We start from the raw sequence: 144,179 nt of genomic DNA on the forward strand, positions 1-144,179 counted from the left end.
GACTTTGCCTGATTGGGTGAGATGGGGGGCCCCAAGCTAACATTTTGCACCAGGGCCCATCAGCCTTTAGCTACGCCCCTGCTGGGTAAAACCGCCATACCCGACCTGATCAATACCACCATACCCCCTCCCCCCCATCGAAAAGATACTGGATTTACTTGCAAGTCTGACTGGAAGGTGGGAGACTAAAAAAAAAATATTTTTAAATAAAAAGTAGTTTCCTTCCCCCCTGGTGCTGCCCCCCTGCAAGGTGCTGCCCTAGGCACCGGACCACGGGTGCCTAGTGGTAAATACGGCCCTGCTTGTACCAGAGGTAAATCTGTGTGTACATGGAGCATGCATGTGTGTATTATCTGTGCATACATGTAATGTGCATTTCTTTGTATCTATGTATGTATTGTGCATATTTGTATGTAATGTAATGTATATGTACATGTTATGTGCACTCCTTCGTCCCCCCCCCCCCCCCTTCGATAACTTAAACTGCTGGGGACTGCTGGGGGCTTCCAGGTGTCAGTTAAACAGGGAGCGAGGAGGCTTTCCAAATTGTAGCTATTCAGGAGCTTGGAGAAGACTCTTTGTACCAGAGAATAAAAGCATTTTCTATGCTATGCAACACAGACAAACATACAGTATAAAAAGGTACCAGGAGTCTTCTTGACCTAACAGCATCTAATTGTGTCAGCAGTTTGGAACATGAATTAAAGCTAACAGATTCCCTTTAACCCCTTAAGGTCAAAGCCAATTTTCGTTTTTGCGCTATTGCTTTTTCCATTTTATGTTTAAAAGTCCATAGCGCTTGCATTTTTTCACCTAGAGACTTATATGAGAGCTTATTTTTTGCGACACCAATTGTACTTTGTAATGACAGGCTTTATTTTTCCATAAAATATGCTGCGAAACCGGGAAAAAATCATTTGCGCTGTCAAATTGAAAAAAAAACGAATTTGTTTTGATTTCGGGGAGTTTTGCATTTACGCCGTTCGCCCTATGGTAAAACTGACTTGTTATGCATGTTCCTCAAGTTGTTACAATTACAATGATATGTAACATGTATAACTTTTATTTTATCTGATGGCCTGTAAAAAATTCAAACCATTGTTAACAAATATATGTTCCTTAAAATCGCTCCATTCCCAGGCTTATAACGCTTTTATCCTTTGGTCTATGGGACTGTGTCAGATGTCATTTTTTGCGCCATGACGTGTTCTTTCTATTGGTACCTTGATTGCGCAAATACGACTTTTTGATCGCTTTTTATTACATTTTTTCTGGATTTGATGCGACCAAAAATGCGCAATTTTGTACTTTGGAATTTTTTTGCGCTTACGTCGTTTACCGTGCGAGATCAGGAATGTGATTAATTAATAGTTTGGGCGATTACGCACTCGGCGATACCATATATGTTTGTTTATTTGTTTATTTATTAATTTATATTTATAAAATGGGAAAAGGGGGGTGATTTGGACTTTTATTAGGGGAGGGGATTTTTTATTAATTAAAACACATTTTTACTTTTTTTTTTACATAAACTAGAAGCCCCCCTGGGGGACTTGTATATAGACAGCACTGATCTCTCATAGAGATCAATGCTGTGTATATACACAGCAAAGATCATTGTAATCGGTGATAGATTGCTATGGCCTGCTGCAGGCCATAGCAATGTATTGCCGAGCCGGGATCAGCGTCATTTCGACGCTGAGACCCGGGCCGGCCAGAAGAACGGATCTCCCCCCCGCGATCGCATCGCGGGGGGGAGATCCGTGCCACTAGACACCAGGGACGTGCAGTACAAAGCACTTCAATGCAGGTACGTCATGGGACGCTAAGGGGTTAAAGGAGAAGTATCATTAAGCTAACAAATGACAGGTGGGGCAGTGGGAAGAAAAAAGGGACTATACTTACCATTCCCTAGGCCACCGTAGCGCTGCTCTCAGCTCTCTCCCACAGGTGCCGGAAGTAAATTTTAGCCAGGTTCTGTGCACGTCACAGCCCCAGCATCTCCAGCTGCAGCCAGTCTGTTAATGCAGTGGTGTCCCACCCCAGTCACTGATTGGCTGAGCAGGTGATCAATCAGCTGGTCCATGACATTGCAGCTGAAGGAGCTGCGGGAGGCCAGCAGCTCTTGGATATCGTTAACCCCTTAACGACAGATGACGTACATGTACGCTATCACATCGCTAAGGGGGCCGCTCTGCAATCCCAACTGATATCTGCAGCCCAAGACGGCAAATATTAGCGGACGCGGCCGATCGCCGCTCCTGCTAATTAGGCCATTAAATGCAGCTGTGAAACATGACAGCTGCATTTAAAAGTCCTCCTTAGGGCATCCATGGTGGTCTAGCAGCTGGATTCCTTCATCTTACCAGTCCAGGCCTCAGCATAGGAATAGCGCTGATCCCGACTCGGTATTCTATTGATCTGGTCTGCAGCAGACCAGACCAACAGAGCACCAATCTCATTGATCGGTGCTGTATAATACATACTACACTTATCTCTATGAGAGATCAGGGTAGTTATATTAGAAGTCCCCCAGGTGACTTCTAATTAGTGTATAAGTTAAAAAAAAAAAGTTTTTTTTATTAATAAAAAATCCCCTCCCCTAATAAAAGTCTAAATCACCCTCCTTTTCCCATTTTATAAATAAAAATAAATAAATATTTACCACATTCCTAAAATCGCATGGTAAACGGCGAAAGCACAAAAACCCGCCAAAGTGCAAAATTGGGCATTTTGTTTTGCAACATTAAATCCTGAAAAATTGTAATAAAGTCATCAAAAAGTCGCATATGCGCAATCAAGGTACCGATAGAAAGTACAGGTCATGGCGCAAAAAATGACACCTCACACAGCCCCATAGACCAAAGGATAAAAGCGCTATAAGCCTGGGAATAGACAAATTTTAGGGACATTTGTTTTCTTTTAAACATAATCATACTGAGGAACATAGATAACATGTCAGTTTTTCACTGCACAATTTTTTTTCTGGTTTCACAGCATATTTTATTGAAAAATTAGGTTTGTCATTGTAAAGTACAAATAGTGGCGCAAAAAATAAGGGCTCATGCGGGTGTGTAGGTGAAAAAATGCAAGTGCTATGGCCTTTTAAACACAAGGAGGAAAAAACAAAAACGCAAAAATGGGTTGGGTGCAGGTGGAGCACAGCTCGGGCACAGGTTGGGTGCAGGTGGAGCACAGCTCGGGCACAGGTTGGGTGCAGGTGGAGCACAGCTCGGGCACAGGTTGGGTGCAGGTGGAGCACAGCTCGGGCACAGGTTGGGTGCAGGTGGAGCACAGCTCGGGCACAGGTTGGGTGCAGGTGGAGCACAGCTCGGGCACAGGTTGGGTGCAGGTGGAGCACAGCTCGGGCACAGGTTGGGTGCAGGTGGAGCACAGCTCGGGCACAGGTTGGGTGCAGGTGGAGCACAGCTCGGGCACAGGTTGGGTGCAGGTGGAGCACAGCTCGGGCACAGGTGGAGTACAGCTCGGGTACAGGTTGGGCACAGCTCGGGCACAGGTGGAGTACAGCTCGGGTACAGGTGGAGTACAGCTCGGGTACAGGTTGGGCACAGCTCGGGCACAGGTTGGGTACAGGTGGAGCACAGCTCGGGCACAGGTTGGGTGCAGGTGGAGCACAGCTCGGGCACAGGTGGAGTACAGCTCAGGTACAGGTTGGGCACAGCTCGGGCACAGGTGGAGTACAGCTCAGGTACAGGTTGGGCACAGCTCGGGCACAGGTGGAGTACAGCTTGGGTACAGGTTGGGCACAGCTCGGGCACAGGTGGAGTACAGCTCGGGTACAGGTTGGGCACAGGTTGGGTGCAGGTGGAGCACAGCTTGGGCACAGGTGGAGTACAGCTCGGGCACAGGTGGAGTACAGCTCGGGTACAGGTTGGGCACAGGTTGGGTGCAGGTGGAGTACAGCTCGGGCACAGGTGGAGTACAGCTCGGGCACAGGTTGGGTGCAGGTGGAGCACAGCTCGGGCACAGGTTGGGTACAGGTGAAGCACAGCTCGGGTACAGGTGGAGCACAGCTCAGGCACAGGTGGAGCACAGCTCGGGCACAGGTTGGGTACAGGTGGAGCACAGCTCGGGCACAGGTTGGGTGCAGGTAGAGCACAGCTTGGGCACAGGTTGGGTGCAGGTGGTGTACAGCTCGGGTACAGGTTGGGCACAGCTCGGGCACAGGTGGAGTACAGCTTGGGTACAGGTTGGGCACAGCTCGGGCACAGGTGGAGTACAGCTCGGGTACAGGTTGGGCACAGCTCGGGCACAGGTGGAGTACAGCTTGGGTACAGGTTGGGCACAGGTTGGGTGCAGGTGGAGCACAGCTCGGGCACAGGTTGGGTGCAGGTGGAGCACAGCTCGGGCACAGGTGGAGTACAGGTTGGGCACAGGTTGGGTGCAGGTGGAGCACAGCTCGGGCACAGGTTGGGTGCAGGTGGAGCACAGCTCGGGCACAGGTGGAGTACAGGTTGGGCACAGGTTGGGTGCAGGTGGAGCACAGCTCGGGCACAGGTTGGAGCACAGCTCGGGCACAGGTTGGGTGCAGGTGGAGCACAGCTCGGGCACAGGTCGGCGCTCAGGCCCCGCTGGATGAGTCGCGGCTCCGCACACACCGCGGGAGGAGGAGGAGGACGGGAGAGGGAGCGTCTAGGATTAAAGTGCAGCGCGGGAGCGCGCAGGGGGCGCGCACGGTGCAGCTGGGAGGACTGTTCGGGAGCAGCAGGAGGAGGAGGGGATACGAGGCGATAAGGAAGCTCAGCCGCCTGGAGCCACTCGGGCTGGATCTCCTCACCTATTGTCTGTGGATATGTCCCCGTCTGGCCGCCACTAACCAGCAGACACTGTCCGGCCGCGCTTGCCCCTCATTGTTCTGGCGGCCATGGGCTGGCTGTGAGGATTCCGCCCGGACTGCCATTACTGCCGGACACTACCGACCATTCCCAAGGACGACGGCCGGGAGGAGCGGCTCAGACTGACGGGGATTCCTCTGCTCCGTGCGCTTCCACTTTCTCTGCTTCCCCCCGGGTGACTGAGGGAAGGGAGGGGAGCAGACATGTCGGGGAGCCGGGAAGAAGAGCGCCGCAAGCTGGCCGACATCATCAACCACTGGAACGCCAACCGGCTGGACCTGTTCGAGATCAGCCAACCCACCGAGGTGAGTGCCCCTCCCGAGGGAGGCTGCAGGGTGCACAGGCCGCACGGCCGGGATCTGCTGGAGGGGCTAGAATCTGCTGGAGGAGGCCATGCTGGAGGGGCTGGGATCTGCTGGAGGAGGCCATGCTGGAGGGGCTGGGATCTGCTGGAGGAGGCCATGCTGGAGGGGCTGGGATCTGCTGGAGGAGGCCATGCTGGAGGGGCTGGGATCTGCTGGAGGGGGCCATGCTGGAGGGGCTGGGATCTGCTGGAGGGGGCCATGCTGGAGGGGCTGGGATCTGCTGGAGGAGGCCATGCTGGAGGGGCTGGGATCTGCTGGAGGGGCTGGGATCTGCTGGAGGGGCTGGGATCTGCTGGAGGGGCTGGGATCTGCTGGAGGGGCCGCGATCTGCTAGAGGAGGCAATGCTGGAGGGGCCGGGATCTGCTAGAGGAGGCCATGCTGGAGGGGCCGGGATCTGCTAGAGGAGGCCATGCTGGAGGGGCCGGGATCTGCTAGAGGAGGCCATGCTGGAGGGGCCGGGATCTGCTAGAGGAGGCCATGCTGGAGGGGCCGGGATCTGCTAGAGGAGGCCATGCTGGAGGGGCCGGGATCTGCTAGAGGAGGCCATGCTGGAGGGGCCGGGATCTGCTAGAGGAGGCCATGCTGGAGGGGCCGGGATCTGCTAGAGGAGGCCAAGCTGGAGATGCTGAGTGCCCAGGGATCTGCTGTCAGGTGCTGAGTGCCTGGGGGGCTGCTGGGATCTGCTGTCGGGTGCTGAGTGCCCGGGGGGCTGCTGGGATCTGCTGTCGGGTGCTGAGTGCCCGGGGGGCTGCTGGGATCTGCTGTCGGGTGCTGAGTGCCCGGGGGGCTGCTGGGATCTGCTGTCGGGTGCTGAGTGCCCGGGGGGGCTGCTGGGATCTGCTGTCGGGTGCTGAGTGCCCGGGGGGCTGCTGTCAGGTGCTGAGTGCCCGGGGGGCTGCTAGGATCTGCTGTCAGGTGCTGAGTGCCCGGGGGGCTGCTAGGATCTGCTGTCAGGTGCTGAGTGCCCGGGGGCTGCTGGGATCTGCTGTCAGGTGCTGAGTGCCCGGGGGCTGCTGGGATCTCTGCCCGCAGTAATGGTGGTGAGGAGATCTCTGGCAGGGAGGGGCTCCAGTCTCCACCATCCAGATGGAATGTCTCACTTGTTGGCTGAAGATCATTGAGGGTGAAACCAAGTGTCAGTGGTGGTGATTCCTTATGGCTGTGAGATGGGGCAGGGTGCTGGACTGGGCCATGGATGGGGAGCTGTCACCTGCCGGCTCATAGTGCTGGGGGTCCCAGGAGGACAGAATAGTAACATTTGTTGCAGAAAGTTCAGGATCAGTCATTTATCTGCAGAGCCGTCACTGGTTAGATGCTGCTGTAGTAGAAAAGCTGCAAGCACTTGGATGCTGTAGAGTCCAGGGGCCGTCAGACGAGGTTGGTTTTTAAGGGGAAACTTTCAGCAGTTTTTTGGTAGCTGTAAATAGGAAGGTTAGAGGATAGGTGTGACTAAGAAAAGAGAGTTCCAGCCACAACCCCCCCCCCCCCCCCCCCAATAATTAGCTGTCAGAATGTCACTGGGGCGGGCAGGCCCATTACAGGGAACTCTGGGGAAGATCCAACCCCTCGGACTCTTTGAGGGTACCTGTCTTAAATGGGATATGTCCCATGCTGGCCAAGTTCCATGTGAAAGCCCTATTTTAATTGGTAGGGCTTGTGCACAGAACTCATCCAGTGTGAGACTCATCCAAGACAACCGTCTGCACGCGGCTTCAGAGATATCAATTCCTGACCGGTCCCGTTTCGGTATCTGTGATCTGACACAAGTATGTGTGTGTGATAGCCTTTCATGTGGCTATTTGGGCTCTTAGCAAAAGTGCAAACAATTTCCTTATAGGCCTTTTACACAGGCAGATTATTGGTTCAATGAATGTCCTATACCAGTAATTGCCCCTTGTGGATCAGCGATCAGCCAACGTAGGAGAAAATGCTTCTTCATCATCTCATTGTATAATTTTTGGAATCACAAAATTCATTGATGGTTTTCTACATATTGCCCTGTGTAACCAGGATGTATGGCCGATGATGTACGTGGAAGGGTGGCACAAATTATCCGCTGATCGTGTGTGGCACCTGCACAACTTGCCTAACCCACTGCTCCTGAGATGGTGAAAGGATTAGTTATAAAGTCACTGAAGTGTCCAGGAGGTGGAGCCATGCATAAATGCTCTTAATAAGGTGGAGCTTGGTGATGCAGCTTGGCCCAGCCTACTTCACACTTCAGCCACCTAGTCAATCTGTGCTGTATATAGAAAATAATAAAGTATATTCTTACCTCTCCACACTCCCTGGTGTCCTACAGCCTGTTTCCCGCTGAGTAAAGCCGCTGCTGAAGCTTCTACACCCATCTCTGAATTGACAGTTGGCTCAGCCAATCACTTACCGACATAAGAGAGCGCTGCAATCCGTGATTGGCTGAGTGGCCTGTCACTGCACTGCTGGGTGTAGAAGCTTCAGCAGGCAGGAGAACATCGTGGAGTGAGGACAGGTAAGAATACAACTTTTTATTTTTTATATACTTTAAGCAGCTGCTGACTGCGCACCTTCTATTAATCTCGCTGAAAGACAACGATCAGCCAATGATTGACGACTTAGCTGATCATTTTCTTTTGTACACGGGGCGATAATGATCCCATGTAATAGGGCCATAAGGGCCCTATTACACCAACAGATATCTATGGACACAAACTAGTGCTGTTAAGCAGAATCTGCGCTTGCAGTGCAGTGTATTCGCTGTATCGTTCCTGTGCCTATTAACATGCATTCTTATAGGTCACACGTCTCCTATTTACACTGAGGGATGTGCCGCCGATGATGATTTTTACGGCCAAGCAAATCAGCCGAGAAGCGGACGTTTGCTCACTTGTCAGATGGGCTTTTACACGGGCTGATTATCGGCTGAATCAGTGTTCCTAGGAACACCTGTTAGCAATAATCGGCCCATGTAAAAGGGCCTTAAGACATGCAGGTTTCTTGCAGAAATATTCTGTCCATTCTCCTGACTGGGGGCTTGCAGAGATCCTTGTGCTTACTGCCAGAACAATCCCATCTAGGGGTTAGAGGCCTATTCCATGGATAAGCGGCCGAATCGGAGAACGATCAGCCGATGATCGTGTCATCAGCTGATCGTTCATTTAGGTTCACACTTAAAATCATCGGTCGCCACCCACACATCGCTACGTGGAATACGATTTCACAAACATCATACATTACCTGTCCAGACGCAGGTCTTCTCCTTCTCCCGGTCCCGGGCAACAGAATCCGCTTTGGAGCGGCCTGTCTGGGCTGACAGACCGCTCAGCCAATCACTGGCCAGGACCACCGCGGCCAGTGATTGGCTGAGCATTCTGTCAGTTCAGACAGGCCGCTCCGAAGCTGATGCTGCCGCGCGGGACCGGGTTAAGGAGAAGACCTGCGTCTGGACAGGTAATGTATGAAACAAGGGCTGCAAGGACATTGGTAACGATGTCCCTGCAGCCTTTGCTAATGATTGTCGGGCCGTGGAATAAGCCCAGTAAACGAGCACCGATCTAGCAGATTGGCGCTCATTTACATTGTTGATCGGGCCCTACTCGGCCCATGGAAAAGGACCCTTAGGGTCCCAGTCTATTCCGCAAGTCTGCTGAGTGTGAATGTGCCCCAGGATGTTCCACTGCACCTGCTGCAGTACAGAGGTTTCTGTTTGTCATTTCGGGGGTCCTCAGTCCTGTATTTTCAGTGTTTCTAAAATCATTGTTGAGTGAAGATAAGTGGATCTCAAGCATGCTCTGGTCTTCCCGAACGTTCTGCATTTGGTTACCAGAGGCTGAAGAAGTTGGATGCAGCCCTAGAGAGTCTGAAACAGTATGGATATGTGTCCATGCTGCAACCAACTTCTGCAGCCTCCTGTAAGCAAATGCCAAATGATCGGGTCGGACCTCTCTACTGCTGAGAAGTATACAGGAGACAGTGAGAAAGTGACTAGGCTCTTTGGATACTCTGATTAAAGAGAATGTATCACCAAGATTTGCTTTTACTGATTAGAGACGGATACGGGAAATTATTTTTTTTATTTTATTTGTAGTATGTTATCGGGGCGGCCATATTGCTAAAGTTTTTTTTAACTGCAAGGCTGGGGCAGTATGCGAGGGGAGATACAACAAATAACAATACACCACTTCCTGCAGGGCATACAGCAGCTGATAAGTACTGGAAAACTAAAGATATTCAAATAGAAGTAAATTATAAATCTAAATAACTTTGACAACAGTTTATTTGAAAGAAAAAAAAAATCTCATTGTTGTCCCCCTATGATGTACCGGTATGCCAGAAGGTCTGGAGGCTCTATGAATTGAGCTCAGGAGTTGAGGGGGAGGATTGGCTGTTATCAGTGACAAAATTGCTGTTTTTTTGCTACATTTATCAGAAAAAAATAATAAAAAGAGATCAAAACGTCCCTTTTACACGAGTATGGTACCGACGAAAAAGAGGTGGCGCAGAAAATAAGCCCTAACACGGCCCTGTAGGTTGGACAGTAAAAGCGCGTTGGCTCGTAGAAGGCGAGGAGATAAAAATGACAATGCGAAGATGGCGCCTGGACATGAAGGTCAAAGGCCGTGGAGTCCTTAAGGGGTTAATAGTGAGTCACTGATAACTCTGTGTGCTGCACTCTTCTATAACTCCCAGTAACTACTGTGTAGCGCAGATGAGTTGTTTCTTCCATTGTTGAATAAATAAACTATTGTCTGGTTGGTGTCATGCAGGTGAGTGAATTGTTTGCATGTCTCCTCCCCTTTTAAAGGTGGTTGAATCATATGGGGTGTTGAAGTTTCGAAGGTGTGTGTATAAATACTGCACTTTCAGAACTACTTGTTTGTGAGCAGTTTATTAGTCAATAAGAGAGGGTGTGTAGGATTTATACTATGCAAACTATACGTTATGTTAGATGCTTAACATGTCATTGCTTCCGTCAGGCCTCTCATTATTACAGCTTTATTAGTTAACATTGTTTTAAGCGTGTTATAAACTTATTTAGTGTCTTATGCTGTATATACGTTTCCATAGTGTGGCGTACACTGTTTTGGGTCTATGTTGTGCCAGAACAGGGGTAGGAACCTTGGCTCTCCAGCTATTGCAAAACTACAACTCCCATCATGCCTGGACAGCCAAAGCTTTAGCTTTGGCTGTCCAGGCATGATGGGAGTTGTAGTTTTGCAACAGCAGGAGAGCCAAGGTTCCCTACCCCTGCACCAGATGATAGATTCAGTGGATTTGCAGTGCATTTTTTGAGTGAATTCCAACTTTTGGATTGCTGTGGATTTCTTGCAGATGGTTGTATGTCAGTGCTCTGTAAGATAACAGCCTGCGTCTGGTGCTGTCCTTAAAGGGAACAGCAGATACAACATGCAGCATCTTTTGCATCCGCCATCCCATCCATGGCGTCATAACCAAAGATGGGGCAGAGTTGCTGCATGCTGCGCTTATGACCTGATGCCTGGACACCAAATGGCAACTGGGTCCAATGATGTGGCATAAAGGGAGAAGCGCTCTCACCATTCCGTGTTGCAAAAAATGTAACAGCGGATTTTAAAGGGGTCACGTGTTTTAGTTGTTTGTTTTGAAATGGAACCAGTCATTGGATTTATACTACCTGTACTGTGGGCAGCGTGAATCAGTGACTCCCTCCCTTGTTACAACCATCTATGCATTTTACAATGATTGTGGTTTAGAGCCACCAGGAATGCAGCTCTGAGTCACCAGGGAAGTCCCAGCAAAAGCCTCTTAAAGAAGCACAGTCACAGTTTTATTTATAGTAAATCAACAGGGGTTGTTATTGCAAGTAGCTTTGTAATATTTAATTAATTTCAATGAATTATTTTTTTTTTTTCATTTTCTATGTTTAAAGGAGTTTTTAAAAAACTATAACTAACAGGATAGGTGACAAGTAAGAGATTGCAGGGAAACTGACCTCCACATACCCCCTAACTATAGGGAACAATAGGCCCCACAATCACCTGGTTGGCGCCAGCCTGTTCATCCCTGTGGCGCAGTCCATTTTTCAATTCACCGCCCGGTTCCCCTATGTGCGTCAGTTTCTGAGATGCAAATATGCATCTATGCACTGGCGGCCCAGCGCCCTTGGTGTACTGATATCCCTCCATAGCATAGAGTGGCCCTATTTGCATATTAGAAACTGGCACAGATGGCGGGAACTGGGCAGTTTTATGTTTAATACTACATTTCAGATGTGCATTTTTACTTTATTTTTTTTATTTGGGGCCTTCAGTAATCTGGTATCTTCAAATTATTTTTAAGCATCAAATAGTAAATAATAAAATAAGGTATTTCCTATCCCCGTAACTGTGTTCCAGTATGAACAATGTACAGTACAATGATCAGTACTATATCATAGAACTGAAAAATGCAAAAAAAAACAACCCTAAAACAACAAAAAAACACCCTCCCCTAATAAAAGTTCAAATAACCCCCTTTTCCCATTATTAAAATAGAAAATGTAAAACAAATTATATTGAACATCACTGTTTGTAGAATTGACTGAGTTTTTAAAGGGAAACTATCTGCAGGTTTGTGCAAACTCATTCGCTGATATCGCTGATATGCTTACGTTATGTTTCTGGTTTCTGTCTTTTCCGGTCCTTGCGTTTTGGAGAGCTTTAATCGGAAAGAAATATGTAAATGAGCTTATCAGGGGCAATGGGGACGTTCCTTGGGCCTCCAGGACACCGTTTGACCCTAAAGCCCCCCTGCTTATGCATAGGTAGGCGTGACTGAAGGAGGCGTGGGGGGGGGGAACCGGTGCACTGGGGGCCCGAGGTACGACCCCAGGGCTCTGCAAGGATCGCATTTACATATTTACGTACTCATATTTACGTACTCAAATACGGCAAGCCCGGCAAAGATAAAAGCGGTACCGGAAACATGAGGTAGGTGGCTGCTGGCAGATATCAGCAGGTTGGTTTGCAGCATCTAGAAATAACAAACTTCTGTGTAAAATAACTAATGGGTTATTTTTTTTTGCAACGGACAACGCGTTGATTCTGCACGAGGATTGATGTAAATGAAAAATTACACCAAACCCCAGGTGATTTTTGGTCACATCCTGTATCTGATGAAACAGAGTAGCTGTAATGGAATAAAAAGACACTGATGGTGCGCACATGGTGTAGATCAGAGTAAAGGTAGTAGATTTGTGTCAGTGAGTGGCCACCCGCCTTGCGTGGTCGGGTATCAGCAGAAGTTTTTAGATATCGGCCAACTGCTCCTCCACCTGTCTTGGTGCAGGGATGCCGGTTGCCGAATCCAATCAGTGATTCTAGGAAGATGTTCAGTGGACCTGTCAGGCGCTGTATGGTGATAAAGCTAGCGAGTACAGCGGCTAGGAATAATGGACTGCTGTGTAAAGTAATATTTATTTTTGCAACTGACAACGCGTTTCGAGGGGAACCCTGTTCATCGGGTCAAGTAAAACCTGTTTGTTTTTCGTTATTTTTTTTGTTATCATGTAAGCCAATATGGAATGGATTCTGCCATCCATTCCATCCATTCTGTTGTAAGAATTTGCCAAAGCCGGGTTAGAAGCCCTCCACATGTTTGCTCTGACAGTTCTTGAGGTAGACTCATAGGCGTCTGGGATTCTCTGCAACATTGTAAATATGGAGGATGTGCTATGGAATGGAGCTCAGAGCTCCTGGCATCATGGTTCAAAATTATGCAGAGAGCTCTGAAACTGTTTAAATCTTTACCCTACTCTACTGATACAGCCACATGGTACTGTAGCACATAGATCTGTTTTAATAATCTGTTGAATAATGATGCCAGGAGGGCTGTGAGTCCGGTTTGTAGCATCACCTATGGATGGACCGTAATTGTGGAACGGGTGAATGCCCTCCTGTGTTAAAGAAGTCTTGGAGTAGCTGGAGGATGAACCTTTTTTTTTTTTTCCCTCTACAATGAACCTTTTTGCTTTATAAAGTGTTAATATTGTGTAAAAATGTTTTTAAGTCGGTTCTCCAGGCATAGAAAAGCATGGCTGCTTTTTTCCAGAAAAAGTGTCACTCCTGTCCTCAGTTCGTGTGGGGTTTTGTAGCTCAGTTGCATTTAAGTGAATGGAGCTGAATTGTAATACCGCGCACATCCTGATGAAAGGGGTGGTGCTATTTCTGCTTTGTTACTAATCTGGGATAACTCCCTATTTAGGAGTACACACAGGCTTTTCTCTACCATTGACTCTCCAGGTTTTACTCCCTCTCGCATAAATGATGCGTGAAGGTTATTAGTCCCCAGACTTTACATTGATCCACATCTCGGGAACCTTTTACAGGATGCAAAATGCCGCTGTATGTGTCGCTGATCGTCGCTTGCCTGCAGTTCCTTTACAAGGCACCATTAAATTTTTAGAGACATTTAGTTAGATATTTTTATACTCTTTAGGGGGGATTCACATGCATGAAAGACCTGCTACCTCCCGGCATTATGTATCATTATGATGCTGGGAGCTCCAAATGTTTGCGCTACTGTACTGATATAGCTGTGGAGCTGTATCAGTATAGTAGTGCGAACATTTAAAGGTAAACTATCAACAGGTTAGAAGTATCCCTATAGGGCACGGGACGCTGAGAATGGTGGTAAGTTTCTTACCTTCATCCTCATTGCTGTTTATGAGATATTTGGAGTTTAATCCTATGCACATAGTTTCTTTTGGCGCACTGGGGACAGGGCTGTCGCCCCCAGTGCACTGGTCCATATTCAATAGCAGGGGCAGATCAATGCACTGGGGACGGCAGCTCTGTCCCCATCCCACTAAAACAACCTTATTTGCATAGGATTAAACTCATATTAACTTATAAACAGTGATGAGGATAAAGGTAAGAAACTTAAGGCCATTTTACCTGGCACAATAATGAGGAGGAAGCTAATGCCGACCTTTCAGGTTGGCGCTCACTTCCCCCTGATTCCACGCGGTCTGCCTGTGCTATTACATGAACACACAGCGAGAGGGGAGGGGCGGCCTGAACAATCTTTAGATCGTTCGGGTTGCCTATTAAAGTCAGTGGCGGCCACCTCTTTTATTACATGGAGCGGTGCACAGCAGGCCATTGCTGACATGATTGTGCTGTTTCAGCATGTTGAAAGACTGACATCGTGCATGTTGGCTGATCGTGTCCTTTTACACCAAACGGCGAAGTACAGCCTATAATCGTTTTGTGTAATGGGGTCGTTACCTTCATCCTCAGTGCCTTGTGCTCTATAGGGGTTAGATCAGCAGATTAGATCAGTGGGTTCTAACCATCACAGTTTATGCACTGGGTAACCTAGAGGTCTCTGGTTCAGCAATGACAGGGGTAATAGCCCTTTGCATGAGCCTTGAAGCTGCACATAAGCTCCACTTCAAAGACATGGAAATGTGAGATGGCGAGACCAAATCCCCCTGCATGCTTTACAGCCTTCTGTTTTTGATGTTCTGAACTCTGGCAACCGTAAAGGCCCAAGTGACTAGTTGCCAGGTAGTTTAGTGAGGAGCAATTCCTGTTATATATTATTCAATGAGCGCCGTCAATGCTTCCATGTATAATTAATGTGCTTTGAGAAGCCACAGGTTGCAGACCACGGGTATAACACAGAGACACAGGCCAGGACAGTCAGCTGCCTGTAGTTACATCTCCAGCTTCTCTGCATATGGGTTTTATCATTAGCATAACCCTCTAGGCTAGTAAAGCTGATAAAGATGAAAATAAAGTCAGGAATGTCTCCGCACAGCGAGAGGGATGGGAGGGTGGTCTCATGCAAAATTACATTGTTACTAGATCATCAACAAGAAAGTGCATTCTACTGTATACATGTGATTATACACTGATAACTACACATATATACACATGTCTGTGAAGTCCTAGCCCTACACACGGGGTTGGCGGGGGAAATCGTGCACACAATGGCTGAGGAATGTCCCGCACATCATAAATAGCTCCCAGCGTGAGTAATGCCAAAAGCAAAGCGTTAATTTCCTACTTTTCTACAGGAATGTGTCACATGACCAGCCACCACCCTAACAACCAATGCAGACATTACGAGGGAGAGTCCACATGATGGTATGCAGGGTTGTGCACTTCTACAGCTAGGAAAAGTTTTACCCCAGTCTTTGTACACAGTGTGTGTGAGGTTATTACAGTCTGGGGTATTACTCATTGTATAACCGTGCGCTATGACTAGTGTGAATGAGGTTTGTTAGAGCTCCTGCTGTACAACTCCACTCACATGCATACAATATCTGTCACATGTGAACATACGCTTAGTCCAGACTCCACACAGAAAGAAAAGCTGTTGGCACCTGTCTGTTTGTGGGGCAAACTGGCAGAGAACACTGGGCACACAGGGGCATTTATTGTAATGTGATGCAATCTGCAGTGGATATTGATAGTCTACACCAGGGGTGTCAAACTCAAATAAACAGTGGGACAAAATTAAAATATTGGACAAAGTCGCGGGCCAACCATGATAATTATTTAGCGAATGATGCGGACCTGGCAATGTCAGTGAAGCATGCGGTATTCCTGGCACTTTGATAAGTAACATGATATATTGCTATGCCATGATTAAACCCCAACCCATGTAATAGCCAACCCCCCAATATTGCCCCATGTATTAGCCAACCCAACCAAAATTGCCCCACATATTAGCCAGCCCTCCCAATAGTGCCCAAATAATAGCCAGCCCTCCCCATAGTCTCTTATATAGTAGCCAGCCCTCCCCATTAGTCTCTTATATAGTAAGCAGCCCTCCCCAATAGTCTCTTATATAGTAGCCAGCCCTCCCCCATAGTTTCTTATATAGTAAGCAGCCATCCCCATAGTCTCTTATATAGTAGCCAGCCCTCCCCAATAGTCTCTTATATAGTAAGCAGCCCTCCCCAATAGTCTCTTATATAGCAGCCAGCCCTCCCCCATAGTTTCTTATATAGTAAGCAGCCATCCCCAGTAGTCTCCTATAGTAGCCAGCCCTCCCCATAGTTTCTTATATAGTAGTGACACTGGCAAATTTTCGTTAGGCATTTGATTGTTGCTTGCATACACGTAGATTTTTTACTGTACATTTAAATGATATAGCGATTTTTTTTATTTATTTTTTTGCACAATAATCAGCTGTGTAGTAGAACCCCAAGGCCCTATGTGGGCAGTGTTCACATATTAAGATGGTACTCTGATGTGCACCACCTGCCTAAACAGCAGCTAGGGATGAGCGAACCAAACTTCCAAACAAGATTTGTTTTGAACTTTGCAAGAAGTTTGGTACCAAACAAATTTCGGAACAAGTTTGGAAAGATGGCGGCCACACACTTGTCTGTGCTTTCCCGGCTTGTCTTGTCCTCCTGGTCTCAATCTTTCTCAAATCAACTGGTATCAGAAAATTATATAGATTTTGTAATTTACTACTATTAAAAAACTCAAGTCTTCCCATACTTATTAGCTGCTGTATATCATGCAGGAAATGTTTTATTTTCAGTCTGACACAGTGCTCTCTGCTGACATCTCTGGCCCAGACAGGAAGCGTCCAGAGCAGGAGAGGTTTTCTATGGGGATTCATAGAAAACTGAGACAAAGTTCCTGTCTCGGCCAGAGATGTCAGCAGAGAGCACTGTGTCAGACTGAAAATAAAAAAACACTTCCTGCAGGACATATAGTAGCTAATAAGTACAGGAAGACTTGAGATTTTTTTTATTAGACGTAAATTACAAATCTAAATAACTTTCTAATGCTAGTTGATTTGAAAGTAAAAGGTTTTTGCTGCACAACCCCTCTAAGAGTGACAGCCTGCTCAGCCGATCACTGGGCGCAGCTCCTCCCATCTCAGTCAGTGATTGGCTATGTGAGATTTTGGCAGCTGTGGGGACCGGGCAATGGAGAAGGACATCGGAGGAATGCGGACAAGTATAGATGAGCAATTTATTTGAACCACTCTAAAACCGCTAAATGCCTGCAGTCGTTTAGCTGTTTTACTGCAGTTGGTTCAAGGTTCGGTTTGGACGAACCTGAACTTTATATAAAAGGTCGTTGAACCATTGGATGTACCTGATCGTGATAGATTTTTTTGTCATGGTGAAAAACCTCACTCACACAACATCTTGAGGACTTCCTTATCTTGTAGTTACTTCTAGGTTTTATGATGTTCTGGGCTGACAGCCCTTTGTTATCTTCACCGGGTGTCTTACTGCATGCTCTGTTTCAGTGGCAAAATGAATGTACATGAATATTATTGTTTTTTTGATAGCTGTGATGCTGTGTAATTTGCAATGTATGCACCATAACAACCCCCCACCCCACCCCCAATAAAACTAAGTTTAAAAAAAAAAAAAAAAAAAAAAAAAAAGTCGAACCAGCCAAACCAATTTTTTGTCTCATCTCTTAACAGCAGCCCTTCATGACAGGCGGTGGTCCTAATGGCTGTGATCTCTTTCAGCAGGTTCTGTAGGGCTGAGCTGCTGTAACATTCATACCATGTGAATTTCCAACACCCCATAAGATATATTCCTAGAGCTGCTCCTTAGTAATAAGGACACAGGTGTTGTGCCCTCTATTGGGATTTACATCGATGTCTTGATGGCAGCCAGAACACCTTTGTGTTTTTACTACAGACTTGGCAGGACTGGCTAGTGGTCAGTGTGTACGTGGGACCTCCCGACTCTCCTCCAACAGATGTGGAAATCGAGCTGCCGGATCCTTAGACGCTGCCACCAGAGACGTCTGCAAGCGCTTTACTAGTCCCCTATGGTTTTGCATGTATAATTGTTTCTGACCTTATGACTGTACATTCGGCCATTACCAGGGGTACGCTGTGCCCACATGCTCTCAGACACTGCCTCTCTCGATGTGCCCTTTAGGCTATGCTCACACACTCATTGTACAAGCACTGACCCAGATTTATCAATCTCTCTGGGAAAATGGAGTTTTGTCTCTGACAGATCCTGCATCTTTTGTCTCTGACAGATCTTGCATCTCTTTTCTCTGATTCCTCATTTCCTGCTTTTTTTTTTTTTTTTCTTTAGCCAGTAGTCAACTTTGAACTTTTAAACTTTGACCTGTAATCCCCTGACTGGTCACTGGTCACTGATTGTTGGTGACCCCCGATGCAGCGGCATCCTTCTGTAGTGATAAGTGAGGAGTTCCAGCAGCAGCTCCTATGGGCTTAGGACAGAACTTTCTCTGTGTCTCAGGGTCCTGTTAGACAAAACTATTTTTCGTTGTCTCCGATAAATGATTGCAAACGACCTGAAATTGTTCACCATAATATGTGAAACGATAGTTGTTAGTTACGATTGTTTGTATACTCTATACTCCTCCTGATCCCAGCAAACAAGCAATGTGTACATACGCCAAAAGAGTAGCAAACGGATAACAATGATTTTATGGTGCGCTCAGAAGATGCGATCAGTGACAGAAACAAATTTTCCTTAGTCATTTGGTCGTTGCCTGCATTCACACACACACAGAATATCGCTTAAATTAATTTGAATTAAATTGTGTGTTTTTTGTTTTTTGCACCATAATCTTTCTGTGTAATAGGGCCCCAAGACAGGATTGCTCTTGTCTACTGATGCACTGGAGGGGTGACTATTTGGATTGCGGTTGTTATGCAGTCCTTTTTTTCTTGTGATCACAGCCTAATATGGCCTTAAAGGAACATAGGGGGAGATTTATCAAACATGGTGTAAAGTGAAACTGGCTCAGTTGCCCCTAGCAACCAATCGGATTCCACCTTTCATTCCTCACAGTCTCTTTAGAAAATGAAAGGTGGAATCTGATTGGTTGCTAGGGGCAACTGAGCCAGTTTCACTTTACACCATGTTTGATAAATCTCCCTGCCATCATCCTCTCCAGCAGCCACAGCCCTCACAGCTTTGGGAGTCGGGTCGTGACATCACCATTTTATCCAGGAAGTGAAGCCTTGATGCAGTAGTAAGTGCAGGGAAAAAGGCACTTTATGTGCATTTCCGGTAATAAGTGTATATTGGTGATTTGTATAACTTTTGGGGGGTAGTACAATACTTAAATAAAATTTTTTACCGGACTTCTCCTTTAAAGGAACTCTGTCACCTCCAACCCACCCTCCTCAAAACCCTAAACTAAAGTCATTTGTATGTAGGATAAAGAAGGCTGATTCCAAATCTGTAATTTGTAGCTTTCTACTCTTTTTTTTGTATTTTTAAGCCTACACACTGGCCATGATGATGCATAGAGAGGACTACTTAGCTCAGGAATATAATGGAGAGGACTACGTATCTGACAGATTTTTTTTCAGCCAAAGCCAGGAATGGATTTGAAAAGAGGAGAAATCTCACTCCTTCATTTGTGGCTTACAGCAAAGGAATGCAAGAACATAGAAAGATACAAATTGCAGATATAGAATCATTGTTGTATACTGATAACTTAAAGGCGTTATCCAGCGCTACAAAAACATGGCCACTTTACCCCTACTGTTGTCTCCAGTTTGGGTGTGGTTTTGAAACTCAGTTCCATTGAAGTAAATGGAGCTTAATTGCAAACTGCACCTGAACTGGAGACAACAGTAGGGGAAAAAGTCGCCATGTTTTTGTAGCGCTGGATAACCCCTTTAAGTTTAGTAGGGTTTTGAGGTGACAGAGTCCCTTTAACTAGGCATTGGGGCAGTCCTTGGTGGTGGAGTAGTTATGTTGGTAGTAAAAATGCTGGGTGATCTCGCCTGTCTGGATGAGCCAGTGCTCAATGACGCCCCCCTCAGGAACGCCAGCTCCTGCAGGGGACTTTTCCCACCAGCGGTGACTACCTCGGTACTGAGGACCACCCCAAAGCCTGGTTAAGTATGATCTACACACGGCGCAGGAGATGTACAAACTTAATTTTCGGGGGAGTTTTGTAAAGCAGATAGCAAATATTATTTGAAAGCAGCGCTACTGGCCCTATTGCACTGTGTTAGTAGCTACAGATACTGTTTGCTAGTGATAGGTTCCCTTTAACCCCTTCAGGACAAAATTATTTTTTTTTGCTCTTTAGTTTTTTCCTTCTCGTGTTTAAAAGGCCATAGCTTTTGCATTTTTTTACCTACAGACCGACATGAGCCCTTATTTTTGTGCCACTAATTGTACTTTGCAAGGCTTAACTTCTGCATAAAGTACGCTGCAAAACCAGAAAAAAATTAAATGTGTGTTGAATTTAAATTAAAAAAACGCATTTTTTAAATTTGGGGAGTATTTACGCAGTTTGCATGTTCCTCAAGTTGGTTTGATTGCAACGATATGTAACATGTATAACTTTTATTTTATTTGATGGCTTTTAAAAAAATTAAAAGCTTTTAAATAAATTAATGTTTCTTTTAAAATCGCTCTATTCCCAGGCGTAAAGCGCTTTTATCCTTTGGTCTATGGGGCTGTGTGAGGTGTAATTTTTTGCGCCATGATGTGTACTTTCTATCGGTACCTTGATTGCGCATATGCGACTTTTTGATGCGACCAAAAATTCACAATTTTGCACTTTGGAATTTTTTTACGCTTACGCCGTTTACTGTGAGAGATCGGGAATGGGATAAATTAATAGTTCGAATGATTACTCACGCGGCGATACCAAACATGTTTGTTTTATTTTCATTTATAAAATGGGAAAAGGGGGGTGATTCAAACTTTTATTAGGGGAGGGGGTTATTTATTAATAAATATTCATTTACTTTTTTACACACATACTAGAAGCCCCCCTGGGGGACTTCTAGTATGCCTGCTTTAATTTCTTATAGAGATCTATGCAGTATAGATATGACCATGATTAAGCGCAGTAGCGTGAAACGCGTAGGTCCTGCTATGCACACCATCAGTTTTTAATATGCACGAATAAAAGTTATATTTTAATAGTTTACGTCCTGGAGTGCCGACTTCACACACCTTCCTCGCCTGTTAGTATGTCCGTATCACTTGGTCATTCTCTTGCTGGGGTCTTATTGTTGCTTTACTTACGTATGTATTTTAATGTAAAAAAGTCGCAGATATTTGCAAAATCGCTTCATTGCTCAAAATTTTGTGACTTTTTTCAATTTTACATTAACACCCCCAACATCTGTCGATTTTTGCTAGTCACGGCACATTTAACTGCGAAAGAAACTCATACATAGAAAAACATAATGTATATAGAAGGAGCGATCAGACAGAGAAGGGACATATACAGCTACAGGAGTAATAATAGATACATATACAACTACAGAATTGAAATTATTACTACAGTAATAGAAATACTGGATGCACATACAGCTTAAGGAGTAGCAGTAAAGGATACCGTCTTGCTGCCTCCAGGTCTATGCATATTGTGTGCTGCACGTGTTAACATGAAAGGAGGACATGGAAGTGCATTTTACCTGTCTAAATACTGGAGATGTGCTTTGTTCTTCTTGGGCTCAAGGCAAGACATAGTGTCAAACAAATCTGGCCATATTTACAGGTGGAGGAAAAGCTGTGTGTGTATACATGGAAGGTACACACAAGGAGGCAAATGGGGTGGAAAAATGTATTGTAGATCTGACTACTGGCCTCGTTTATATTCTGCATGTATATCCTGCAGATCAGTGGGGTACCAGCTGCATTTATATCCTGCAGATCAGTGGAGTACCGGCTGCATTTACTGTATATTCTGCAGATCAGTGGGGTACCGGCTGCATTTATATCCCACTGATCAGTGGGGTACCGTCTGCATTTATATCCCGCAGATCAGTGGGGTACCGGCTGCATTTATATCCCGCTGATCAGTGGGGTACCGTCTGCATTTATATCCCGCAGATCAGTGGGGTACCGGCTGCATTTATATCCCGCAGATCAGTGGGGTACCGGCTGCATTTATATCCCGCTGATCAGTGGGGTAACGGCTGCATTTATATCCCGCAGATCAGTGGGGTACCTGCTGCATTTATATCCCGCTGATCAGTGGGGTACCGGCTGCATTTATATCCCGCTGATCAGTGGGGTACCGGCTGCATTTATATCCCGCAGATCAGTGGGGTACCGGCTGCATTTATATCCCGCTGATCAGTGGGGTAACGGCTGCATTTATATCCCGCTGATCAGTGGGGTACCTGCTGCATTTATATCCCGCTGATCAGTGGGGTACCTGCTGCATTTATATCCCGCTGATCAGTGGGGTACCGGCTGCATTTATATCCCGCTGATCAGTGGGGTACCGGCTGCATTTATATCCCGCTGATCAGTGGGGTACCGGCTGCATTTATATCCCGCTGATCAGTGGGGTACCGGCTGCATTTATATCCCGCTGATCAGTGGGGTACCGGCTGCATTTATATCCCGCTGATCAGTGGGGTACCGGCTGCATTTATATCCCCCTGATCAGTGGGGTACCGGCTGCATTTATATCCCGCTGATCAGTGGGGTACCGGCTGCATTTATATCCCCCTGATCAGTGGGGTACTGCCTGCATTTATATCCCCCTGATCAGTGGGGTACTGCCTGCATTTATATCCTGCTGATCAGTGGGGTACCCTCTTCAATTATATACTGCAGATCAGTGGGGTACCGGCTGCATTTATATTATTTGTACAATCACTGCCGTCATGTTATTTGGCCTCTAAATGGTGACCGTCCGAAAAGTAGCAAATCCCCATAGAAACCTCTCCTGCTCTGGACAGTTCCTAACATGGACACAGGTGGCAGCAGGGAACACTGTGTCAGACTAGAAAGATTACACCACTTCCTGCAGGACATACAGCAGCTGATAAGCACTTGAAGACTGAAGATTTTTACATAAAGATATTAAGATTTGTCATGTACTTCTGACACCAGCTGATTTGAAAGAAGACGCATTTCGCTGGAGTACCCCTTTAATAGGTGTAGCCACTGGTTTTAATAATCTTGATATTACAGGACCAGTCTCTGGGTGTATGTAGAAATTTACCTGCTGTCTAACCTCCCCCCTTTTATATTCTAATCTGTCTTGTGTGTTTGTTAAGCTCCAGCGCTCCAGCCTGGTAGTAGAGAAGCTGGCGCCGGTCCAGGACTCAGGGCCGTGTGGCTAGTTTGCCTGTTGTGGGAAATAAACGGCCCATTGTTTATGAAGTCCTAATATGTAATTGTGCTTTACAGTATGGGTTTTGTTTGTGCATCCATCCTTAGTATAAGAACCTGTCATTCTCTAGAGGTTCCCAGCATGGTAAGCAAACAGTCTTGTACTATCTAAAGAACCATTTGCAGAACTCCGCGTGACAACAAGGCCATAAACTGAAGAGAGAACAAATAGTGAAGCTGTTGTACAAACTAGTAAAATATAAGGTTTCACTAGTTTACAAAGATTTCCCCATTGCTGGATCATAATCATCATCATCATCATCATCATAATCATCATTCATCATCATCGGCTTTGTACTTCTCTTATTCTGCCGACCCACTTGTGCTGTTCCCGCAGCCGGTGACCTAGAAGTCTCCTTGTCCTTTATATCTGTACAGTTGTAGGAGAACATAGTGTAGGGTCTTGTATATGAAAGGGTTACAGCCTAGGATGGGCAACGCTCAAGCAAGAGAATTCTTGAAATTCTTTACTTGCTCAACTGATTAACAATTGTAGTCTCCGCTCTGCTTTCTGCTGTTTGTTCTCCTTTTGTACTAGTTTTTGTTGTGTTCAGAAAAATGATGCTTTGCCTACAATGTTTGTGCTATGTTCCCAACCACCTATGTTTTATTGCTTTACCACCATGTGTTTGGAAAGGTTTCATACACTTGCTTTTTTTTTTTTGTTATGCCACTGCAGTTTTTGGTACGGTTTTTTGAGCCAGAAGTGATTCCAGCAAGTATAAGTCCTTCCTTTTATATGAGATTCCTATCATCAAAAATAACTTTTGGCATGTCAAAAGTGATAGATCATAGCATGTTTCACTGCCCAGACCTGGCGTGATAAGGAGATATAGCCAGGGAGAGAGCATAGCAGCAGAGTGATCCACTCCCCGGCTGAGGCTGTTTGTAACAGCTAATTCAGACAGTGTAAGGGTATAAACCCACACACCGTATATGCAGCGTATTTACTGCTGCGATACACAGCAAATACACAGCAGATTAAATCTAAATAACTGAACACGGCATCAAATCTGCTGCAGATCTGCTGCGTATCTGCTGCGTATACGGTGTGTGTGTTTGTACCCTAAGTCTGAGGCTGTATTGTCTGAATAGGTAAGTGGCTGGGGAGTGGATCAGAGTCTATGCTTACCCATCCCCGCCCCGCAGCACAAGGTCACCGCTCACTGACAGCCACTGGTCTCCTGCAGGTCACGATGACCTATGCCTGTATCCACCAAGACTCTCTACTTCAGCCACCAGTAATCAAATGCCGAACGATCAGAGTCGAGCATGCTCTGGTTGCCTTCATCTCTACTTGCTATTTATTTACTTCATAAATTAAGTTTGGCTGTTGTTCTCAGATTTTATTTAGACTTCATGCTTTTTTAAATATTTTGGACAAAATCACAATTATTTCTTCATTGCAAGTTTCTCATTTTTTTTGTTTACTTTTAGAAAATACATTTTGGGTCGCTTAGCTAAAAAAAAAATCTCATTGTAACTCCCTTGAAGGTGAATTTACATTGTGTTTTGTATTGTTTATTTTAGGACTTGGAGTTTCATGGAGTCATGAGGTTTTACTTCCAAGACAAAGCTGCAGGGAACTTTGCTACAAAATGCATCAGAGTTTCAAGCACGGCCACCACGCAAGATGTCATAGAGACCTTGGCAGAAAAGTTTCGGCCTGACATGAGAATGTTGTCCTCTCCTCGATACTCTCTATATGAAGTTCATGTCAGCGGAGGTGAGTGTATTGTATTATGTTTATCAATTGTGGTGTTTATAATCAAGAAAAAAAATAGTACAAGCGGTTATAAGAAACTAGACGTAAGAGGTTTTATTAGGCAAAAGAGCTTCTTTCTGTACTGACAAAGCTGTTTGCACTAATGTACTGACACAGCCCGCTCCAGTCTGCAGAACACATCTGTGTATGGATGAAATTCTATGGATGTGTGAATGACCCCAAAGATTGTTGGATGTTGTGCTATCCTTACTGGTTCTCTCCTTTCCCTGCTCACTCATCCCCCTCTGCCCTTCATAGTTTATAATGAGCACTGCAAACCAGTCTTCCCTTTGCTTCTCCGCAACAGATAAGAAGTGAAAGGGGAGGTGGGAAACAGCCTTGTCAGTACAGAATAAAGTTCTTTTGCCTAATAAAACCTATTACAGTTTCCTGTAATCGCTCATACTACGGCACACAGCACCTAATATCCCAGGGTAACATGTTATAATGTGCATTGGGTTTCCTGTTGCTTTTTTATCCTCAGTATAGTCTAAGGTCATACATTGGATGTTTTACTTCAATACACATACCACAAGCTACTTAGGACTTATTTTCACACTTTGTAATTCACGGACCGAGCCGCGCGGCTGTATCTCTACAGTCCCGCAAACATTCAAACATTTTCTGCTTTCCCGGCACCAAATTGATACATGATGCTGAGTCCACCGCACAGCTTAACGATCCGTAGGGTCTGTGGATTATGGAGTGTGATAATAAGACCTAAATGTATGTTTGGGGGTGAAACCCAATTAAAATAACTTTAAAAGTGTTATATGGATTTTTGATGCACTTTTTAATGTCTTGAAGAAGAAAGAAGACTTGATATTGACGAGAAGCCTTTGGTGGTTCAGCTTAACTGGAATAAGGACGACAGGGAAGGAAGATTTGTACTCAAGAATGAAAATGACATAATACCTCCGAAGGTACTGTGCCTGTCCGTCACTGTGTCATCAATACAAGAGTGAATTCATCCTTTCTTCACACAGGGCTCTCCAGACATATATAACAAAGCCCTTATATAACTTTATACCATACTGCCGCATTATATAACCTTATACCATACTGCCGCATTATATAACCTTAAACCATACTGCCAGCCATAGATCACCATTGTAAAAAATGATGCATCATGTTCAATATAGGAAAGGTTGGTTCAATGTCAAATGGACCCTTGTTTAAAGACTGCCTAAGGCTTGGTTCACATGTTGGGCAGTCTGGCATCCTCCTTTTACCAGAAACGTTGAACTGTTTCATTCGCTGTCAGGCTTGGCTTTATGGCAGGAAACTGCAAGATGTGTTCCGCCATATTGAGTGGCTGTATGCTTTAAACTGTCCCATTCAAATGAATGGGATCATTTCAACGTCAACCATTTATGTTAACATTTTAGTCATTTTAAACATTCCCCTAGTTGTTGACGTTAGTATCCTTAGGGCCAATTCACACATAAAATCAGTAAAATCGGCGGAATCCCACCTGCCTCAGTGTGACACTGTTTCTCTATGTGTGGGCTCGCGCGCCTCCGCTTCTGTCACTCTATGCTTAAAGAATTGACATGTCAATTTTTTGAGTGGAGGCGTGTGAGCTTCTCATAGAGAAACCGTGTCACACTGAGGCGGAATTCCGCCGATTTTACTCCGTGTGAACTGGCCCTTAGGGTAGATTCACACTGCCGTTTAACAGATCCATTTTAATTGGTTACTTTTAATGTACACAAAAACGTGGTCAACCGTGTTCTTGTGTGCACTTAAAATAGTAAACAAAAAGTCTTTTTTATAATGGAAGTCAATGAAAAACTGGTCCAAACAGGTGAACATAATTGCATCTCTTTTTGCATCTGTTAATTTTCTTTAAACGGACTGCAAAATTGTAGTCGCACAAAAAAACAGGAAAATGCAACCGCACACCGCAATGGCAAGATACTACAGACATGAAAATAGTTAAAAGCAGCCCCCCCAACTGCTTAAAAAATTCCCACAAAAATAATGAGGCTCTTGGTTACCATTTGCAGACAGTGTAAACCACCCCACCAATGATAAGGTGGCCCCATGCTCAGGGCGGACCCTACACTGTACTATGGCCTCTCCATGGCATGTAATATGTTTATGCAAAATTGTAGTGTTATCCTACCCATGCATGTGTATTTTTTTTCTAGCGTGGTTAGCGAGGCCATGCATAGTGATACTAAAGATACCTTTAGGGTGCCTTCACACCTACCGGATCCACAGCGGATCTCACTTCTGCGGATTCGAATCGGGAACCACTGCGGATCCTGTACTATTCTCCCCTATGATAGCACATATTCGCAGCGGGATTAACGTCCCGTTGTGAATATGTGCTTTAACCCCTCGCTGTCCGCAGCCCTGCCGCCGCATCCCCCATCCCCCGAGAGCATAAAGTACCTGCTCGGCGGCGCGCTCATTAGCGGGACCGGAGCCGGCAGCCTCATGGCAGCCGTGCCGCCGAGCAGGTACTGTATGCTCTCGGCGGTGGGCTGCAGGATGCGGCCGGGGATAGGGGATGCGGGGGATGGGCTGATGCGGCTGGGGATTGGGGGATGCGGCTGGGGATTGGGGGATGCGGCCGAGGATGGGCTAATGCGGCGGGGCTGCGGACAGCGAGGGGTTAAAGCACATTCACAGCGGGATGTCAATCCCGCTGCAAGTATGTGCTCTCATAGGGGTGAATTGATACTGGATCCGCAGCTGATCTCGCTGCGAATCCGCAGAAGTGAGATCCGCTGTGGATCCGGTAGGTGTGAAGGCACCCTTAGGATTCTTTGTAATAGAAGCTTGTAAAACATGTTTTCTGGATTGCTTTACTAAATGGAATGACTTTTGGGATAATAAAAGTAGTTGTTTGTTTTTTTTAACTCTAGAAGGCTCAGAGTAATGGGCCCGAGAAGCAGGAAAAGGAAGGCGTGATCCAGAACTTTAAGAGGACCCTGTCTAAGAAAGAGAAGAGAGAGAAAAAGAGACGCGAGAAAGAAGCAATAAAATTAGCCACTGATAGTCAGGATGGTCAGCTGACAAAGGATGACTCGTGAGTGTATTATATTGAGGATATTTTTCTGTCAGTATGTCATGTAACTATTTTAATTTTCGTATTGTATTTTATTTTTATACCTTGATTTATCTATTACTTTAAAGGGAACCTGTCACCCCCCGTACCGGGCAGGTTCCCGACCCCCCGTTAGAGGCCCCTATACTTACCTCATCCCGCCGGGTCCCGCTTCTGGATTCGGTCAGGTCCCGGAGATCTCAGCCGCTGCAGCCCGGCGCGCGCGCTGAGAGATGAGTCCAACACCCATAGAGAATGACAGGAGAGTCCAGCGCTCCGTCATTCTCTATGAGCGTTGGACTCTGCAGCGGCTGAGATCTCCGGGACCCGACCGAATCCAGAAGCGGGACCCAGCGGGATGAGGTAAGTATAGGGGTCTCTAACGGGGGGTCGGGAGCCTGTCACCCCGGCACGGGGGGTGACAGGTTCCCTTTAAAGCTGATGGCGCTATACAAATAAATATTATGATTATTATTACAGGGGGACAATGACCAATTGTTTAAATTAGCAGGTTCCTCCCTTATGGCAGACAGGAATACACCCTTCATCCTCGTCGCTGTTTCCAAGATATTTGGGGTTCATCCCATGCAAATAGGTTGTTTTGGTGGGGGCGTGGCCAGCTCGTACTGCTGATATTAACTAGCGGGTGTGAATTTTTGCCCTGGGGGCAGTAGTCCCGCCCCCAGTGCACAAAACCAGCTTATTTTCATAAGGATTGAACTCTAAGTATCTCGGAAATGGCGCCAAGAATGAAGGTAAGAAACTTGGCTCCATCCTCAGGGCTCCATGCACTATAGGGACATATCAGCAGCTTTAGATGCTTCTAAGGCTGGGTCCACACTACGTTTTTTGTTTTTTTTCATCTGTTTTTGTAAAAAAAAATGAGGGTAGGGATATTACTAATAAAGTAATCAATACTTGTGTGGTTGTTTTGAGCGTGAGAATAAAACATGTAAAACCGGTTTGAGGGGTGATTAATCTTCCATAAATAACATGTGGAGGAAGAGCATATTAACTGAGGAAGGAAAAAGGATAGGCATCGCTGCGGAGGAGTAGGGGGAACCCCTTCTATCCACTTGCACAATCTGTCGTACATGTCAGAAAATGTTAATTTTAAATCTCCACCTAAAAACCAAGCCAACCTATAAGATTTCAGGTGAGGGAATAAAGGGGATTTAAGATATATTGGATGCATATATACTGCAGAACAGAAGGGGAGCGCCCTCTTTTATAATTAAAGTGTCACTTCCATGAAAAACTTTTGACATGTCATAAAGACATACAAAAACAGGAGTGCGACAGCAACCTGCAAGTTCCGGGACGTCGGATGTCTCCTTCCTCTCCCCCTTCTGAGCGCACGAATTATGTCAGTCGTGCGCCAGACCGTTGGGGGAGGGAGCAGGCACTTGTGGCTGAAGGCAGAATGCAGGGTACGGAGCCAGTGGCTCTTCACCCAATGAATCAGAGCTCTGCATTTAACTCTGGGCAGTCATCAGGAGCACTCGGATTTAAAGGAACAGACCCCAGACAGTTCCGAGGCTATTTGCAGAACTGGGGAGCCTGCTCAGCCACCAAGTGCTCAGCTCAGGGGCCCTGCAGCGGCTGCTACGGCGGTAGTTCCTCCAGTACATCTCTGTTTAAAACACCCAGAGGAGGTGTCATAAAGACATATCAAAAGTTTTGATCAGTCCGGGTATTAGTGTTTCGACCCTGACCAATTGTGAGAGTGAGCCAGCGAGTGGTTATCCATTCAGTCTCCTTCCTCCAGTTCACAGCTGCTACTGCTGCTTTTTGCTAAAGACACACAACTGTGTAATGCTGGGAGGATTAATCACAGTGAGTTCATCAGCAACTTGACCTCAGATTAACCCTCCCAGCATTACAAAGAAGGTACAAAGTTGCAGATAAAGCCAGTTAGGGACTTGTTTACATCAGCCGTCTCAGAATGGAGGAGGGGGAAACTGAGAAAAAAGCTCACACAGCTCTTCTGCAGAAAACAGTAGTTCATAACTGGAGGAAGGAGACTAAGTATGGAAAGAATTGTTACTAGAGATGAGCAAATCGCTGATCTCAATGAAATGAAGCGGGTTGTTTGATCAGTGCTCTGCTCATCAAACTTTCAGCACTGCTCCGCTCCATCCTGGGTGTCAGGGAAAAGATGGATCCAATCCTGGGAAACTGGGAGAAGTTCCCCAGGATTGGATCCAGCTTTTCCCAGCATCCTGGGAGGAGTGACAGGGAGCGTAACAGTATTGAAAGGCTGCGGACTTGATGAGCTGAGCGCTGATCAAATGACGCACTTCACTTCGCTCATCTCTGTTTCCATGGGCATGGGATCGACTCGAAACCGGACCCGGTTCGCTCATCTCTAGTTGCTGCCCATGGTAACAGAGATGAGCGAAGTGCTTCGTTTGGAACGTTCGGCATTTGATTAGCTGGGGCTGCTGAACTTTGATAAAGCTCTAAGGTTGTCTGGAAAACATGGATGCAGCCAATGACTATATCCATGTTTTCCACATAGCCTTAGGGCTTTATCCAATTTCAGCAGCCACCGCTAATCAAATGCCGAAAGTTCGGGTTCGGATCGACTCGAGCATGCTCCAGGTTCGCTCATCTCTAGCAGCAACATGAAAAGTTATATTTGAGTGGAATGCCACTTTAAGGAGTTAGGAGTTGTATTTTTGCATATATATCTTCTAGCTAGAAATTGGTTTGGATTTAAAATGACCCTGTCATTTTAAACAACTTTACAGAAATCAATAGTCTAAGTGATTGCACTTTTAAGTGGATATGATTGCCAAAACTGATATTCGAGATATCATCTTGTATTTGGCAAAATACTTTTTCAGGGAACACTGACCTCAATCCAAAAAATAAACTGAATATAAAGAATGGGCAGGTGCTTATACTTTATCATCATACTGGGGAGGGCAGCTACACAGTAAAACGTTCTACACCTCATGGGACTCCAGTAGTGCGTCATTGCCTTCAGGCTCTACATTATGTACAATCGGTATACTGTAAAATGGTTGAATATATTTATTAAATTTTGTCTTCTAATAAAATGGGAATGGGTACTCTATTGATCTAACTTTTTTCTTTGTTACTGTAGCGAGAACTCCCACTTTGCTGCTGAGGTTTACAAAGATATGCCAGAAACCAGTTTTACCCGCACTATATCCAATCCAGAAGTGGTGATGAAAAGGAGGAGACAGCAGAAACTAGAAAAGCGTATGCAAGAGTTTCGAAGCTCAGATGGCCGTCCCGATTCTGGTAAGTGACTGCTTTGTCATCTTCTCATTATGGAGCCTATCTTATGCAATGGAACAGGGCAAGCAGGGGAGGGCAGTGCTCATCCACACTATTTCTGAATGTCTAGGGCAGGGGTAGGGAGCCTTAGCTCTCCAGCTGTTGCAAAGCTACAGGCATGGTGGGAGTAGTAGTGCTTTGTTTTGTTTTTTTGAAGTGACAGTAATACTTATTAAGTATATTATAAAGCAGCATTTATTTGTGTCTTAATATGTGTGTTGCACCTTACCTTGAAATGGATATTACAGGCAAATTTCAAATATTTGCTAAACCTCTGTGAAAACTAGCATCTAAGTGATAATGGAAAATGTAATGACTTGGATAAAGCAGCCACAAGATTTCCCGTCTACCAGTTGTCATCCTGCTACATACTTAAGGGCTACTTTAGAAAAAAAAATTCTTTCAAATCAACTGACGTCAAAAGTAAACTACAAATCTGTATATTTAAAAACCTCCAATCTTCCAGTACTTATCAGCTACTGTATGTCCTGCAGGGAAAGGTGTATTCTTTCCAGTGTGACACAGTGCTCTCTGCTGCCATCTCTGTGCATGTCAGGAAATGTCCAGAGCAGGAGAGGTTTTCTGTAGGGATTTGCTACTGCTCTGGACAGTTCCTGATATGGGCAGCGATTACACCACTTCCTGAAGGACATACAGCAGCTGATTAGTACTGAAAGACTGGCGATTAATTTAATTTACAAAACTTTCTGAAATCAGTTGATTTAAAATAAAAACAAATTGCCAGATTTTTTTTATCCGTTTAATGTATCAGTTCTATGAAAAAAAGAAACGGATGGGGGAGGCTGGAAAACTGCCTGTTGATGTTGTATGCCATCCATTTTGATCCATTTCCATTGATTTACATTATTAAAAAAAGGATCAGAATGCACCCTCTTTTTTACGTTTTGTAAAGATACTGTTCAACAGATTCAAAAGCTCTACATACCCCTTACCTGTTTACAGTGTGTTTTATAATTTCTTTTTATTTATCTTTTTCTGTTTTGTATAGGTGGGACCTTACGAATATACGCCGACAGTTTAAAACCCAATATCCCATACAAGACCATCCTGTTGTCCACAAATGATACAGCAGATTTCGCTGTTATTGAAGCATTAGAAAAGTATGGGATGGAGAAGGAGAATCCCAGGGAGTTCTGTATTGCAATGGTGAGAAGAACCTAATTCTGCCATGTGTGATTTATGAGACTCTAGACCAGGGGTGTCAAACTTGGGCATGCCAGCTGTTGCAAAACTACAATTCCCATCATGCCTGGACAGCCATTCGGCTGTCCAGGCATGATGGGAATTGTAGTTCTGTAACAGCTGGAGGGCCTGAGTTTGAAACTCCTGGTCTAGATACAGTCTTCCACAGTACAGTATCCATTTAGCCTTTTACACCTGTCGCTTTTGGTCAAAAGCATTAAGTGTCTGAAACCTTCCTAAAGGCAGAAATTCCCACATGCATAATAAGTTGCTTATATATCCTCTGTGTCAGCTGCCAAAGTGCCGCACTTGCTTAACCCTGGTGGCGGCCATGTATGCACACTGTGGGTTTAACCTGATTGAAAACTAAGGTCCCTGCAGTGAGACTTTTATCCTCTGTCCTGTGGATATTTATTGTGGGACAGCCCCTTTAGACCCTCTTGTGATGCATGACGTACGTGATGACGCCGCTATGAGGGTACAGAGAGGAGTTCCACCATTTAAATGCTGTCAAAAAGACCTCAGTGATGGTCTTGGTCTAGTATGGTGATCAGCCTCTCCCAGAGTATGAATAGGAGCAAAATGACCCCCCAAATAGACCCTATTGACCAAAAAATAAAAGCATTATAAGGATCAGTATTGAGCTATTTTAAACACATTTCTTTTTTTTCTTTTTCTTTAAAGAAACCTTTAGTTAAAATAAAAGTTGTATAAATCGCCAATCATTGTGATTTTACTGATTGTGGAACATAGATAACCACAGGGTGGCGTAAATGCGAAACCCACCTGAATGAAAAATTTTAAAGTTAGCCCTTTTTTTTTTTTTTTTTTTAACACAATTTTTGCCTTTTTTACAACATGATTTTTTTCGGTTTCACAGCATATTTTATTGATAAAGGAAGTCCATGTCAGGAACTGTCCAAAGTAGAAGAGGTGTTTTGTAGGGATTTGCTACTGTTCTGGACAGTTCCTAACATGGACAAAGGTGGCAGCAGAGAAAACTGTCAGACTGGAAAGAATACACCACATCCTGCTGGACATACAGCAGCTGATAAGTACTGGAAGATGGTGGATTTTTAAATAGAAGTAAGACAAAGTTCTCCTTTCAGGGGCTGAATATTCAAAATGTGGTCACTTTTTTAGAAGTTTTAAAGTGACTCTGTACCCACAATCTGCCCACCCCAAACTGCTTGTACCTTCATATAGCTAATTTTAATCCAAGATCTGTCCTGGGGTCGGTTGCGCAGGTGATGCAGTTGTTGTCCTAAAAAACAACTTTTAAACTTGCAGCCCTGTGTCAAACTGGCGTGGCCTAGAGTGTCTGTGCATTAGGCTGGCACACCCTCTCTGTCTCTCCTCCCCACCCTCTTCATCATTAGGAATGCTTCAGGCAGATTTTCTTCTATTCATCAGCTGTGAGAACACGGCACATGGGCTGGATCGTTAAGGCACCTGTGCAATGTTTACTGCAGAGGAATAGGAAAAATCTTGCCAGTGGCATTCCTAATGATGAAGAGGGTGTGGGGGGAGGCGTACAGAGGGGTGGTGCAAAGTTAGGGCACAGACACTCTAGGCCACGGCAGTTTGACACAGGGCTGCAGGTTTAGAAGTAGTTTTTTAGGACAATAACTGCATCACCTGTCGAACGGACCCCAGGACAGATCTTGGATTAAAAGCAGCTATCCGAAGGTACAAGTGGTTTGGGGGTGACAGATTGTGGGTACAGAGTCGCTTTTACTGTACTGGTACCATTACTACAAATTCCATGTTTCAACAGCCAAATGGTAGCCCTTCCTTTTGTGCCCAGAGTGCAGATTATGACTGTACCCTTTTTTATCCTTAGGGGTGCTCTTTCTCTTGTTTTGCCTTTTTAAATAAAGAATTTCTCAATCTATTAAAAAAATTCTGTGGCAGCTCAAAGTCTCTGCTATGCTGAAATGGGGCCCTAAAAAACTTAATCCACATGGTGCAATCTATAGTTTTTATTGTATCACATTGGTTTAAATTAAAATTTCACAGTGGGAGAAAAGGTTTTCTTTCTTTTACTTCTATATTTATTTGTGATTTAAATTTTTATGGGGGGGGGTGTTAATATGTTTAAAACCGCTTTTTTTTTTTTTTTTTTTTTTTTTTACACTTTATAAATTTCCCTAAAGGACTTATATATGCAATCATTAGATTGCATACTGTATACTGATCAATTCAATGCCATGGATGAAAAAAAACAGACTTTTAAAACGACGCAGTGTGAACCCATCTCAATATAATCATTGATACGTTTGGTATCCTTATCGGTATTAGGCCCCTTTCACACTACAGAATTGGCGCAGAGATTCCGGGTGGATTGCACACATCTGCCCCTTCATTCTAACGACCGTCGGAGGTGTCAGCACCTGGACCCCAACCGATCCAAAATTTTGACATGTCGCTATGACATGTCAGAAGTATGTTCAACTGATAGGTTGTCCAAACCGGACCTTAAGGGATTCAGACTAAAACTACTAAACAATTGCAGCCATAATGAATCTCTGCTTGGGAACTTCGGTTCACTCATCTCTGCAATGCAAAGTTAATGAAAATTATTATCTTATGGCAGACGCACCTCTCAAGGGAAAATATTTAAAGAGGATTTCCAGGACTAAGTAATTGATCCTCAAGGTACAATATCGCTGTCTGCACCCCAGCTGATTAGCTACTGCATCTGGATGTAAAGAGTGGACATTGCCCTACATTGTGTAGTGACCACAGCTCTGCCGAACAGCTGATTGTTTAAGGTGCTGGGTGTTGAACCCGCCTATGAGAGAGAGCCAACAGCTTTTATACTCCTCTCTTCAGCCTTTTTTTTAAAAAATATCTGTGATTGGTAATGGTGGTAACTTTTTTTTTTTTTTCTTCTAGATAATAATACCTTCTGGCCCTCAACATTCTGATAAAACCATGAAGGAAACAATACTGGATGATGAGGAGTGTCCGTTACAAATATTCCGAGACTGGCCAAGTGATAAAGGTAGTACCTAAATTGTACTGATACTTTAGATTTAGTGTCTCCTTCACTATTGTTATTAGTGGAAAATGACATCAGCTCAGCCGAAAGTGCGAGCAGGGTTTAGCTAATGCCAAGTGCAGGGGTACATACATGTCTCAGGAGAGTGAGAAATGGCTGTGCACGATGGAGGGTATTGTTAGGGGCTCGACAACAGCAGCGAGAGCACTAAAATAGTCTTGTGTAACCAATCAATGCAAAGTAAGTAGACGTGGAATTGTTTTATTCATAAACCTGTGCCTCCTTGCCATTAAAGGGGTAAAGAGGGCTCATAACATGACCTCTTTCTGTACCGGGCTGCCTCTGGCTGCTATCCATACCGAGGGGGGTGCTTCTATTACACTCATGTGGCTATTTAACCATTTAGATGCCGCTGTCAAACTGGCTTGTAGAAGCTTTCATTGGCAGTTTAGTGGGGGGATCAGCTTGCTGCGATCACCTGATCCATTATACTTACAGCCAGGGCCCTTTTCTGATTTCCGGCGCTGTCCCGGCTTGGTAATTCAGCGTAGATCACCTCAATCAATGGAGTATGTAGGTACTGCATTGACCCCAAAGAGCAATATATTAGAATTCCTATTCTCTAATTTTAAATGAGAGAATCTAAATAGTAAACATATTTGCTATCGCTCAGTGCGGAATCGCCTGAACTATTAAATTATCACATAATTGATCATGCATGGTAAATGGTGTGAACACCAAAATCTAAAGATTCACAAAATAGCTGACTTTTGGCCACATCACATTCAGGGAAAATTGAATAATAATAAGTGGGGCAAACAGCATGAAAATAAAAGCCACGCCCTTCCCCAAAATTTTTTTTTTTACATTTCATTTCGCACTTTAACTTTTTTTTTTTTTTTTACCGGAAAGTGAAGTCTTTGATTAGTACGATTTAGTTTTGCAAAAAATAAGATCTCATATGGGTCTGTAGGTGGAAAAATGCAAGTGCTATGGCCTTGTAAACATGAGGTAGGAAAAAACCCCCGAAAATTTGCTTGTTCCTTAAGGGGTTAAGTAAGACTTTTTGGGCAGCATACTCCGTTTGGAACTCCTATTTTTATTTATTATTTTTTAGGGGAACTTGTGTTTCAGTTGAAAAGAAGACCCACAGACTACCTCTCAAAGAAACATCGAAAGCCAGACGGAAAAATCTCAAAGGGCAAGGAAAGACTGGACTCCTACAGCTACTCTCTCTCTCCCGATAAGCTACCTTATCTGGTAGAATTGAGCCCAGGTAATTCTTTTCCCCTTGCTTCCAAAGTGCAGCAAACAGTACTGTGGTTGTAAACACTTGACAATTGATGGCCTATCTTGTGCCATCCCACTATTGTTTTTGTGAACGTAACATTGTATTCTAACTTATGTCATTATAAATGTGACATGACCAAATGGGAAGATCTCCATTTTTTTTTTTTTTTTTTTTTTCTTCTCCTATCCCACAGATGAGCTACCATATCCCAAAACTACTGAAAAAGCTGCTGCTGGTTATGATAGAAAAGTCAGGGGACATAGTGTCAGTCATTGCAGCTTGTTGTTGCTAATGCTATACCTGTGCTGACCATTGTCTACCTCCAAAGATGCCCATGATGCCTGGACTGATTTTAGGGTACCTTTACACAGAGAGATTTATCTGACAGATTTTTGAAACCAAAGCCCAGAACTGACTATAAACAGAGAACAGGTCATAAAAGAAAGATTTGTCCTCTTTTTTTTTTTTAAATCCATTTCTGGCTTTGGCTTGAAAAATCTGTCAGATAAATCTTCCTGTGTAAAGGCACCCATTAGGCCGCAGTCACACGTTCCGTGTTCTGCACAAAACACGAACGTGGCATGCCTGTAACGTGTGGTTGTGTCCTCCATTCCTGGCAGCGGGGAACTGTATCAATATGCACCGTGCTGTAATGACTGCGTCATTACAGTGCGGCACATATTCCAACAGATCCCCGGCTCCCAGCATCTTATCACAGATGCTGTCCAGGGGTGTGTGAGCTCCGTTACACAGAACGTGTGAATGCGGCCTAAACCATGTAGTAATAGGAGGACATGGCCTGTTGTAATAAGGCTTTTTTTTTTTTAAATGTGAATGGCCAGGAACATATACGGCAGCATACAAGCTTGTGAAGGGGTTGGGATCCTCCAGGCATTGTTGTGATTGGAAACCTTGGCTTTTGACATTTATGTTCAATGTTTTTTTGACATATACTACCTCCCTTAAAGGGGAACGCAAGAAAAAAAATTTGTTAGAATCAACTGGAGTCAGAAAGTTATATAGATTTGTAAATTAAAAATCTCCAGCCTTCCAGTACTTATCAGCTGCTGTATGTCCTGCAGGAAGTAGTGTATTCTTTCCAGTCTGACACACAGCTCTCTGCTGCCACCTCTGCCCATGTCAGGAACTGTCCACATCAGGAGAGGTTTTCTATGTGGAGTTGCTACTGAAATACAAGTTAAAAAGAAGTAATTTACATATCTATATAACTTTCATGTACCAGTTTATTTGGAAAAAAAAAAAATTTCCGCCAGCACCGTCAAAATGCAAGTTGCCCCCCCCCGCCCCCAATTAACGTAAAAAAAAAATCCTTGTTAATATAAGTATTACATAGCAATAAGAGGTTAGATGGATGGAAGCAAGAAATATTGACTTTATAAACTAGAGGTAGCCTATGCATGAAATACAAAGTACAATAGCTATTTGGTTACATGCAAAGATAGATATAGATCTATAGATAGATAGTTAGCAGCAAGATAGTCCACGGCACTCCCAAGGTTGTGGACTAACGGTGAAATTCAATGATTTATTCAAAAATACATGGTACAGCACTCCAAAAGACGCGACGTTTCGGTAGCCTCACGCTACCGTTTTCAAGCGTGATAGATATAGATATAATGTAAGGTGTTGGCTATTACTCCACTAGCCCCATAGTTAGTACGCTGCTGAGTATAGCAGCATGTATAACAATGGGGGTCAGGTATAAGCCTGCAGTCTACCCTTGCAGTAAAATAGTCGTGCTTTGTCGGCTGTCACTCTGATATCTTTTACCCACTTCTCTTTCTTTTATATCTTCTATGCACTTTGGATTTCCTTTGAAGACTTTAACACCGCAGCATTAAATGTGAACAGATCAGATAGTTACAGTAGCTACCTTGTTATCTGACTGATTCTGTAATCTAGATTCCCATAATCTTTATCTTCTGTGGCCGGAGTAACTAGGAGATCATAATCCTGAGAATGAAAGACAAACGTGCGCTGAATGCATGGAGCACTAACCACGCACTGCTCCTGCACTCTGCCGCTCCATTTATTCAGAGGACATGCAAACTTCTCTCCTCCTCCTGGTATGCTGCTCTTTCCCTCACATTGTTGACATATTGTTGTCTAGATTACCGACCACCACTCTGCTCAAAAAGCAGTGGTTTAGCAGTGGAATCTAGGGTTAGGGAATTGCTAGGGGCAACTAAGACAATTCTACTTTACACCAGGTTGATAAATCTCCCCCTATATGCTATAAATCTACATTGTGTATCAGCCAGACCATTGCTTTTAGAGCAAAGTTGTGGTTGGTTACCTAGACAACAAGGTGTCAACAATTGGAGGGAAAGAACAGCATTTGTGATGAATGTATTTGCAAAACAAGTATAACTATGTGCGTTGAGATGGGAATACCCCTTTAAGGCAATTTTGGTTCTTCTCTCTCTCTTCCTGTCAACTTGGCCTCATACAGTTTATTAAACATTTTTTTTTTCTTCAACCTTCTACTAACCTTCTTTGCATTTAACACTGCTTATATTCTACTTTTATTATAGTATTTAATGTCTAGAGTGATGTCTGCAAATTTCTGTAGAAGTGTTCTCTTATGCTATAACACAAGTGATTGAGACTAACCAGAGTATGAGACATAGCTGCCCTACAGATCCTGGGTATCCTGGAGGTCCCCATCATCTTGATGGCATTTATAGCATGTCAATGATGGTATTTATATAGTTGTAAATTAACATGTAGTGTTTTCCTCTTGTAATCAGTATCTTGCTTCTAGTAGCTGGAGGTTTACACTTTGCTGTCTTCTCTCTTACATTCTGTGCATGGTGTCTCTTCCTGGGTCCTGTCTGTGCATGTGTTCTGTCCTCAGGCAGAAGGAACCACTTTTCCTACTTCACTTATTCTTATGAAGGTAATAATTAACTTTTCTATCTAACTTCAGTAACAAATCCTTTCTGGATGTGAACACTAATGGACCTGCTCTTTGTAGTGGGGAAATACACGGATCGAATGAATTAAAGTAGCTTTTTTTCCAAACTTGGGTTTGATTTGTAAAACATATACCTATATACAGACAAATCGGACAGAATCGGTGGCTGTATTGGCTAAAGAGTAACATCCAGTATAGGCAGGTGACCTATGGATTTGTTCTGGGGGTAATATTTTAAATACCCTGTCTAATAGTACTGTTGTATGGCTAGCTTTGCTTTCATCTGTTCTTTTACGTGTATACTAGCTTTTCGTTCTCTTTTTCCTTGTTGTAAATTAATCTTTTTTTTTTTTTTTTTGTATATTTACTTTTCTAGTACAAGAAGTTGCATTCTACCTATTATTATTGCTTACGGGGGTACTCAAGCAAAAATGTTTTCCTTTCAAATTAACTGATGTCAGAAAGTTATATAGCTTTGTAGTTCTTAGTCTTACAGTACTTATCAGCTGCTGTATGTCCTGCAGGAATTGGTGTATTCTTTACAGTCTGATACAGTGCTCTCTGCTGCCACCTCTTTCAATGTCAGGAACTGTGCAGAGGAGGAGAGGTTTTCTGTAGGGAATTGCTGCTGCTCTGGACAGTTCCTGACATGGACAGAGGTGGCAGCAGAGAGCACTGTATCAGACTGTAAAGAATACAGAACTTTCTGCAGGACATACAGCAGCTTATAAGTACTGTAATACTAGAGATTTTTAAATAGAAGTAAATTACAAATCTGTATATTTTTCTGACACCAGATGATTTAAAAGATTGTTTTTTTTTTCTCAGAGTACCCCTTTAATGCCCCCATACTACCTCAATAACTGAGGGCAGAACATCTGTTACATCTCCTGGCTGTCTCACATCTTTCTGTGTTCTCTATGGAAAAGGATAAAGCGCTGTTGCTGCAGCTTATTTCCGACTGAACAAAGGGGTCGGTCATGACTCTACATTACTGCTGACCCCTATCACCTCCGTCTTTCAGTGGTAGTTCTAGACTGCCCCATACACCTTATATTGATGGACAAATCTGCTGCGACCAGCGGGTTTGGCCAATCAAAACCCAAAATGTATGGGGACCTTTTAGGCTCAGTAAATTGTCCCTCAGCACAGTGCCAGCCTATCCGGTCCAGGCTCTTTCATCAGCTCTCGATCATGTCATAGAAGCGATCCTGTGATTGTCGGGAGAACTCTTCAGGCACTTTTTGTCAAACAGTCAAATAGAGGAGACTCCAAGGGACTTAGTGTAAGCAGTGTAAGCACTACAATCGGCAAGATGAATATGTTGGCCGCACTTCTCCCTGTGTAGTAGGGAATGTTACCTGATTGGGTCACGTCACTGACATCATGTCTAGCGTGTGTAGTTACCCCATATAATACACCGCAGGGGCTTACTGCATCAATGAAATATATAAATGCCTTTATGTTACAAAATATCCAAAAAAAACCAACATCCTGGTCCTGTTCGGTGATGCTTGCACCCACATTATCCTCTCCAGTGCTGCTGAGAGACTGTATTGTGAATTGTGTGTTACAAAATAAACTTTTGATTTTCTGTTCTATTTATTAACCTAAAACCATCAGACATTTTTATAGACTTGATGTATTACGGTATGTATTTTATGTCAGTTTATTTTCTTATATTGGAAAAAAACTCTGATTGATTCTTTGCCGCTAACGTATTTCTCTGTTCCTTTCTAAAATGGAGACGGGTCAGACTCCAGGGATAAACCAAAGCTTTATCGTCTCCAGCTCAGCGTCACAGAGGTTGGGACCGAGAAACTGGATGAGAATTCAATACAGGTAGTGATTGGTTTTTTTATTTATTTAAATGTGAGAAGTCTGTCTATATCTTACAATGTCACCATACTGTTCAATGTATACATATGGGGGAGATTTATCACTTTTACACTGGCTCAGTTGCCCCTAGCAACCAATCAGATTCCACCTTTCATTTTCCAAAGAGTGTGAAGAATGAACAGTGGAATCTGATTCGTTGCTAGGGGCAACTGAGCAAGTTTTACTTTACACCATGTTTGATAAATCTCCACCATAGTCTTTACTGGGCTGCAGATTGAATTGTTAACATGACATAACATTAACTTGCCTCCCCCCGCTGTCCTTAGTGGCGATCGGGCAGCAGGAGGAGGCTATCTCACACAGCCACCTCCTGCTGCCACAGCTCTGAGGGGAGCCGTGCGTCTTTGGGGAATCCGGAGGGAGACCCAAAAGGTGAACCACTAAAAGTGTCAGCTTGTGCCGCAAAAATAAAAAAAAGCCCTCACATAACTCCATTGGCGGAAAAATAAAAATATTACTGCTCTTACAATATGCAAGACACAAACAGTATTTAGTGTAGTATAAATGCCATGAGCTATAACAAAAGCTATATAAAATGGATATCACTGTAATCGTACTGACCAGAAGAATAAAGACAACAAGTCATATGTAACTTATAGTGAAAGGCATACAAAAAAAAATGATGAAAAACAGCTGCTAAATTGTGTTTTTTATTTATACCTCCTCAGAAAAAAATTACATAAAAAATCATCAGGGTGTCACTTGTGCCCCTGAATGGTATATGGAAACATCAACTTATCTTACACAAATATTTTGGCACTGCAAGGCCTCTGTGACTTAGTATAATGGCTTAAAAAAAAAAAAAAAAAAAAAAAAAGGCCCCAAAATTCACCAGGTCTCTGTCATGTCTGCGGCCTGTGGTTAAGTCGGGGGACGCACTGCGGCCACATATGGGGGATTTCTAGAAACATTGGAATAAGGGGAATAAATAGTGAGTGTTATTTCTCAGTTAATATTTGCTGTGTTAGAGGAAAAAATTGATTTAAAATAGAATATCTGCCAAAAAAAAATGAAATTTTTAAGTTTCCCCTCCAACTTGCTTAAATTTCTGCGGAACACCTAAAGGGTTAATAAACTTATGAAATATTACTTTGGATACTTTGAGGGGTGCAGTTTTTGCAGTGGAGGTATTTATGGGGGTAACTAACAATCAGGCCCCTGAACTGGTCACTAATAAAATCAGAATTTGAAATTTTCATAAAAATTTTAAAAATCGCTGCAAAATTTCGAAGTCCTCTAACGCCGTAAAAAGTAAATGGGCGCTCACCAAATAAAGCAGACCTGTTGTAGATGTTGCATTAATTATTAGTTTGTGTGGCTTTACTATCTTTCTTAGGAAAAGAGAATTTTGAATATAAAGAAACGTAAAGTATATCAACCAAAGTATTATCACAAACATAAAGAGGAATATGTCAGACTCTCAGAATAACCGCGATAGTTAAAAGCACCGCAGAGTTTATAACTACATAAAGAGAGACAGGTCAGATTTGAAAAATAGGCCCTGAGCATTGAGGCCTAAACAGGCTGCGGAGGCAAGGGGTTAAAAGACTGACACTTGTACATCAGCTTATATCTAGGTTTATTTTTCTTCTTTGGTTTCTCACTTCTGCGCTGCTCAGTGAATAAACTGAGGAAAGCTGATAGCTTGAAAACGGATGTGTTTCGTTTTTTTGAATGGACAAAAAAACCTGTGCATGCAGGAATTTTTTTCCTTCGTAAAAACGGAATACATTCAAACGGAGCACAACTATGATAAACCCATAGAGATGAATGGGGCATTGCAGCGAAACGGAACTCTAAAAAAAATCCAAAGAAATTGCACTATTTAATAGAAATATAACAGAAATTCTTTATTTCAAATATTAGATTTAGCTAAAAGCACATAAAAAGTAAAATATGGGATAGACACAAACATCAAGAGCCAGAGGGAGAGGAAGAAAACAGTGTGGTATAACACAAATTAGTGCAATTTAGTATATTATGGTGGGTGTATGAACAACACCAACTTCTAGTGGTCACTTATTGTATGGCAGTCTGTAACAAAAAGGACTGGGAGATATAAACTATAGTAAGTATAAATACTGTTAAATTGCTGATGAAATGAATACAGCTAAAGGAAGGGAACTGTATATATCACCTCCCATGTGGGCAAACACATACTAGTAATTACTGTGACAAAATCCCACAAAGGAAACTACATAACCATCCATATACAACCATACAAGGAAAAGGGAAAGTCAGCATTAAAACTCCACACTAAAATCTTACCCCCCGTCTGACACAACAGCCCGGCATACGTTTCGCTCACTCTAGCGGAGAGAATAACACCAGTGTGACCCTAGCTTAATTAGCATTCAAGGTAAACTCCTAATAGCAGGTAAATGGCACTGAGGATGAACTTGCCTTCATCCTCCCTGCCCTGTGCGCAATAGAGACATGTCAGCGGTTTAGATACTTCTAATCTGACAATAGTTTGGATTTTAATGTCACATTTTTACATTTTCTTATTTATTTGGGGCTAATTTATAGACGAGCCCTGGGCTCTCTACAGCAGCTACCTGATCCTCAGCAATCACCTGCTGACAGACAGCAAGCAGTAAGCCTTAGGGTCCTATTCCACGGGCCAAGCAGGGCCCGATCAACGATGTAAACGAGCGCCGATCTGCTAGATTCCTATTCCACGGCCCGATTGTTGAGCGAGGGCTGCAGGGACATCGTTACCTTTGTCCTTGCAACCCTTGCAGCATACATTACCTGTCAGGTCTTCTCCTGCACTCTATCTTCCTCCCCGGGTCCCGCGCGCTCTAGCATGGCCTGTCACATGGCCGGGGCCTGTGATTGGCTGTGCGCTTAGTCAGCTGCCAGGCCATTCTGAAGCTAGAGCGCGCGGGACCCGGGGAGGAAGATAGAGCGGAGGAGAAGCCCTGCAGTTAATATATGCTGCGCTTCTCAAATCGTCGGCCGCCCGCCACGCACCTCTATTCCACCGTAGCGAAGCGCAGTGGGGGAGCAATGATTTTAGGTGTGGCCCTAAATGAACGATCAGCCGATGACATGATAATCGGCTGATCGTTCTCTCTATTTCACTGGACGATAATCGGCCGAATTAGGACGATTATCGTTCCTGTGGAATAGGGCCCTTATGGCTGCCTACTGAGCTGTATATACAATGCTCATTGAATGCTGTGTATACACTGATCGGGAAGCCAAGAACAGTAACAGAACACCCCTGCCGCCTCCTGCAGTGCCTCAATCTCGATTCCCCCTTGATTACATTAAGGAAAATGTACAACATAAGTTGTCATGCTGCAGATTTTTTTTTTTTTTAACAAATATTTTATTCAGCATTAAGACATATACAAATATATTAGTGCTTTGAAAACAAGGCAATAGTACATAGAGATAAAATATAAGACAGAAGAATAATGGAGAACAAGGTCACAGTGTCATGGCCTAAGAGGAAAAAAAAAAGTTACAACTTTTGTAGATACCCTAGATAGGGCCATCAGCTTACATGAGTGATAAGGCTATGCTGCAGATTTTAAAGTCCCCACTTGTCATCCACTGTGGATTTGGTTTGGATTTCTACAATGAAAATCTGCAGCAGATCCACTTAATGTTCATGTACTTTAAAGAGTCACTGTTTAAATTTTTTTTGCAGAAATCAATAGTCCAGGCGATTTTAAGAAACTTTGTAATTGGGTTTATTAGGCAAATATGCCATTATCTGCATTCAAAAAGCCTTTCCACAGGTCCTCTCATCCACTGCTCATTATCAGGAAATCTCTTCTACATCAGTCGACCCTGTCTGTGCTATGAAGAGGGGAGGGGGGAGGAGGGAGGAGAGAGAGAGAGATTGGCAGCAGAGAGCAAAGCATTACACAATGTGAAATAGGTATTCAGAAGTCAGTGCTGACGTCAGAGGAGATAGCCCGGTGATGTAGCTGTAAATTAACTCTCTATTGTCCTGTTTTGGTGCCTCATCTCCCTCCGCCCCTCCCCTCTCCATAGGAGAACAATGAAGATGGGGGAGAGCTTCAAACTTTTTCATGATAAAAATGCATTTTTCGGCTAATAAACCCAATTACAAATTTTCTTAAAATCACCTGTACTATTGATCTCTGCAAAAAAAAAAAAAAAATTTAAACGACAGTGGGGGAAAACTGGTTAACAATGCAGGATGGAAGTCATAATGGTCAAACTTGTGGAGTTCCATGAATGTTTTCTCACGCTCATAGCCAGGAGATATAAAAAATGAAATAGAAAGATAAAGTCAGGATTTGATGCCTTGAGTTTGACTGTTTTAATTTATTGTGGGGATTTTTGCCTTTTGTACCACAGTTGTTTGGACCCGGCATACAGCCCCATCACTGTGACCTTACAAATATGGATGGTATAGTGACAGTGACTCCCAGAAGTGTTGATGCGGATACATACGTTGATGGTCAACGCATCTCTGAAACTACCATGTTACACAGTGGTGTGAAATTGCAGTTTGGGTCCTCACATGTTTTTAAATTTGTGGATCCCAGTCATGACCAGTCACTGGGTAAGACTCCTTCAGATGCTGGACAGATGGTTAGAGGACAAAGAAATAAGTCTGGGTAAGTTGGTGAAATACCAATGGATTATTGACTGTAACACCCTTAAATACTCTGGCAAAGTTTTTTTTTTCTTTCATATCAACTCTTGTCAGAAATTTATACATATTTGTAATATACTTCTATTTAAAAATCTTCAGTCTTTCAGTACTTATCAGCTGCTGTGTGTCCTGCAGGAAGTGGTTTATTCTTTCCTGTCTGACACAGAGGTTTTTTATGGGGATTTGCTACTGCTCTGGACAGTTCCTGACATGGACAGAGGTGGCAGTAAAGAACACTGTATTAGACTAAAAAAATACACCACTTCCTACAGGACATACAGCAGCTGGTGAAGACTTGAGATATTTAAATATAAGTAAATTACAAGTTTATATAACTTTCTAACAGCAGCTGATTTGCAAGAAACAAAATTTTGCCGGAGTACCCCTTTAATGTATGACCTGTTGGGATCACCCGCCAAACCCACCCTTTTCCCAAAGGGAGGGGGAGGGGGCAAGGGAAAGAAAGGGGAGAGCATAAATATCAAGTACAACAGATCACACTAGTAGGTAAACATGAGAAACGACATTAAAACAATACAGCCTAAGGACATTTGCCCCAAGGCCCTCTCTACTCTCCCCTGGACCTGGTCCCCGTCGGACCCGCTAACACTTTCCTTCTCCTCGCGACATACTCTTGCCATTCTCTCTTCAACACGCCCGGAGGAATCCTTGGTGGACCGGACGGGTCCGCTTCTCCCCGTTACTGACCACCCGCTCTTTGCGCCGGCTGCTTCGTCTGCCCCTTTCCTTGGCCACTCCAAACCCCGTCCCCTACGTTTTTGTCACGTCCTCGCTGGCGGCTCTCTAAAACCCCTTGCTGCTATCTTAGGAGAGGCCTCCCCCTCCAGACGGGCTCCCTTTGAGCATCTTCAGCTACGCCACTTCCACCAGACCGTCTCACGGGGCAAACAGCTGCACCGACCCACCACGGACTTTGAAAAACTCTGCCTCTCCAACACGGGCCCCCCGCATGCCATTTCCATTATCTATGGGCTGATGGTCTCTGCCCGATCGCAAGCTCTACCCCATTTCTGCACGGCATGGGAGTCAGAGCTGGGGAAGCAGTTTACGGAGCCCCAGTGGGCCAAGTGCTTCTTCCTAACCCACAAAGCTACAATTGCCACCAAAGCACAAGAAACTTGCTATAAGATCTTGACTCGGTGGTATAGGGTCCCTACATCCCTCCACAGTTGGTACCCCTCGGTCCCCGATACCTGCTGGCGCTGTGGGGTGGGAGAGGGCACTATGACACACATTTGGTGGGGTTGCCCCCGTCTTGCGCCCCTCTGGTCCGTGGTGCTCAAAACTATTGCAGACGTCACCGGTGTGCAGGTACCCCATACACCTGAGGCTGCCTTGCTCTTTATGTTCCCCATGACTCAATCTAAATTCAAAAAGTCTCTGGCACGCCACTTACTGAAGGCTGCTAAAACCATTATCCCCAGACACTGGAGGTCTGTGGACCCGCCGACCCTGGGGGAGTGGTTTGCGGAAGTTACCCACATACAACACATGGAGGACTTATTGGCTTCATCCCCTACTGACTCCTCTAAACATACTGCCACATGGGGCCCCTGGCTCTCCTTTCTCTCCTCTCCACAATACCGCTCCCTCACCTGCTAGGCCCTATCACCCCTCTCCCCCCCCCCCCCCCCCCCCTCCCTAAGACTTCCCCCTCTACTTTCCCTTTTCTATTCTTTATTCCTCCACTTTTTCCCCACTTCTGCTTCCCACTGCAGTCTGCTACCCTGCCTTTATAGTTATGATCTTCAGTAACACAATTGGCGAGCCAACGATTTGGCGCTTTCTGACTTAGCACTTACATATGGCTTATTGTTTTACACTGTATTACATTGTGTATAGCAACTCTTATTAGACCACGACTCTGGTCAAGTGTTGCGCTTGCAGCGCGTCCCTGTTGCTTTGTCTACTGTTTTATAGTTCGCCACTGTTTGCACCCTTTGATGTATAACGCTGATATTTCAATAAAGCTCTTTGGAATCGTAAAAAAAAACAATACAGCCTAAAGTTACAAGTAACAGTAGTTGTCTTATTAGACTTGTGGCATAATCTGGCTTTTTTATTCCGGTCAACTGGTTACAAGGAAGGAACATGTACCGCGGCTTGCACATTGTCATTGGCCGCTGGACTCAGGCGCACTGAGAGTCCAGCGGCCACTGACAACATTCAAGCCGCGGTACATCTTCCTTGTAACCAGTTGACCGGAATGACTTTAGTAAATCTGGGCCTTTTGCTTTTGATGGGCTTCTTGAGCTCTATATCTCAAATACAGGGACCCACGATTTATTGGCTTTTGAATGATAGAAAGATGTATATAAAATCCAATGCTAATAGTTCCTAATAGTTTAAAATACACTGAATGGAAAAAAAAGCTAACTTTATTTTAACTCTTTACCTTTCTGGTGTTAACCTTCAGAGTTCATGAGACTGCATTTGGAATGGATGGACCGTCACTGCAATCAAATAAGGTATTGCTATTTTCTGTTATAGGTGTTTAAAGTAATAGCCTGCTGGGGGCTTCCTTCTCTGTATCCGCAGGTAAAAAGAATGTTTACTTTAAAGGGAATGTGTCCTGGGAAAATGCTGTTTAAGTTAAGTTTTTATAGCACATATTTTTAAAGATTTCTGGGGGATTTTTATCCCCCCCCCCCCCCCAATCTGCCCTTTTGTGGCTTGTAATGGAACTTGAAGTGTCTGATAGGTGATGTGCAGAGAGGCAGTACCAGATGCAGGGTGTTTATAGCAAACGGAAGCGGTTTCTCTTTATCCATCTAAATAAAGGGCAGTTCACAAACTTGCTGCGGTATGGCAGAAAGTGAGTGAATGAGAGGGTGCGGGCTCCTCCGCTGCCGCCGCTCTACGTGTCACTTCTCTGAGCGGAGAGTGGCGGCTGTGGAGCAGCGCATGCTCTCGCATTGAGATGATATGATACATTGAGGCATTGAGAGTTTGGCCGCGGAATTATACCTCTTTTACTCAGTGTGAACATACCCAAATTCTGTTGTTTTGTGTGCAGATCACTTGGTCTTGACATAAATTAACCACTAGTAACCATCATTTTGTTAATACAAATAAGATACTGTGCATAAGATACTCTTGGGTGTATATTGTCTAACAACGAGGAGGAATAAATAACACGTAGTGGGACACTGCACACCCTTAGGGGATCACCTGCTGACCTCATGTGACCTCTAAAACAATCTCCCTCCTCACCATTACATTCTAGATGTTTTTCATCCAGCTGTATGGCAGGAGAAAATATAGCAGAGCAATCAAGTATCTAAAGATGTAGGATGCTAGTAGACAAGCCCTCATCTGGCTCTATAGATAGAAAAGTAAGTTATGGATTTCAGAAGCCAAGGGGCTCAAAAGGAAAAATGGCTGGAGTGTTAAGTTTAAAGTTAGGCTTTTGTAGAGAGTGACTAAGGCTCCGTGCACACGGAGCAAAAGTGGCCGGATTCCGCAGTGGAATACCGCCAGCCTCACTGTCACAATAACAGCCTATAGGAGGCTCGTGCGCCTCTTTTCTCCACGCTGAAGAATGAACAGATTTATTTTTCAGCCTGGGGAGAGGGGGTGTGCGAGCCTCCCATATAGTGTCATTTTGACAGGGAGGCTGCCGGCATTCTGCGACTGAGAATTCCGCCACTTTTGCTCTGTGTGCACGGAGCCTAATGCTAATTTGTGATATTCCGCATACATTTAGAGGCCTGATATGGTCCCCAGAAGCACAGTATAGATCTACTGTGCAGCTCGTGGAGCATACCAGCCGCGTCTGCAGCAGTAGTTTTACAAAGGGGGAAAAATGTTTTATTCCAGTGCGCAAGGCCGATAGAGGGGAGGCAACTAGTCATCTGGGTGGGGAGCTGCACTGCTCCCTGTCTGTCAGTGCATGGTGCGGGGATAATTGACAGTCAGAAAGGATTGCAGCTCCAAGCCCAGATGACTAGTTGCCGCCCCTCTCCCGGCCTCGCGCACTGGAATAAAACATCTTTCCCTGATGTAAAGGCTGGTATGCTCCGTGAGCTGCACTGTAGATCTATACTGTGCTTCTGGTTAACATATCAGCAAAATCCTGCTGTTTGGTTCCCTTTAAAGAAAGAGATGCTAAAATAGCAAAAAGGCAAAAAAATTAAAGCATTTTTGATCAAATATTGTGGTTCTTTAATTGGAACATATTGAGATAACTAAACAATAATAGTATAATAATAATAATAATAATATAATAAGCCTATGTATGTGTTTTCATCATTGAAGGTCATCGGTAAGGTGGATAGTGATAGGATGCCAGGCACTGCAGAACGTGGCATGGTAAAACCAATCATTCGACAAGATAAACAACAGGAATATCGAGGACTGGATGGAAGGTAAAGATGCAAAAGAAACAGAGCAGAGTGCAGATTATTTAAGGGACACTTTAGAGGAAATTTTTTTTTATCAATTAGTGGTAAAAGTTACACAAATTTGCAACTCTGTTTAAAAATCTCCAGTCTTCCAGTACTTATCAGCTGCTGTATGTCCTGCAGAAAGTGGTGTATTCTTTCCAGACTGACAGTGCTCTCTGTTGCCACCTCTGTCCATGTCAGGAACTGTCCAGAGCAGGAGAGGTTTTCTATGGGAATTTGCTACTGCTCTGGACAGTTCCTGATATGGACAGAGGTGGCAGCAGAGAGCACTGTGTCAGACTGGAAAGAGTACACCACTTCCTTCAGAACATACAGCAGCTGATAAGTACTGGTAGACTGGAGATTTTTATGTAAAAGTAAATTACAAATCTATATAACTGTAAAACATGTTATTTCATTACCAGGGAGCGTATGAGAAAATTCTATACAGTAATTATGTACAGTATTGATCAGATTTACATTACCACCCTTTTAGTAGCTATCTGTATACAAATTGAAACACTTCAGATTGGTTACTAGAGCGACAACAATAAGCTGATATTTCGTTTTCACTACACATCACTAGAGATGAGCTCACCTGGAGCATGCTCCATCTTTCAGCATTTGATTACTGGTGGCTGAAGAAGCTGGATGCAGCCCTAGGGAGAACTGGAAAACGCGCTATGGCTGGTTTTCCCTCCTGGATTTTGATCATTGACCTACCTTTTTTTTTTTTTTTTTTTTTCGCTTTTTCCCTTTGATGCATCAGTGATGCACCAGTGCCTAGGTCGTTTTTAGACTTGATCCTATGTGATCATAATCTGAAGTCCGTAGCTCTGTCCTCTGCCATTGTTAGAAGCCGGTAACAGCGGCAGGGGAGAAATGGGTGGGGGCAGAGATTTTGTGTCTATTTGTGCTACATATATTTTGTTAACCTGCTTTTTTCCTACCTGATAGAGGTCTGTATAATGACCATAAACACATGGCAACCGCTACGCTTGCATTCGATAGTCATCCCTTTGGATCTGTAACAGCAGCTGCTAGATTGGTGTTGAGTTCCTGCAGATACAAAGACACCATCAATTATACATGTGGGTGGTGTGGCCATCAGACTCCAGGATACAGCTTTAGTTATAACACTTTTAACTTCTATTCTCTTCTGGGAATTTCAGAATCACCACAGTTTATCTAAACTATGAACAATGATTTCCCTGGAGCGGTCCTTATCACTGAGCGCTGGTCTGGACTTTATTTTTTCCACAAATTTTTCTTACCACATGTTTTTGTTTTGTAGAACTCCAGAGTCACATGGATCAGATCATGTACTGCCTGCAAGCATTGAATTTAGAGAAAACTGTAAGTACTCTCCTGATTTCAAACTTCAAATCACTTGTTTAGAGCAAAATTTAGAGAGCTAGAACAAGGAATCAGTGGTGACCACACTGTTACAGCAACATGTAAATTATTGCTATTGTTTCTACATGGAAAAGTTGCAGATTAGCTTTATTGAGTTACAGTTGTGCTGATCCGAGGCAGAGACCTGGGTCTCCACTTAAATTTTCTATTGCGAATTGTCTGAAAAAGCCATGATGGATTTGCATCTGACAAAGCTGTGCCATGTGATGAATAACTTAAAGGGGTACTTCATAGATTTTGTTTTGTTTAAAATTAACTGGTGTCAGAAAGTTATACAGATTTTTAACTTGTATTTAAAAATTTCCTGTGTTTTAGTACTTATCAGCTGCTGCATGTCCTGCAGGAAATGGTGTATTGTTTCCATGACACAGTGCTCTCTGCTGCCACCTCTGTCCATGTCAGGACAGGAGTGGTTTTCTATGGGGATTTGCTACTGCTCTGGACAGTTCCTGACATGGACAGAGGTGGCAGCAGAGAGCACTGTGTCAGGCTAAAAAGAATACATCCCTTCTTGCGGGACATATAGCAGCTGCTAAGTACTGGAAGACTAGAGATTTTTATATAGAAGTAAATTACACATTTTCTAAGGCCAGTTTATTTGAACAAAAAAAATTGCTGAAGAACTTATTTAATGTGTATTTTAAAAAGTTTATCAATGTACAAAGTTTGAATTTGGAGATTTGTTCTCACAGTGCAGTCATCACTTTTGGCTACAGTTTGTCCAAAATCTTGTCAGAAAGCTAGATTTGACTGCAAAGTCCTTTCCAAGAAATTATGGTGGGATTTATCAAACGTGCACTCGGCACAGATACGAAAAAAATTCACAAACCATTGTGCAAGCAAAGACCTCACCCAAGAATCTGTTTTGCCATGTCCCACAGAAGAGCTATTGTAGCAAAAACTAAATGCTGACTAGAGATGAGCGAACCGGGTTCGGGTTCAAGTCCATCCGAACCCGATCGGTATTTGATTAGCTGGGGCTGCTGAACTTGGATAAAGCTCTAAGGTTGTCTGGAAAACATGGATACAGCCAATGACTATATCCATGTTTTCCTGATAGCCTTAGGGCTTTATCCAACTTCAGCAGCCATTGGTAATCAAATGCTGAAAGTTCGGGTTCAGATGGACTCAAGCATGCTCGAGGTTCGCTCATCTCTAATGCTGACCTTAAATCACTGAAAGTGGCCTCTCTGAGCTGCGATAGATTCTTGGGTACTCCAGATATATAGACAGCCATGCACCTCTGAATAAATCTGCCATGGGTGAGAAGGCTTCAGTACATATACACCGGTGTTGCTAAATTTCCGCCATTGTTGCTTGGACTGTAGCTGCTGTAAGATTTATATATGTTTATATGTCCTTATAGCAGACTGTGTAAGTGACCATTGTAGACAAATCCTAAGGACTCTATTACTTAGAGCTATTATCTGCCTAATCAGGCCGATTCAAGCTGATATTGCTCCATGTAATAAGACAACGATCAGCCGAAGAAACGATTATTGGCACATCATTACAACATATCAGCAAAAGGGTAGGGAGGGGGAGAAGGGAAGAAAGGGAGGGAGCAGTGGAAGACAGAAACAGATCTCAGGGGCAGACCAAGTGTTCATGGCAGAACAGACTTGATAGGATATTGTATTAGGACGCAGTCCAAAAGATTCGCTATAAGAGGCAAATCCAAGAAATCTGCCATCAGTGGTGGATATGTGATTTTCAGCTAGTCTTAGGCCACATTCACACAACCGCATTACAACATGTCCGGGTTTTTTTGCGGCACGGATCGCTGCCCCGTATACATGTACGGACGTGTGAACGGGGCCATAGGATAACATTGGTTTCATGTTCTGTCCACAATTGTGTGCCCGCAATTGCGGACAGAACAACTCATGTGTGAATTAGCCCTTAGGTGAGAGAGAATAGAGACCCTCCAGAGTTTGAGAGTCCACTGCAATAAACTTTGTATTAAACTTGGATAGGTAAGGGAGGGGAGGGGAAGAGATGCATGGATCCAAACGCCAATAAGAGAAGTGAAACGGGTCAGCGCATTTTTAGGAAACTTAGCTGTCCAGGCCTCCCAATGTCCTGCTGCCTTGTTACTGTGTTTTCTAGCACTTCGGGACACGTCTGTGAAGTTACAGGCCGCTCAGCCAATCACTGGCCTTGATGTTGTCCCATCTCAGCAAGTGATTGACTGAGCGGCCTGTCACTTCAGAAACAGGATCAGAAGTTCTCTAGCTGGCTGTAATAAGTGGGAAACCCAGGAACAAGGCTGAAGGACCCCAGGGGAGCCTGGATAGGTAAGTATAATCTTTATTATTTTACACCAAAGCAAGGGCTGCATGGACATTGCTAACAATATCCGTACAGCTCTTCCACATGAGTTTTGAACCGTGTATAAGCTCTGTAAGCGAGTGCCAATTTAGCTTACAATGCCCGGGCCCTAAAGGAATGTGTAGCTTATTTCTCTTTTTATTGGTTTCAATTGGTAAGCTTAAAGGGGTTATGCAGCCTGGGGGCACTTTTTTGGGGGGACCGGGGAGGAGGTGGCTGAAATAAGACCTCCATTTACCTCCCCGGGTTCCAGCGACGGGTCCCGCATCACGGCGCCGTGATGTGGGACCCGCCGCTGGAACCGGGGAGGTAAGTGGACGTCTTATTTCAGCCACCTCCTCCCCAGTCCCCCCAAAAAAGTGCCCCCAGGCTGGATAACCCCTTTAATAAAGACCTACACCTTTACTTATTTAGATACAATGTTTGAAAGTGTTTGTCTGTTGTTGGTGGTGGTTTTATTTATTATTATTATTTGTTTTTTTTCCTCCCCTGTTTTAGCTGAAGATGCATTTCTTTCTGCCATTATTAACTATACCAATAGTTCGACAGTGCACTTCAAACTATCACCAACGTATGTCTTGTACATGACCTGCCGGTATGTATTGTCCAATCAGTACAGACCGGACCTCAGTGCTGCTGAACGTACTCACAAGGTTATTGCCATTGTGAACAAGATGGTTAGCATGATGGAAGGTGTTATACAGGTGAGTCATTTACTTATTTATTACTTCTACCACTGGCAACAATCTGTCTGTCAATGTCTGTCTGTCTGCCTGTCTGTCTATCTATCTATTTATCTCTATTTATCTCCACCCAAACATTGCCACTGGTATTGTGTGGATATAGCTGTGGTCCATGGTCAAGACTAACCTGCTAGCACCCAAATATACCATCTGGAGGAGTGCTGCTTACTTGACATCTACCTATCTATCTGAATGTAAATGTGTTATTTGCTTCTGTTCTTTCATATGCCTATGCCAATGTGTGTATTATACATCGATCAGCTATAACATTAAGACAGCTGACACATGATGTGTATAGCATTGATTACAATGGTAGCTGTCAGGCAGCAGATAGTCGGCTCTTGAAACTGATGTGTGAGAAAAATAAGGTTGAGTAAGTATAATCCCAGTTTTGTTTTGTTTTTGGCTTGTTTTGTGTCTACTTTGTTTGGAATCCTTTTTGCCCTTCTCAACAGAAAATTTTCACCTGTTTTGTTTTTTTCCCCCCTCCTTCAATTCCCCAATTGCAATCTCATCATTTTATACCCCCATAGTTATAGCTTCCTAGGCTTTGGTGATGTTGGACATAGGAAAATGGGAACTGGGAGAGTAAAGGCCCTATTACACGGGCCGATCTGGAGGAGTAAGCGAGCTCTAACCTGTCAGATGAGCATTTGCTTGCTCTTCGTTTCCCACTCGCTGCCAGCGCTATTACATTTGACGACAGCGAGCGGGTAAGAGCAGGGGGGTCACAGGGAGCTAAAGGCTTAAAGATTGTCCGGGAAACCCGTATAAGATAGCGGCAGTCTGCTGACACTGCTCCCATTACACGTAGCGACGGCCGGCAGACTGCCGTCATCATTGTTGTCATTTTTTTCAACAAGGTTCAGTGCATCGTGCATGTTGGCTGATCATTACCTTTTAACACTAGCTATTAAACCAAGCGATCATAATCTGTAACAGTATGAGAAGTATGTCTCACGTTCCTGATGTTGTCTAATGGTCGTAAAAGATGCAGCAGTGGTTTTTTTTTTTTTTTTCGATTAACGGCCTAAAATTGTTTACTATAATACATAAAACAATTGTCGTTAGTTCCGATCGTTCTTACGATCGTTTGTATAATCTAGACTCCCCTTCATCCAGTCAAATGAAGGATCTGTACATACACCAAAAGATTTGCCAATGATTATTCAGCTCTAAGGATGCCCTCAACCAACTAATTTTTGTTAAACGTTTGATTGTTGCCTTTATACACACAGAAAAGAATACACGCATAAAAGAATATTCGACCTAGAGCTAGCAGTTCGTCCCCTGCCGCAACTCATTCTCTCTCCCCCCCCCTTTTTTTTTTTTTTTTTTTTCTGTCAAAGCAACAAACCCTGCACTTTGTAACTGCACACTAACACTAAAAAAAAACTAATGCATTTATTATCTATGAATTTGTGTATCTTTATAGATAGTACAGTTGGCTTAGGGTCCATTTACACATAAAGCTTATCTGACAGATTATCTGCCAAAGATTTGAAGCCAAAGCCTGGAACAGACTATAAACAGAGATCCGGTCGTAAAGGAAAGCCTAATATTTCTCCTCTTTTTTCAAATCCATTGCTGGGTTTGGCTTTAAGTCTTTGGCAGATAATCTGTCAGATAATCTTTCTGTGTAAATAGACCCTTAGTTTGTAGTTTCAATTGCTGCTCATTCTACGCTTGAATTCTAGCAGGTGTTCTGACCCGCTAGACTTCCGACAGTGGCTTTGTATGAGAATTCATATGGTGATGGTCATCAGGACCGCCCACTGGACTCCTAAACCCAGAAAAAGCAAATATTTAAAACTAAAGTGAATTGAAATACTGCAGACCACTTGAACAGGGGCAATGCTGTTTTTGCAAGAAAGTAGCTGTTGTGCTTCTAATCCTGGATAAACCCTTTAAGCTTTTCTTTGCATAGACCATATTATGATAATTGGGGGATTAATATTTGTAAAAATGTGAACATTTTTTGTCTTGATCTCCGTATCAAAAGCTGTTAAGACAGCCGGCATGGCAGTGAGCAATAACCTAGTAACCCCTTGGTGACCAACAGTATGACTCTTTTTATGATCACTGCGACACTTGACTGAAAGTGTAGGAATCCGACTTCTGTCCGGTGCCGGAAGCATAACTCTTGAGAAGCCACAAAGCTTTGTTTGTGAATTAAAAAAACAAAAGGGTTATGGCCCTTGGAAGGCAAGGAGGAAAAAAATGCAAAAATATTCTTGATAACTAAGGGATTTTTCCATCTTGTACTGTACTAGGAGTGTTGGGGAAAACGGAGACTGTAACAAAGCGCTGTAAGATATAGCTAGAGATGAGTGAACCTCGAGCATGCTTAAGTTTGTCCAAACCCCATCTCTCTGTATTTAATTATCAGTGGCTGAAGAAGTTGGATAACTCCCTAGGGCGGCCTGGTAGGTGCAGCCTATGGCTGTACCCATGTTTTCTAGGCAGCCTTAGGGCTGCATCTAATTTCTTTAGCCACTGATCAAATAGCAAACCCACGCATGTTTGAGGTTCACTCCTCTCTAAAGGTAGCATTTATAACTTTTATTAGGCAAGTCTCTGTTCCCACTCAAGTCATGTTTTCTGTTCATCACACAAGCCATGGGGCTGTATTGGATCCATCATGCAATGACTTGCCCCACTGACTTATAATGGGGTCCATTGGGGTCTTGTTTGAGGTCTCCTACAATGTGTAAACAGAACGTGACCTTATAGGATCATGATGACCTTTTGCCTTCTCCGCTATACATATACATATACATATCTGGTCTGCAATATTTGTTTACGCGTTTCTTTCTCTGTTTTGCTTGATTTCCTCATCAGGAAGTAGACCAGGGGGACCAGGTAGGATATGGCAATGGGAGGCAATCCCAACTCCTTCAGCTTAGCGCAGTCTCATGCTGCTTTCATATACGAGTACAATATTCTCCTTTTACAATGGCTGAGCTGAACAGTTCATAACACTCATTCAGCGACTGGGCTTGTGCTGTACTAAAAATTCTTTTATGACTGTGATTTTATTTTTTTGGCATCCCATAATACTCTGCTTAATGCACTTCAATGTGGATATAATACAACCAGTTTTTTGTTTTTTTTTTATACACCCTTCATGTTTTCCCCTTTCTATTTCTTGGGTCTCATCTAACCCAACCCAGCATTCTTTTGGTTGAGAAGTTTGACAAACCAGTACCGGATATTGGCGGCTCAGCAGATTGCAGCTTAAGGCTATGTTCACATGGTGTATTGTGAAGCATAAAACCCTTGTAGTGCACTTCAAAATACACTGTTAATGTCTGTAATGTGTTTCCCATTCGAGAAATTACAGAATTACATTACAGAAATGACACATTACAGCTTTTAGGTCTATATTATGCTCATTCTATCTTAAAAAAAATTAAGTAAAAAAATCCACTTTAAATAGGTTTAAAAAAAAGTCGCTATAATTTACATGTAAAATGCATGTATTATGTATTTTAGAAGTGTTTATGCCTTAAAATACATGTGTGAACATAGTCTAGAAGGTGGGGGTTACTTCTGTGCTTGGGCGCACATGCTCTAGTTACCAGATCCATTTGTTGTTCACTCCCACCTCGTGTGCAGATTACATTGTGAACTATTCATCTATAAAGGTTCAAACCAAAGCGTCTTCTGGTAATTAGCGCATGTTGCGGTACTGGTTGGTCGGTGGGAACCTTTCTCTCAGGTAAAAGGATGGGAACTGTTAGGATTCTCCTTGTAAATATTTGCCTTTATTATTTTTTTTTTCCCCCCTTTTTTTATTTTTTTTTATGCAGAAGCAAAAAAATATTGCTGGAGCACTTGCATTCTGGATGGCGAATGCATCGGAGTTACTTAACTTTATAAAGCAAGACAAGGATCTCAGCCGAGTCACCTTGGATGCTCAGGATGTGTTGGCACACTTGGTTCAGATGGCTTTCAAGTAAGAATTATTTTTGCTTTAAAGGGAACCTCCCCCCGCTACAGCCCCCTATACTCACCTGATCCCGCCGGGTCCCGCTTCTGGATCCGGTCGGGTCACGGAGATCTCAGCTGCTGCAGCCCGGCGCGCGCGCTGACAGATGAGTCCAACGCTCATAGAGAATGACGGAGCGCTGGACTCTCCTGTCATTCTCTATGAGCGTTGGACTCCTCTCTCAGCGCGCGCCGGGCTGCAGCGGCTGAGATCTCCGTGACCCGACCGGATCCAGAAGCGGGACCCGGCGGGATCAGGTGAGTATAGGGGGCTGTAGCGGGGGGTCGGGAGCCTGTCACCCCCCGTGCCCGTCCCTTTAAATTCCACATGCTGATGTCTCAGATGGTGTATTTATCAAAAGCCAGTCACTTACTTCCATGGTGAGGAATAGCGCCAAAGCTTAAAGCAAATGTACATACTAAAGCTATCTGGCCATGTTAAAAGACCTTTCTTCTCTCTTTATGCCCAATCAAATCTTTATCTGCCTCTCACAGGGATAGAGACAACCCCCCTTGAAGAGAATGTAGAAGGTACAAGCTCTGGATTCCAGAGTTTAATATAAATGATCACACTTTACAATACTAACACAACAAGCAACAAACCAAGTAAAGAAATGGTTACCAATACTTGAAAACAAATTTCAAGAACCAATACTTGAAACTATTTCAGTTATTTGACCCTAGTTGCCATCTTGAGTAAAATCTGAATGTGTTATCTCTGGGACCCTTCTTTCCATCTCCACTTCCATCATGAGAACCTCCTTAGAGACACTATCAGCCCCTATAAGCCACTATAAGCCTATCTCATCAGGAAAATTAGTTCAACAAAATGTCTAAAAATGTACAAAAGTATGAACACTTTACAGGCATATTTATAGGCCTATGGGGACAACCCCTTTAAGTGGCTACAGAGAATCAGTAGCCTAGATACATAAGGGCTGCATATTACAAGGTAAGGCCTGCTGTCTCTTGTTGGCCCAAAAGGTGCCAAACCATGATATACCATATATGTAATACGGGTGGCCAAAAAATAAAGTACGGTACGGGCTGCATACAGCTGTGTGACCGAAAAGGGTGTTCTGCCTCTCTTCCCAGTGATTGTCAGGCTGCTGTCAGTGAAAGAGTTAAATCCCCTAAAAGTGGCTGAAAGACTGACCAAAATGAGGAATAAATACTGCCCACTACACTATGGGGAAGATTTATCAAACATGGTGAAATTGGCTCAGTTGCCCCTAGCAACCAATCAGAGTCCACCTTTTATTTTCCAGAGAGTCTGCGAGGAATGAAAGGTGGAAGCTGATTGGTTGCTAGGGGCAACTGAGCCAGTTCTACTTTACACCAGTTTTATAAATCTCCCCCTATGTGTGAACCCAGCCTTACACCCCATCAGTATAGAAGGGAAAAACATGAGATCTCGCAAGATCCCATAACTGTGAATAAGGGAGCATTGTTAAATTATTTTTCTATGTGTAAAATGTGATTGTGCTCCTGTATTCAGCTGTCTAACTATAGCTAATAATATCTCAAGGGTGCCGCTTTGGGATACTGTGATTCTTTATATGACATTGTTACAAATGGTGACACAAGCTTTAATGATCTGTTGGCATTTTTATGTAATATTCTTCCACTCTTATATATAAAATAAACATTTTTCTCCCCTTCTTTCTCAGATATTTGGTGCACTGTTTGCAGTTGGAACTAAGCAACTACATGCCCACGTTTTTAGATGATCCAGAAGAAAACCACTCACAAAGACCTAAGATAGGTTAGAAATAAGTACCAAAGTAGACATTTTATATTTTCAAAGTGAGACGTCTGCTGATTGCTTTTACTGCACTTTCCATGTACTCCATAAGGGTCACGGTCATTTAAAAAAAAAATTTGACATGTTAGAGAGACATGTCACAAGTTTTGATACGTCCTGGTCTAAGTGTTCAGACAGCAACCGATCGGGAGAAGGCCGCGCTCAGCGCATTCCTCTCCCGTCTGTGTCACGTGATCAGTCAGACTTATAACAACAGTCATAAGAGAAACAGATCGCTGATCTCAGGGAGACCAGCCAAACGATAACACTGCCGGCTGCCGTTTAAAGCGCTCGATGCAATGAAATCCTAGGTGCATTGCTCCCTGGGAAACATGTATGCAAAAGAATAGCACGTGGAGGCTCGAAACACAGAACCAGCCAGATATCCCTCCTGGAAGGACCCATCCAAGGGGTTGCTCCTGTAGGGAAACCACCAAAACCACCGTATTAAGTGGCCCTATAAGTCAATTTAATGACCAGAGGAAAAAAAAAGGCTAGGTATCCATCCACAGACAGCTGTTTTGGGATGGAGCAGGAATCTGGCTAGGTGGGAGCAATGCCTAGTAAAGCCATAAGAGAAACAGATCGCTGATCTCAGGGAGAGGCCCGTGGAGCCTCATTTAAGAATCTCAAAACACAGGACAAGCCAGATATCCCTCCGGGAACGACCCAGCCAAGGGGTGGCTCCTGTAGGGAAACCACCAAAACCACCATATTACCATATTTTCCGGCGTATAAGGCGACTGGGCGTATAAGACGACTCCTGACTTTTAAGAAGATTGTCAGGGGTTCACCATATACGGCGGAAAATGTCAACCCCTGCCTGACCGCACCCCGAAACAGCTGTCTGTGGATGGATACCTAGCCTTGGTTTTTTCCCTTATCATTACATTGACTTATAGGGCCACTTACAACGCACCACACCGGAGGATTTTACTGCATTGAACGCTTTAACTGGCAGTGTTATCATTTGGCTGGTCTCCCTGAGATCAGCGATCTATTTCTCTAATAGTTTTACTAGGCATTTCTCCCACCTAGCCAGAATCCTGCTCCACACTGATGAGGGACAACAGCCCGAAACAGCTGTCTGTGGATGGATACCTGGCTTTGGTTTTTTACCCTGTCATTACATATAGGGCCACTTAATATGGTGGTTTCCCTACAGGAGCCCCCTCCCGGCTGGGTTCTTCCCAGAGGGATATCTGACTGGTCCTGTGTTTTGAGACAGAAGGCTCCATGGGCTCTTCTTTTGCATATTCTTATAACAACAGTGACACTTTAAAGTGAATCTGTGACGCCCTGACTGCTTACAAAGCTGATGGCACGGATAGTTATCAATGTAATTATTCAGAACATACCTTTAAGTCTATTACTTCTTGGGCCCTAGCACTGCTATGCCTTACTGTGCTGTATGCATAGTGTACGTGGATGATTATGCAGAGGGTAGGCATATGGCATGGTTAGGGCCTAGGTACTAGGGCCCAGAGAACAATAGGGCTCCACCTCTGTGACACTATTCACAGCCAAAACAAAGTGTTTAGGCAGCAGAGGTATGTTATTAATGCTTTAATTTATATCTATCCAGCGGTGCCATCAGCTCAGTGGGCAGTCAGGGGGTCACTTTATTACCAGGGTGCCCAACTAGTGGCTCATGACCCACTGCTGTTTGGCTCAGCATGGTAATCCTGAGTTATGAATAATCTGACACTGACAACATTGCAGACATATCCTAACCACAGAACAGTGCCAGTTTGTACAATATAATGAGCAGTAGGGAGAAATTATGAAAGTCTGCGTCTGGTGCAGAACAGCAAAATGTTGATAATTTTGTCGCAAACCACAGATTTTTTCTAAATGTTGGTGACATCTGCCAAGTGGGTGAGGCTTGGCACAGAGGAAGCATTATTTGATGTGAAGAAGGCTACAATTGGCAATTGTTTAGAATTTTCATAGATTAGTAATGCTCCCACACAGACCCCCTTAGGTGCATTCGGATTGATCAAGAGACATGCGCCTCTAAATCCAGCATGATCGTACAATGCTGGGGGTTTACTTAAAGGGGTAGTGCGACGGTAAAAAATTATTCACAGAATAACACACTAAGCCGCGATTGGCCGAGCACAGTTATGCTCAGCCAATCGCGGCTGAGCAGCTGATGACGCGGCCGGCACTCGGGAAGATCGAAGGTGTTCGGGCCGGCCGGCCGAAGATGACGTTTGGCACAAGATGGCGGACGCGTGTCGGCACGGATCAGGTATGTATAATGCACTACACTTCCGGGTACACGGGTGGGGGTGGTGGGACACGGGGAAGGGGGCCATTCACAGACATAACATACATTACAAAGTTGTATAACTTTGTAATGTGTGTTATTCTGTGAATAATTTTTTACCGCCGCACTACCCCTTTAACAGTGATGGCTAACCTTGACACTCCAGAAATACTACACAACCAAAGATATGGCTTTCACTGCCCATTCAAGATGGGAATTGTAGTTTTGCTGCAGCTGGAGTGTTAAGGTTAGCCATCACTGACTTAAAAAATACCTGTCATTATACAAGTTTTCCTGATCAGAGTGCAGTCATTCCTGCTGCTGGAAGATCAGGTGACGATATATGGGGGGGGGGGATTTACTGCAGGAGGGTTTAATGTGCAGCCTATGACCAGTTGGCAATGTAGATTTAGATCAGTGCTGCACACCTCTCGCTGGTTGGTGCTCAGTGGGTTGTGGTTCTTCAACCATGTATACTCAAATGTAGAGAAATCCACGGCACTCAGTATTATGCAGAAGTGATAGTTTATTTTACAGTGATAGACATAAAGTGTATACTCCGACCAATATAAAGTATTATGCAATGGAGACCATAAATAAAGCAAGCTTTCGGCCCTTCCCGGACCTTCCTCAGGCTAATGGATCTCGCAATCGTAAGACAAGTAGGAGTCTGGTGGAGTCCACCAGACTCCTACTTGTCTTACGATTGCGAGATCCATTAGCCTGAGGAAGGTCCAGGAAGGGCCGAAAGCTTGCTTTATTTATGGTCTCCATTGCATAATACTTTATATTGGTCGGAGTATACACTTTATGTCTATCACTGTAAAATAAACTATCACTTCTTCATAATACTGAGTGCCGTGGATTTCTCTACATATGACCAGTTGGCGTCACAGGCTGGGTTCCTGACTGTACTACTTAGTGAGAGTGGCGGTCAGGAGTACGATTGGTCACAAGCTGGGTGTTAACCCAGGCCTGTAGTGGATAGCTGACATTCATGACCCAATGGCTAACCGACGATACATGCGCATATATTCGGTGCAGGCGCCTGATCTCAGGAACGAGGCGACTAAGCAGAGGCACTTAGTTAGTTTTCGTTATAGGCTTTATTTCATTGCCTATAAAGAGAACATTGGTATAGATTGCCAAAAAGCTCTAGTTTGGTGTCCGCATCCATTGAACATCTTGCCAGAAGTTTTGTGGTTGGTCTATGTAACTTTTAGCAAAGTTCAGTCTCCCTTTTTATGGTTTTCTTTAAGTGGTGGGGTCCTCCTTGGTCTTCACCCACAAGAGCCCTGGTTTAGTGTGTGGTGTATGGCAGGGGTTGAAACCATTGCTCCAGATGTTTCCAGCTTAACCTGAAGTTCTTTGAATGTTATATGTGGTTTCTTTACCACATTTCAAAGTTTCATAGACTTTTCTTATTAATTTCCCTCCTCTTCTCAACACATTGTAATAGGCTCTTGACTTTGACATCAGGTCATTGAGGGTTCTTAGCCTTCACTAATAACACTTTGTTATAAGACATTTTACATGGCGTACTTAATATTCAGAGGGTGCCAAGCCTGACCACAACTGTATTTTATATGGGGTTTAAAGTACTATTGAGAAGCCTATGTTATACACAGAGTGTGCTGCATTTAAAGGGGACTTCTATGAGAAAGAATGGAGGGCCTCTCTTATAGCGTGTATATCAGAGATGTCTATGCAAGTTAATGGCATCCATGTAATGGATGGTTTTTCTGGGGCTTTCCTGAAAAGAATCAGCTTTTTACCAGGGATGCTGAAAGTGGGACCTAGGGTGGTCAGCTGATCATCATGGTGATTGTATTTTTAAAGGGGTTGTTTGTCTGACTTACAATGACTTAATTGCATTTGACAATTAATTTTTCTGTTTGTCCATTGTAGATGATGTTCTGCACACATTGACGGGAGCAATGTCTCTTCTGAGGCGGTGTCGGGTGAATGCTGCTTTAACCATCCAGCTCTTCTCTCAGCTATTCCACTTCATCAATATGTGGCTGTTCAACAGGCTGGTGACTGACCCCGACTCGGGCCTGTGTTCTCACTACTGGGGAGCCATCATTCGTCAGCAGCTAGCTCACATAGAGGCGTGGGCTGAAAAGCAAGGCTTGGAGCTAGCTGCCGACTGTCACCTTAGCAGAATAGTTCAGGTAAAGGACAATGGTTTTATCCTGTATGATGCAAAGGATTTCTGGACATACTTTAACCCTCTGATGCACAAATAAGATTGAGTACAAATTTGTTTTGGTTTAACAAATTCTCATGTTTTATGCCTTTCTATATAGGCAACAACTCTTCTTACCATGGACAAGTACACTCACCAGGATATACCGAACATTAACAATACCTGCTTTAAGCTGAACTCCTTGCAGCTTCAGGCTCTTCTGACAAACTATCACTGTGCCCCAGATGAACCTTATATCCCTACGGTAAGTATTGCATCAAAGAATGGGAATGTTCAGGATTCTAGGTCCAATACCGATACAGCAGATAAGGAGCTATAAATCCCTTCTAATAATGTTCTTACTCCACAGGAGCTAATAGAGAGTGTCAGATCAGTAGCTGAGAACACTGCCGATGAACTGGCTCGCAGTGATGGACGAGAGGTTCAGCTGGAGGAAGATCCAGACTTACAGCTACCTTTCCTGTTACCTGAAGATGGTTACTCTTGTGATGTTGTTCGAAACATTCCAAATGGTTTGCAGGAGTTTTTGGAACCGCTTTGTCAAAGAGGTGTGTATGAGCAAAAGTAGCAATATTCTTAGAGACTCTGTCAGTAGTTTAATGCCGCTCTATCTAAAGGTAGCATGAACTAGTTGAATAGAAGTGGGACAGAATGATGTATCACTGATATTGTTCTGTCCAGCTGATTCAGAGAGATCCCCCTGAATAACATAGACAATTAGGGGGAGATTTATTAAACTGGTTTGAAGTAGAATTGACTCAGTTGCCCCTAGCAACCAATCAGATTCCACCTGTCAATTTCAAAAAAATCTGTGAGGAAAGGGGAATCTGATTGATTGCTAGGGGCAACTGAGCCAGGTCTACTTTACACCAGTTTAATAAATCACCCCCTTAGTCCTCTCAACTATGTGCATGTGCTCAGTTATCCTGGATATTCATGAGCACCAGCAAACTCTGCCCACCAGTTGTTGATTGGCAGTTATATATCCATGCTGCCTATAAGTTGCCAGGAGGGCGAGGGAAGGTGATGCAGCACAAATCCCATTTTCCTGCATATCAGAAAGGCTCAACAGAATGATTGAAGCAATAGAAGTCCTGTACGTCCTATTAAGACGACTCTGGGAAAACTGCCAAAAGAGACTCCACGCCCAGAGCATACTGCATAAAAGAGCTGTTCTCCTAAAATGTTTTATATGTACAGTTTCATGTTTGTTATTTTGACTTTTAATGTGTGGAATAAGAAAACACACCAGAAACCAAAATGCTTAGTATTTAGTGAACACGTAAACCTCTGTATACTGTTTAACCTAACTTTAAAAATATAGGGTGTGGAGGGGATGGTGATAAGGTAAACATTGGTCTACATGCCTTTAGGGGGGTTCTAGAGCAATTACATTGTCAGTCTGGGCCGTCCACAAACTGTCATGTTTCTACTTGATGTTTTGATGGACATGTGTCTTTTATCAACCACTTCAACTATGTAACTATGTACTTTTTCAGTCAGTTCAGCCACTGCATTCTTTTTAGTTTTCATCTTTGTCGTTTCTCTTGCAGGTTACTGTAGACTTATCCCTCATACACGTTCACCTGGGACTTGGACCATTTACTTTGAAGGTGCTGACTATGACAGTCATCTGCTGACTGAAAATACAGACATGGTAAAGTTGCTGGACTCATGTTTACATATTATTTAAAGGGTTTTGTCAATAGGATTTTGTTTTTAAAGGATTTCTGAAATTTAAAAATAGTCTTCAAATGGATTAACTGCATTAAGGGTTATGACTTATGTACTGTCTGTAGCGGAAATGGCTAAGCTGTCAGCCAGTCTCACTTGTGGTCACATGACCCCAGTGTTAACCTTCTGCTTGTGTGACCCCTATTCTTGTGCCTGTACACTGCCTGCTATCTGCATTGCTCTCCCCCTTTTCCACTTTATCTACAGCAAGGGTGGGGAGCCTCTTTCATGTTGAGGCCCATTTGGGCATTTATAAAAATCATTTGAGAGGCATACACTACACGGCCACCACACTCAATGTTATACTGTGCACAGCAGTGGCGTAGTGTGGTTTGGCAGCACCTGGGGCAAGGCAACATATTGTTCCCCGATGCTTCTAGCATTGTAGTTAAACCCCCAAGATTCCCCCTAGTATTGAAGTCAACCCCCAATGATTCCCCTAGCAGGGCAGTTAACCGTGATGCGCCTGGCAGTGCAGCTAACCCTTCCCATGATGCCTCTGACAGTGCAGTTATGCTCATAGTCCAGTCCACTCACTATTCTGGTGGGTGCTTTACACCTGCCTGATTATCCTCCATGTCTGACACAGTGTTCTCTGCTTCCACCTCTGTCCTCCCTATAGGAGAGACTTTCTATTGGGATTTGCTACTGCTCTGGACAGTTCCCGACATGGACAGAGATGGCAGCGAAGAGCAGTGTTTCAGACTGGAAAGAATACACCACTTCCTGTAGGGCATGCAGCAGCTGTTAAGTACTGGAAGACTGGAGATTTTTTAAGTAGAAGTAATTTACAAACCTGTTTAACTTTACCAGTTGATTTAAGAATTCCCCTTTACATAGGAAGAGCTTATGCTACTACTTCCTGCCTTATCAGATCCGTTTCTGGCTTTGGCTTAAAAACTGCACTGACCATTCCCAAAAAAAACATCAATCCTAGTAAGAAACAACTTCTGTGAATGTTACTCCATTAATATATTAACCAGCTAATGATATAGCATAACCGTTTCCATTTTACCTTAAATTGAGTTTCATGTTTTTTCCCTTTTAGCCGCTAAGAAAAGACCCTGAAATTATTACTGTGACTTTAAAGAAACAGAATGGCATGGGATTAAGCATCGTAGCAGCAAAGGTGAGCAACTCCATTTCATGTGAGTGGTTAAAAAAATATAATATCAATTTTATTTTTTTAAGAAATATTTTAAGAACAACTCTATTAAGCAAACGTTTCATCTGCCGCTATGGGCTGTAGGTATATTAAACACCTGTAAATCACAGTGCAGTTCCTGTAATTGCATGATATTTTGGGGCAATTTTGTTTTAAGTTCTTGTATACAGTATAGAGATAAACAGAGCTGAATTATAGAGAGGGCACATGGCCTAGGGCAGGGGTAGGGAGCCTTGGTTCTCCAGCTGTTGCAAACTTCATTATGCCTGGACAGCCAAAGCCTGGTCATCATTATTAAGAGTAAACTATTAAAATAAAATTCAGTCCTCAAAGTGTTCCTAATATTAGTCATGTCAACGTGTCAATATGAAAATCCTTTAAAATCATAAACCAGAGGGCCCATGTGGTACAAGCCACTAAGCCATTGTGTCCAGTGAAACATATATTAATAGATAATGAAAAAGTTGAACTAAAGGAAAACTATTAGCAGGGTTATGCATAGCGGTGGCCGCTAACCTCCTCTTACCGGCGCCGGTCTCCTGACACTTGTGCCAGTTTTTTTTATGTAATTCCGTCTTATAAAAATATGCAATTTAACTAGTTCTGAGCATTGTGTATGTTCCTCAGCCCCCCAGAGCAGATGCATATTTTTTATAAGATTGCATTACACATAAACTGGGGCACTTACAAGTCAGGAGACTGGCACCAGTAAGAGGCTATCGGGAACGATCAGCAGGTTCATATGCATGGTATAACTGTTTGCATGGTCCTGGTCTAAAGTACACTGTAGCCAGGTATAACAGCATCACTTAAAGTGCTCCTTATGTCCAGAGAGAGCGATAAATTTGAAGGCCAATGAATCTGTTATCAAGGCTAAAGATCTAAAAACACCACTACTGCCACCAAACTTTGTTTAACTTCAGGGTAAGAAGCCCTGAATGCATCTATCCAGAGTGATTCCACCCCAAAGTTTTTACAAGGCCCTTCCCGTCGCACCTCATCAAGAACACCTACATTAACGTTTTACCCAGCAGGGGCCTCCTGCTACGCCATTAGCGATGACAAGACAGCTGACACTATGCCATTACCGCTGACAAGAGAATCGTCACTACTAGAGATGAGCAAACCGGGTTCGGGTTCGAGTCCATCCGAACCCGAACGTTCAGTATTTGATTAGCTGGGGCTGCTGAACTTGGATAAAGCTCTAAGGTTGTCTGGAAAACATGGATACAGCCAATGACTATATCCATGTTTTCCACATAGCCTTAGGGCTTTATCCAACTTCAGCCACCGCTAATCAAATGCCGAAAGTTCGGGTTCGGATGGACTCGAGCATGCTCGAGGTTCACTCATCTCTAGTCACTACGCCATTACTGCTAAGAAGAGAACCAACTCTACGCCTTTAGCACTGACGAGAACTGACTCTACGGTATTTGCATTAACAAGAACAGGGCTGTGGAGTCTGTAAGCTGCAGAGCCGTCTCCTGAATTTTATCAGGGACCAACTCCGACTCCAGCTCCTTCATAAATTGCCAGTCAGAAACCAGGGGACTTATTTATCACACTGCTGTAAAGTAGATCTAGCTCAGTAGCTTCTTCCTGAGGTCCAACATGCTCCTGGAGCGACTTCTGAGTAAATAAGGCAAATATATAAAGCAGATTCTTCTGTGTGCGCAGTGGATGCAGCCTGTCTCCAGCCTCCATGTCCTGAAGAACTCAAAACTAGACTAGATGGAGATGGAAAACTACTAGCAATGCCAGATCCCTGTGATATAGAGAGGTCAGCCATACTAATATAAGGATCAGACATAGACTCAGATTTGTCACCTCTGTGTCAGCATCTGTGCTCCTGCACAGGAACTACCCGCTCAGCCAGTCAGTGATGGCAGCTGTGTCCCACCCCACTCACTGATTGGCTGAGTGGGCATTTCTGAGTGGAGTCGCTACATCACAAGATTGGGGAACCATGAGCTGTAACGCTGCACTGCAGGGGCATGGGGACATATGTACATGACTAGTATTAGGAATGCTTTGGGGACTGAATTTTGTTTAACCTATGAGAGGTATAGGCGACCTGTAAACGGTTACAATGTACAAAGATAAATCAGGACAAGTGATAAAAAAAATATATATGCATGGGAACTGTGGTAAACCAGTTCACATAGGGATGATGAGAAGGAACATGAACACCTGTTCCAGGTACAGTGACATCCTGCATGGGGAAGGCACAGGTTGTTAAAGTAAAGCGAATAGTTTACAGCACCCTAGTAAGAATATGCAGATCAAGGCTAATAGCCAGTGTTAAAAGTGTAATGCATACAGTGGCTGTACAAGCACAATGTGTGTAAATACATACTGCACTCATACACTGGAAGCCCCATACCCAACGTTTGTTTTGCTGCAGGCACAGCTTCTTCAGGGTCATAATGCTTTTTCGGTCCCCTCTAGTAAGCCATGTCCTGTGGTAATGCAGCCAGTCAGAGGAAAATAACCACAGAATATAAGTATAAAAACATGGGTATGTCAAAGTGTCCTGTGCAAATCTAGCAGTGAGTAAACAAGCAAAAAGTGCTGGTGAAGTAAAGTGCCACAAACACACATCCTGGGAATTGTAAAAAGGTATCACAATGCAGGTTGTAACAGGAGGTACTGCTGCCCACGCTCACCCTACATGTTACGTTCCCATACAGTCTGTGGTTATTTTCCTGTGACTGTGGCGTTTGTATTGGTATGATTTATCGTATGTTGTAGCATAATAATAATAATAATTTTTATTTATATAGCGCCAACAGATTCCGCAGCACTTTACAATTCTGGAGGTACATACATAGACAAAAAAATCAACATTACAGAGATACATATAATTATCCATACATGAGGAGTGAGGTCCCTGCTCGCATGCAGGAGCTTACATACTATCAGGAGGGGGTGCGAGACAAAATGGCAGAGGGGCAAAGTGCATCGTTGTTCTTATGGTCCAGCCATCTTTATAAATAAGGCAGTGCGGGTAAGTGGGGGTGAACCTGTCACCAGCCAATGCCTGCATGCACAGGTCTAAGTGCTTAAATGCTTGGTGGCATGTACACATTATTAAATTGGAGGGGTTTGCAGGCTTGTGGGACAGATAGTATTGACTCTGTTCCTGTTGAATGGGAGATTTTAGTGTTTTTATAGTGCTTTTTGCATATTATGTATAAGAATAAAAATTATATTGGGTATAATTAATTGGTGTTCTTGGCATTATGTGATATACATACCTCTTTGGTTTAGTTCTTGCATTATTGGTATGTCAGTCAATGAGCAACCATGATCGGGATGTGCATTTCCCCTATTTCTTGTTATGATAATTTATTAGTATATAACATGGTAATTATTACTATATAACATGGTAATTATTACTATATAACATGGTAAATCGCTGACTGTCTTTATAATTTCTGATAGGACTATATTTCCTGTATAATTCAGCTATTACCAGTGTTGGCCACTTGATGGCGGTGTAAAGATGTGCTAATATTCTAGCATGTAATGCACAGATTGTCTTCAGAATTATAGACGAGACTCTGACTTATATTCAAAGGCAATCTATAAGAAAAAAGCAAATGGCATTTCCTAGAGTAATAGGTTCCCACAATTGCATAGTGTGAATAGGTTTGAATTGAAACGCACTCACCTATGTTGGTTGTGCAAATGCTAGGCACAACACTATGCTATGCTTAGAGTGGGTCAGTTGCCACTCGTGGAGGTTTACCAACAGAGGATTCCGAGGTGTAGAGAGTGTAGCAAAAACTCATCCTGTCCAGGTAAGTAAAGTAAGTAAGAATGTTCCTCCTACAGGCCAGCGCAGTTGACCAGAGATATAACCAGGAAAGAAAACGTGTCCATGTGAATCGAGGTTACGTAGACACAGATCTCTTCTACAGATCAGCCGGCTTCATTGTATAAAACACAACGCTCGAGAATTGTAAAGCATCTTCTTCAGGCATACCTGAAGGTGGTATGCCTGAAGAAGACTCTGTAAAATTCTCGAGCCAAAACACATTGTTTTTTTTGTTGTTTTTGTTTTTTCCAATTAAACCACTTAATCTGTAGACAAGCCTCTGTGTCTACCTAACCTCGGTGGAGGTTACCTGAAGATATCTTTGTTCACCTGCACTTGCCTGTAGGAGGTTACTTACATGGACCAAGAAGTAAGAGCTCAAAAAGATCTGTCAAGCAGGATTGTCCCCTTGAGTGGAGGTTTTTTTTTATTGTAAAACTGAAAAATGTTCAATAAAAATTCTCATTTAAAAAATAAAAAAAGGATACTGCCCCTTGCTGATTCCCCCAAGAATACTGACAGCCCCCTTTTTATTGGTTAGACTTGCCACTGATTCGCTTCACATGGAGGGTGGTGCGAGCTGTGTATAGAGTCATGGTGTAGTATAGATTCAAGTCTTAAATTCCCTGCATAGCTTGTGGCAAAGAGCAGTACTGTGCATGGAAACGTAACTCGTATCCATTTGTGTCTCCTATCACCACAACATCATTTGCCAGTGGACACTTGGGGAAGCCCCATATACTGGTGGCCAAATCGGTACAGTCTAGAGTGTATGGCATCCTTTAAAGGGGTTGTCTGACTGATTTTAGCACTGAGGTACACAGGGAGCTGCTGTTAGTAAGTGCTGTGAGTACAGTTACTAATACTGTACACTGAGCAATTTTACTATAAAGTGGCCAACCCCTTTAAATTTTACATTTGTAAGATCACAATATTTTCTTCTGCTAAGTGCCTTCAAAATCCGTGGTGGGTGTATGACAGTAATGACAGTGTCGCTGCTGATGTTTGTCAGCAGATCTCTGTACTAGTGAGCTTTTTTGTCCATTCAGCCTATTTGGTGTGTGCCTGATCTCACCACTGCTTCCAACACCTAACAGCCAGGTCAGTGCAGCCTAGATGGTGGGCAAATTCATCCAAATTACCATCCAGCCTGTTTTCTTCTAATGATGTGCTCCCTTGAAGTCTGTCAACCAGGCAAAATGTCTCCTTAATGGTGTGTTCACACCTACAGGATCTGCAGCTGATTTTCTGCAGCAGATTTCATTTAAATAACTGAACACAGCATCAAATCTGCTGCAGATCTGCTGCAGATCCTGTAGGTGTGAACGCACCCTAAAGGAAAACTATCTGCAGGTTTGTGCAAACAATCCTGCTGATATCTCCCTGCAGCCACCTACCTCATCTTTCCGGCACCAGTCTTCTTTTCAAGAACTTTAATCAAAAAGAAATTTGAAAGCTTATTAGGAGCACTAGGGGTGCTCCTCTGCGCCCCCCCAGTGCACTATTCGGTCCACATGATCGATAAAGGCGGGGGCGAACAATGTATGGGGGGCAGGGGAACGCCCCCAGTTCTCCCAACCAGTCCATTTACATATTTCTTTTTTAATAAATTTCATGAAAACTGCGAGAAAGAAAAGAAGACCAGCATCGGGAAGATGAGGTTCACGGCTGCAGGGAGATGGCATTACTTTGCACAAACCTGATGAAAGTTTCCCTTTAACTTGATACTGGGCACCATTATTCCTCCTAAAACCTCCTTTAAGCATTACAAAGTGCCCATTGAAATCAGTGGATTGTCATACAGGCTCAAGAAGGGTAATGCTTGATGTACAACTGTCTTCTCACCATAAGATGAGGGTCCTCGTATTAACTCATAAACTTAGTAAAGAGTTCTATGAAAACCGGACAACCTTGTAACATCCTTTTTTTTCCTTAAAGGGGTACTCCAGCGGGGGGGGGCTATTTTTGGATCTGGCCAGGGAGGAGGTGGCGAAGAGAAAAGGCGTCCACTCACCTCCCCGTATTGCGGCGCTTTGGTCCCCGATTCCTGGCCGCTACCTGGTGTCTGACGCGGCCTCGAGACGTGATGTCTCAAGTCCGCTCAGCCTGTCAGTAACGGAGGCGGGATCCGTTTCAAGTCCGCTCAGATCCCGCCTCTGTCACTGACTGGCTGAGTGGACTTGAGACGTCACATCTCGAGCCCGCGTCAGACACTAGGAAGCTGCCGGGAACCGGAGCGCTGCGATATGGGACCCGCCGCTGGATCTGGGGAAGTGAGTGGACGTCTTTTCTCTCAGCCACCTCCTTCACGGGCAGGTCCCAAAATAGCCCCCCCTGGAGTTCCCCTTTAATCCTGTTGTGGCTCATATTGCTGTTAAAACTTTGATATTTCTAAAAGGGTCTATAGTCAGCCCAGTCACCCCCTCCTCCTCGCTGAGATTCCGTGTCTGTAAGACAGCTGGAGAAAGAGACGCGACCTGCTGCTGTCTGCAATAGGAGAATAGGAATAGAAAACCCACCTCCTTGCTTAGGCAGCCTCCCCCATGGCTGTCTGCCAGCCGATATGTGCAGGAAATCTCTGTTCTATGCAAGGCTAAGAAGACATAATGGTTGCTCTGCAGGCTGATGCTTTCATGTCTGTCTTTTTTCTTTTGTTCATATCCAGTTTTATGTTACATTGATGGAAAACAAAGGAATTTGCATTCATAGAATGCATTCTAGCGTCATGTATTTTTATTCCGGTCAGGTAAAATACATGCTGAATCATCCTCCCTCCTGGAGACTAACATTTTGTTCCTTACTTGTTACCTTTTCTGTCCCAGTCCTTACCTCAGTCCTGAGCCTACTGCTTTCTGCCAAAGATACAGAAAACTGTGTGTGAGCTGTTCACCTCATCCCCCCTTCCCTCCAAAATGGCTCATGCATAAAGCTCCCTGTCTGGCTGTATCTGTAATCCCGGAAGGTCAAGTTGCTGGTGACCCTCACTGTGATTATCCCTCTCAGCATTACAGATTGCAGAGACAGCCGGCCAGGGACACTGTATTACATGAGCTGTCTCAGGACGGGGAATGAACAGCTCACACACAGTTTTCTGTGTCTTAAGCAGAAAGCAGCAGGCTCAGAACTGGGGGAAGGAGACTGGAAAGATAACATGTATGGAAGCAATTGTTAGTCTCCAGGAGAGGGGATGATTCAACATGTATTTTAACTGAGATTAATAGCCCTTTAACAATTTGTACCACTTTAATTATGCTTTTTTACTTAAAATAAAAAGTGGGATTGACCCCTGGAATCCCTTATGATCCAGGAAACGTCTGTGGGATAGAGGATAACGAGCAGAGTTTCAACTGCTGATCTTGATAAAGGAAACATATGCAGATCAGTAGGGTCCAACTGCTGATCTCAAGCAACACAAACATCCCCGGAATAAATGATGACCGCACACACGTGGGCACAACTCCATTCACTGTCTATGCGTCCGCTAAATGTTTCTAAGTGCTAAACGTTTGGCAGCCCCATAAACTAAGACTGGAGCGGAGCCTGTGCAGGCTTGGTCGACACCATGGGTCTCCAAACCGCGGCCTTCCAGCTGTTACACAATTCCCATCATGCCCAGACAGCTAAAGCTTTGGATTTGGCTGTCCAGGCATGATGGGAAATGTAGTATTGTAACAACTGGAGGGCCACAGTTTGGAGACCCATAGTCCACACTAATCATTCTGGGGATGATTATGTTCTTGAGATCAGCAGTTGGGCCCCATCGTTCTGAATGCTGTGGATAGGTAATATTTTGCTGAGATCGGAATACCCCTTTAAATAAAAGTCGTACTGTTCCAAATGCAGTAAAGAATAGTATATGTAATTATTTAGCAAGTGTAGTGTAATTCTCCGAAAATTCAGCGGTTTCCTTGGTGTGTCCCCGCCCCACCGCTCCCTCTTCCCACTCTTCATTTTTAATAGCACAGCTAAAATTTATTTGCCTAGACTTAAGTATATTTTGTTACTTCCCATTATATTCAGTGTGTGTTTCTTGTATTAATCTGGGGCTGGAGAAGTAGTGGTATGTGCAGATTGGTATTATAGATATCCACAGTGCGGTAACATTTTATGAAATCCAGATGAGTTGGAAGCAACGTGTTTAAAGTAAATCCATTTCTGAACGTTAAAATGCTGGTTCCTATAATTCCTCTGTTACAGCCCGTCCACCATTTCCTGTTTCATTTATTTAGTTTTTATTTTCTATAAGGGGGGGGGAAAGGAAAAGATAAAAAAAAAAACTTTTTTTTTTTTCCTCCTAAAGTCTGGAAAGCTGGAAGTGAACTGAAAGGCAAATCTGCCGAGCAGATGTTGCGTAAGAGCCTGAATCTTTTTTTCCTTGTTTTCTTTGCTGATGCATGCATAGGTCTGTGTCCCAGCATGTCGCTGCATTCTCGCAAATGAGAAGCGTTTATCACACAGACAAAATCAGGGTTAAGGTGAAGTTAGGCTAAGGGGGGAGATAATAACGTGTCGTCTCTTTTGGTCGCTGTGCGCTTCTCCAGAATAATGTGGTTTTCAGTGGTAGGGAGAACAGAGCTGACGGTAAGTCTGGACTTATTCTATTCTTCGCATTACTGTTGTGTGTTTTTTTTTTTTTTTTTGTAGGGCGGCTTTTTTTAGGGATGAAGTCGGGGAGTAATAGTGTGTTTTAGGGTTTGTTGCTAGGTATTTCTTTTTTTCTTTCTTTTGAGTGTAAAAAATCTGAACCCGAGCAGAGCCCTGTAAATCCTACAGCGTAGATCTTAATATTGCTTTATTCATTTATTGATGACAGTCTGGTGATATTTTGTGGTTAATTGATAAAATTGTTTTTTAGAGGTTTTTTTTAGAATTACTAGACTTTCACTTTTCAGTATAGATTCTGCTGTACTGTTCCTTCAGGCTGCTCATTCATACAGTGTTCACATCTCTAGTCTACCCTCTAGTCTCTAGTCTAGTTTGATTAGAGAGTGACGACTTGGTGTCCTATTACACGGAGTGATTTTTAACGATCGCAAACGAGATTGTTTATAGTTAACCTGAAATCGTTCACCATATTACACAGAACGATGGTCGTTAGTTACGATCGTTACTACAATGTGCAATTACACTGAATGATTAGTGAAAAAACGTGGAACTTGAGTAAACGACTGTGGAATTACAGCGAACGATTAGCAAACGATTAACGATAATTTTAGGTTCAGATCTAAATCAACGATCAACATACAAACGATTTTTCGATCGTTGCTTGCAATTACACAGAACGATTATTGTTTCAATTTGAACAATATAACGATTTTTCGCACGATAATCATGAAGGGGTGCAGAGACTCAGAAACGCGTCTGACAGTCACCCTAACATTTGTCTACACCCCACAACAACAAATCTGAGTGCACCTCTGTATCCACTTTGTAACTGTACAAGTCTGGAAGAAGTTGGCCCGGTTATCACTCTGTTTATATACCAGCAGCGGGGCCCCGCTTTGGAGCAGAGTTAAAACAAGGCTGGTGACCTTATCACACTTACCGTGGGCAGACCGGGATGCCGGTGACCCCGGAGGACACGCTGATCCTGCATGGGTGAGAGCGCACCTGCACCAAACGACTTGCATGTGTCTTAAGCAGTTGTAAAGCCAGAGAGACTGAGTATAACCATTGTACTATAGACAGATCGCCAGGAGGGCAGTACCATTTGTCTGGTTGTAGATACATATATATACCCTATATAAGGGGGAACATCGCATATATTATTTTAAGCAAACTGAATTTTGCTGCATCAGCAGTGCTGCACAAGCACAGTGGGTAAGGAGTATAACCCTCATCTGTCCACTATCACTGACAGGCATTGCTGCAAGATATTGAGAGCATGATAGGAGTAACTCTCCAAATCTGAATCCAAAGACCAGATTACCCATCAAATGAAGCTTATATGAACTCTGTGTGCTTGAAGTATCATGTTTTAAGGACTTTGACATTGTTATTTTACCGCTTTGTATTTTATTTCTTAAATATTTGTTTTGATTTTATTGCACCACAAGGGCCCTGTGGCTTATGGATTTTACAAGTCTGTGATTAAAACACCCTATTAGCACTTAATGCTTAGAGGACAGATACATTTTCTTTTATTCTAAATTTTACCTCTGTCTAAAAAAAATCAAGCACTGATTTGATACAAACGGAGCACAATAAAAACCCATAGAAATTAATGGGGAGTATGACTGATCAACTAGGTTCCATTTGTGTTATCAAAACGGAAAAAAGAAGAGGAATTGTGGTGGAGGGTAAAACGCTGGTGTGAACCGAGCCTTAGGCTATGCCCACACACAGTTTTTCAGTACGTCTTTTGACCTGTGATACCATAGTACATGGCATTAGATATGAGGAAAAAATAAGTACAACGCTCCCTTTGTTTGTAATGGGAATATGCACCACGGTCCACACTGTAAATTGATGCAGATATTTGAGTGCATAAATTTATTCTGATGACATCACTTATTCTAAGTAGATCAATTGGGAGTCAGTCATTTAGCGTCTACTATTTATGCCTGTTTGCGGTTTTTAGCGGTGATTGTGAGCGGTCAGTTTCCCTTTAAACTTACATTGTAGAGGTGCACTGCTCTAAGACCTGTGAGAGTGACATTTTATAGGGCACTTGTGTGCAATTTTTTGCTTCAACTGGTGTATTTATAGCACTTTGTCTATCATTGGTGCATCCTCCTATACCAGGTCTGGGAAGTTATACTGTGCTGCACAGTAAGGAATTATGTCTGTCCGCGGCACGGCATAGCTGGGCTCTCTAACATTTTCCGTCTGTGCCTTTGTTATTCAGAAGAATGAGTTTGTTGGAATGTAAGGCCTATGAGCGGTAAATGACCACCCTGGTAACAGAACTGAATAAGAGATCATTGCATGAAGTTTATAGGGTAGGCAAAGGGTGGACTCCTGAAAGACGCCAACACTGCAGCCAGATGTTACAGAGGTTAGCTGAGAGTCAGTGGGAAAAATGAAATGTGATTCCCACGTGACCTTTTTTTGGTTTCAGGTTTGCAGTTTTGTTAAAGGAAAACTATCGTCGGGTTAGAAAAAAATTAACCTGCTAATCTCCTTATTCTCCCTATAGCACACGGGGCACTAAGAATGAAGGCAAGTCTCTTATGTTCATCCTCTGTGCCATTTTTTTTGTAATTTAATCCTCTGTCTAGTAAGGTTGTTTGGAGCACTGGGGGTTAGGCTACCAACCCCACAGCACCATGTGTGGTAGCCCCACCCCCCAGTGCGCCAAACGGCCTTACTAGAGGCAGGATTAAACCACAAACTGCATGGAAATGGCGCCAAGGATGAAGGTAATAAACTTCTCTTCATCCTCAGCGCTCTGTGCACTATAGGGAGATATCAGCAGGTTAGAGGGTTTTTTTTCCCAAGAAACTTTGTCATGTTCTCCCTAACATATAATGAAAGAGCCTTATGGTGCGTTTACACAGAAAGATTTATCTGACAGATTTTGGAAGCCAAAGCCAGGAATGGATTTGAAAAGAGGAGAAATCTCAGTCTTTCCTTTATGAACTGATCCCTGTTTATACTCTGTTGCTTGATTTGGCTTCAAAGATCTGTCAGATAAATCTGTCTGTGTAAACGGACCATTATAATAACTTATATTTAAATGAAAAAGTGCCAGCCTATGATACACAGTGCAGAATGTGTGTCTAAGGGAAGAGATTTACTGAATGTGCAGGAATGATTGTGATGAAGTTGATCTGTTTAAAGCAAATGTACCACTTACTAATAAAATGTATTTATTTTACCTGGCTGGCTCCTGCATGTAGATCCCGGTGCAGCGGTCCAATTTTTATACCGATGTTGGGGTCCTTCACCATCAGTTTGGTGGTGGTTCTGCATTGTGCATTAAATGTTATGATTTTGACATTTTATATGTAGGTAAGGGACAAGCATTTTAAAAGGAATCTGTCATGCTGGGGGACCAGGGCCAAAAAGGCCTATACCCTGTAATAAAGTCTTTACATACTTACCATCCTAGTCCTGGTGACCCTTTGGATGCCGGTTCGGTCACAAAGTATTCACTGATGGTGTTGGTTTCATTGGTTGTTTCTTTTGTTTTGGTTTTTTTTTTTTGTTGTCCCATATAAATAACGCAGTCCATCTTTTTCGCAAGTAATCTGTAGCATACATGTTGTTGTTTTTTTCCCTTCAGGGTGCAGGACAAGAAAAACTTGGCATCTACATAAAATCAGTTGTGAAAGGAGGAGCTGCAGAAGTGGTTTGTACATTTACATATCTTACTTTTCCCCCAGCATTAGGCAATGTAAAAATAACGGTAAATAACGACCGTTATTATATTGTGGGAACATCGCTTTAGAACGTTCAAACAATCTGCCTTGAAGTGTGCAACAAATGACAGTACAAAGCTTGCAGATGGAAGGCAGCCCATGTATTTGTACAGTGGGGAAAACGTTTTTATACTGTCATTGTGATGTCACTGCTGCATTGTATGAAGAGGAGGCTTCTCAGCAGTTTCTGCCATTATGGGATTCTCTTTAACTGCATGTCTTTTTTTTTTTTTTTTAACCAGCCCTCCTATTCATTAAGAATAAGAGGCCCGTTTACATCGTTCAGAGAGTCCTTAGCCTAATACACTAGCAGCAAAGGGGGTTGGTTTTGTGGAAATCTTGTTCTCGCACTACATAGCATACATTGATGTACGGTGTGCATTGTAAATGTGTGGCTCTGTGGCATGTCAATTTATGTTGTAAACATATTACAAATGTATTACCATAATCTGTCTTACAAATCCATACAAAAATTGCACAAATAAGTTTGGATTGGCCTCTGGGTAACACATGCAACATTTATGTCCCTAAATGTCCCCATACCCCTTAGACCATAGCTGGTCATACCTGCCGCTTGTGGTGGGTTCGGCCATCATTCTAAGGTGCATGGAAAATCACTGCCCGAGCCCCTTTGTTTCGGGAGAGATAAGCCACAGCCAGAGCTTTTTCCACTGCAGCTTACTCCTCCACATAAGGAATACTTGGCCGTGCTATGAGCGTTTCTAGTGGCAACAAACAGGCATGTGTTATCACAGAACAGTAAAGGTTCCTGACAGGCCAATCAGCAGGGTGTGTTGCTAGAAACGCACCTGTGGGGTATAATCTACCTGTGTAAAAGAGACAGTGATCAGCTAAGGATGGACACCCAATCCTGGCTGATCATGTCTTCAGAAGAGGCTTAAAAATTCATTGTTATGGACCACACATCTTCCTGTGTAAAAAGGGGATGTGAGGCCGGTAATGATAAAGGTAAACTGACAGCACAGATATATAAATATTGGGTTCTGGGATATGTATATATCCGTGCTGTCAGTTTCCAGATGATTGTAAGCAGTGTATACTTACTTTCTGCACTGCTGCAGTGATCCGGCATCCAGCTCTCCCATCCTCCAGCAGCCTGAAGATACAGCCGGAGTATGGTAAAGCTGGATTAGAAGCAGCATAGAAGGCAAGTATGTACTACTTTTGATCTGGAAGCTGACAGCACAGATATGTACATATCTCATAGCTGAATATATACATATTTGTACTGTCAGTTTCCATGGCTGTACTAACGATACAAGGATTGGTCGGGCAGCCCAGCCGCTCGATTTCTCATGCCATGAAAGGCACTGCAGACAAGGGCCAATGATCCGCGCTCATATACGGTCGCCTGTGGACGACAAATCTGTAAGTGTAAAAGCTTACCAAGTCTGCAAATATTACATCTGTGACATAGGACTTCTGTCCCCTAACTCACACTGCAGAGTTTCTGCATATTCCTGTGAGATGAAGCTATAGCCAGTCTCCTTGTGACTTCTTTCAAGCAAAGTGAAGCTGCATCTTACACAAATGTACTGCACAAAGCATTGAAAAACAGGGTGGTAGTTATTATTTGGACTTGCCCAAAAAGACTATTTTGCTCCTCTTGAAAGCACAGAATTGATTTCTTTACCTTATGCATGGGGGGGATATACAGATAGAGCTTGGCCAGAAGCAGGGACTCTAAGAGATGGTAGGAGGGATACGACAGCTGATGTAGTCATGCCGTTCACAGAAAGTCGCCCACACAGACTAAACCACTGTTTACACATGAAAACATGTCTGGGGTCTCAGCTGTGATCACATGACCCAGCTGAAATAATGAAATGGCTTAAAGAGGTACTCCAGCATTTTTTATTTATTTTTTAACTTTTTTTTTATTAACTGGTGTCAGACAGTTTTATAAAGATTTGTAATTCACTTCTATTTAAAGATCTGCAGTGTTTCAGTACCTAACAGCTGCTATATGTCCTGCAGGAAGTGGTGTACTCTTTCCAGTGTGTAGACAGATCCTAACTTAGATAGAAGGACCGTAGTATTCCGCTCTATGGATCAGCGCAGGTACACTGTGAGACAGCCGGGAGGAGTGTTCTATAGGTAGCACTATTAAATGCCACTAAGCACACTACTGTATATTGTTGCCGTATTCTTTATTAATCGCAACACGTTTTTGCCTGTACAATAGAAATCAGGCCTTAAGCAGTTGCTTGAGTTCCATAGAGGGGAATACTATGTTAGGATCTGTCTCTAAATTACTACATACTACTCCATTGGAGAGGTATCCCCGGACAGGCTGCGGTACTGCTATTGATGCAAGCGCTTATTAGTTGTGCCTATTGTTAAGCACAACTCCTCCAGGTGACTGTATCAATTCATATATATTTTTAGTCACTCCAGCACTCCAGCGAGATACTGCACCAGAAGGCACCCCCAAGTGCTCTCTGCTGCCACCTCTGTCCACTCAAGAACTGTCTAGAGCTGTAGCAAATCCCTATAGAAAACCTCTCCTGACATGGACAGAGGTGGCAGCAGAGAGCACTGTGTCAGACTGGAAAGAATACACCACTTCCTACAGGACATACAGCAGCTGTTAGGTACTAGAATTAGAAGTAATTTACAAATCTTTATAATTGTTAGACACCAGTTGATTTGAAAGCAAATAAAATGTGTTAGTATTATGTGTCATTGTTTTTGTTAGGGTGCTTCTTTAGGGGTCACAGGTGTTGCAGAGAAAGGACTCTTGGCTTTCTTTTTAGTGTTGTTTTTATTTTCTAGGATGGGCGTCTCGCAGCAGGCGACCAGCTCCTTAGTGTGGATGGAAGAAGTCTGGTGGGACTCTCTCAAGAACGGTAATGTTAGCAAAGTGTTACCATGTTACTATTGTGTGCAGGAAAACATATTGTACTGCTAGTTGAATCAATGTATGTGCTGTTTGCACTAATCTTAGTGGCTGTGCATCTGTCTCTGGTTTTTTGCTGCACAATAGATTCTTTTAGTTGTTTTTTTAGCCATTTTTTTTTTAAGATGACCAGATGTGATGATATTGTCTTACAAAACACACAAGTTTACTGCACGCCGGTACAGTGAGTGAAAGAACAATCATTTTCTTGTTCATGTTTGTGCTTGTTGGAGGCAAACCAGTTAGGCTATTTTTATGCTGCTTTTACTGAGCCAGTTTACTGTGTGTGCCGCGAGAGAGTCCAGAGTATAGGGTAAACACACACAGAAACCCCTTAGGCTAGGTTCACACCTGCATTTGTCTCATTCATGAACAGATCTGTCTATATTAAATGAACAGATGATTACAAACTGATAAGCAAGATGATGGTGAACTTATCAGTTTTTTTTTGTTTTTTTTTTGCATTTCTGCTTTAAAGGGTTGCTTTTTTTTCTTTTAAACTACTTGGTGTAAGAAAGTTATATAGATTTGTCATTTACTCCTATTTAAAAATGTCCAGTCTTCTAGTACTTATCAGCTGCTGTATGTCCTGCGGGAAGTGGAAGCTGACAGAGTGCTCTCTGCTGCCACCTCTACCCATGTCAGGAACTGTCCAGAACAGCAGAGTTTTTTTGAGGGTATTTGCTACTGCTCTGGACAGTTCCTGACATTGACAGAGGTTGCAGCAGACAGCACTGTGTGAGAGTACAGCAGATGAGTACTGGAAAACTTGAAATTTTTAAATAGAAATAAATTACAGATCTTTAACTTTCTAAAACCAGGTGATTTGAAAGTAAAAAAAAAAAAAAGTGACTTTTTATACATTGATTTGCTTCAGTTGGAATTTGTTTGTAATATGGGTTTATATTCCTTCCTTAATTCTCACTACTTCTGCACATGCTCAGGGAAAAAAAACCTGATGGTGATGGAGAACTTGCTGTTTTTTTTTTTTTTGTTGTTTTTTTTTGTCAAATTTATAAAAAAAAAATAAAAAGCATTGTTTTTTGTTTTTAAAGTACACAAAAACATGGTAGTTTAAAAAAGGATGTGTTTTGATCTTTTTTTTATCCTTTTTTTTTCTTTCACATGACCTGGTTTCCTCTTGTTTTTTGGAAGTCAATTGAAAAACGAATGCACACAAATACATCAATTTTTCATCTTTTTTTTTTTTTTAACAAAAATTTATGAAAACATGACTGTAAGAAATGCAGTGTGAACCCAGCCTTACTCTATTACTTAATGGAGTTTAGAAGAGTGTTTCTTTACCCGGTGTGATTATTTATGATAGCGGTCACTGAGTGCTTTCCATCTTCGGTAGGAACTGTGGATAGACTGTAGCTTGGAAGAACACTGTAAGATGCTGTGGGGAAAATACCTACAGAGGTCACAAGAAACATAACAGTGGTGGTAGTAGTTGCTGCTTTTATAATATATGTTTTTCCCTAACAGGGCTGCTGAACTTATGACAAGAACAGGTTCAGTTGTCACGCTTGAAGTAGCAAAACAAGGAGCAATATATCACGGCCTAGCAACATTGCTAAATCAGCCATCTCCATTGATGCAAAGAGGTAAAAAAAGGCTTCTGAGTAATTAATGTTAAGACTAAAAGATGCTTTCAAGGACTCAGATATTCAATAATACATACATGTACATTTATAAACCAAGAGTGGGCAATAACCAAGGGCAATATTAAACATCTAACGTATTATGGTAAAACCTAATTGGAGATAAGTGATCCCGAACATGCGGCATCTGTCTACTGGTGGCTGGAGAAGGCGGATGCAGTACTAAGGCTGCCTGGAAAACATGGATATAGCCATAGGCTGCATCCAACTTCTGCCAGCGGTAATAAAATGCAGTGTGTTCGGGATTGCTAATCTCTAGACATAATATGTAAGGGTGCTAACAAACACGACCGATGCGCAGCAGATCTGTAGAAGATTTGATGGTGCAGATTTGATGCTGTGTTCAGCGTATCCGCAGCAGAAGATTCACTGTGATGCGGTGTGTGTGAAGCTACCATAAACTGACTGCCACAAACATCTGTTGCAGTTTTTCTGCCAAAATACTTTCTTACACGACATGCACAACATTGAGCTTGCTGCTTGCATGATGAGTCCAGCTACAAGAGTTCCCTTGATCTAGTGCCACAACTCTTAAACGCCATTGTGTTGCAGAGCTGAATGGCAGTGGGGGTTGGAATGGAAGTCTGTTCTCTTAGTAATTCCTTGTCGGAGATTACATCGGCATTGACATACAGAGGCCTTACCAAAGAAACGCTACACCACTTCTATTTCTAGGGTTAAGGTGTGGGAAGGTATAATGTACTGTAGTGTACCTGGAATGAAGACTAAAGGGGTCCAACTAACGGCTCCTTTTGCAATTGTCGACCGGTGGTCCAGCCATTTCTCTGAATAAGCCCTAGCTTGATTTTGCAGGGTTTTTGGAGTAGGCCTTAAATAAGTCCTACTCTAAAATAAAAAGCTTCTCAATGAAGAAAGGAATCCAGCGTAATGTGTGATTATTGTTTATGGGAAACAAATAACACCTACCCCGAAAATAAGTTTCTTTTGCTGATGTGAGCAACCTGTATGGCCTAAACATTGCACCATGGCCTACAGCATCACCAGACTTGTCTCCCATCAGTCACATGTGGGATGTCATTGGTCAATAATGGCAGAGGGAGCTGCCAGGACCCGATCTTGATCTTGCCTGAGCTCATTTGGCACAGCAGAAACTTCTTCACACAGCCAGTAATAAGTCCAAATATTTTAAACTGTTTCCTTTTTTTTTTTTTTTTGTAGAATTTGCATGTCAATCGCATGTTTATCAGCCCTGTGATTACCATAATGCCACAACTTTTTCCTCTGGTATTGCAATTTCAGAGGGAATTTAGAAAGTCTAAAGACCATTTCCTTTGTGACATTTTATTATGTTGAGGCCCTGTTGTTAAACTAATGAAAACAGAATTTAGCGCTGGGGCCTTCCCTTTCTTTTGATCATCTGAGATGTTTCTACACCTTGTTTGCAGTCACTTGTAGTAAATTCAGTTGATCAGTTCATTGGACAGGATTAGGAAAGCTACCTCCCTGTTTATGTAAGGTCTCATGCATACCAGAGCAAAAAAAACAAGCCATGAGGAGGAAAGAGCTGCCTGTAGAGCTCAGAGACATGACTGTGTGGGCCAGAAATAAGCATCTCCTCGGTAAGAGGTTTGAAGTAGAATTGGCCCAGATGGTACCAATGAGATTCCACCTTTTGATTTTCCAAAGAATCTGTGAAGAAAAGTGTAATTTAATTGGTTGGTAGAGGCAACTGAGCCAGTTCTGCTTTACACCCTTTTGATAAATCTCCCCTATAGTGTGTGTACATACTGCAAAGTTTGTAGAAGTATATTAAATATAAGTATATAATAACAAGACCACTGTTCTAAGGGCAGAATCATGGTCGGTAGCTTAGACAGCAAGCCGTAAACAATGGGAAGCAAGGAGCAGCATATCAGGAGGAGAAATGTTTGCAAGAATATTGTATTTAAATTACCTGGTATATTGCTACACTGCAAAACAGCACAACCCAAGAAATGCCATAAATTGCTTTTAAGAAGGACACTCAGCAGCTGATAGGTACTGGAAGACTGGAGATTTTTAAAAAGAAGTAAATTACGAATCTGTATATTTTTCTGACACCAGTTGATTTGAAAATGAAAAAAAATAAAAAATCGCCACTTGAGTTCCACTATTAATAGTTGTCTGGTGAACAATTGTCATGGAAAAAGTAGCCCAGTTGCCTTTATTTATTTTATTTTTTTAAGAAAATGATTGGTTCCTCTAGAAGACACACAGTTCGGCATTTATTAGAGTATCAGTTCTGCTTTGTTCATTCATTAAAATAGTGATCAGGTTTTTCTTTTCTAGTCTAAACAATTTTTATGGAAAAGGCTTGTCACACAAGTCGCTGCAAGTCTGTGTAATACATAACATTCAATAATAAGGCTTCTTTGTGTAATGGGAGGAATACAGCAAACAAAATAAGTATTGACCTTGAAAATATTTAAAGTTGTTGGAGTGTGAAGGATCTGCTGCCTGTGTATACCGGGTATCCACTAGTGAAAGGGGCTTAGCTGAAAGAAAGAGACACCCTTTTTTTTTTTGTTTAAACTACGATTTAAGGTATTTATTTTACCCTGTGCGCTTCTGACAGGGAAATCCAATGCAATACTAATTTATATTAAGGGGAACTATCAGCAGGTTAGACAATTTTAACCTGCTTATATCTCCCTATTGTGCACTTGGTGCAGAGGTGGACAGTATGTCTCTTACCTTCCTCCTTTTAGCCGTTCCCATGCTGTTAGCTGTGTAATCTTCAGTCCAGAGCACCATTAGGAGCACTATCCCGCCCCCATCATGTGAGCCGACTCGAATTGGCGCTCAGGGGGGAGAGCAGTGCTCCTAACTTTGAATTACACTGCTAACAGCACGGAAATGGCGCTGAGGAGAAAGGTAATAGACATACCTCCCTCTTTGGTGCTTTGTGCACAATAAGGCGATATCAGCAGATTAGATTCCTAACATGCTGATAGTTCCCCTTTAAAGTCTATGGCACTCCAATTTCGTAGCGAATTTAAATTCTGCTGTGAGAATATCGTGCTATAGACTTGTAAAAATTAACTTCTTATCTCCCGACACACTGTTGGAGCGCGGACAGGTAATCATGGTGTCAGGAGTTAAGTAGTTAATTTCTGTAGCACAATATTCTTGCAGCGGACTTTAAATACGCTGTGAAATGGCGTGCCATAGACTTTAATAGAAATGAGTATCGCAGCGGATTTCACTGGCAGAAGCGTGCAAGGTAAAATCCCCTGCGATACAGTACGGGTGAATCCTCCCTAACACATACGATTTGCATTATTCAGATAAAATGCTTTTTAGTTTCCCAAAGCTATGTTTTCTTACGGAGATCCATCCTGGGAGTGGGTCGCACTGATGTGATCTGCTGATCACAGCGGGTCTGAACAGTGAAACCCACTGGGATCATTAACTTCAAAAGATATTCTTAATGACAGGGACTCTTTAAATGTATACACAGCCTGTGTGTCTGCTGTTGTGTGCACTCCTCTCCACAGCCTGTAGGGTGCTGCTCTTCAAGGGTTTTCTCTCTCCGTTTTACACTTTGAGCTGGTGTGAAGACCCACCCACTCCCTTCTGAGGCCATTTTGGAGTCACTAAAGCAGTGATGGCTAACCTTGACACTCCAGCTGTTGCAAAACTACAATTCCCATCATGCCTGAACAACCAAAGATATGGCTTTGGCTGCCCAGGCATGATGGGAGTTGTAGTTTTGCAACAGCTGGAGTGTCAAGGTTAGCCATCACTGCACCAAAGCCTTCATTTTTCTGGGAAAGGTTATTTCAAGATTTTGTAGTTGGAATTTGTGGCCATTTAGCGAAAAGAATATTTTATGAGGTCAGGGTGTTTGATGTTAGTCCTCATGCCCGCGCTCCATGAATAGGCCGTATATACGCGCAGTGTGCAACAGATTATCAAAATTTCCGGCATGAATTATCATGATGTCGGAAGCTCCGAATCAGTAAAATCTTTGTGGTACTGTACTGACACCGCCGCGCTAAATCAGGAATGTTGAAATTTCTTCTGTATTCTGCATTTTCTTGTGCTTAATCTGTACACACCATATTGCTTTTTGCCGTTATGTTTCTACATCATGCTGTTCACGCTTCATGTTCTCCTTTTATAACGCATGTGCACTGCTTTTCTTTTAATAAAATCTTATTTACCCAAAAAAATATCCAACATTCAAGACACTTCACTTCACTTTGATATTTGCTGCCAGGCGACAGTCAGGAGGCCCCCATACATTTACATTAGATGATAAGAAAATCCTACTGGAATTGTTGGGTTTGTCCAAAATTGATCTAGATTATGGCCAGCTTAAAGGCAACCTGTCTCTGTGAATATGCTACCTAAGATATCGGCATCATGTTATAGAGCATACAAAGCCAAGCGAATAATATATCTCAGTGTGTGTGTATATGTGAAGAGTCCAGTCCATTGAGTGACACCGCCCATTGGACTCCTTAACACAGAATGAACAGGGATTTCTGTGAACATATTACAAGTTATACTTAATCCTTTCCTACAAAGATATATATTAATCTGCTCAGCTCTTCGTGCTCTATAACATGATGAAGATAGATGAGGTAGCATTGTCTTGGTGACTGGTTCCCTTTTAAGTAAATACCTACAGAAGTGTATACTTAAAATGCCATGTAAGGTCACATTTATTTATTTAAAGTACTGAAAGTGTGAATCACCATTAAAAAGAAGGTTAATCATTCTTTCAGATCGCCGTGGCTCAGGGAAACCCCGACCAAAGAGTGAGGGTTTTGAGCTTTACAGTAACACTGGTCAGAATGGGTCACCTGAAAGTCCCCAAATGCCTTGGCCAGAATACTCAGAACCAAAGAAATTACCAGGGGATGATCGACTAATGAAGAACCGTGCTGATCATCGCTCCAGTCCCAATGTAGCAAGTAAGTTAAAATATGAGCCCACTTGGCCAGAATTAGGCTAGGGAATCACAGTGCAGAGAGTGCCTGCAGCTCTATGTTTTTAGAAGTGCTCCTGGACACCTTTTCATAGGCATTAGTGGATAGTTTGAAGTGCAGGTCACACCTATTGTTTTGTTTGCACATCCCTAAAATATTATTCTTTAGCTGTTGCTTTAGTATCTGGCCTTTTGTAATGCATCTTTCTTAAAAACTTAATATGTTCCATAAGCGCAGTCAAAAACCACATCCTAACTGCATATGTGTTTCTTAAAAAAAAAAGTGCATGTAGCTAACCGCACACAGTTCTTGACAGCAAAAAACGCATTGCTTCTGCATTATGAAAGCCTACCATCATACTAACTAAAGCAACCTATTGGTGTGTTTATCAACTGTGGGCACCACCTCACTTCCTTCTCAAGATCTGTCACATGTACAGAGAGCTAGAAGCGATCGTCCTTAATGAACTTGTATAACTTAAAGGGGTAGTGCGGCGTTTAACTTTTATTTACTAAATAACACACGTTACAAAGTTATACAACTTTGTAATGTGTGTTTTTTAAGTGAATGGCCCCCTTCCCCGTGTTCCCCCCCACCCCAGAAGTGTTTGTGCGTTATACTTACGTGTTCGCTGTCAACCCGGCCGCCATCTTGTGTCGACGACGTCATCTTCGGGAGGCCGGCCGATCCGCTCCTGCCTCCCCTCATGCCGGCCCCCCTCTGCCACGTTATCAGCTGCTCAGCCGTGATTGGCTGAGCATAGTTAAGGACCAAAAATTCCGGGGTGGGAGGAACACGGGGAAGGGGGCCATTCACTTAAATAACACACATTACAAAGTTGTGTAACTTTGTAATGTGTGGTATTTAGTGAATAAAATTTAAACACCGCACTACCTTTTAAAGGGGTATTCCGCTCAGTTAAAATATAGGTTGAATCATCCCTCCTCCTGTAGACTCACAATTCACTCCTTGGTATATTTTCAGTCTCTTCCCCTAGTTCTGAGCTGCTGCTTTCTGCTCAAGATACAGAAAACTCTGTTTGAGCTGTTCCCTTCATCTCCTCCTCTTCCGCCCTCCCTTCCGAGACTGCTTGTGTAAAAATGGCCATGTCGGCTGTCTCTGCACTCTTATGCCGGGAGTTTTAATCACAGTTCAGTAACAGCTTGACCTAAGATGAACCCTCTTGGCATCACAGATTACAGAGACAACCGGACAAGGACTTGTTTACGTTAGTCATCTTGTAAAGCGGGGGGGGGGGGGGGGTTGCAGTTTTCTGTGTTTTCAGTAGAAAGCAGCAGCTCAGGATTGAGGGAAGGAGACTTAAAAGGACATGACAAGTATGGAACGAATTGTTGGTCTCCAGGAGGGGGGATGATTCAGCATGTATTTTAGTGGATAAACTATTTAATAATCAATATGTTTAGTTCTTTGTTTTTATATTTTATTAATTTCCTTTTTAAAGATCAACCTCAAAGTCCCGGAGGAAAAAATACATATGGCAGTACAGCAGCAGTTAAGATCACATCAGTCTCTACAGGAAACCTGTGTTCAGAGGTTAGTTATTGCTTTTAATATTCTTTTAGACATTTTCATTTGCAGTTCTTGCTCAACTTGCTTTTTTTTTTTTTTTTTTTCTGTCAACTCGTGGTACATGTAATGACGTGAAAGACATTCTTGCCAGTCAAGATTTTCACATAGAGAGGAATTCTTTCCCAGTTATGTGGGTGAAGAAAAATCTGTAATTAATAAAGCTGTTTTCTGATTTAAAAATACTTGTCCCCTATTCTTGTGATAGGGAGCAAGTATGTGATCATAGGGGGTCCGACTTCTGTGCGAACTACCCCCCCCCCCCCCCCCGGGAATTTCTCTATCAGCGACCGGGCTCCTTTGTCATGTATCGAGCGTGTGACCCGTGGCTCGATTCATTATCTATGAAGGACTTTGTGTTGTACTCCAATCTCTCAAGCAAATCGATACAGCATGAATGGAGCTTTGGGTCTTGTGCTGATCCATGGCTTGATTTATAAACAAAGTAGACAGAGATCCCCAGGGGGTATAGATTTTGGACCCCCCATGATCTCAGTAGCAAATCCCTCCTGCCCAGTTTCTGACATGGAGGTATCTGCAGGGAATACTGCATCAGGAGATATAACTCTTATTTCAATCTGTCGCTCCAGCGCTGATCAGCTTTAGAGTTTTATGCATATTAGGAGGCTTGTTCTTCTGGGCTGCAAGAACCCAGCAACATTCAGAACCTTCTTTCCTAAGTAACTATGCTAGGCTTGCATATAAACACCCACTCTGTTTAAATTGACAGGCATTATTTTAAATGTCTTTTCTCTGCAGTTCTCAAAAGCACTGCTTTACGTCATTAAAATGTTTAAGTTTTTTTTTTTTCTCCCTTCACTGTGGATGTTGAAATGTATTCATAGACATAAACAGTACAACTATATGTACGATTGTCTTCACCTATAATTGGGGCTTAGGAAACAAATAGGCTGCATATTAATAGTAATCAATGCTGAAATCCTAATTATTCTAAAAGATTCATTTGCTTTATCTGACATTGTTGTTTAACCCCCTTTTACGTCAGCAGTATATATATGTTCCTACGGACAAGAGAAAATAGCGCTGCACCTCACACCTATGGCTGATACTAATGCTTCTCAGCTACATTTAAAAACCAACTCCAGGATGTGGGTATATAATTTGATCAAACCATATTGCCCCATGTACCAGCGTGCAGGTCTCCTGGCTCACATGGGTTCCTACACTAACTCACCACCGTGTCAGTCAGCGACCGCCATCCCCGCAAGGCGTGCATAACCAGGGAAGGGAGGCCATAGAACGGCCCTGCAACCCCACTGTCACAGGACCAATACCTGCACGCTGGTACATGGGGCAATATGGTTTGATCAAATTATATACCAACATCCTGGAGTTGGTTTTTAAATGTAGCTGAGAAGCATTAGTATCAGCCGTAGGTGTGAGGTGCAGCGTTATTTTCTCTATGTCCGTATTTTACATTTCTCCCTTTTCTCAGTGTTTGCACTCCTCCTGGTAAGACCCACATGACCACAATTAGCAGGAGACACCTGTGCACACATGACTTGTACCCCCTATCCTTCCCATTCTACCTGCTGGAGTGTGGTGAGTGTTTTAGACCTTGTTGTGTCGTTTGGTGACAGCCTTCTCCGACGGCCGAGCCTGCTGGGATTTACTGGGGCCTCTGGGTATCGGTCCTGTGACAGTGGGGTCGCAGGGCCGTTCTATGGCCTCCCTTCCCTGTTTGTGCACGCCTTGCGGGGATGGCGGTCGCTGACTGACACAGTGGTAACTTAGTGTAGGGACCCATGTGAGCCAGGAGACTGGCACGCTGGCAATATGGTTTGATCAAATTATATACCCACATCCTGGAGTTGGTTTTTAAATGTAGCTGAGAAGCATTAGTATCAGCCATAGGTGTGAGGGGCAGCACTATTTTCTCTTTGTCCGTATATATATATGTTCCCACTGCCGATGTCCCGTGCTTTAGGGTACGTGTATATACTTTCCCCTTCGTTTTATAGTGTTTGTGTGTATTGTAGTGCATAGAATAGTCCAATCTGTTAGGCTACATTCACACGTAGCAAAAGTGGCAGAATTCAGCGCTGGCTCCTCTCTCCGCGCTGAAGGATAGACATGTGAGGTGTGCAAGCCTCCCATAGACTGTCATTATGACAGGTGGGCTGGCGGCATTCTCCGCCGCTGAATTTCGCGCCATTTTTGCTACTTGTGAACATAGCCTTAAAATAGAACAATATTTTTCCTGCACGGTAAACAACATAAATGAAAGGGGGTGGGGGGAAACCCACCAGGATTGCTGATATTTTTAAATTCTAAGACGGAAAAAAAAATTATTAAAAAGCAATCAAAATTTTTCTTTTACTCCAGTATGTCACCAATAAAAATTGTAGATCTGGTGATTGACCATACCAGGATGACCAAGATCCAAAAATGTAACAAAATGTTCTGTTTACAAAGCAAGTCAGCACTGCAGTGAAGTAAATAGAAACTTTCAGAGGGGTCAAGAAATAGTCGATTGGGAGAAGTAAATGTATATTCTAGTACTTGTATAATCTGCCGTTGTGTTTGTGCCTTTTTTCTTACCATTGTCTTTATTTCAGGAACCACAGCTCCCATCGAGACCAGAGGCCTACCCTATTCCCACACAGACCTATACAAGAGAGTATTTTACCTTTCCAAATCCCAAATCCCAGGATCGCATAACTCCTGCACAAGGCCAGTGGCCAGATTATGAGGAGCAAGTTCATGGCCAAATTGAAAGCAACCACTCTAGCAATACTTCCGTTCAAGTAAGCAGTTGACTAGAATTTTGACCTAATAAATTGCTTTTTTTTTTTTTTTTAATTAGTGCGTCTTCATTGTTCTCTATGGAGAGGGGAGAGATGAGTCACCAAAACAGGACAACAAAGAGTTAATTTACAGCTACATCACCAGGCTCTCTACTCTGATGTCAGCACTGACCTCTGAATAGGGGCTTTCAGCGCCTCCCTGTGGTGTAATCCTTTGTTCTCTGCTCTCTGCTGCCGACAAATCTCCCCCCTCCTCTCTCCATAGCACAGACAGGATTCGACTGATGTAAAACAGTCCAGATTACCGGATTCTAAACAGTGGATGAGAGAGGGGTGCCTGGGAAAAGGCTTTTTAAATGCAGATAATGGCATTTTTCAAAAAAAACAAAAACTTACAACTATTGATTTTCTGCAAAAAATTTTTTAATAGCAGTGACTCTTTAAGAACACATGACAACACGGTATGTCATGGAGCCCCTATAGGCTTCTGGTCTTCTGGTACAGTGAAGTTGAATGGGTTACATACCCGCAGCGGAATTTTCATCACCAAGCCTCCCCCCCCCAACCCCCGGGGGGCAGCCTACATTACCTGCTCGGCGCCGCGGCTGCATGTGAGGCTCCCAGCTTCTGTCAGCTTTGGCCTGTGATGGGGACCGACGGGAGCCGAGAGTCTCACATGCTACCCTTAAACAGAAAAAGGTACAAACTAAGGGGCAGATTTATCAATCAGATTTCCACCTTTCATTTTCTTCGAGGAATAAAAGGTGGAATCTGATTGGTTGCTAGGGGCAACTGTGCCAGTTTCACTTTACAACATGTTTTATAAATCTCCCCCTAAAAATGACTGTCACTTAGGGGTTAAAAATCTCTATTTGCTTTCTGTGGCTGTGAATATGGCAATATTGAGCTTTTGCTTTGTAGCTGTGTTTCAAATTTTTGTTTTATTTTTTTTATCAGCGAATTGCACATTCTCAAGAAGAGCTAAGAGATGATCCTGGGTTTCAGTCAGACCGAGGTCATATAGAACCAGTTATGCGTAAAGATTTGGAGTTTTTAGACAGGAAGATGGACAATAAGGATAGTTGGATGAGTCAGACCTCTACTTTGGAATCTAGCACATCAAGCCAAGAACATCTAAACAGTTCAATGAAAATGTATTCGTCCGCCTCATCACTAAACAAATCTGGTCCTGGCCGCTGGAAAACTCCTGGTCCATCTCAGCCTGCTCCAGTGTCCGGGTCACAGCCTGTTCGAACGGATCTCCCGCCACCTCCACCACCGCCACCAATGCATTATGGAGAAGACTTTGAGAAATTTGAGGGTATACCCATGGATTTACCACTGCCACCACCACCAGCGCAAGGTCAATCAAACTCACAGTCTGCTGCATTAGAGAGGAAGAAAAGAGAAGAACATCAGAGATGGTACGAGAAGGAAAAGGCCAGATTAGAGGAGGAAAGAGAAAGGAAGAGACGAGAACAAGAGCGGAAACTTGGAAAAGTACGGACCCAGCCTACCGCTACTCCACAGGTTGCTGTTCCACAGCCTCCAGTCCCGGTGCCAGTACCACCTCCAAGTATACCACAGACCAAACCAGAAAAACCACCAAGTTTTTCTCGACCACAAGAAACTGTTATCCGGGAGTTGCAGCCTCAACAGCAGCCGCGCACCATAGAAAGAAGAGACCTTCAGTACATTACAATCAGCAAAGAGGAACTGTCTTCCAGTGACAGCCTTTCTCCTGATCCATGGAAGCGCGATGCCAAGGAGAAGTTGGAAAAGCAGCAACAAATGCACATTGTAGATATGCTCAGCAAGGAAATAAACGAACTGCAGAACAAAGCCGAGCGATCTGCTGAAGAGAATGACAGACTGCGCAAACTAATGCTGGAGTGGCAGTTCCAAAAGAGGCTGCAAGAGTCCAAGCAGAAAGATGAGGATGATGACGAGGATGAAGAAGATGACGATATGGACACCATGCTTATTATGCAGCGTCTGGAGGCAGAAAGAAAAGCAAGGGTAATACTATATTTTATTATTTTTTTTATATTTATATGTATATCATACAAAGCTAATGTTAATACCCTGAACACATGTAACCAAGGTAAGACTTACAGCATATTTAATGTTGCATTAGCAGACAAACCATAAAATTCAGGAGTGATCCTCTTATTCCATTGCAGCTGTAAGAAGGTAAGGATCTTGTGAGATATCTAACAGGTTTACTAACCACTTAATTCTTCTTATATTTCATTTCTTTAGCCTACTATAATCCTTTGGATAGCTGAGGCCGCTGTGTACATTGTGTTCTCTTTATATGTTAAGTTTGTAGACTATGGAAGACCACTATGTGCCTGCTGAATTGATCATACACATCTTAAAGAGGTAGTACGCTGAAACATAACTTCTCATATGTTGCTGCCTATGGTGAGACTAACAACTTCATTCCATACTTGTCATTAATTTTTTTGTCTCCACCCAGCTCTGAGCTGCTGCTTTGTGCTGAAGACAAAGAAAATTGTGTGTGAACTGTTCTCTCTATCCTCTTCTCTTCCCCCCCCCCCCCAAAGGAAAAAAAAACACACACACACTTCTTTGATGGCTCATGCAAAGAGGTCTCTGGCAGGCTTTATCTGCAGTTTTGCAGCAATTTTGTGATGCTGGGGCGGGTTAATCTGAGGTCAAGTTACTGATGAACTGTGATTAACCATTAACCCTCCCAGCATCAGAGGGTGCAGTGACAGCTGTCTAGGGACTTGTTTACATCAGCCACTTGGGACTGGTGGGAGCAGGCGGGGGGGGAGATAAAGAGAATAGCTCACAAACACAGTGTAGTCAACATAAAGTGGCAGGCTCAGAACTGGGGGAAGGAGACTGAATAGATGGTAATGTATGTCATAAATAAGGATGAACATAATTTAGTCTCACCATGGGCAGCAACATATGAAAAGGTTTTTTTTTTTTTTTTTTTTTAAAGATTACCCCTTTTAGTTCTTTAGAATATTTGTCAGGAACACAAGCGTTTCTGATCTACTATAGTAGGAGCAGACACGTTGAGGTGTATGTAGTTTTTTACACACCTCTTGAACTCCTTACGTTTCTGAGTCAGGGTATGTGCACACTGAGGAATTCAGATGGAACCTCCGTCGCGGAATTCCCAGCTCGCACCCGCTCGCGGACTGCTGCAGGCGCGACTACATTCTATGCACGGGTGGATTCCTTCCTCTGTTTAAAGAATGAACTTGATCATTCTTTGGACGGAGGAAGGAATCCACCTGTGCATAGAATGGAGTCTCGCCTGCTGACACGGGCGGAGACTCGTGCGCCTACTGCAGTCCACGAGCTGAAAATTCCGCGACGGAGGTTCCGTCTGAATTCCTCAGTGTGCACTTACCCTCAAAAGGGTTAAAATAGTAGCTGATTTCTAAAGGGAACCCACCCCTCTAGCTGTCATTTTGTGTCTGGTACTGCAACTCTGTTCCATTCCAAGTGAATGGAGCAGAGCTGTAATACCACACACAGCCTGAGGACACACGTGTTTTTTTTTTTTTTTTTAAATGTTTTAATTTTTTTTAAAGAAAGCAGCCGCGTTTTTATTATCCTGGATAACCCCTTCAATATAAATGATGATTTTGTCAGTAACAATGTAGTTGTTTTTATTTTACTTTTTATGCTGTAGACCAATGGTTATATGAAGTTACAACCACAGTTAGCCATGTTGTCTATTTTCCAGTCACATTTATCACAACGCTCATCCTGCCTGTAGGTGTTTTCTGTGAGGAGCCTAGTATTAGCTCACCACCTTCATTATTAATCTCTAGAGATGAGCGAACCTCGAGCATGCTCGAGTCCATCCGAACCTGAACTTTCGGCATTTGATTAGCGGTGGCTGCTGAAGTTGGATAAAGCCCTAAGGCTATGGCTGTATCCATGTTTTCCAGACAAGCTTAGAGCTTTATCCAGGTTCAGCAGCCACCGCTAATCAAATGCCGAAAGTTCGGGTTCGGATGGACTCGAGCATGCTCGAGGTTCGCTCATCTCTATTAATCTCCCATCTCACACTGTGTCAGTACAGGACACCAAGCAGCAGTGTCCTGTATTGGGCCTTTAATATGATAGGGTGGCACAATTGTTTTTCCACAAAGCGTAAATACAACTGTTTTTACATGCAAAAATTTCTATAGTGAAATACATGTGCAATTAACACTGTATTCATCTTTTTAACTTATTGAAAATTTTGCGTGTGTAACGCAGTGTTTATGTTGCTCTCGACGTTTGCAAAATAATGTGCTCTAAAGATTAAGGGGACCCTCTAACTCCTCTTGTATTTGGCCAAGTGTAGTCAAGCTCTCCTGAAATTCAGTGGACAGGTATAAATAACGTGTTGTCTTACTATGATCTTGTAATTTTACTATGGACCTGTGACCAGAATGAACACACTGGTTTGGTTTTGTTATTTTCCTATATCACCATGTTAAAGTCTGTACTGCCAGCAGCTTCCCCCAAATCGCCGGTTCTCAAACAGTTTTCTCATCTACATCAAGGCCCTGAGATCTGCCCGTCTTCTGGAGCCGGTATTCGGGCTAAAAACAATATTTATTCCAGAGGCGCTGAGTCAATGAGGTGAGGCCAAGAGCATCCGTGCCCTAGGCCTGCAGTGTGTCTCTCCCCACCTTTCTTCTTTTGTCAGCACAGTGTAGATGAATATCCAGCCCAGGGGTGTGCTGAAAAAGAAGAAAGGCGGGAGAAAGAAGCTGCAGGCCTAGGGCTAGATACTCTTGGCCCCGCCCGATTGACTCTGTGCCTTTAGAATAAAAGATGTTTTAAGCCCAAATACCGGCCCCAGGAGACAGGCAGAACCCTGGACTGTATATGCCTTGATGGAGACAACAAAACGGTAGCAGTAGTGCAGATTTGCTTTAATTCTGCAGTTTAGTATACTTTTGTAAAAATTTTTCTTTTATCCGTGCTTATAAATAACAAGGCAAATGTGTGACTTTTCCTGTTTAACAGATAGGTAAACTTGACTGTCCACATAGGCAATCTCCAAGACGGAACATAGGGCAACGATAAAACTAGTGCCAAGAAAACCGCATCCCACAGTTAACTCCTTTACAATTTAACCTTTATTTCAAGCCTTTCTAAAGCAAAGGATTGCTAGAGGTAAAATACACAACTTAGAATCCCCCAGGTGTATTATCGCAATGCTACAGCAGCACATTGAATATGCCATCAACAGACCTGCAGTTAGGTTGTGACTTTCAGCTGTATTATATCTTTGTGTGGAGATGCATTACACTATGTGTAGGCATCACAACCCCCCAGCATGTATTCCACCATGTGTAGGCATCCTATCCCCCTAATATGTTTTCCACCACGTGCAGGCATCCAATCCTCCCAGCATGTTCACTTGTGTACACCTCACGTAGCACCAGATTAGCCAGCACAACACGCCCCACTTCACCTCCTCCTCCTCTCCCGTAGTGTGCCCGTCCTCCCTACACACCTGTAGCCATTTTCCTCTATAGTTTTCCTCTTTTCCGCTGTAGAAAAAAAAAAAGAGACACTATACTTACCTACTGTGCAGCACTGTAGGCTTCCAGCGTTGGCCCTCTCCCCGCTCTGTGTGCGCACGAGTGAAGTCACTCATACGCCACAGTGCTGGTGGAGGGAGTGGCCACAAGAATGATTAGCAGAATGCAGAGCCAAGGCGTTTCTCACTTAGTCAGTCTCACTGCCCTTGCCAAATGGGCTTCCAAGGAGCAGGTGGTTCACACTCGTTGGGTGCTGACGCTGACCGGAGGCCACGTAACAGCCAGAAGCTAGCGGAGACTTTAGTGGGCCCCCTGTTTGTAGGAGGCTGCCTCCATGTCCCCTCTAATTTCACTATTGGTACAATCACGTCAGTGTTTTTCACAGTTTCCACTGAAGTGGCATAAGTAGAATCCGTGAAAAACATGAATCCTATATAGACTTCTATTGGGGAATCTTTGCCACGATCAAAACTTCACATGCTCCCTTTTCTTGTAGAACATGTTGACCCCTACTACACTATTCTCTCAAAGGTCCCTAAAAAATAGTTTGTAAAGGGGATAAATTCTATAACCTTTCCAGCCCTATTCATAGTGGTGGTTAAAGCCGGTGCGCTATTTACTGAATCGGTTGATTTTTATGTGGGATTCTACGTAACTCCTTCCTACTGTTATTTAAATGTTTGACCCTTAAAGTGTACTTGTCATTATGACTTATGTGATATGAAGTATGTGTTCAATTTACATTTATTAATTATAATAATAATATTTTTAGTGCTCATTCTTTATAACAAAGTTATACTTACTTGTATCCAGGTCCAGTCTCCTGAAGCTTTAGTCTTGTGCTGGTTGATATAGGAATCTAAACGCAGGAAGTCCCAGCGTCACGGCTCAATGTGTCCATCAATCACATGACTGCCTTTTCTGTGAGCACACATGACCGGGATTTCCTATGTCACTTTTTCAGGACTAAAAATCTTTAGGAGACTGTACCTGGATACAAGTAAGTATAGCTTTGTTTTATACTGTAAATTGCAAATCTGCTTTATATCATATCCCCTGCTGATGTAGATCCTGAAAGTTCTAACAACATAGACACATTCATAACATTGATTTATTTCCAACAGTTTAAGGTTACAATAGAACTGTATGACCCTTCCGCTGTCCCTTACCTATGAATTTCAGGCGTACATCACCCTGCCTTTTTAATTTGCTTCTTAGGTGCATATGGACACCCTAATGGCTGGAGCAACAAAAAGAGGAATTGTCTTATGAAAACACCAGTTCTCTATTATTTCACTTAGCATCTTTTTTCCCCTCTCCTCTTTGCTATCTGCAGCAGACTGCTGTGCCAGCAATCTCTGTTCTAGATTTGGTATGTTCTGTTTTTCTTTTCTCTTCAGCCATCTTCCTATTCTTCCCTCCTTATAACTTATGATCACATTTTCTGTAGTGGTATACGTGCTGTCTTTGCTTTGTCTTTAGTGTACTGTTATGGGACAAGTCCCTCATGTTTCTTGAAGCATGCCGTGCCTGGAAGTAGTATCACTAGTAGCTTGGTGTCATTTGTTCTCTCTCTTACATTTGTTGTTGTAAACCTGTTTCATTGTAACTCTGGGATTGGCAATTTTTAGTATTCCTACCAGTACTGTGAAAGTAAATGTTCCAGGACGCTATCAGAAAGTTGAGTGCCAAAGGTTGCTGATCCCGATTTTGATGATTTTTTTTTTTTTTTTTGTTATGCACTTTGTTTTATGTCAGATTTTTTTTTTAAATCAAATCTGTTTTTCTTTTGTCATTGGAACTGATGATGATGAGAAGCCAGCTGCTATATTCTTTTTTTTTTTTAGGTGTTCACAGAAATTATTTACATAAGTATCCCTAATCTGTTGAACTGTTTGCCATAAGAGAGGTCTAAAGGTAGTTTTTATAATAGCTGATGGTTTCTTATTTATTCCTTTTATGTTTACGTAAGCTGTAAGTATGCTGTAAGTATGAATTGGTACATAGATCCACTTTATTGCAATGACTTGTCAAATTTCATTTTTACGTGTTGCATTTTTGGACCTGCCACGTCTGCAGCAGTAGTTTTAGATTGGGGGCACACAAGGCCAGGAAAGGGGTGGCAACCAGTCATCTGGGCTGGGGGGGGGCTCTCTGCCTACCAGCATGCAGTGCAGGGATGATTGACAAGCAGAGAGGCCACTAACTGGTCCCTCTGCCTGTCAATGATCCCTGCACTGCATGCTGACAAGTAGCAAGCCATGACTAGTCACCGGTGCCCCCCACCCAGGTGACTAGTTGCTGCCCCTCTTATGGCCTTATGTGCCTGATTAAAACTATGTTCTAAGGCTGCATGTGGTTTTCACTTCAAGTGTCTGTGCTGTTGCATTTCAACAGCAGGGTCACAGTTAGGAGGGGGAACCAGGAAATGATTAGATCCATGGAGAATAAAAATGGTACAGTGATGTAAGTTACTTTACTAAAAACAGCACATTTGTTCTCCTTTTTATAGAGAGAGAGAGCTAGCAGATTTTACATTCTTTGCTTCGTGACGCCACCCCTTTAAGTCACTAAGTACCAAGATAATACATGTGAACTTTAAATGACATATATATAGGTGGCTTGGCACAAAATGATGATAAAAAGTTTCTTTTCCTTTGTTTGAAATGCTTTTTTAGTATATAGTTTACATTTAGGCTATTTTCACACACATTAAAATAAAAGCTAAATACGTCAAATAGGTATAAAACACATCCATATTTTGAATCTCTAATAATGTGCTACATTAATGTCTATGGGAGAATAGCTGGATGTGCTGATGTATTTTTTTGCAATGTGTGCACAGACTGACATTTTCCTATGAACTTAAAGGGACTCTGTCACCTCCAAGACACCCCCTAAACATAGAAGATTAGAGTACACAACGCTAATTCTGAATCTGCAATTTCTATCTTTCTATGTTCATGCATTCCTTTGCTATAAGCCACTAATCTGAGTAGCCCTCTCCATTCCTTTATATTCCTTTACATTCTGGAGCTAAGAATGCATCAACATGCCCAGTTCATAGGCTTACAATGGTGAAATACAAAAGAGTACTAAGATACAAATTACAGATTTGGAATTGGCATCTGTTATGCTATTTACAGATGACTTTAGTTAAAGGTTTTGAGGGGGGGGAGGAGAGGTGACAGCGTCCCTTTAAATGTAGGACATTATTAGATACAAAATGCGGATGTGTATACATATTATTTAAGAGAAAGTTGGTTTACCTCAGGGAGATCAACCAAGACACAGCGGAGACACCATCATGTTTTTCTCAACGTCAGTGAGCTAGCCAGACCTTCCTCTGGGAAGAAACAACCAAGCCAAGGGTGGTCTCCAGTCAAGGAAACCACCTCCGCAAGGTATCCATCCACAGACAGCTGTTTCGAGGTACTAGGCTTTGCTCCCACTAGCCAGAATCCTACTCCACACTGATGAGGGGCAAATACCCCGAAACAGCTGTCTGTGGATGGATAACTTGCTGAGGTGGTTTGCTTGACTGGAGACCACCCTTGGCTTGGTTGTTCCTTCCCAGAGGAAGGTCTGGCTAGCTTACTGACGTTGAGAAACACATGATGGTGTTTCTGCAGTACTTTTGCATATACTTATTATTTGACCTGGAAGACCATTGATAGTTTATTGGCGAGGGGTTATTTTATGTGTCATTAATGTATGAAAGTGGGGTGAGGTGTCCATAGCCTTTAAAGAATACCAGTCACTACTTTGTGCTGCCATTAGAAAACAAAGCACATTTCAGCAATTTGCCATTAAAGGGGTTTTCAGAGGAAAACTTATTTGTCCCCTATCCAAAGAATAGGAGACAAGGTAAGAGATTGCGGCTGGCGGTGGTACGACCTTTAGATCAGTGCCCCGACTCCTTTGTTTTGAATAAAACCGTGGGTTGGCTTGTGACCCGCAGCGCTATTCATTCTCTATGGAGCCGCTGGCGTGTTCAGCACTGGGCGCTCTCTGGCAGCTCCATAGAAGATGAATAGAGCTGCAGGTCACCTGCCGACTCACTGCTCTATTCAAAACAAAGGAGCCGGGGTCCGATATGGAGATTGGCGGAGGTCTGACCCCCAGCAATCTTCTTTTTGTTATTTATCCTGTGCATAGGGGACAAGTAAGTTTTAATCAGGAAACCCCTTTAATGTGTGATCATTGCAGAGTGATGTGAGAGCTGTGAGTCTGAAGGCCATCAACTGCCCTAATGGCAGCCAGTTTAGTGCTTAGCTGATGAGCAAGTGTTTGCTTGTTCATCATCTGATTGCTGTCCCTCTTACACAGGGCCTGCTTTGGCATGACCGGACTGTGTAATGGGACCCTAAACTGCAGTGTACAACCTTCTCTCTCTTTCCGCTGGCTTTTCTAACACTGGACTATTTGTGTGGGGAGAGCCAACAGATGTGAGAAGCCAGTTATGTACAGGATTTGCACAGACTACAGCAGCAACAATGCAGATTTTAAAAAGTTGCATGAAATTTTTTTGCTTCCTAATTTCAAAATTATTGCAAATAACCATAGCCCAGGGCAGTTTCTAGGTCATTTTGACAACAGGGCAAATCTTGACAAAAGCCCCCCCCCCCCCCCCCCCCCATTATGCCCTGGGGAAGGAAGGGGGGTTACCTGGGTTACTAGCAAGAAGCAGTGTGAGTATTACGGCATAGAGCAGTGTTAAGATAACACAGTGATATCTCTGAGTATAGATAATGTAGTAGATGTGACCTGCAGTCCTATGTAACACCACAGATAACACAGTGATACATCTCCGAGTACAGATAATGTAGTAGATGTGACCTGCAGTCCTATGTAACACCACAGATAACACAGTGATACATCCCCGAGTACAGATAATGTAGTAGATGTCACCTGCAGTCCTATGTAACACCACAGATAACACAGTGATATCTCTGAGTACAGATAATATAGTAGCTGTCACCTGCAGTCCTATGTAACCCCACAGATAACTCTGTATGATATCTGTATGGTATAGAGACAGAATATGGGGAAAGGGGCACAGTATATGAGCACAGGGGCACTGTGTATGGGGACAAGAGCACAGTATAGGGACACCCTGCATTAACCCCTTAGTAAGAGACCCCCCCTGCATTGCCTCTACACAAAAAAACAAAAAACAATATACTCTCCTAATCCTGGCACCGGTCTTCCTCCCTTCTCTCCTCTCCAGCATGTCAGCTGCTGCACGGATCCTCCGGCAGGCCCGATTCCGTCATGACTGGCCTGCTGAGGATCTGTCTCACAGATATGCAAGTGAGATAGGGGGAGAGGAGGCTGGCGCTGGCAGCTTACAGGAGTTCATCAGTGAGGTCGGGAGGGGAGGGGGCGCCCCCTTAGCTGTCAGTGCCCCGTGCGGTGAACCGGCCCGCCCGATCCTAGAAACAGCCCTGCCATAGCCTAAGACTTCACTGAACTACTGGTAACACATGAGTTGCAGGGTGAGCACACAGGCATATGGCAGAATAGGTCATAGTTGCATATTTAGCAATAATGAGAAGGTTGTAGTAATGTAGCAGTCTTACTCCCATCCTCTTTAGCCAGTAAATGAACCATTTCCATATTGTGCAACATGAGCGCTGACGTGCCTCAACACTCCTTCCACTTCTGTATGAGTATTCTGTGCTGCCCTTGCTCCTGCATGCTCTCACTATTTTCCTGGTCTACGCATGCACCACTGATTTCAGAGGCCGAGCGCCTCCTGCATTTGCCATCGTCACAGGAAAGATGGATCGATCATGCACAGATTTTTTTATGCAAAAGAGGTGAGGCACGTCTGAGTGTGGCATTAGCGTTACACCTTGACTCCTCTGTGACTCTTCATTACATGATATTGTGCAGCTTTGCCTCCACTGACCCATTAGGCTGATGAATTGCCTGCTCAGCCAATCAGACTGGGACAGGACACCACTGCAGTCACTGACAAGCTGAGTGTGCAGTCCATCAGCGGGGCCATGACGTTGCAGCTGAAGGAGCAGGTACATGACATACCTGAATGCCGACCAAAAATGACAGCCAGCGGCTGTTGAAGAGACCAAGGAGTGGCGCTGCGTTTGACACCCCTGGTCTATATGAAGTGATCTAGTACCAACATCCTCCCCCAGAAACCAAGTAATGACGGGGAAGATGCATACCCAGTCTTATCTGTGTGTATTGTTCATCTCCAGCAATATAATAAAGTCATTGGTCACTTGGTCATCCTGAAATAAAATAAGCAGATTATGTATCTACCGGTAACTGACCATATAGATTATAAAGTGCAGCGTATTATGAAATGATAGAGTAGAAGCCCTTGTGTCCTATGATATGGTTCTCCTAATGATGTCACTGACTTTGCAGAGACAGAGGAGAATTAAATTGATACACACTTTGTATGAAATCTAACATTTTCCTATGCAAAATGGGGCAATATATTAAAGGATACTTACCAAAAACAAGAGGCAGAGGTTGGAAGTGAGACTTCTATTTCACAGGAATCAGGCTGCTGTAACACTTGAAAAACAAGCAGAGTAACTTTCTAATAAGGAAAAATCAAGTAATTCTGGGTCCACATCAAGAAGCCGCTATATGTCCTGTGTATTTGTCAGGTGCATGATCATAGAGATGACTAGAAGAAATCTATTTATGACTGACCGACTTCACTGCAGTATCTGTTTTTATTCTCAAGTTCTGTGTTGTCATTGGAAATGTATGCGCATTCACATTAATGATGGTATTTTACCTGGCATTACGCATGGTGGGTGGATATCTGTGCACATTGATGTTGATGGTGATTTTAGTGACATTAGCTCCATTGCTGCTTTGTCCTCATGACCTCAACCTTGGCGATTTGAGGCAATACACATTCTGGTTTTACAGTAAATTAAATCTTCAGTATATTTAAACAAAAAGGCATTTGTATCATATTTCCTGAACTGCACTATTTCCCGTCATTTAAAGGGGTTATCTGGGGTTTAAAAAAAACACAGCTACTTTCTTGCAAAAACAGCACCACCCCTGTCCTCCGATTGTGGGTTTACACTTCAGCTCCAATGGAACTGAGCTGCAATACCACACCCAAACTGAAGACTGAGAGGCGCTGTTTCTAAGCTTGGATGACCCCTTTAAAACCAGTTGGTGTAAGTCGTCAGAAGCAGTTCACAAAAAATGGGTCCCCCCCCAGGGAAAACGATCAGCATCCGTAAGTATATGCGCCAGCAACTGTGGGGGGTTAACAAAAAAAGGTGTTTTTTTTGTGAACTGCTTCATTAATGGTTAAAGGGGCTGTGAGCACCTTACTTTGCTGTTTTGTTCTAAAGGAAGTGTGTTATGGTAATTACCTATTGCTAAAATTATTTTTTTTTCTTTTTTTTCATGTTAAACAAGAATTTTTGGTGTTTGTGGGTATGAATGGTATGGTATGAATTTTAAAATAATTCTGCAATCTTATAGTTTTCATTTTGACCACTAGGTTTAAATCTAAGCTGAGATCTCTTGTTCTGTACAGATCACTTTCTAGAGCTAGATCACAGACTGGAATAAAATGAAAGTTGATGACCTAATCTAAAGAAGACTCTTTACAATAGGTGGAGCTCACAACTCTGCCCTCCCTCCCTGCTCCATCAGCTCTGCATGGGGGGTATCCATACCAATAGAACCACATGGGTTAGGACATTTACCCGGATTTCCTGATAAGAAATCCAGGTAAATTGCACAGATGTGTGAAGAGGGCCGAATTTATACTGTCAAAGCAGTCTGCTGCTAGTCTTAAAATATGTAACTGATACATGCTTTTCCTTTTAGCACTTACTACTTACTGGCATAAGCAATCCAGTGTAAGATACTGCACTGCTGCTATTCTTCTAGTGGTGGTGGTTTATGGTTTGGTATATTTTTGTATCTGCTTTTAGAACCTTTATTCAAATTACACATTGACAGTGTATGATTTAGTGTATACCTATAAAATGGGTTTCTGGAGTACTCTTCTCATACATGCTATATAGCACCATGTGTTAATAGATGGATTTAAACAAATGTATTTCATCTATTATTTCATTTATTTTCAATGTATAATAATGACTGGGCTCCTCATTGCTACTTTTTTCTTCCTTCGTTATTTTTTTACTTAAAAGCCTTACTGAGACTCTTTGATAAATGTTGCATATAAACCAGATTGCATACACCTTTTAACCCTGCTGTTCTGTTCGGTTCTACTATACACATATGTTTTGGTCATTTTTGACCGGGCCTATTAAGGTCTGGATTTTTAACTAACTAGTAGAGATGAGCAAACCTCGAGCATTCTTGAGTCCATCCGAACCCGAACTTTCGGCATTTGATTAGCGATGGCTGCTGAAGTTGGATAAAGTCCTAAGGCTATGTGGAAATCATGGATATAGTCATTGGCTGTATCCATGTTTTCCAGACAACCTTAGAGCTTTATCCAAGTAAAGCAGCCCCCGCTAATCAAATGCCAAACGTTCGAGTTCGGATGGACTCGAACCCGAACTCTGTTTGCTCATCTCTACTAACTAGTGTTTTATTTGAATATCTTTTGCAATATTATACTGGTATGTGAACATGGTTGTTCATAAACAAATAAAAAATGAAATAAAAAACTTAATTTATATATTTTTTTTGTGTCAAAAAATGTTACATGGCCTTATTGCATTATTCATGCATATTGCACATTTGCACAAAAAACGTCTTTATAAAACTGTAAACTATAACTAGTAACATCAAACTGTATGTAAATATATTTTAAAAAAATAAAATAAAATGTGAAATAAGGTTCAAGGTGCTAAATTTACTATTTGCATTTGTCACAAGTATAATTTACGTGTCTTTTGCATAAGTACTTTGCACTTTGCAACATATCACATTTGATTTGTGATTACTTGATGTTGGAAAGAAGGCGCATCATTTCCGTTTTAGGCTGGTTGCACTGCTAGTGGAGGCCGTGGTCATTGTCGCAGTGCTAGTGGAAGCCCTTGGTTCACTTTCTTCAGCATGCTGTTGGATCCTGTTGACATTGGCTGCAGCTCCATCACCTCTGGGTGTTACTTTACTTTTGTTCAATATATGGGCTAACCAGTGATTTTCCCAATTCCTCTGAAAAAAAATCCCATTCTTTTTTTATACAGTTTATTTTTGTTCCAATTTGGATCTATTTCACGCCATAACACAAATACATTGTACACCGACACATCAAGAATATTGTAAAAAACAACCATTGGCCAACGATTAGTTTTGCGTTTGCAGGTGTAAGTGCCTATGAGTTGATCTAGAGTATCAACTGCCCCTTTAGTGGCATTGTAATGTAAAATCATGTCTGGCTTTCTGTTGTCTGATACGGATTGACCAAATTATAACCCCTTTATTTTTTTCAAAAAACGGCTGGAGATTAGTATAAAAGGCTATCGGTCACTTTTTGACCGAACAGTACAAGAGTAAAAAAAAGAGACGTGGCGCAAAAAGTAAATAAATAAAAACTGCTATTAGTAAGAACCCCTCAAATGAGGAAAAGTCAATGAACCACAAGTTTCAGAACCGCATAATGAATATTTTAAAAAATATCAAATTTAAAATCCGGTCATTTTTGACCGAACAAAACAGCAGGGTTAAAGGGGTTATCCAGTGCTACAAAAACATGGCCACTTTTCCCCCTCTCTTGTCTCCAGTTCAGGTGTGGTTTGCAATAAAGCTCCATTTACTTCAATGAAAGGAAGCGGAAACCCCACCCAATCTGGAGGCGAGAGGGGGAAAAGTGGCCATGTTTTTGTAGCACTGGATAACCACTTTAAAGATTTTTTATATGACCTCCTGTTTCCGAGATATGTGGGTTTATATTTTGTCAAAAAATTTAAGAGATATTCGCTCAGGTAAAGTACATGCTGAATCATCCCTCCCTTCCTCCTGGAGACCAACAATTTCTTCCATACACGTTGTTATATTTTCAGTCTCCTTCCCCCACTTCTGAGCTGTTGCTTTCTGCTGAGCACACAAAAAACTCTGTGTGAGTTGTTCACACTCTCCCCCCTCCTCCCTTCCAAGATATTCATGTAAACCGCATCCACGGCTGGCTGTATCTGTAATATGTAATGCCTGAAAGGTTAATCACAGCAAGGTCATCAGCAGCTTGAGCACAGATTAACTCTCCCAGCATTACAAAGTGCAGAGGCAGCCAACCAGAGTCACTTTTTACATGAGCCATCTCAGAAGGGAGGAGGGGGGAGACGAAGTGAAGAGTTTACACACAGTTTTCTGTGTCTTCAGCAGAAAGCAGGAGCTCAGAACTGTAATTTTGTTGGAAATGTGGTCTGTTAAGTAATTCCTTTCTAAGCGTTTGTTGTTAAATCGGTAAACCAAAGGCTATTTTATTTATTTTTTTTAATCTTAAAGTGACACTGTCACCTCCTTTTTGCATTCTGACATCTCTACACAGGTGTAAAGGGTAAATTTAGCGGTTACATACCTTATTTTAACATACGTCATGGTGCTTGTTCCAAGTAAAAAGTCATCTTTAATCAACTGCAGATTGTATTAAGTGGGTGGGGCCTCGAGGCATTAGCACCACTTAACTCCGCCCACAATGCCACAGTTGGTCCCGCCCCCTTACTGGCCATTGAACAGGCTGTCCGAAAGGTGTAGACCCCACCCCCTTTACGCCAGCCAACCAATGCAGTTGTGGGTGGGGCTAAGTGGCACTAATGCTGCGAGGCCCCGCCCACTTAATGCAATCTGCAGTTGATAGAAGGACCCTTTTTACTTGAACAAACACCATGACGTATGATATGAAATAAGGTATGAAAAACGCTAAATTTACCCTTTACACCTGTGTAGAGATGTCAGAATGCACAAAGGGGGTGACAGTGTCACTTTAAGCCACTATAAACTATAGAAAAATATATAGTTACCCTAATAAATGCAATTAATAGTCCATCTGTGTAGTCTGCTTCATTTTACAGATTTGGCAAGACAAAAAAATATATATAAAATGCATAAATTATTGCTAAAAAAAAAACGTATATCACTCAGTTACAGGATGAAGAAAGGAGGCGGCAGCAACAGCTGGAAGAAATTCGCAAGAGAGAAGCTGAAGAGCGCTTAAGGCAAGAGGAGGAAAGGAGAAATCAAGAGGAGGAACGGACAAAGCGAGAAGCGGAAGAAAAGGTTTTGTAAAAATTTTATCTGTCTCCAGATTGGTCTTGTTAACAACCCTTCCTGCCAGATACTTTTTGGCTATGCTCTCACTTCGGGAACATATCTGGGAACGCAGCCATCTTGTTAAATAGACAGCTAAAGAACATGAACATTATTAGTGGCAGTCTATTTCACGAGATGGCTGCGTTCCCCCAATCTGTTCCTGAAGTAGGAACATAGCCTTTATATAAAATGTGAGTTTTATATAATGTTGTAGCCTCTGGTCCTGTTGCAGCCAGTGCTCACCCTCTATGAAGTGAGCTTAGCTTCTGAGCTCCCTTCATAGAGTCTCCGGACCTTCTGGTGTACCGGTACATCATAGGTACTTAAAGGAGTTAAGGAATTCTGAAAAAGGCATGAAAACAGTGCTAAAAAAAATCCGCTCTGAAAGAAGACATGTTACTTTTTCACAGCAGATCCACTTGGCATCTGTAATGCCAGTTTTAACATATAAGGCTATGTTCACACAGTAAAATAATACCACAAAAAGCCGTAATCTCTTGATCTACAATCAGGCTCCTTTCTTATGAATGGAGCTGTGGGTCACGTGCTTACCTGTGGCTTGATTCATATCAATGGAGCCAGGTCACCGATAGAGATCCCCGGGAGGCACAGAAGTTGGATCTCATACTTGGCCCCTAGGTAGCATAGTATGATTCCAGTCTAGAGCTCCTCAGGCTGATTGGATTATTTTTACAGGTCTTATAGCTCATGATAATACTCATTAGAATATCTTTTTTTTCAGACTTTTGGCATTTTTTCACCAGTCTTATTTCTATTCTATATCATATTAATCAGTAATGGCATCTACTGTCCGTCCCATGTGGAAAATGTATTTTGCAGCTTCATTATACAGGGTATTCTGGTGTCTGTGTGAGGGACGCAGTTAAACGCTCATCGAGTAGAAGAACAGGTCACAAGCCTGATTTACACTGTTAGGGCGGGTTCACACTACGGAATTCTCGCGGACAATGTCCGTGGAATTCCGTCAGCTGTCCGCCCGCACAGGCACGCACTTTTCCGCCGGCTCCATAGACACCATTCTATGGGCCAGCGTATTCCGCGATCCGCTGAAAGAAGTGACATGACACTTCTTTCAGCGTACAGCGGAATACGCCGGCCCATAGAATGGTGTCTATGGGGCCGGCGGAAAGGCGCCCAGATGTGCGGGCGGACAGCTGACGGAATTCCGTGGACATTGTCTGCGAGAATTCTGTAGTGTGAACCCGCCCTTAGGGGTCAGTCAACATGAGCAAAAAAAGTAGTGTTCAGCAGAGCAGACCTCAGAGCCCCAAAATGGTTTGCGCTACTGTACTGACACATCCCCACATACCACTGCCACAGTGGTAGAAACCTGGAATTCCTCAATGGAACCCATGGAAAACATTGGTTTTGGTCAGTGTTTCTCAGTGGGTTCAGTTTGGTTGCATATTATCTGAATATGTCTAATTGCATTTCTTTTTGGATAGCAGAGGAGGCAAGAAGAGGAGTATTACAATCGTTTGGAAGCAGAGAGGCGCAGGCAACACGAGGAAGCGGAACGAAGATTGCTAGACTCTGAAGAGCCTGGTCTGTACAGACCTCCACTTCCACAGGAATATGAACACTCATACCCACCCCTCTTGTCTAACGCTCCACCTCCCCCTCCTCAACGAAACACCTCCTACCTCAAAACACAAGCCCTTTCACCTGACACCGTTTACACTGCCAAGTTTGTTGCATACACTGATGATGAGGAAGACACAACCCTAGCAGGTCAGGATAAGTACTCCAGTACAAGAAAGTCTTATGGTGACCTCCTTCCAGCTGCATCTAAGCCACAGCTGCCTGCTGCACGCCAACCTCGTCCTGTATCCGATGGCATCTTTCTTTCCAACTCATTCCAGCCAACTGCAGCCAATGCCAACAGTACTGGTAAAAAAACAGGCCTGGCCCCTCCCATATCAAATAAACCAAGTTTCCTACAACAAAGCATCTCCAGAGGTACAGTGGATAATACGTATGGTTCCTTAATAAAAATCTAAAATCTATACCACCTTTGTGATTTATAACCTTTAGACTGTCCTCGATTTCTGTAATTTTGTTTATTTAGCTCTTTTTCCTATTTCCTGCCCTCTTTGGTGAATCGGTGTAGAATCATGATTTTCCTTTCCAGTTTTTTTTCCTAATTGAAATTATTAACTCTTAAATCACTAAAATTCTCTTAAATCTTAGTTTCCCCTCTACAAATTTCAAACAATTTAGTAAATTGAAGTACTGTTGGTTTTGGCTATCACGCTTTGCTTATCCATGTTTTTCATTCAGGTCATATGCTGCTAGCATGAGCTTTACTCATCTCTTTTTTTTATTTAATTTACATGGCAAATTGTATTGCAACTAATGAACTAGCGTTCCAAGTGTTACTAACTATTTCACAGTCCCATCTTATCGTACTTGTGCCCTTTTAAACAGACAGGCAGGTTTTAACATGAAATCCTACTACAATTAGGCAAGGTAAACAGTGTAAAATACAAGCAAATTTTAAGTGAAAATAGAACAGTGTGTGAACAGATAAAAAAGGCTGTAATTTGCAAAAGTGGGTGTTTATTATATGGACAGTTATAATCTACGGCCGTTATTCTATACTGTATGTACCAGGCCATCTAATTTCTTATTGACTTTAACAGAACACATATTACATTGAAAATACGGCAGTATTTGTACCTCAAAAATTACGGCCAGATTTTACCTTTTATTTAACTTTCACTTATTTACCTTTAACATTGAAAGTAAAAATATTACAAATCCGTACAGTCTTGAGAAAGATGATAGCTAAGTAACTAAACTTTTTGGACCCAAAATAACATATGATTGCTAAAGGTAGATCATCTCCAGCTAATCTTATTTCTTTAATGGTGCGTTCACACCTACGGGATCTGCAGCTGATTTTCTGCAGCAGATTTCAGTTAAATAACTGAACACAGCATCAGATTTGATGCTGTGTTCAGTTATTTAACTGAAATCTGCTGCAGAAAATCAGCTGCAGATCCTGTAGGTGTGAACGCACCCTAAAGCAGTTTTCCTGGCAGGGAGAGTTTTTTTAATATGTGGCTGGTGCTTCAGGGAACATAATGAGGCATACTTACCCAACCTGCTGCCTCCACCCCCCACCGCTGCTGGTTTCTGGAGCCCCTAGTACCTGCCTTAGCCCTTTACTTAAAGGGGTTTTCCAGGATAAAATTACATTTAACTATGCTGCAGGGGAGATGTTAGTGACATATACTTCACTGTACCCGTCCCGTTCCACTGCTGGGTCCTGGGCTGTCAGCGATTTCAAAACTTCCTCTCAAGCGCTGTTCCCTCTGGAAATGGAAGATCAGCTTAGCCAGTAAGTATGCGCCTATGCTGAGCTTTCATTTCCAGTGAGAATGGCATGTAACCAAATGTTCTGAATCATGAAGAGCAGGCAGCCCATAACCCAGCAGTGGTGAACAGGACAGGTGAGTATATGTCACGAACATCTCCCCAGCAGCATAGTTGAATGTAATTTTTTCCTGAATAACCTCTTCAAGTAGTTCTGCTGCCATTCTGCGGGGACAGGAAATGCTCGCTCAACAGCTGATCTCTTTGATGTCAAGTCTCATTTGCTACTGTGCCATCATTTCCTTTTTACACGGAATGTCAAAGGACTGCGGTGGGACCAGACACTCTGGAAACTGGTCATGTTGGGCTAGTGGGCTGGGTAAGTATACCACTTATATATTTTATATATATTGCATGAAGTAGATGGATATAAGTATCTGGATTTCAGCAAAGCGTTTGATACCGTTGCATGAATATTAAATAAGGTTGAAAGAAAGGTAAGAACTGTCAGGTTCAAATTTTAAACCTATTGGGGGAGATTTATCAAAGGGTGTAAAATTTAGACTGGTGCAAACTGGCCACAGCAACCAATTACAGCTCAGCTTCCAGCTCTGGTGAAAGAAAAGAGGAGCTGTGATTGGCTTCTGTGGGCAGTTTGCACCAGTCTAAATTTATTCTCTTTGATAAATCTCCCCCATTGTGTTTATTCAGTGGAGTCAAAAACACTTATGAGACAGTTGTCCCATACTATACTCCAAATATTAGAACAAACAACTAGATCAGCTGCCCAACTCCAGAAATCTGTTGGCCATAACTTGATATTACATAACAATATTATATTTATGCCATCAAAGCCTTTTTGAACTTGTTCTATAGTCTCACTGCTCTTACAGTAAAGAATCATTTTGGAAAGAAGCATTCTTTCCTCTGAAGGATGCCCCGTTTTAGGTCAGAAATTTATTTTTAAATTTTTGTTATTTTTTGTGATGTGTCGCTATCATTTTTGTTTGTGCTAGCAGATGACACCTGCAAGAGATAAATATTACTGTAAGATGAACCAATAAAACTGTTGTGCAAGTGTTTAGTGAATGTAATCACTTAGGCCTTATTCCCACGTTCCTTGCACAGTCCTTATATACGGACAGCGTGCAATGGAATGGCGCAGCTGTGTCAGTACAGTAGCGTGAGGACTGAAACAGATTAGGAGCGTTATAATGATACATGATGCTGGAATGTGGGAATAAGGCCTGATGCTACATTCACCATTGAATTGCAGTTTCCTTTATAAACATACACCAAAAGGCAGTGCTGGATCCTCCGTATGAAGTCTCCAGCACCAGTGGCCTGATCTCTTATGATTTAGTTATAAATAAGAGGAAACTTATTTTATAAAGGAATTTACATAATAAAAAACCTTCTGTTAAACCATTTTTATTACCAGGGTCAAATTCATACACTGGATCAACAGGTGCCGTAGTTGGAAACACTGAAATGTACAAGGATGTAAGAGACAAAAGATTAAAAAGGTAACAATGTGCAATTGTCCTTTTTATTCCATATATTTTCACTGGTTTATTCTCTTTATCTAAATATCCTATGTTTCATCCAGCCAGGAATTTGATGCCGCTCCTGTCGGCGGAGCTCCAGAAAGCTTGACTTTTAAAGAACGTCAGCGTCTCTTCTCCCAGGGCCAAGATGTCTCAAACAAAGTAAAAGCTTCCCGCAAGCTAATGGAGCTGGAGAATGAGCTCAATACAAAATAATCATGTATGATGTCACTGAAGCCTGTTATGGATTTATAGTTTGGAAATCTTTTTAATCATAGGACTTTTGGGGGGGGGGGGAGGGGTTGATGGTTAAAGGTGTGTAAAGGGGAGAAATATATTTTTTTCTGTAAAGAACAATTTTATGATTCACTTATTCTAAGACTGTTCATTTGAAATGTAGAAATACTGCAATAGTAAGAAGTGTTTTTTTCCACTTTCAATTGTGAAAATTTAGATATTTATATATATTCGGAGGTGTATGTGTATATATATATATATATATATATATGTATATATATATATATATATTATACACATTTTGATTGTAATTGTCATATGAAAACAACTATTTTGCAGGATAATACCATGTTGCTTATACTGATTTTTTCAGTGCTGAATGGTGGTTTCTCTTGGTTAATAAACTGGAGGGAAAAAACAAATCTATGAATATCTGGATATTCAAAGTCTTGATACTGTCTCCCCCACCTCTAACTCCACATTTTACTTTGGAAGTTTGTACATACATAAAGGGTAGAAGAAAAACACTATAAGTAATTAGCCTACACAATAAGTCTACAAATCACTTTTTTTCATGCAAATAGAAGGGTTTTTAAGGCAAATTCTGACTGCTCGGAGCCCAAGAACAGAAAGATAAGGTTTTTTTGTGCAACACATTACAGTGTGCTATACGCATTATACTGTGTAGCATTCGGAGTGCAATCGGCCATGCTGCAGCATCTGTCCATTACACATTTGGGTTTTTTTCAGCTTTGTAAATTCAAATAAGCCTGAACATCTATCGTGTAAAACCAGTAAAGCACTTATGATATGTTATGAATTGTAGGTCAGCTGAAATCTTTGAAATAGTTTTGCATTATATTTATACTGTGTTAAAATAAATAAAAAAAGGCTGTGGCTTAGCGGCAGCCGCTGAGCTGTATAAGGTGTCTCACCATTTACACACAACAATGAATTTAGCTTCAGTATTGGTTCTGTGGCACACTAGCACATGCGTGCATCTTGGGTCCAAACTTCTGTGCAGGTTATTTCCATATTGCAGCCATCACAAGGGGAGCAAAGGGGTTTACTGCGTATAAGATTGAGGTCATTTGGAGCTATACTAGTATCCACGTTTGGAATTGTTCTTTGACGCACTGGACAAATTTCAGCAAGACTGATATAAGTTGCTTCATGTGTTAGATTTCTGAAATGCTCTGGAAGAATAACACTTCCAAACACTTCAATCCTAGTAAATTCAGAGATTCCTATAGATTAGCATGTAGTCTCAGCATGGTAAAACTCTGGTACAGGTTTTATGTACAAACTAGACAGAAATGGTCCAGAGGCAGGGAACAGTGGAACAATTTCTGTGTGGCCATATAGATCCAAGTCTTATTTTATATTAGTAAAATTATTGTTACTTTTATATTTTATACAGAGACCTTAAAGGCAACCAGATACAGCTAAAAAGGCAGCTCAGCTTGACATCCACTGTTGTTATAAAGCCCCCCCAGCATTAATCCTGAACATATATGCCCATTCGTCTTATATGCTGGAAAATACGGTATGAGACGACCCCCAACTCTTCCAGTTAAAATAGTGTTTGGCATATACTTGCCGTATAAGACTACTCCTCTTCCACCAAAAAAAAATTTATTAAAAAACATCAGACAGCTGGGAGATCTGGGAGGCAGAGAAGGAGGCACAGTAATACCGGTAGGATACAAGGGCGGCCAGACAGGTGAAAGAGGTGTGTTTTTCTGGGCACAGCACCACTCTACAATGTGTCTCTTTTTCGTACCGCGGATGCCTGCAGCTTGCTCTGCCCTTCGTGTGGTCGTTGTATACGGCGGGATGTGGGCGCTTTTGAGCATATTTTCCTGGGTTAAAAAGTAGTCTTATACGTAGGAAAATACAGTAATTCCTGGCAGCTCTATTCATAGCCCTCGATAATAAAGGTTGAAAATTTCCTGCGTGGTATGCTTATTACAGTTATGTAGGTACGTGGGCAGTCCTCGGCAGTGAAGTCCTGGTTGGCAGGAAACTTACTCTGTAATCACGCCTCTTTGCAACTGAGAATCACGCGCAGAGCCTGCAGCATCACAGAGGGGTCCTCCTGTAAGCTTCCCTGTAAACACATCATCATCACTGGGCTGGCCATGTGCAGTGTGTCCAATCGTCCAACACCGCACGCTGTTTTAGGTTCTGCGCAGCCATAACGTCTGCCTCCATGGACACTTACAGGACGGCCCCTCTGTGACACTGCAGGTTCTGCAACTGAGAATCACCCCCAGAGAGGCGTGATTACAGAGGACGTTTTCCGCCAGCCATGACTATATTGCTGCCGAGGACCGCCCACATGCCGGTAATTAGCATACAGCACAGGAAATTCTTAAACTTCATTTTGGGGCTATAAGTAGAGCTGATAGGGATGATTTACCTGATCAGGAACAGTGCTTGGGGCTTTTTAACAGTGGATGTAAACCTGCATGGCTGTTTTGGCCGTGATTGGTTTCCTTTTAAAGGGGTTGTCTAGGATTGGAAAAACATGGCCACGTTCTTCCAAAAATGGCACCGCTCTTGTCCTCGGTTTGGGTGTAGTTTTGCTGTTCCATTAAAGGGGTAGTACGGCGGTAAAAAATTATTGACAGAATAACACACATTACAAAGTTATACAACTTTGTAATGTATGTTATGTCTGTGAATGGCCCCCTTCCCCGTGTCCCACCACCCCCACGCGGCCGCGTCATCAGCTGCTCAGCCGCGATTGGCTGAGCCAAACTGTGCTCAGCCAATCGCGGCTGAGCATCTGATGACGCTGAAGAGGGCGGTCGGCACCCACGACGCCCGGAGGGATTCGGCCCGGCCGTCAGAAGACGACATTGCATACTGAAGATCGGAGACGAGTTGGCCCGTGACAGGTATGTATAGCGCACCACACTTCCGGGTACACGGGTGGGGGTGGTGGGACACGGGGAAGGGGGCCATTCACAGACATAACATACATTACAAAGTTGTATAACTTTGTAATGTGTGTTATTCTGTCAATAATTCTTTACCGCCACACTACCCCTCTTAAAGTATAAGGAGCTGAATTGTAATACCCCACACAACCTGAGGACAGGGGCGGTACTGGTTCTACAGCAAAATAGTCCTTTTCCTAATCCTATTTGCCCTACTGGTTTGATTGTGTACAGCATAGTGAGCTGTTACCATAAGACCTACTGATTCTGAGTCATATGGCAGGTTACCAATGACACTTCATAATATAATACATTTTATGAAAGATTTTTTTTTTTTACAAACTTCTTGTGTATTTTGTATTAAGCTAGAGATACACAGCGATTCCTGGTCGTGCAACACCATCACCTATACGTGAAAGCCACTGGAACCGCAACCTTCTATCCAGGATGGATTCTTTTGCAATCACATTCAATTCTGAGTGATGGAGTCACATGACTAGCAATCGCTGGGTAGCCCCAGTCCTAAAGGGGTACTCCGGGTCAGCTGTATAATCCGTATCTGGCCGGGTGAGGGGGTGTAAATAGAAGGCTCCGGTGATTTACCTTCCCGGTTTCAGCGCCGCTCCGTACTCCCATCCCGTGGCCGCTTCCTGGACTGAGCTGCAGCTGCAACGTGATTTCTCAAGGCAGCTCAGCCATTCAGCGGTCGTAGCGGAGTCCCGCCTCGGCCGCTAAATGGCTGAGCTGCCTTGAGACGTCACGTCTCAAGCCGCAGCTCAGTCCAGGAAGCGGCCGTGGGACGGCGCGATCCGGGAGCCGTTGCTGGAACCGGGGAGGTAAGTCACCGGAGCCTTCTATTTACACCCCCACCCCGGCCAGATACGGATTATACAGCTGGCCCAGAGTACCCCTATAATTAGGCTTTACAGTGCAACTATGGCCTAGATTTACTAATGTCAAAACTAATGTTTTGTACTTTTTAAAAAAAGTGCCAAACTGATTAGCTGGCACGTTTTTGGCAACATAAGAGAATGCACATGATACGTTTTCCTACAGAGCATGTGGTTTTTACATTAGTGACTTTACTGGCAAAAAATTGTGTACTGATGTGCATGAGAAAACACTAAGGGGTAAGTAGATGGATAAATCTAGTGGTATAGAGACCCAAAACCTTAATGTGGCGTCATTTTAAAAATCAAATATTACCGGATTTGGGCTTTGGACACGTTTCACTATGGCTCATGATGTACCAAACGTTTGGGACCTCTGTTCGATACAATTAGAAATGGTCCGAACCTGCCGAGGTTCGGGTTCGTACGAACCTGAACTCTCGGCAATGATTTCCGCTGTCTTCCACCTCCGTGGAGAGGGTGGATACAGCCTGAGGAACGCCTGGAAAACTGGGATATAGCCATTGTCCGTATCCCAGTTTTCCAGGCGGTCCTCTGACTGTATCCACCCTCTCCACGGAGGTGGAAGACAGCGGGAATCATTGCCGAGAGTTCAGGTTCGTACGAACCCGAACCTCGGCAGGTTTGGACCATCCCTAGATACAATGCAACAAAGAGCTCTTGAATAGAAGGTTCAGACCAGTTTTGGAAACCTAGTTTTATACCATCTTTCAATATTTAAACGTACATAGAGATTAGGCAAGTGAACCTAATGGAGTGGCAGTGTGCATTCTCGTTACCAAGAGAAGCAAGGCAGGATAGTGTTAGAACTAGAGTTGGGCGAGTAGATTAAAGTCTTTATTACTCAAGTTGAGTCAATGGGAAACTCAAGCATTTTACTAGGTGTTCGCTACTTAAGGTGGCTATATATATATATATATATATATATATATAATTTTATTTTGGTGTATTTCTTTTCTTCAGGGCATGTTAAAACAAAACAAAATTAGAAGGAAAAAATGTAATAGATTTATACAAAACACATTACAAATGAGGCAGGGGAATACACTTGCAATTGCCGACATTCCCCATTTTATTTGTAATGTGATTTGCATAAAACTTTTTAGTTTTTTTTTTTGTCAACTTTTTTGTATATTTCATTTAAACATGCCCGGAAGGAACAAAATATATTTAAAAAATATATATATTTTGGAGCTATAACTGACGGCCAGTCATTCAAGCAGATTTTTCGTCCGTTACTTATTTAAGCACACTTGCTCAACACTAGTGAGAGCTCAGAGGTTAGTCATGTTTAGTATCTGACTGTAGGAGGATGCCAATTTGGATAGAAATAAGATAATCTGAGTATTTGGGAGGCATAGCACATGCCTCTGTACAATTAAACATGTTCTTACTGAACAAGCCGTCAGCAGTCTGAATAACATATGTTCGTACAATGTCACTAATGCTGTTGCTTCAGCACAACTACAGTCTTAACATGAAATGGGAATCATTTTTGGTAAGAAAATACAGACTGCGGGGCTTTCAAACAGTTCTATTTTGGTAAATCTTTTGCATCCATATTTATGAAGCAAAAACCAGGAATGTGTCTGAAATACAGGAGGTGCAGAACTTTTTTAATTACATTTTCTCTATGCATGTGCCATTCTTGGTTTTGGTCTACAAATACAAAGCGCTGCTGTGTGAAAGTAATACATAGTGTTATTTTGGTTACTGTTTTGTAGCAGTGTGTGAGTCAGAGCTAGGTGTGGGTCTGGAGCAGGAAAAAGGTGCAAATACTGCCCTTTTTTTGGTACGCTAAAAGCCAAAACTAGGACTGAAACTTACACAAAAACAGATACAAAATACTGACCAAAATACAGTGTAAGCCTGGGTTCACACACAGTATATTTCAGTCAGTATTTGGTCCTCATGTCAGGTCCTCATAGCAACCAAAACCAGGAGTGGATTGAAAACACAGAAAGGATCTGTTCACACAATGTTGAAACTGAGTGGATGGCGTCATATAACAGTAAATAACGGCCATTATTTCAATATAACAGCCGTTGTTTTAAAATAACAGCAAATATTTGCCATTAAATGACGGCCATCCACTCAATTTCAACATTATGTAAACAGATCCTTTCTGTGTTTTCAATCCACTCCTGGTTTTGGTTGCTATACACCCTCAAATATACAGCCTCAAATATACGTAGTGTGAACCCAGCCTAAGGATGGGTTCACACTACGGAATTCTCGCAGATAAACTCCGCGAAATTCCGCAGTATGTCCGTGCGCCTTTCCACCGGCTACATAGACACCATTCACTTCTTTTGGCGGATAGCGGAAAGGCGCGCGGCTGTGCGCACGGACATACAGCGGAATTCCGCGGACATTATCTGCAAAAATTACTTTGTATGAACCCACCCTATGACACTGTTCCCACATTTTGCCACCAAAAACAGTAGTGGAAACCACAGAAAGGCTATGTTCACACACTGTTCAAATTGAGTGGATGGCCGTCATTTAATGCCAAATACCATTATTTCAAAACAACGGTGATTGTTTTAAAGTACCATCAGTTATTTGCCAATAAATGGAGGCCATCCACTGTGTGAACATAGCCTTTTTGTGTTTTCTATCCACTCCTGGTTTTGGTTGCAAAATACTGAGCAAAAAGACTGTGTGGGAACATAGCCCAAAGCAGGAAAAAGGAACCTTGGGTCTCCAGCTGTCGCAAAACTACAATTCCCATCATACCTGGACAGCCAAAGCTAAATTTTTGGCAGTCCAGGCATGATGGGATTTGTAGTTTAGACCAGGATCGGGAACCTTCTGCCCTCCAGCTCTTGCAAAGTATAGACTACGTATGAACTTGCCTGTTCACATACAGAGAGGGGTAACTAACACAGATTCTGACGTTTTGATGGTGTTGCACTGTAAAAGGAAACCAGTCAGTGTCATGATTTCTTTACCTCATTGGTTTTTCCTAAAACACTAGTGTATAATTCCTGTTCTGCCCGAGGAGGCAACCAGGCACATTATCATATACCTTGTTGCAGTATAATGAGCTACTGGGAGGTGAAAATAAATGAAGAATATATTTTATTGCTGTATAAATGCTTGTTTTTAAGCAAAAATAAAATAAAAAAATTGGAAGCCTACATATCCATCACTTTTCTTTGGCATACACCGTACTTTTCATAATTGTTCCTTACTAATGAAAAACTTTAACTGCTGTAATATCCGATTTCTACTGTATTTTACTTGCAAACTATTTTAATAAAGTTTGTATGTAATTGGGTCTATTGAATTTTTTAAAGAAATTTTTACATGAGACTCTTTGGTACATCCTGCGATGAATGGGACCCATACATGTCGATAGCAGCGATTGGTTGGCCAGATCAGATGACCCTGCCATATAAAACTCAGCGCCGGCAGTGCTCGCTTCAGACGCATGCTGTGAGAGATCAGGGACAGAGCTGCTGCTGGTCAGGGAGAGTGTCAGTGTAGGATTTAGCGTTCCAGTAGGCAGGGAATACTAGCAATATAAACAAACAGCCCTTTTCAGGGCTTAAAAGCTTTTATTAATACTATTACTAGAGACTGCTGGCTGGGAGTTGCAGTGCTGCTACCGCGATTTAACCAGCACACTGTGGTGACCGGCTGCTGGCAGAAAGGGGACATTAGGTGTTGCATACATACCCCTAAGAAGTGCTCAGTGTACTCCTTTTTAATTTTGGTGCTGGTGGTGCTGCTGTACTACACTGTATTGCTGGGATTTGCAGTGCATCCTGCATAGAACTTCACTGCTCATTGTATTGGGGTGACAAAGTGTGTACAGTTGGTGCCCATACCAGATAGCACCCCCTAAACTAGTGTGTACTACACTATCGCTGAGATTTGTAGTGCATCCTGCATAGAACTTCACTGCTCATTGTATTGGGGTGACAGAAAGTGTGTACAGTTGGTGCCCATACCAGATAGCACCCCCTAAACTAGTGTGTACTACACTATCGCTGGGATTTGTAGTGCATCCTGCATAGAACTTCACTGCTCATTGTATTGGGGTGACAGAAAGTGTGTACAGTTTGTGCCCATACCAGATTGCACCCCCTAAACTAGTGTGTACTACACTGTATCGCCGGGATTTGTAGTGCATCCTACATAGAACTTCACTGCTCGTTGTATTGGGGTGACAGAAAGTGTGTAGAGTTGGTGCCCATACCAGATTGCACCGTACAGCCCCACCAAACCATTGGTTACTACAACAATTTTTCCAGATATCTGTGTTTCATACGCAAGGCCTATCTCAGTTCCATACTGTGCAGTGTCCATAAAATGGTGAACCCCAGGAACTTCAGAACTTCACTGCTCATTGTATTGGGGTGACAGAAAGTGTGTACAGTTTGTGCCCATACCAGATTGCACCCCCTAAACTAGTGTGTACTACACTGTATCGCTGGGATTTGTAGTGCATTCTGCATAGAACTTCACTGCTCATTGTATTGGGGTGACAGAAACTTGCTCACCAAGTTGCGGCGCATCTGTGCGCATTTCCGCAAGTCAACCACGGATGCTGCCACCCTTAGGGCAGTGCAAAGGCTTTTGCAACTGCCGGCTCACAGACTGCTGTGCGACGTGCCCACGAGGTGGAATTCCACCTTCCAGATGGTAGCCAGGGTTTACCAGCAACGCAGAGCCATTGTGGAATGCCAGATGTCAACCTCGGTGCGAAGCGGTAGTCAGGTCAGTCAGCTACCTCAAATCTACAATGAGGAGTGGACGTGGATGTCTGCTATCTGTCAGGTACTGGGCTCTCTTTGAGGAGTCAACACAGATGGTCAGCAGAGATGACGCCATCATCAGCCCCACCATCCCGCTGCTGTGTCTGCTTAAAACCTCCCTGCTCAGCCTGAAGTCTGACACTTTGCCTTCTTCACCCGTCTCCTGAGACGAACAGCCGCCGCTAGATAGCCAGACCACCCTGACGTCAGTTTCTCAACACCAAGTAGAGGATGAGGAGGAAGAGGAGCAGACTGGTGCCGCCACTGAAGAGGATACCCATGGTCAATCCTTACTTGTTGAGCGTGTATGGCCTGAAGAGGGTGAATTGGTGGAGGAGGAAATTGAGGCTAGTCAGTAGAGGGAGTTCTTGCGTGTTGGACCCTGGCGCACATGGCTGACTTTATGTTAGGCTGTCTTTCCCGTGACCCTCGGGTTAAAAAATTCATGCCCACTCTCATTCCTGCCGAGGAACGCAGTATGAGAGTGAATCAATATCAACAGGCCCTGGTGCAGAAGCTGAAAATGTACTTCCCATCTGACACCACTAGCGCCAGAGGATGTAGTTCTGTGGGCCCAAGAGCGGGTGAGAGGAGCGGTGGAGCAGGCAGCTTGTCAAGGGGCAGGGGAACACTCTCCAAGGCCTTTGACAGTTTCATGGCACCCCAGCAAGACTATGTCAACCGTCCCCAGTCTAGACAGAGTAGGGGGAAGCCTTCAGGAAGATGGTGAGGGAGTCCCTTGCTGACCATACCACCGTCCTTCCCGATCACTCTGCTACCTACAACTACTGGGTTTCAAAGCTGGATACGTGGCCCCAACTGGCGCTTTACGCCTTGGAGGTAGTGGCCTGCCCTGCCGCTAGCGTGTTGTCAGAGCGGGTCTTCAGTGCAGCTGGTGCCATCATCACTGATAAGCGCACCCGTCTGTCCACTGACAGAGCTGACAGGCTGACGTTTATAAAAATGAACAAAGCCTGGATTTCACCTGAATTCAACTGTCCACCCGGGGGAAAGCAGCTGAACATGAAGATTCTTGGTATCTCCTCTCCTCCTCCTCCTCCTCTTCCTACAATTCTCAGCCAACTGCCAAGTCTTCTTCCGCCATGCAGGGTCTGGCCTAATTATTGGGAGGCTCAATTGCTTTCTCACTCCTAATGGTTCTCTGTGTCGTCACTGCCATGCTCTGACGTCACACTACGTCTGTGGAGGAGCGGGACTGGTTGCCGGGGGCCCGCCGATCGTGCCCCCACCAACCAGCCTGCTGTTTTATTTTATTTTTTTGTGTAGCCGTAGCCTCAACACCCCGTCGAGAGGCATCAAGTGTACCTTTGATGGTGAGTGCTGACAACTTGCCTAGCCAGTTAGCTGTCAGCACCCGGGTTCATGTCCACTACATACCCCAGCCCTTGGACTCACTCCAATTTTTGGGAGGCTCACTTGCTTCCTCACTGACTTGAAATGGTTATCTGTGTGTTCAAGGCCCTGCTGTGTCTGGCCTAATTTTTTTGAGGCTCACTTGCTTCCTCACTCACTTGTAATGGTTCTCTGTGTGCTCAATGCCATGCTGTGTCTGGCCTAATTTTTGGGAGGCTAACTTGCTTCCTCACTTACTTGTAATGGTCCTCTGGGTGCTCAATGCCATGCTGCTTCTGCCCTAATTTTTGGGAGGCTCACGTGCTTCCTTTATCACTTTTAAGGATTCTCTGTGTGCTCAATGCCATGCTAGGTCTGGTATAATTTTTGGAAGGCTAACTGCCTACCGCTTCTGCCTTGTTCGCTCTGTTCTCACCGCCATGCTGTGTCAGGCTGAATTTTTGGGTGGTTCATGATATGCTACCTCTGTTTTAATGGTTCCCCATGTTCTCAAATTCCAGGGTCTCTTAAGAAGACTGTATTGTTCTATGTGTCCTCACTGCCTGACGTCACACTACGTCTGCAGAGGAGCACGACTGGTTGCCGAGGGCCCCCACCAACCAGCCAGCTGTTTTATTTTATTTCTTTTTTGTCTAGCCGTGGCCGGGGCCTCACCACCCCCGGTCGAGAGGCATCAAGTGTACTCTTGATGGTGAGTGGTGAGTGAGAGCAGGCCTAGCCAGTTAGCTGTCAGCACCTGGGTTCATGTCCACTACATATCCCAGCCCCTGGACTCACTCCAATTTTTGGGTGGGCTCACTTGATTCCTCACTCACTTGTAATGGCTCTCTGTGTGCTGAATGCCATGCAGTGTCTGGCCTAATTTTTGGGAGGCTCACTACCTTTCTCACTCACTTGTAATAGTTATCTGTGTATTCAAGGCCCTGTACTGTCTGACCTAGTTTTGGGGAGACTCACTAGCTTCCTCACTCACTTGTAATGGTTCTCTGTGTGCTGAATGCCATGCTGTGTCTGGCCTAGTTTTGGGGAGCCTCACTAGTTCACTCACTCACTTGTAATGGCTCTCTGTGTGTTCAAGGCCCTGCAGTGTCTGGCCTAGTTTTGGGGAGCCTCACTAGGTGTGCCTGCCCTTGCCTCCTTTTTGCTGGGCCTTTACTGGCATCCATGTTGACTACTGCTGGGCCTGCCCTTGCCTCCTTTTTGCTGGGCCTTAATTGGCATCCATGTTGACTACTGCTGGGCCTTTACTGGCATCCATGTTGACTACTGCTGGGCCTTAACTGGCATCCATGTTGACTACTGCTGACTACTGGTGTGCCTGCCCTTGCCTCCATGTTGGCTACTGCTGGGCCTTAACTGGCATCCATGTTGACTACTGCTGACTACTGGTGTGCCTGCCCTTGCCTCCATGTTGGCTACTGCTGGGCCTTAACTGGCATCCATGTAGACTACTTCTGGGCCTTTACTGGCATCCATGTTGAATACTGCTGTGCCTGCCCTTGCCTCCATGTTGGCAACTGCTTGGCCTTAACTGGCATCCATGTTGTCTACTGCTGGGCCTTTACTGGCATCCATGTTGACTACTGCTGACTACTGTGGTGCCTGCCCTTGCCTCCATGTTGGCTACTGCTGGGCCCTAACTGGCATCCATGTTGACTACTGCTGACTACTGGTGTGCCTTCCCTTGCCTCCATGTTGGCTACTGCTGATCCTGCCTGGCCTCCATGTTAACTAATTTTGCTCCTGCCTGGCCTCTATGTTAGTTACTGTTGCTCCTGCCTGGTCTCCATGTTGGCTACTGCTGATCCTGGCAGTTCTCTGTGTGCTCAATGCCATGCAGTGTTTGGCCTAATTTTGGGGAGGCTCACTTTCTTCCTCACTCACTTTTAATGGTTCTCTGTGAGCTCACTGCCATGCTAGGTCTGGTATAATTTTTGGAAGGCTGACTGGCTACCCCCTCTACATTGTTCACTCTGTCTTTACTGCTATGCTGTGTCAGGCTGAATTTTTGGGTGGTTCATGATAAGTTACCTCTGTTTTTATGGTTCCCTGTGTTCTCACTGCCATGCTGTGTCAGGCTAAGTTTTAGGGTGGTCCCTATGCCTACCTCTGTTTTAACCAGGCTCTTGCACAGAATTAGGCATAATGGTGCCATTAGGCAGCTTCAGAGGCATGCATACATACTGCCCCTGGTTTCCTGTCCATTTCCGTTGTGTTTCCATCAATTTCTGAGGTTGACAGGTTTTCACACGACCTTCCCTCTACCGAACTTGAGTCTCCTGCAAAAAAGCTTGAGTCTCCCATTGACTTCAATAGGGTTTGTTACTCGAAACGAGCACTTGAGTATCGGGAAATACTTGTCTCGAGTAACGAGCACCCGAGCATTTTAGTACTCGCTCATCACTAGTCAGAATGCTGACCCATGCAGTCAGATTTTCCCCACAGCAACCAATCACAGCTCATGTTTTGTATTTTAATCAGCTCTGGTAAAATGGAACCTGAGCTGTGACTGGGGAAAAACTACACTCACCGGCCACTTTATTAGGTACACCTGTCCAACTGCACGTTACCACTTAATTTCTAATCAGCCAATAACATGGCGGCAACTCAGTGCATTAAGGCATGTAGACATGGTCAAGACAATCTCCTGCAGTTCAAACCGAGCATCAGTATGGGGAAGAAAGGTGATTTGAGTACCTTTGAACGTGGCATGGTTGTTGGTGCCAGAAGGGCTGGTCTGAGTATTTCAGAAACTGCTGATCTACTGGGATTTTCACGCACAACCATCTCTAGGGTTTACAGAGAATGGTCCGAAAAAGAAAAAACATCCAGTGAGCGGCAGTTCTGTGGGCGGAAATGCCTTGTTGATGCCAGAGGTCAGAGGAGAATGGGCAGACTGGTTCGAGCTGATAGAAAGGCAACAGTGACTCAAATAGCCAACCGTTACAACCAAGGTAGGCAGAAGAGCATCTCTGAACGCACAGTACGTCCAACTTTGAGGCAGATGGGCTACAGCTGCAGAAGACCACCCGTGTACTAGCATGGTGTACCTAATAAAGTGGCCGGTGAGTGTAGAGCAGCTTAATAAATCTAAGCCAGCGTCATGCTGTGGCAGAATACCTATAGCCAACTTATCCAGTGAGACCATTATCTATCATATTTATCTAATCTATATATTATCTAATCCATAATATTTATCTCAGCCTAGTACCTAGGTGGAATCCTGGAATTTCCAGGTGTACTCAGGCACTCTCCTACTTTCCTTCCGCACGGACCGGGAAGGCTGCAGCAATCAAATGCGGACGATTCGTGAATGTTAGAGTTCGATCGAACCTAGGATTTCCAGAGGTTCGATCAACTCTAGTTACTACCTGTAACAGCACACTGTATTCGCTACCTGTAATGCTGACAGTGTCGGACTGGGGTATCTGGGGCCCACCAGAGGAAATGATCCTGGGGGCCCACCAATATAGAACCAGAGAGAAACAACATGTCTGCCAGAGTTACTGCAGGTTCTAAAGCTGGGGGCCCACCAGAGGATCCTCTGGTACTTTGGTTGGCCAGTCTGACACTGAATGCTGCGATTGGAATAAAGTAAAGAATTTTTTAAATTTTTCTTTTCATCTCCACGCACATATTATGATCAAGCATCTTTTATCTTTGAAGTTGAATATGCTAATTTTTGTGAATACACTGCAGTACTGCAATGAAACTCCAACATGTGTGAACACAGCCCAAATTTCAAGGCACACTTCTGCACAATCAGCTAAATTGCAGCAGCTGCTTCTGGCCGGTCAAAGATGGCAAATCACCCAGGGGATTGGGGGATCCAGCCAAGCCTCCTGTGACATCACGCCCTGTCCCCTGTCTGAATCATCAGCCTGATCTCAGCAAAAACACACACACACTGGGAGACAGAGGCATTGAATATTTGTCTTCTATGGTGGGAGAGCAGTGGGAGCAGGAGACAATGTGGATTGGCAAATAGATCATTTTTCTTCACTTCCTGGATTTCTATCAGCTACCAGTGTGGCAGAACCGTACAGATATGGTAATACATTGTATAGACACACCTATATAACTTTTAATGTACTTTTAATAGAAAAATTTTTTCCTGTGGAGTTCCCCTTTAAGGGTGCATTCACCCGTTCTCCACAAACTGTCCATAGCATGGACGGTGTTCTGTGGAGTGGATCTCAGAGCTCCATGCATCATGAATAATTATGATGTCAGGAGCTCTGATACTGTTTACATAATCAGGCTGGTGTACAGTCACAGCCGCGCGGCTGTGACAGTACACAAGCCTAAACTTTCAAATAGTATCAAGGCTCCCGATAACCTAATTTAATCATGATGCAGGGAGCTCCGAGATCCACTCCACAAAAACAGTGTCCATGCTACAGACAGGCTGCACAATGTCAGCCTGTGAAAAATATTCAGGAAGCTCCTGGATTAAAGGTGTTTTAAGAGAATCTCTGACGTGGGATTTTTCTTCTCCCTCCTTGTTTCATAGTGTCTGGGAAGTTAGGAAGCCATTGATTCAGAGGTCTTGTCTGGTATCAGTGCCAGGGATAATAAGATGAAAGGAAGTTAAAGGACAACTCCGGCGGGACCCCACCCAAAAAAAAACCACAGACACTATACTCACCATCCCTCCGGTGACGATCGCCACTCCATTCCACTCCCACCGTCCGCCTCACCGTCACCTGCGTCCGCCGTCCAGCGATGTCTCTTACTTCCATGGGAGAGAAAAGGCTGCCAGTGCGCTTGTGCACCGGCAGCCTTTTCATTGGCTGGAGCGCATCACATGGCTTCCAGCAAGCTCAGCCAATCAGGGCTGAGCAAGCTGGAAGCCATGTGATGCGTTTCAGCCAATGAAAAGTGGGGGAAGGGGGCCAGACCGGGTATTTAACCACATTACAAAGTTATATAACTTTGTAATGTGTGTTAAATAAGCCAAAAAAAAATTTCGTGGGAGTTGTCATTTAACCCCAGGGAGCAGAATGCTTCAGCCATGCTCTGCTTACTGGACAACCCCTTTAAAGCGAATCTATACACACAATCCGCTTGTACTGTTGGATAGCTGCTTTTAATCCAAGATCTGTCCTGGGGTCCGTTCAGCAGGTGATGCAGTTATTGTCCTAAAAAACAACTTTCAAACTGCAGGTCTAGAGCACCTTTCTATTACGTGAGATGATTATCGTTACGTGTAATAGGGCCTTAAGGCGACATTCACATGTTCCGGGTTCACTCCACAGCTGAGACAGATGGTGAATGCCTGTCCTGGACTGTTTCCCCACATGGCTCTGTCACTACTGCCGATATCCAAACAGTTTCCCCGCTCCCGGCATGATATTGTTACATCATGCTGTGTGGGGAAATGGTCCAGGACAGGCCCATCTCGTTTGTGCTTCACGAAGCGAACACCTAACGGCCATATTACATGGCCCAACATTTAATGCAGGGATGGGGAACCCTCTGCCCTCCAGCTGTTGCAAAACTACAATTCCCATCATGATTCATGATGGTCCTTTGTTATGCTGCGTTTACACAGACAGATTTATCAAGACAGATTTTTGAAGCCAAAGCCAGTGATGAATTGGAAAAGAGGAGAAATCTCAGTCTATCCTTCATGACCTATTCTTTGTTTATAGTCTGTTCCTGGTTTTGGCTTCAAAAATCTGTCAGATAAATCTGTCTGTGTAAACACACCATTACACTGAAAGTTAGGAGATATATTGTTCACTATGTGGAGAGATTAAAGGGTCCATTTACACAGAAAGATGATCTGATAGATGATCTGCCAAAGATTTGAAGCCAAAGCCAGAAACAGACTATAAAAAGAGATCAGGTCGTAAAGGAAAGCCTGAATTTTTTCCTCTTTTCAAATCCATTCCTGGCTTTGGCTTCAAATCTTTGGCAGATAATCTTTCACATAATCTTTCTGTGTAAATGGACCCATAGTTTATGTAGTTTGTGGATCTTATTAGGAGGCCAAGGCTGTTAGATACTTCATTGCTAGACAGAATAAACAGGCTCTATGGTATATGAAATTAGTTCGTCTTCAGTGTTTGGAACTTATTCTAATCTAGCTACCTTCAGAGCAGAAAGATGTGAGGAGTCTATTGATCAGGTTTGTAAAGACGCCATCAGGTCTTCTTCGCCAACCTTCTTTAGACTGAAGGTAAAATGATGGTAATCCTTTAAATATGTTAAAAGGTTAAATAAGATTTAGGAGGGAAATAATACAATTTAAAATGAAACTAAACTTAAGAACAAGTGACCACAACATGTGGTTGGTTGGGGGAAAAATCATAGGTAACCTAAGAAAGTATTTTAAGAATGTAGTAGATGCTTGGAAAAAACTTCCAGCAGATGTGGTAGGTAACTCTACAATAACTGAATGTAAACCTGCCTGGGATAAACATATATCTATCCCAAGATAATAAGAAAGGAAAAGACCAAGGAGATGGTGATGGATTTCCGCAAGCGCAAATTTCCTCCTATTCCAGTGAACATCCAGGGGACGGACATTGCGATAGTGAACAGGTATAAATATCTGGGTGTGCTCCTCAATAATAAGCTGGACTGGGCTGATCACATGGACTCACTGTACAGAAAGGGCCACAGCGGGCTCTACCTGCTCAGGAGGCTGAGGGCCTTTGGAGTCGAGGGGGGAACTTCTTAGGACCTTCTTTAACTCTGTAGTGGCATCAGCCATCTTCTCCGGAGTGGCCTGTTGGGGGAGCGGCATATTAACCAGCAGTAGGAACAAACTGGACAAGCTGATCAGAAGGGTCAGCTCTGTCCTTGGAAGCCCCCTGGAATCGGTGCAGGTGGTGGGGGATCGAAGGATTAGGTCAGTGGTCAGCTCCATACTGGAGAATGACTCCCATCCTATACACGAGACCGTGATAGCACTAGGCAGTACTATCAGTGACCGTTTAATTCACCCAAAGTGCGAAAATGAGCGATATCGGAAGTCCTTCCTTCCTGCTGCGGTTAGGCTGTACAACAAACACCGACCCATGCAGAGATCACTCCACAAAAAGAACTAAAATAGTCTAATTTTCAGTCAAATAGTCAAATTGTCTACTTTAATCAGAATGCCTTTACTTTACCTTTTTGTATGTGTAATACTGTAATGCTGCTGTAACACTCTGAATTTTCCCATGGTGGGACTATTAAAGGATTATCTGGAATATGTCTGGATGACTGAGCCTGAGCAGCTGCAATACGGAATTTACTGTTCAGTATTCTTATTTTATACTGTTATTTTTCAGATGGATTCCAAAAATAAATTGTGCTATGCTCCACTGGAGACAATGTTAGACATGTATTCTTCCCCTAAAGTATTGCTTCATGGGACAAAACCCCCCATAATACGGCACTGTTCACAGGCAGGCACCATACCAAGCTATAGAAGCAGTAAGCAGTATTATAAGAGCTAACATTCTATGGATAGGATATTTCACGGAGTTCAGGCAGCGCAGACATCACTATAGGAAGCTGCTTTCACCTGTGATAACAAATACGATTGTATAATAAAGTCTGCTCCAACAGATGCTGCTCATTCATTTTCCACTAGCAGAACATTTTTCCATTATACATTGAGCTATGTGGTTTGCAATGTGGTATTACAGGGGGAAATGCACAAAGACTTCTGCAAAAGGCCTTATTGGGGTTGTGATTTTATTGGACTTTGTGGGCAACATAACATAGGATGTTCACATTAGAACTGCATTCAAGGTTTGGCTCCATCGGGACATAAAGCTTGTGATGTTCTCTGATATACTTTGAGCTTATGTAGGAAGCATACAACTGACATGATATACTTATTCTATAGGTCCGTCTGAATACAGTGATATGCATTTAATTTTTCTTGCAAATAGGTGTGATTACAATAGCCTTTTTTTTTTTAACTCTTATCGCATTTCTATTTTTCCACGTACGGGGCCATGGGGTGGATTTTTTTTTCTGCCATGATCTCTAGTTTTAATTAATACCATTTTTGTGTATATCGGACGTATTGATCAATTTTTATTAATTTTATTATGAGCCATTTTAATAAAAAATAATCAATCCTGGCGTTTTTGTTATGCTTTTTGTTTACACCATTCACCGTGCAGAAACAATATTGATTTATTTTAATAGTTTGGATGATTACACAGGCTACAGTATATAATGTTTATTTATTTTTATGTGTTTTATTTATAAAATGGGAAAGGGGGTGATTTAAACTTCTTGGGGGAGGGGCTATGACATTATTATTAAAACATGTTTTTTAAAACATTTTTAATTTTTTTTACAAGTTTTATGTCCCCTTAAGGGACTTTAACATTTTTACATTACATTTCTAAGACTGATCATTCCTACACCATAGCATAGCATTGATAAGTGTTATCTGAGATACATGGATTGCCAATCTAACTGCCCGGAGGAAGTAAGATACCTCCAAAATTTAGATACAACGAACTGTCGGGGTTCCGGTCAGTGACATGAGCACAGCAGACTGATGATGTCAGACAGGAGACAGACATGACCAAGTTGGCACCAAATTCAAAAGCCAGGGCATTCTTGTGAAGCTTGCAACTCTGTATGGTTGCTGGCTTTGACCCTGCAGTGATGCTTGTATCTGTGAGTATGGGCTCAGGGCCCTCTAAAACCCCTCTACTCCTATTTTTTCTGTGGTTACTTATGGGCCTGTCTCTGTGTCCTACAGGGAGAAAAAAAGACACTGCTTAAATCTAAACATGACAGAAGGAAACTAAATTGTGCATTTTGTTCCACATATACACCGATAGGAAGCCACTATGCCACTATCATTGAGGAGGAAACAAGTAGTACTTTGCCAGAAAAAGAAGTGTCCCGCGGAGGCTGATTCTAGTCCTCTCCCACGTAAACGCCCTAAAAGACTACAAACTTCAGTACAACTCTCTGAATCAATCAGAAGATGAAGTTTTACAGGCCTTAGACCCAGAATTTTAGGAGGGGGAAATGGCCAATTCTGCTGAAGAAGGTAGTGAGTGCAAATAATTCTTTGACTCTACAGATACAGACACTCTTCTCAAGGCTATTTATAGCACCCTCAATATTGAGGATGTTAAACCTGCTACGTCGGTCCAGGATGAGCTCTTTGGGGGACTCTTTGCCAGAAAGCTAAGGTGTTCCAAATTACTGAGAACCTTTACCCCTAGGCGACCTAGGACGTACCGGTGCGCCATGTGTGACTGTCCCCAGACGACCCTGGGCGTACTGGTACGTCCTGTGCTATTTTACCAATTTATATCTTCATAAATAATATATTTGGGGTTCCATCATACATGTTATGGTAGAATGAATGACGCCATTACAAAGTAAAACTACTCCTGTAAAAAACAAGCCCTCACATGGCCTGTAGATAGAAAACTGAAAGTGCTAGAGCTCTTAGAAGGGAATTAGGAAAAAACAAAAACACAAAAATGAAAATATTCGCGGTCCACTGGGTCATTTTGGGCTTGGTCTTCAAAGGGTTAAGGACCTAATCCTGGACAAATGGAATGAGGCTAAGAAGAGACTATCTGTATAGAGAGTTTAAAAAAACTTCTCCCTGTAGGCTGTGGGAGGAATTTCCCAAAGTCGACACAAAGGTGGCAAAAGTAGTGAAACGAACCTCAATTTCTTTTGAGAATTCCACACAACTATATCCAATAGCTAGGAAAGCTTGAGGTTCCAAAGTGAAAAATGCACAATTTTTCACTTTTGATTTTTTTTACGCTCACGCCGTTTATCGTGCGAGATCAGGAATGTGATAAATTAATAGTTTGCGCGATTACGCACCCGGCGATAACAAACATGTTTCTTTATTTATAACATGGGAAAAGGGGGGGGGGGGGTGAATAAAACTTTTATTTGGGGAGGGGGGGGGGGTTTATTAATAACAACACTTTATTTTTTTTACACATATACTAGAAGCCCCCCTGGGCCAGGTCCACGGAAATCTAAAGGGGAGACGTAAAAAACGTACTCAGACAAAATGACAGTAGTGGCCCTTGTCCCAGAGCTGGGAATGGGAACTGGGTTATGCCTTCCCTCTATTTCCACTTATCCTAGCTGTCATAAAGATAGAAAATGCAACAGTCATACTAGTAGTCCCTCATTGGCCCAAAAGGAGTTGGTTTCCTATCCTTCAAAGTCTATAACATATCAGACCTACTGCACCAGAGTCCTCTAGTATTTCCAAATGTCCAGAAACTAAAATTATCTGCTTGGATCCGGAAAGGGCAGTCCTAATTTCCAGGGTTTTGTCAGACTCCGTAACCACCACGATACAAAAGAGCAGAAAGGACACCACTAATTCTACCTTAGAATTTGGAGGAAATTTTGTTCCTGGCTAGGGAACCTGGTACCTGACACAAAATCCCCAGACATTCCGTCTATTCTAAATATTTTGCAGAATGGGGTAGACTTAGGGTTAAGCCACAGTACCATCAAAGTCACGGTTTCGACCCTTTCTAGTTTCTTTCAGGTCTCCCTGTCTGTAATTCCTATGGTTAAAACCTTTGTAAAGGGGTGGAACGCTTGAGCCTAGAGTAAAACCCTCTTTTTCTCAATAGGACCTTAACATAACCCTTTCAGATCTCACTTAACCACCCTTTGGGCCTCTGTCTTCTGCGGAGATTAAACTCCTCTCCTAGAAGACCGCCTTTTTAGTGGCAATAACTTCTGCCAGAAGGGTGAGGGAGATTCAATCTTTGTTTATGAGAGATCCGTTCCTTAAAATTTTAGATGAAAGTTTAGTGTTTTAACACAGTCCTCAGTTCTACCCTAAAGTCTTTTCTGACTTTCACAGAAACCAAGAAATAATTCTTCCTGGCAGTCATACGGCAGCACACAATGGGTTAAGTCTAGGATCCCTAGTGCAAGGCAGAAGCGACATGCTCAGCAGTAAGGATGGTCTGAACCTGCCTATGGCTATGGCTGTATCCCAGTTTTCCAGGCGGTCCTCTCTCTGTATCCACCCTCTCCACGGAGAGGGCAGACAGCGGGAATCATTGCCGAGAGTTTGGGTTCATACGAACCCGAACCTCGGCAGGTTCGGGCCATCCCTACTCAGCAGTAATCAATCCAAAGAGGTCACTATGTATTAGAGGTAGCAGTAACCACACCAACAGTTTTTTTTTCTGCAAGTGTTAGAGGAGACATATATGTATATTTACACTTATTTCTTTTACAGTTTTCTCCTGAGCAGTGTTGCTGGCACAACGCTTGGTTCACACTGGGACTCCAGGCTACATTGTGCAATCTGCCCTGTTCTGCCTTGCCCTGGACTAGATAAGGAGTTTGGACTCAGGGTTGTAGTGGTACTATCCTCCTCACTCAAGTATATCCTTGGCTGCCTGTTTTTCATCTGAATCTTCACGGCATCTGAAAGGGCAGATGTGTGATGCATGCCTGTACTTGGCAGTACTGTGCTTTGGTCACCTTTAGGAATTCCCAGCGCATGGGTTACTGCATGTGCTGTTCACCTATCATCCTTTATTTTTTAGGATGATGGTCTTTATTGTTCCATTTATGCTACGGTTTGCCTGCTTCCCTGTGAAAGCTTTCAGCTGTGATCTATGGCAGGCTTGTTGTGTATAGCGGGGATTAGTCTCCTCCCGCTTCGGATAATTCGATCATAGGAGGAGCACGCCAGGAAGTGTGTCGCTGCCGAGCTGAATCTCATCGCCGCCGCTGATGCTGACCGGAACATGAGGAGTCGGCGACCCGGAAGTTGGGCACTGCCGCTGTTCTCCTTAAAGCGTTCGTATACTTTTCTTTTTATTCAAGCAGATGATTTGTGGGTTAGCTCATTTACTGCAATACTTTGACTTTGAATGATTTGTGTATCTCTAGCCAGCTGAGCTTGAATAGCCCCCTACTTTGTAATGTATGTTATGTATGTGAATGACCCCCTTCCCCGTGTTCCCCGACCCCACCCATGGACCTGGAAGTGTAGTGTATTATACATACCTGATTCGTGTCGACCCCGTCCTTTCTTCTGACAGTGATGTAATCTTCGGGAGGCCGGCCGACCCGCTCCTGCCATCCCTCATGCCGGCCCCCCTCTGCCGCGTCATAACTGTGCTCAGCCGCGATTGCCTGAGCATAACTGTGCTCAGCCAATCACAGCTGATGACGTGTGCCGCGTCATCAGCTGCTCAGCTGCGAATGGCTGAGCATAACTGTGCTCAGCCAATCGCGGCTGAGCACAGTTATGACGCGGCAGAGGGGGGCCGGCATGAGGGATGGCAGGAGCGGGTCGGCCGGCCTCCCGAAGATTACATCACTGTCAGAAGAAATGCGGACAGGAGTCGACACGAATCAGGTATGTATAATGCACTACACTTCCGGGTCCACGGGCGGGTAACACGGGGAAGGGGGCCATTCACATACATAACAAAGTTGTATAACTTTGTAATGTGTGTTATTTTGTGAATAATTTCTTAGCGCCGCACTACCCCTTTAAGCTTACAGACTCTCCTGTTTGTATATTGCTGCGGTCCTCTTATTCCAGAGTCCTGCTACTAGACCTCCTGATTATACTCCTGCTGCATATGGGATCACTTCTGGAATTATCCTGCCCGCTGACTGTCAGCGGCACTGCTGCTCTCCTACCCAGGGCCTGCTCTTGCCGTGTGCTACCAATCACTACAACCGCTTACCACCTCCAGCTCTGCTGAATCACACTCTGCTCACCCGCCGGACATCATTCAGAGCTGCTGCAACAAAACGTGAGTCTGCATATACTTACTGTGACTGTTATATGCTGTGTTCACCCCTACCAGCCATAGGCTTCCACACGGTATCCACACAAAGTGTAACACTAAGACAATTCTACTTTACACCAGTTTGATAAATCTCCCCCTTTGTGCGTAGTGAATTGCATTATATGTATGGGGATGGTGGTCCTGCAGCAAAGCAAATCTTGCAGCAAATTGAAAAGGAAGAGAGGGGGGGGCGCACAACCCTATACTGGGTGCTTCCTATAACAGACCCAATAACCTTTCATAGCAGAACATAGCATTCAACAGAAAAGAACAGAGGTATGTTATAAAAAGGAGCACTCCAACAAAAAATGCAAAACTATGAAAATATTTATTGCAAGTTCCAAAAAGCAAAAAATATACAATGGCATAGAAACAAAACAGAATCCCTATACCACTATTTAAAAACACTTAAAATATCCACAACCATGAGGGACCCATACAATAAAAGCTGCAAGATCCAACACCTCCCCTGCTCATTCCTCTGATGGCTCATCCTCTGATTCAGATGTTGCGTCAAATGATTTTTTCCTCTGCCATAAAGATGATGTTTCTAAACTAACCAAATCTGTGAAAGGGACTTTAGAATCAGAACGGTCTATTAAAGACAAAGCCCCAAGGGATGCATTATATTATTACCCTCCTACCGAGGGAAGATGTTTTCCTTCCCATCCTCTCTTAGGGCCCTATTGCACGTGACGATTATCGTTCGAATAATCATTAAATTGTTCAGTTGAATAGCAGTCAAAGATTAAACGACAAACGAGAAATCGTTGATGGCTAAGGGTGCCTTTACACAGAGATTTATTTGACAAATTTTTGAAGCCAAAGCCAGGAATGACCTGTTCCGTTTAGTCAGTTCCTGGCTTTAGCTTAAAAAATCTGTCAGATAAATCTCTCTGTGTAAAGGCACCCTTAATAAGACCTGGACCTATTTTTATCATTGCTCGTTCAAAAATCGTTCGCATGGAATAAGACGTTCAATCGTTCGCAGTAGTAACAAACGCAATAGCGACTACAAGACGATTGTAAGAACGATTGTAAGTAACGATCATTGTTCCGTGTAAATGGGTGAACGATTTCAGGTCGTTCGCAATAGCGGTCGTTTGAGATCGTTTATCGTTAAAGATTATGCAAACGATAAACGTCCCGTGGAATAGGGCCCTAAGAGTCATGGCATCAAAGAGATTGGAATAAACCAGATAAACATCTGGATGTCGGATCACGCTTTAAAGCGATTTATAAGCTGGATGAAGCTCATACATCCCCATGGGATGCACCCCCTAAAGTGGATCTGGCAGTAGCCAAGCTGGGAAAGAAATAAATTTTTCCATCAGAGGATTCCACTATGCTCAAGGAGCCACTGGACAGGAAGGCAGACGCTCTATCCAAGAAGATCTATACAGCAGCAGCCGCTTCTTCTAAAATGGCGTTATCATCTGTTCCGGTCGCTTGAGCCCTGAGAGTCTGGCTGAGTTAGATCACTAAAGATTTTTCCTCCGATGTGCTGAAGAGTGTTTTAAATTCTTGAAAAAAGTCCCGAATCTCAAAGCAGCGGCAGAGTTCCTGTGTGACGCCCCAATGGACTCTTTGGCATTATGAAAAATTATGACCGCTGCTAATTCATCCAGAAGATGCCTGTGGCTTAAGCAATGGCCAGGCGACTTGGCCTCCAAGAACCATTTCTGTGCGCTTGCTTTTCAGCCGGACTCAATGTTTGGCTCTCAACTCAAAGAGATTCTGAAAGATCTCCATGAAAATAAAGCTAAAAGGCTTCTTTCAAGGCAGGCTATAGCTTCTCCTAAACCACTAAGGAATTATAGGGAAACATCAAGCCTAAACTATCAGGCTCTTTATCCTCCTCTACCAAGGGAAAGGCTCCAGCCAAAAAAGACCCTCAGATATGATGCCAGTTTCCCACCACAGGCTGTCGGAGGCAGGCTCAAGTGGTTCCTACCCCAATGGGAAAAATCCACTTGCCACAAATGGGTGCGGTCAGTAATAAAAAAAACGGGTACTGTCTGGAACTAGAATCTATTCCTCCAAATAGGTTTTTTCTCAATGGGATGACAGATCCAGGTCCCCTCCCTCTGGTGAGAGAATTCATAGCCAAAAAAGCACTGGAACCTGTCTCTCCTCAAGAAAGCAGAAAAGGTTTTTTATTGTCATATCTTCCTTTATGGGAGGGAAGTTCTCTAATGAGCCCTTAGTTGCAACCTTCCTAAAAGGTGTCAAGGACATCCGTCCTCCCACGAAATTTCCCATCTCATCTTGGGACCTTCAAATTGTAGTGGATTAAAACTAGCTCCATCTGCTGATCTCCAATATCTAACGTGGAATACGACCCTTCTGGTAGCCATCGCATCAGCCCGTAGATTAAGCGAGATTCAGGCCCTGTCGTCCAGGGAACCCTACTTCTGGGACCTAGAAGATGCTATCTTCTTAGGAACTATTCCAGGATTTATTCCCAAAGTGGTTGCCTCTATTAACCAAGAGATCATCCTTCCAAAGCTTCTAGCTACAGAATCAGGTGAAGACCCTCTGAATGTTCGCCGGGCTGTACTCATCTACCAAGAAAGGGTCAGAGAATTCAGGAAAGATGAAAACCTTTTTCTCATGTATGAAGGAAGACTTAAAGGTCTTACAGCTTCCAAGTGCCATATTTCTAAATGGATCAGAAACACAGGATTTTGTTACTCTTCAAAAGACCTTCAAATTCCTCCAGGAATTAAAGCCCATTTGACAAGAGCTGTCTCAACGTCCTGGGTCAAAACATCTAATGTCTCTCTCCAAGAAATTTGCAGAGCCGCGACGTGGTCAACAAATTCAACCTTTGTGAATCACTACTGTCTGGATGTCTCTGGTGGGTTTTGTACCCCAATTTGTTTTCTTACACTGCTTTTCAGTTCCCATTGTGTGCTGCCGTAGGACTGCCTGGAATACAGGAATTTTAAATACTTGCCTTCCGGGAAATTCCTGTTCCTGGAGTCCGTAGGCAGCACAACACACCCTCCCTAATTAAATGTTATTGCTGCAGACGAACTCTGGGTTGGTGTGGTTACTGCTACCTCTTATACCTAGTGACCTCTTTTGATTGGTTACTGCTGAGCATGTCTCTTCTGCCTTGCACTAGGGATCCTAGACTTAACCCATCGTATGCTGCCGTAGGACTCCAGGAACAGGAATTTCCCGGAAGGTAAATATTTAAAATTCCTGTATTCCATCCTTTTGCCCCCAGCCTAAAAACGATAGGGAACAAAAGTTCCATACTCTTGACGTTACAGAAATAGTTCTTCATTATTTTGATTCCACGAAAATCTTGACTGGAGGATAACCTATTTATCCAGTATGCAGGTAAATATAGGGGGAAGCAAGCACTTAAGGATACTAAAGCTAGATGGATTTAATCTACCATCATTCTATTCTGAGTCATTCTATTCAGGATAAAGATCCCCCAGTACACATTGTGGCACATTCCACTTGAGTGGTGTCTTCTACATCAGGGCTCCAGATGGCGACCAAAATGGTCGCCAATGCGACTGACATTTTGCAAATGGCGCCCAGATTTATTAATCTGGGCGCCATTTGCGACTGGCCCCGGCGGCGGCACACTGTCTCTTTAAGGACAGTGACCGCCTTCCGCACGCTGCACCGAAGCGTGTCTCTGCACACTGGGGACACGCTTCTCCAGTGACGTCATCTAGCACGTCCGTCATTCATTGGACGGACGGACGCAGAGGCGCCACACTCATCCAGCGCCTCTCTCCCGCCTCTCCTCACCCGGCGGATCCTCAAGTTCACCCCAGCGGCACCATACTTAGATTGTTGGTGACTGGGTGAGTATAACCGGAGGGGCGGCAGGGGCGGCGGCCGACCAGTAATGTGTGCGGGGGGGACTGCGGCCTGGGTAGTGTGTTTATTGTGATGGCGGCCAGGTGCGGTAGTCAGTGCGTGGGGGTGGGGATGTATAGACTGCACAGTACCACTTCCCTCAGTGTCTGTATGTATACACTGCACAGTACCACTTCCCTCAGTGTCTGTATGTGTAATAGACTGCACAGTACCACTTCCCTCAGTGTCTGTATGTGTAATAGACTGCACAGTGCCACTTCCCTCAGTGTCTGTATATATATATATACACTGCACAGTACCACTTCCCTCAGTGTCTGTATGTATATACACTGCACAGTACCACTTCCCTCAGTGTCTGTATGTATATACACTGCACAGTACCACTTCCCTCAGTGTCTGTATGTATACACTGCACAGTACCACTTCCCTCAGTGTCTGTATATATACACTGCACAGTACCACTTCCCTCAGTGTCTGTATGTATAGACTGCACAGTGCCACTTCCCTCAGTGTCTGTATGTGTAATAGACTGCACAGTGCCATTTCCCTCAGTGTCTGTATATATAATAGACTGCACAGTACCACTTCCCTCAGTGTCTGTATATATATATATATATAGACTGCACAGTACCACTTCCCTCAGTGTCTGTATATATATATATAGACTGCACAGTACCACTTCCCTCTGTCTGTATATATAGACTGCACAGTACCACTTCCCTCAGTGTCTGTATGTATAGACTGCACAGTACCACTTCCCTCAGTGTCTGTATGTATAGACTGCACAGTACCACTTCCCTCAGTGTCAGTATGTATATACACTGCACAGTACCACTTCCCTCAGTGTCTGTATGTATATACACTGCACAGTACCACTTCCCTCAGTGTCTGTATGTATACACTGCACAGTACCACTTCCCATATACATTGCCACAGGGGCTATATGTCATCGGCTGCCGGGGGCTATTATATACATATATATATATATATATATATATATAGTAGATCATTGCCGGTAAGATGGCAGCTGGCTGAGGGAACACACCGGCAGCAGGGGGTATATAGTTGTCAAGTTTCCATGTTGAACGTTTTCAAACTAAGAAAAG

At 43.3% G+C, this 144,179-nt stretch overlaps 1 protein-coding gene across 12 annotated transcripts; it reads left to right on the forward strand.

Annotated features, from left to right (window-relative positions):
- The first annotated feature begins 4,692 nt into the window (after nucleotides 1-4,692).
- Nucleotides 4,693-116,484, forward strand: AFDN (afadin, adherens junction formation factor). Of its 12 annotated transcripts, none has more exons than XM_069955498.1 (33): nucleotides 4,693-5,161; nucleotides 24,832-25,027; nucleotides 25,874-25,989; nucleotides 27,943-28,106; nucleotides 31,237-31,397; nucleotides 32,443-32,600; nucleotides 35,535-35,643; nucleotides 36,758-36,916; nucleotides 41,617-41,711; nucleotides 46,110-46,372; nucleotides 48,848-48,899; nucleotides 50,689-50,798; nucleotides 52,111-52,172; nucleotides 55,062-55,267; nucleotides 58,148-58,168; nucleotides 59,119-59,264; nucleotides 60,967-61,061; nucleotides 65,281-65,546; nucleotides 65,682-65,825; nucleotides 65,931-66,129; nucleotides 67,135-67,238; nucleotides 68,364-68,444; nucleotides 80,528-80,593; nucleotides 83,460-83,533; nucleotides 85,072-85,190; nucleotides 89,981-90,169; nucleotides 91,647-91,738; nucleotides 94,351-94,539; nucleotides 95,497-96,558; nucleotides 111,153-111,281; nucleotides 112,784-113,294; nucleotides 116,095-116,179; nucleotides 116,263-116,484. In XM_069955498.1, the coding sequence occupies exons 1-33, from the start codon at nucleotides 5,060-5,062 to the stop codon at nucleotides 116,414-116,416; spliced, it is 5,679 nt and encodes a 1,892-aa protein (XP_069811599.1). In that variant the 5' UTR covers nucleotides 4,693-5,059; the 3' UTR covers nucleotides 116,417-116,484. The 12 variants fall into 12 exon arrangements, with proteins under 12 accessions (XP_069811599.1, XP_069811603.1, XP_069811601.1 ...); XM_069955502.1 differs by having other exon boundaries at nucleotides 112,784-113,066; XM_069955496.1 differs by having other exon boundaries at nucleotides 4,694-5,161; nucleotides 111,147-111,281.
- The last annotated feature ends 27,695 nt before the right edge of the window (nucleotides 116,485-144,179 follow it).

Source organism: Dendropsophus ebraccatus, chromosome 15 (genome assembly GCF_027789765.1).
Source record: "Dendropsophus ebraccatus isolate aDenEbr1 chromosome 15, aDenEbr1.pat, whole genome shotgun sequence".
NCBI classification, from domain to species: Eukaryota; Metazoa; Chordata; class Amphibia; order Anura; family Hylidae; genus Dendropsophus; species Dendropsophus ebraccatus.

Bases quoted from the DNA above. Each gene is read 5' to 3' on its own strand.
- AFDN (XM_069955496.1), top strand. From the start codon at position 5,060: ATGTCGGGGAGCCGGGAAGAAGAGCGCCGCAAGCTGGCCGACATCATC. The intron at 31,398-32,442 runs GTAAGTGACTGC...TGTTTTGTATAG, and splicing joins AGATGGCCGTCCCGATTCTG to GTGGGACCTTACGAATATAC. The intron at 65,826-65,930 runs GTAAGTATTGCA...CTTACTCCACAG, and splicing joins ATGAACCTTATATCCCTACG to GAGCTAATAGAGAGTGTCAG.